This window comes from Paramormyrops kingsleyae, chromosome 13, assembly GCF_048594095.1.
Source record: "Paramormyrops kingsleyae isolate MSU_618 chromosome 13, PKINGS_0.4, whole genome shotgun sequence".
NCBI classification, from domain to species: domain Eukaryota; kingdom Metazoa; phylum Chordata; class Actinopteri; order Osteoglossiformes; family Mormyridae; genus Paramormyrops; species Paramormyrops kingsleyae.
Genome location: NC_132809.1, coordinates 15,434,768 through 15,551,724, shown reverse-complemented (window position 1 = coordinate 15,551,724; position 116,957 = coordinate 15,434,768). Strand labels below are relative to the sequence as shown.

Genomic DNA, 116,957 nt, shown 5'->3' with positions numbered 1-116,957 from the left:
TGGTACCTGGTGTATCTCCAGGACATAGGAGCGCCATGCTAATGCTCAGGTGCTCAAAATTAGGGTTACCATATTTGGTGAGAGGAAAAAGAGGACATGTCCAGGGATTATTAATGAGTTTGTGAATGAGTTTATCTATTAACGATTTTTCACATTCACTGGCCAATCAGGTAGTGCTTCTCTTATGAATATTAATGAGTTTTTCCTAACCTTCCTGTAAAACGGAAATTCGCGTTTGGCAAAACCTGGACGTATGGTAACCCTACAGTTAACTCTCATTTTACAATCTACACACAATTGACATGACATATATACAAGTCTTTTTCAATGAAAGTTTCAGAACGCTAAGCTAAAGTTTGTTAAATTTCCATGAAAACGATTCACTGCTCACATGAAAACAAAAATAAAGAGTCAAAGTGCCAGTGACTCATAGGGCTGTGCATATCATTTCATTTATAAAGCAAATGTGTGCGCGAGCCTTGCAAACGCGGTGTGATGATACTGAGTAGCTGCCGTACATTGAAAATTGGTGCTTTTTCCTTCACTCGCAACACTGGGTCATACAGGTTATAGCGCTAAACCTGGACAAACCATCGATTTTTGAAAAACAGCTTGGATGTCCAGACAGGGGCCCAAAAAGTGGACGTGTCCAAGGAAACCCGGACGCATGGTATCCCAACATCCAATTCTTCCATTTCTGAAATATTAGTTATTTTAAGTGAATAAAATAATCTTGGTCACTTGATTTGTTACTTTCATGAATTCATCTTGCTTGTTGACAGTCAGCTGTAGATGTAATTGCTATGACATTGTCCCCTTGCTACTTGCGACCCCCCCCCCATCCCCTTATTCTGGGAGCATCTGTTTTTGAATCACTCAACTGGATCATTGTGCTCACATGCCGGATTCCAGTTTTGTTCGATAAGGGACTCCTTCGGTCAGTAAACAATATAATCTCACTCGCGGCTGAAATGCCCTCATTCACACTCAAGACAAGCAGCTGCCCATTGCAGTGTTTCTCACAAAACAAAATGTCCTTGTATAAAATAGTATTGGAGCTCAGTATGCTTCAGCCCCAGTATTGTCATGGTTTTTTTCTGGATGTTCTTTGTTCTTTCAGTCACAAGATTCATTTTCTTTATATTTCCCATTTTCTTCAGGGCAACTTTAACCACGTGAAATTCCATCTTATTAAATATTGTTGTTAAACCTTGTGCACGATAAGGTCACATTCTGATTCAGTTTTAATGAATGAAACATGGCATATTATCACTAAGAGTGGCTCCCGCATTATCTGAGTTATTTATTTGGGTTGTCTGGGCACAGAGGAGCTCAGTGTGGCTGCTGAGCAGGCATGACTCAGAAAATGCTACGGGATACGACATCCACCCCAAACACAACTCCACACATTCTATCACACCGACAATGAGCACAGGTGACGCTCTGCATGACCTCATCTCGTAGTGGAAAGATCAGCTTTGGGTGAGGTATTATATGTTATATGAGAGCATCAAATTTTGCACAGGGTTCAGCAGAAGCTCAGTGCTTTTGGGATCTCATGCTTCTTAGCACTGATTACTCCATAACACGAGGGACACAAAAGACTGGGGCTCCTTTATTAACAGGAGGATGTGCTTGTAGTAGTGATACAAGCAGCCCTGGTCCTGGTGGTCCTGTCTTGGCTCTCAGCATCAAGAAGGGATGGGCCTGACTCAGACATGTTTGTCTAGCTTGTGATCTGGGGGATGTTCTTCTCACAGTAGGCTTAGGAGTGAAATTATTTCAGTTATAGTGATCAGACTGGGGGGAGGGGTGGATGAGCTGGGGTAGGGGGATATTGGTTGAAGTACATATTTGGGAGGTCAAACATTTGGGATTCATTCACCCATAACAGACACCTAACAGATTTACACGACCCCCCAAGCCTCACCATTGTCCCGGTGTTCTGGGGTGGTTCAGATATCAGGACGCTCTTCAGATGATTTAATCAAAAAGCTTGTTTTCCCCTGCAAGTGAAGTTTGGCTGTTTATCAGCCTCAGCGTCTGACAGCAGCGCTGAACCATGCCTTCGTGCTGCTCTTTGGCTTCCTGTGTGTGGGCTGACTGTGTGGGATGAATTCGCTTCTCTCCTGGAGCACAAGTCAAAAGTGCTTCATTGTTTCTTTTGGTATTATTTACTTGGAGGTGTCCTGTAATAACATCACTCAGGAGGTCAGGGTCCAACCCCCAACCCCACCCCCGCCCGCTGCGTCCTCATGAACATGGCTTCAGGTTCATGAGAGAGGAACCTCAGTGCAAAGTCACACCCAGCAATCCTGTCAGGCATGATTTTTACATGCCTGGGCCACTCTGCCACTATTCAGGTGCAACAAGCAAAAAAATATTTCTTTAACTGCACACAATTTCCTGTTGGTGTCCCTTAGCAAGACCTGGCCTGATGTCAGACACCTCCTGCGTGTCTCCAAACCCAAACTCTGCATTTACTTACATCACCCTGACATTTGACCGCACCTCGGCTTGTGATTGCTTATTAATTAGCCATTCGTTTCCTCTCTGAGACTGACCGGCTTAAGGAACTTGGGCTGTGATGATCAGATCGAGAGGCTACTGCCTGCGATGGAGTGAGAGACGGATGGATCCAAAGTCTGGAGGCCATCACTAAGCTGATCAGGAGATGCACATGCAAGATGGCAGGTAGCTTGAAAGGGGAGAAGAGGCAAAACTGTGTGTTGAAATAGGAGGACCTGGAGGAAACCCACAGGTCATAGGGAGAATGTGCAAATTCCACACACAGTGTCTTAATTTAATTTATTTATTCATTATTAACATTATTCTTTAGCCATACTTAAAATCAGCCACCAAAATTGCTTGCTCCAGTATAATGTCCTTTTCTGTTCTCTAAGTGACTTGGAATCTGCTTGAGTGTTGACTTTGAAATGAGCATCAAAAAACATAAAGTATATTTGATACAAGTATCTTAAATCTGTGAAGTTGTGATTTTGTTTGTAGTTCCTGCCCAATGGCTTTTAACTATAGTTAGCGATTAGTGTTTGTTATGTTATCCTAACCAGCTGCTCAGTGATTTTTAGTGGTAGTAGTAGGATGTAGGTGTAGATGTGAACCAAGCACACAGTCACTGAGTAAAATTGATGGGCTTGAATCTCCCTGAAATGTGTTTATGGCTGTTCAGGCATGTGGCCAGTTACTGAAACTGTAAGTTTGAATTTGTCCCCCCGGTTGGTGAAATCTATCGAGGAGGACCCCCCCCCCCCTCAAATTTATTTATGGCTATAGACCCTGATGCAGGCTGGCTTGTTAGGATACAACGAAGGAAACCGAAGTGGGAAAGTGCAGCCACTCTTTATGCTGGTTTGCCGTGTATCACAGCTCTGCTGTCGGGACCGTGTGCAGCGTGTTAAACTGGGAGGTGTGATTTTATTTTACTGTGGTGCAGCAGATGAAAGTCACAGTTGTATCTAAAGCGAGCCCAACGATCCCTTTATTTCTCTGTATTGTTATCGCTGCTGAAACGAAGTTGCTGGTATCTCGACTACCCCCCCCCCTCCTTTAATGGGGGTGTTACTGTGTAACTGGAGCAGAACATGAGCGGTGTGGGTGTGACCACAAAGGTCTCTGCCATCTACAGGTATTCATGCAAGGTCGTTTAGATGTTTGTACACATCCTGGCAGCATGTTCACCAGGCAATGAAGCATATCTGAAGGTGAGCTGATCTGTATGAAGCGTCGCCCCTTTCATGTCTGACGTCCCCATTTCCTCGTCAACAAACGCAAAAGTGGATTTCATGGCGAATTCACATCAAAGTGAGACATGTATAGTGTCTTGATGTACGACGTTCGTTGACATTGCATAATGTGTCTGAACTTGCAGTACTCTAACTCAAAGATGGAGCAGGATTTTAATTTTTAAGTGTAAACCATTTTTAGTGTGTAATTACTGTGTTTAAGTGAGTTGGTCTGGTGCCCTGTGCTACCTGAGGATACACTGTGGATACACTGAAGATACACTGTGATACCTCCAGGATACACTGTGTCCATTGCCATTATAAGTGGAAGGATTGGTGGATTTTATAATCATGGTCAAAGTCATTGTTTGTGGAGGAGAACGTTTGCGTTTCTTCCTATCCTCCCTTGCAACAAACACAGTGAAAAATTCACGAGGCTCAGTTTTTAAAATCTTCATCACTTACTGCTTTATTGTGCATTTGAAAAGCTTTCTGTCTGTGTCTTGTTTACTCATGCTCAAAAAAATGACACACACCTACTTGTCAGATTTTTTTGTCCAAAGCAACATACAATTGAGGATCAGATAGCAGGTCAGCCATTGTCCCTAGAGCACTGTCTCCCAATCTGCTCCTCGGGGACCCACAGTCAGTCCACATTTTTGCTCCCTCCCAGCTCCCAGTGCAGAAAAATGGACTGTTTGTCAGTTCCTGAGGACCAGATTGAGACACATTGCTATAGATGGTTTGGTGGTTTTGTTTGGGTATTTTCACCTATTTTTCATTGCTGGTGGACACAGGTATCAGGCTTCCTCACAGACACTGGGCCAGCTCTTCATGTTGTGATCCCTTCTTGCAGCTGTAATCTCCACTTTACAATAAAGTAAAACATGAAGCTGCTGTCCAATAATTCCTTTCATTACCAAAAGCTACAAATTATTAATGATTCTTCCAAGATGTAATTTAAATCTGATATATGCTGGAGACTGAAGTTCTGACAAAAAGCTGAAAGGCTTCTTCTACAAGTTTCTGTGAAGGAATTCAATATTTGTTAGGCATATTTAAGCTCTTCTTCCATATAGCCATTCGTATTGTATTTAATTTTACTAGTTCTAAATTTCTAATAATGTATGGAAAGATTTTAATTAAATTCAAACTTACTGAGCTTCAGTTCCCAGAATCTTCACAGTCCAGGACAGGTTTGTGGGGACTTGGATCCAATCCCAAACAGCACAAGGTTGGTGCAAACCCTGGACAAGATGCCAGTTGCACCACAGTCACACCATATTGGTTCCAGTCTATAGAAATCTACCTGGAATTTTGGGGCGGTCGTGTATCACAGCTTGTTACGGCTCTCGCCATCCATAGACACTCTTGGGCGACTCCTGCATTATATGACATATCAGCAATGGAGATGAGTCAGAGTACAGGGGACTAGAGGAGGACATTGTCTTGTGGTGCAGGGAGAATAACCTGCAGCTCAATATCAGCTAGACACAGGAGCTGGTGTGGACTTCAGACGTCACAAAGGGCCCCTCAAATGTGTCACCACTGAGGGGGAGGAAGAGTAGGTGGTACAGACCTACAAGGCTCTGGGGCTCCACCTGAACAGCAGACTGGGCTGGGCAGACAGCACAGCGGCGCTTTACAAGAAAGGCCAGAGCAGACTCTGCTCGTTTGATGTGCGTAGTGGGATGCTGAGGATGTTTTCCTGGGTCCTTAGTGACCAGTGTACTTTTCCATGCTGTGATGTGCTGAAAAAGTAAGATCAATTTAAGTAATGCCAAATGTCTGAAAGTCATCAGGGAGGGCAGCTCCTTCACAGCACTGACCCTGGACCTGCTAGAGGCAGTGATGGAGTAGAGGATGGTGGCAAAATTGAACAACAACAATTCTGGCCATCCCCTCCAGGGGGCACTATGTTGGAGCGCCAGCCAAAGGCTCATTCCTCCATAGTGTGCTAGGAATCGCTACTGGGGATCTTCCCTACCTGCCATCAGGCACCACAGCACCTCCTCCTGACGTCACCCCCACCTCCCTCGGTCATAACACGTCAGGAAGCCCCCCCGCGTCTTTGCTGTAGTAAACGTCTGCTGCAATTTTTGTGCACATATTTTTACAGTTAATTTGAACTTTTATTTAATTAATACCCTAACATTATATTTTATGATGTTCTGTTTGTGTACCGTGTGTACATTTAAAAAATTGCTTGCACTTTGTTTACTAGTCTGCACAACGTTTGCTGCCTTTGTTCTTCATCTTGTTTTGCACTATATGTCATCAGCTCCTAAATTTGTACTACAGATTTCAAAAAGGTGTAACTCTAATTCCAAGCGTAAGCCTAATTAGCCCTAACCCTAGTTCTAACCATAATGTCTATCCCTAGCATTAACCCAGACACATACCTAAATGTCAGCAGTACCTTCAGTGCTAATCTTACCCCTGATTCCAACCCAAGCTAGCTAAGCTAGCCATACATAATATGGCAATATACTATCATCCGCATTCTAACCCTAACCTGAAACCTAACCTTAACCCCAAACTTAACCTCAAACCCCTAACCCTAACCCCAACGAAGGCAACAAAACCTGGGCTGTTATAAGCAGACAAAATGGCTCTGGCTTCACCTTTTTTTTCAGAGGAGAAACTTGTGGAAAACAGTTTTCCTATAAGCTAAACCTAATACCAACCCTAACTGCAGTGGTAGCCCTCACACGTTCCACTCAATGTTGGCAGGAAGACCACAGTTCATTCAGTAGAACCATGTGGTTTCATTTCTCATCTCAGTCACCTTTTAAGGTGAATCTGCGGGTGAGCGAGGTCATTAATACACCCCTCGCTCAGTCTGGCCACTTCATTTCATCAAGCCTAACTCAGCGCTTCCTTCTCTGACAAAGAGCCAGCAAAGTGCGTAAGCATGGTCCACAGGGCACCAACAGTGACACCCCTTTTTCATACTTTTGTGGCCAGAAAATCAGAATGAGTAACTTAAAAGAAACGGTTGCAGATTGTAATGGAAATGTGTGTGGGATCCATCATCCTCAGTCCCAGAAGTAATTAGCCCCAGGAAGCATCGAGGCCTTTTTTTTCCATGGGGGAGCTGGGTCTTGCGTCTGTTGCATGCCAAACATCAAGAGAGAAGCAAGATGTCGAAGCAACAGAATGTGATTTACGGAGAAAATAGCTGCACATCGCCAACAGCATTGGGAACACAATCCTCAAACAGCATGCGTGTTTTGCCTTGGTGGAAGTAAACAGCGTGTGTTAAACTAGAAAACATCTAAAGAACATCAGACGTTGAACTACGTATGATTTGCGAAGCATTAGTTTAGAATGTCTGTGTATCTCATTATGTCTCAGTAACTATAGCAAAATGTCAGACTTACATCATAATGACTAATGCATTAACACAGAAGGCTCACAGAGTGGCGTCTCCTCCACAGTATCTAGGCTAAGTTTCGATGCTTCCCCCCCCTTCAGTGCAAATAGCCGGATGCACTTCCATTGAATGCTGGGTTGCCTGTTGAGCGTTGTTACTGCAAATTAATTTGTGGTGATTAACAGGAAGGACAGCATGACGTATGTGAGGTTCCCTCTGGCTCCTCTAATTTCCTGCCACTTTCAAAGATGATGTCGCAGTTCAGGGAGCTGATAAGTTTATGGTGAGTGGCTCTGTGTACATGGATGCCCCATCTAGGCTTCTGTGGTGTCCCGTCCATGATCTTCCAGGCTTAGGCTCCCAGTGGAAATAAATGATCGGATGATGTAATCACATAATCACCAATTACTACTTTCCACACTGAAACTCTGCTCCAGAAATCATAAACTATATACCTAGTGATGTCGGTATTATGGTTGTCTGTCTGGCACCAATGGACTTGTGTTGTGTTCTTCTGATACATTTTAGTGAAACATTATTTATGAAACTTGGAAGCCCTTTTTAGAAGAGTTTCCCCGAATGAAGTCTTCTGTAGATTAAATTTTCATCAGTAGATCTTAGTTGCTTTCAAAGATGCCAACTTCTTAACCTTTCCATGAAGTATTTGAGCAGGATAAAACATGACAGAATCCTTTGATGAGCCCTGGGCTCATGGTCCTGTGTGAAAAAGTACCGGGGAATTGAGAAACATAAAATGGTATTGAGAAGCAAAGATTAACAATGACATATGTGCCTGAAACACCAGCCCTGCATAACAAGCTAGCAGTGGCATGTAAAAGGTTATAGGGTACATGGGGCGGTCTTTAGATTAACATGCAAGTACTGGTGGAGTGCCAGTCTGGCCCACGGCACATATTTACACACACTCAGCTGCTCAACTGATGTTGCCTTGTGCTTTCTGTGTCAGCTCTGTCTCCAGGATGGATGGATTGATGAGTGGATGGTTGAAATACTGCGTTGTGTTCTGGTGCAGACCAAGCCTCTCCGAGCCAGGTAGAACGCAGACTGGCGGGAGTACGTGAATAACGTGGTGCAAACCCTGTTGACCCTCAGGGGCCGCTATTATGCCAACCGTAAAACTCCCAATACCAGAGGCAGTTTTAAAATAACAAAACAAAGGAAGGATTTTGGTGAAATAAACACACCACATCAGTCATATAAAATGAAAAGTAAAGAAAATAAAAAAAACTAAATTGCCCATCCCTTTCTTTTCCCTGTTTCATATGCAAACGTATAATGGACCTTAAGTATTTTGCACAAACTACAACATTTTCCTGTGGGCAAGGAAAAGAAGTTAAAAAAAGGTATCCGCCCAAACTTGGGCTGAGGACCATAATATACCTAAAGGTGCATGAGAAAAGACTGGAGAAAGTCGGCATTGTCTCAGCTTCCAGCCCCAAATCCCAGTCTGCACTCCCACCATCAACATGTTAAATCTCCCCTCTCAAGTGCACAGCCTCTGGGTGTGGTGTCATTAATGAAGGCAGTCCATCACAGATGTCACTTACAGGGCCAAAATAAGCATACTGCACAGACGTTTATCTTTGTAGCTGCAATTTGAATAAAGCAACAGGGCCCTGAATTTGAAAAACTAGATGAAATAGTTCAGAAAAAAAACCAGCATTCGAGAAACTGAATTTAACCTTCATGTTCACCCGGAGTTTTCTAAATGAATGGTCTTTGCATTTTTTCCCCAAGCTGGACTGGACCTGGAGATCCCAATCCTGGTGTGTACCAGTATCTCCGGTTATTGGTTATTGGCCGTCCCCCCATCCCAGAGAGACGGCAGTGCACGCCTATCTCCCTCGCACTGTCAGACGGTTATTGGCCCCCCCCCATCCCAGAGAGACGGCAGTGCACGCCTATCTCCCTCGCACTGTCAGACGGTTATTGGCCCCCCCCCATCTCAGAGAGACGGCAGTGCACGCCTATCTCCCTCGCACTGTCAGACGGTTATTGGCCGCCCCCCATCCCAGAGAGACGGCAGTGCACGCCTATCTCCCTCGCACTGTCAGACGGTTATTGGCCGTCCCCCCATCCCAGAGAGACGGCAGTGCACGCCTATCTCCCTCGCACTGTGAGACGGTTATTGGCCGCCCCCCCATCCCAGAGAGACGGCAGTGCACGCCTATCTCCCTCGCACTGTCAGACGGTTATTGGCCACCCCCCCCCATCCCAGAGAGACGGCAGTGCACGCCTATCTCCCTCGCACTGTGAGACGGTTATTAGCCGCCCCCCCATCCCAGAGAGACGGCAGTGCACGCCTATCTCCCTCGCACTGTCAGACGGTTATTGGCCACCCCCCCCCATCCCAGAGAGACGGCAGTGCACGCCTATCTCCCTCGCACTGTGAGACGGTTATTGGCCGCCCCCCCATCCCAGAGAGACGGCAGTGCACGCCTATCTCCCTCGCACTGTCAGACGGTTATTGGCCGCCCCCCCATCCCAGAGAGATGGCAGTGCACGCCTATCTCCCTCGCACTGTGAGACGGTTACTGGCCGCCCCCCCCATCCCAGAGAGACGGCAGTGCACGCCTATCTCCCTCGCACTGTCAGACGGTTATTGGGCGCCCCCCCATCCCAGAGAGACGGCAGTGCACGCCTATCTCCCTCGCACTGTGACCTGGTCCCCACAATCCCCCAACCTAAACCCTATAGAGCTGGTTTGTGATGGGTTGGATCGAAGAGTAAAAGCAAGGTAACAGACCCAGAATTTGTGGAAACTCCCTCAGGACTATTGGAGATGCTACACCTGGAAGCTGGCTGAAAGAATGCCAGGAGTCTATTGTGAAGAGCTTAATATTTGTTTATTTATTTGGTTCATTTACTGCCTCAAGGCCTTTTACTATAAAGTGAATAGGCTTTGGAAAGTTAGAATATGGATGGATGCATGGAAGGAGATGCCTTTAAAAAGGACATTTTGTACTGTGTTTTTACTGTGATAAAGACCCTGTTGAATTAACGGTACTTAACAACCATAATTATCCATTACAGTGTAACAGTACATTTTACAGTATGTTATGCGACTAGGATAGTTCGTGATAGTTTGATATGCCGTGTTGTTCACTTCCCGCAGGGCCTCACAAGTTGTTTCATATGTAACGTGTGCAAATCTACAGGTGTCAGTGGGCTGTATTCTCTTGTGACCAAACCTTGCTCTGATGCTGTATCTCTTGGAGCTATAGGCCTCTCTCAATAACAGCAGAGTGTGCTCGAATCACAGTGTGTGCAATGCTGAGAAGCAGATCAGAGATTGGGTGATGGTGCTGGAGCAGATGTTCAGGAATAAAACAACAGAACATAGGTGGTCCTGAAGGGTGACGAGTATGGATTGCGAGGCATTATCTTAGAATGGATGCAAAATTCACCTCGAATGCATTTATCCCTCCTGCCATTTGGGTACCATTTCTAGATTAGTGGATCTGACCCATGTCAGACTTCAGAATCAGGAGGTCCCTGTTTAGTCACTGGCTGGCTGTCTCCTCCGGTCCACTGCCACCCTGCTCACTGGGATCAGCCTCCTTAATAAAACCCCCAGAGTCACCCCCTCACTAAGCTGTTTAGCTGCCATGGAAAAGCCGCTTCCGGGCGGCTGGCATGTTCCGAGAGAGCAGGGGATTTGAGGGGTCTCAGGCAGCCGCACTGGTGTCAAACAAGCTTTAGTCATTCAGCTCAATATAGCAGCCTCCCACAGATCACACAAACTTACCGGCTCAATTCTTCCACACCATTTGAGATGTTACGTGAGCGTCTGAGGCTGTGGCAGCCCTGAGCATGCAAGCAGAGCCTGGGCTGGTGGCTCAGTGTTATGCAAGAGATGGATGTTCAACTGTGTCAATCTGTCAGCGAGGTCTACCGATCAGGGCGTGGAGTCAAAGCAGAGTCTTTCTCAAGGGATCAAGTTAACAGTACTGGCCCAGCCCAGGAATGCGTGAGGCTGGTTGGGAGCAGTTGGAGATCCCAGGGATGCTTGAACTGCGGGCTGACTCATGGCATCATGACATGCCATCCCTCAGTCTATGGGAATCTGCTTCACCCAGTTGGAAACCCCTGAGTTCTGCAAAAATGAGCAACGAGCCTCAGAGCCTCCAGTACAGCTGGATTTCATGGACTCAGTGCTTTCTAGCTAGCAGCCATACCACCTGCAATTCAGACAGGGTAACCCACCTGGAGCTGAGCGGGTTTGGGCCTGGCCAGATGAGATATAAAACCGAGGTTCTGACTCTCTGAGGTCATAAAAGATCCCTGTTCATCTTTCAAAAGAGCAGGGGAGGTACCCTGATGTCCTGGCTAAAATTGCCCACTGTGGCCCTTTCAAATCTGGCCTCCTAATCATCTCCTATATCTAATAGCTGAATTTCCTCCTGCCCCGTCACCACCTTAGCTACTGTGTGGTGAGCGTACTGGTGCAGAATGACGGCTGTCATATCATCCAGGTGGGGGCTACACAGCGGTGGGGGGTTGAAGTGGCTTCCTATTGGTTCTGTAAGGCGCTGGGTGTTTGAAAAAGTGCTATATAGATGTAACTTTCATTCATTACAAGTTTTTCACAGGTAATTTTTCAAATCAAAATGATTTCATCATTTTATCCATCCATCCATCCTTTCCATCCACCCTTCCACCCATCCAACTGCATATTCTGGTCCATCCAAATACATATTTAAAGGAAAAAAAATATATACCTAATTAATGAGAACTTATACAGTAATAATGATAGATTATAAAATTATAGGAACATATATATAATTACACCCCCTACATGCAGTGAAGAACAGCCCCTACTTCTGAGCAGTCATGCTGTGACATTTGCATCCTGGTCATTTTGATGACATGTGACATGCCACACATCACCTTCCCAATTCAGTGTTTGCTTGATGAAAATAAAATGAATTAAAAGAAGTGTAAAAATGAAAGGTCACACTTTGCTTTCATGTAGCGACAGTCTCTGAAGCTTATTAAGTTATATTCATGCACAAAGATTTTTTTTAAATCCCTGTGGAAATTTTGCTAAATTGACGCCAAGCCTTTGTCATAAATGATGTCTCATGTTTTTCTTCCATGATCTGCTGGGTGGATGAAAGAGAAAAATTTCCTTTCTCTTGTTTTTGCTGAAAATTCCCACAGAAACTTAAGAAATAAACTGGAAAACAAAAACTATCTGATGGTTTGAGGTTAGACAAATTAGTTAATAATGACATCCATTAAGTTCATTTGATCATACTGCCATATAATCCATCTACAGTGTATTAACTGATAAGATTTCTGCAACCTAATCATGCCATCTACCAAAAATCCTAAGAAAATGTATATTCCTACAATGTAGAGACATCATTATGGCCTGGGACCCTCTCCAGAATGTACAATGGCATTTTTTTGTTTTTTGATGACTGAGATAGACAGCCCAGGTTGGGCAAGTGGTCACTGACAATAGATTGATATGAAGTTATGAGAGAGTGAGTTGGTTGCTCAGTAGATGATCTTGTGGCCTTGCATCTTTAGGAATGTGGGATCTATTCCTTTACATGGGAGTTTGCAGTTTCTCTCTGCATTTGTGTAGGTCTCTTTCTTTATATAGTACATAGACATGCAGTTTATGGGGACTGGTGTCTCTATATTGTGAAATAATGCGAACATGACTGACTGAAATCATGTCCAGGATGTGTCTCTGGCCTTGTTGTAGTGCTGCTAAGTAATATTAAACATATTAAACTTGTACAGTTATATATATAACCATAACCAGGAAGTTTAATAGCTTCTAAGGAAACTGAACAAACAAGTTCAAGCTCCCCCACCTTCCGGAGAAGTTTATACGAACTGCATTTAGTCAGATTGCAAAAAAAAGTCAATTTCTGAGATACAAGAGAAGCAAAGTTTACTGAAAAACAGTATAACAAAAATAGTGTGGATTCTATTGTGTGTCCACTGCACCGTGACACGACTTTTTGACACAGCATGTGACATTTCAGCTGTGTGGGATTGCTCCACAGGCGGGAAGCCAACATCACAGACGGTGTGCATTTAATAACCACTCTAATGAGCCCCTCGCAGCCTTAATTACCAGACTGAGCGCTTCCTCAAATAAAACTCAGCACAGCCTCTGCAGAAAATGTCATTACAGCTATTTTTGTTAATGAGCAGAATATGGTAGTTCCATCTAGACAATGGGCGTGAGATTCATTGTTATAGTTGCTTTACTTGGGAGATAAATAAAATATGGTTCAGAGGGGCAAAGGCAGCTGTATTTTTATTAAGACACAGATCGAACACAGATGAGGGTCGCAAACGAGGTTATTTCCATCCCTATTGGGAGCGAATGCCGGACAGGGAGCTGGCGGAGCAGAGAAATCCGAAGGCTCCCCAATTGGCTGCGGAGTCACGTTCGTCATGGTTACGGTGTGGGCCGGCCTACTCAGAAAACATCTCACTGCGTATAATTCAAGAGGAGACGCTGGGGAGGTCCTCCTGGGGCCAATCTCTATGGAGTAAGCCACGCTTCTTTCCCGCTGAACAACTGGTAAGTCATCGATAAAAAGAGATGTACCAAAGCAGGACAGTTCATTGTTATTAAAGAAGACATATAGAGCCCAAGGTACAGAGAAAATGAGAATCAGTTCAAACACTAATAATGGATATAGTCCTTTTCATGGAAGAATATACTGAATCCATCCATCCATGTTCTATAACCGCTTATCCTACTCAGCGTCACGGAGGGTCCAGAGCCTATCCAGGAGGCTACAGATATCCAGGATGGTGCACCAGCCACCACTCACACATGGACACCTATGGGCAATTTGGTAACTCCAATTAGCCTCAATGTTTTTGTACTGTGGGGGGAAACCGGCGTACCCAGAGGAAACCCCATAATGACACGGGGAGAACCTGCAAACTCCACACACATGGAGACTCAAACCCTGATCCCACAGGTGTAAGGCAACAATATATAATAAACAGCAACAATATGATGAATCAAACAAAAAATAAACCGCTTATATTTTCATAGTTTTCAGTTCTTAGACTATCCTCATTTCAGAAGAACATATGTACATCTCAGAAGAACATGCAAAACAGAAACATCGCATGCCAGTAAAGGGGCTGGCATTGACTGGCACACAGCGTACCCTCTGGCATCAGAGCGATGCCCCTCGGCCTACTGTGGGGGCTTTGCACTACGCAAAGGGACAGGGGGCTTTGGTGGTTCCTGCACTGGGGAGGAATCCACCAGATGTTCGTAAAGGGCGATGCTTCCCTCTTGCACATCCAGACTCATGTAAATCGGCTCCACTTCAGTATATTTGTCACCATTTTCAATAAGCTGACACTTCTCCAGGAAGGTTATATCTAAAAGAGATTGGACATAGTTACAGGGGAAAGACTGTACATTTGATGTAGTCTGAGGACATAAAATATTCAGGCTTTTCAGGTAGTTTTGTGAACACATTTTTCTCAGTGGCCAAAGGTGTTGAAAATGCATCCAGATTAGACCAAACCCCTGGAAAAATGCTAACATCTTTTCCTGCTTCTCTTGTCTTTGGCGACGAAGACAAAAGGAGTCCGATCGGTCTGCCTGCATGTCTGTGTGTGTTGGCGCACCTTGGAAGATGAAGTGACGATTGTGGCTCAGACTCGCTATAACAGACGACTGTGCGACGCAGTTGGAAGAAAACTGGTTCTGCTGCTGGGGGTTCAGCAGCTCTGGTAGAGAGACGAACACCTCCTTCATGTACATGGGCAGCACCAGCGGGGTCTGTGTCAGCAGGGAGCCTGGGTCAGAACACAGCGTTAGCAGGGACAGGATAGAGCTCCGGTCTGGGTCAGAACACAGAGTTAGCAGGGACAGGATAGAGCTCCGGTCTGGGTCAGAACACAGCATTAGTGGGGACAGGATTTGTTGTTTGTTTCATAGTTCACTCAACACTCTTACCACCCCCCATTCATTCCATCAATTATCATATGGGTGTTTTGTTGGAATTGAATCTTGAATTGTAAATCATGGTCAGACAAAGACGGATTTAGGCTGTCGGTGACTCAAATTCGTTTAAATAAATGTTTAAACAGTGCAGTTTGAATAATGGGCATGCTTGTGTAGGTAGTTGCATTTTTGCCAAAATTATGTTTCTTAACAGTTAATTAATGGACTCTGGGATTATGCTATTCTGCTTTAGGTTTCGGAGATTCGGTGCAACCTACCTGCCATGTCCAGCGGATGACCTAGGAGGAATTTTTCCTCATAGGTTATTGAGAGGGTCAGTGTCTCCAACTGGTTGCCGTAGCACCTCGCAAAACAGGCAGGGAGCTTGAGGGGAGTCACAGGCTGGACAAGAACAGGCAGCTTGTGGGAAGACAGCACTGCCTGAAGGCTGAGTGGTCCATCTGCTGGGGAGAGCAGCTGTCAGTAACCAAGAGGCACCTCAGTTATGCCCTAGGTGAGAAGACAGTAGTGTGACTGAGAGCTCATTGGCTCAGAGGATAGAAGGAGGGAAGTGATTTGCTCAGAGGACAGCAGTGTAGGAGAGTGCCTTGGCTTAGTGGACAGGAACTCGGCAGCGTAGAGGACAGAAGTCTGGAAGACAGTGATCCTGAGGGACATTCAGATACAGTACCAGTGAAAAGTCTGAGCACATTTTCAACACATTTGTCTCTACTCTAGCTATATGATTCACCTTATAGTAATTGGCCTCGCAGCAATAAAGTAATACATATCAAATATTGCAACAAGTATAAGAATTGTTCATTCTCAAATTTTAGACTCTTTAAAAAGAACCCCCTTTTGCTTTGACAGCAGTATTGCTGTATTGCAGTATTGAAGTTTCTTCATCCAGCTTCCAGATGTAGCCACCTGGAACCTACATCACAAAACTGGTTTGACAAAGTTAGTTTTAGGAGTTAAGTTTCAGCCAAAACCAAGATTACTTCTTGGGCATGTGCACATAACAGTGTGCTATGTGTAACAATCAGACAATCCCTATGCATGAACTGCAGCAGGACTATGTAGTTTAAAGCAGTGGGATAGATAATTATTATGGTAAAATCTGAAGAATTCTAAAGTACACTATCAGCGAAGAGCAACGGCATGGCTGCTGCCAAAGCCAGAAAGGCATGCTGCAGCAGAACACGGAATGCATATCGCCCTGAAGTATACCAAACCATAATATACCAGAACAGTATTATGTGGTGTGCCCTGCAAATCGCCCTGAAGTATACCAAACCATAATATACCAGAACAGTATTATGTGGTGTGCCCTGCTGCAGTGCATATCGCCCTGAAGTATACCAAACCATTATATACCAGAACAGTATTATGTGGTGTGTCCTGCTGCAGTGCATATCGCCCTGAAGTATACCAAACCATAGTATACCAGAACAGTATTATGTGGTGGGCCCCACTACAGTCCATATCACACTGAAGTATACCAAACCATAGTATACCAAAGCAGTATTATTTGTTGTGCTCCTCTACAGTGCATATCTCACAGAAGTATACCAAACCATAGTATACAAAAACTGTATAATGTGGTGTGCTCCGCTATGGTGCATATCGCACTGAAGTATACCAAACCATAGTATTCCAGAACAATATTATGTGCTGTGCCCCACTAATAAAATTTAGTAAACATAAAGATATGCACAGTTTGTACAGATTACTAACCGTTGGGTGTCACAAAACGCATCTCATTAATATTTTAGCCGTACTACTAATCTGCTTAAGAAATTGTGGGCGAAAATAAACATACTGAAAAGCTGGCATCCGGCCAAACATTTTACCCGTCATTTGAAGCCCTGGTGATTATTGCAGATGCATGACAAAATATCGATATGATATTGCCCAGCCTTACTCAGTAAGGTTTGGTTGGGGGATTGTGGGGGCCAGGGCATCTGTCACAGCACTCCCTCTCTCTCCCTGCTCAGAAGGTAATACTACATAACCTCAAGGTATGCTTAGGGTCACTATCTTTTTGAAATGCAAATGAATTTCAGTAGGTGTGTCCAGACTTGTGACTGGTACCGTATGCTAACAAATCTGCCAAAGAAGATGAAGCTGAGCTGTTAAATGAGGAGCTAAGTGTTCCCCCAAAACCACATCGAAAAACACGAACGTGTCAGTCACGACTTCTGGGACCTTTGTGCAAAACACTTTTAGTTTCAAGGGGGATGAAGCAATTGATGTCTTTATTGATGCCAGGCCCCCCCAGCTTTTGAAGGAGCTGCACTGTGTAACTCACCACACTGGCAATTCTGCTTCACAACGTAGAATAAAACGGAGGAGATGGAGACAGGGACGGAGAGAATTCTCCCAGACTTCGTTTCCAGGACTGCCCTTTTCTGGGACTGAAGGGAGTGCACCTGTATTACCTGAAAAGAGTTTTTTTTGTTACAGCTGTAAAATGTCCCAATATTCAAATAACATGTCTATCGCAGGAAATGTGAAACTGTGTTTGCATGGACCCATCTGAAAATTAACAGAAGATTTGATTATGTTTGACTACCCAGAAGAACATCATTGCAGCATTTTTAATTAAAGACTCCCATGTCTGCATTTTGTTTCTTCCGATAATGTTTAAAATTTTGCTGCGATGTGCATCTTCTGGCTAGAGGGCAAAGAACAGACATTCATTTGTTGAGGTTTTGCTTGGGAAAAAAATGACAAAAAAAAATACTATTGTCAGCTATCTATCATGGTTACTGCATCATCAGACCTATACTACTTGTATCAAAAGAACCACTTGACTGGTTTATTTTCTACATAAATCTAAATAGCTTGTTGTTGCCGAGAATATTTGCATAGTTCAGAAGATAAACCTACAAAGTCATTCATATCATGCAATAAAATCTGAACAATCCCATGAAGGACTCATTAACATGAACTCATTAACTCATTAACTGTGATAACGGTATTTATAACTTGAGATGATGAAATGATAACTGTAATTTAAAGACCCTTCTTTGAATTGCCAACTTGACTTGTTTGTGTTATAGGACACGACAAGGCAGGAGGAGCCCAGGTAGCATGTCTCTGCTCAGGGTGATCGAGTCCCAGGGACTCACCATGTCCCGGCTGATGCTGTCCAGCTCCTGCTTTCCCAGAAAGCCCGCAGTCACCTTGACGACCAAGGGCAGGAAATTATGAAATCTGTGGGCAAAGTCTGGAAGGCTGTATTCCAGCGGACTCCAGTGCAGCTGAGAAACATCCATGTCTCCCCGGCGAATGAGCGTGTGCGTTCAGTCTGACTGTGGACCAGTAAATGCTACCCCTAAAAAACAGGGGAAAAACACACACAGGGCCACTTCCTGCTTTGTAAATCATTGCTCTACACAGGAATCATCAACAAACACTTTTACAAGCATCATTTGTTTGCTCCTATTGCAGATTCCAATCTCGAAAATAGAGCCTTAGATCGACTCTTTTGCTCTCTCTCATACGAGCCGCAAAACAAAAAAGGGGCAAATATGCAAGACCACTCGCTTAACTTAATAATATTTACTAAATTAAATGATAGCAGACAGTATATACAAAGTTTTCCGTATAACAAAGGGTTTTGAGGTACTTATAAAAATAGTGTGAGAGAGACAGAAGGTATAGAAGACTGTGTGGATCCATCCTCCATAGACTAATTACTTATTAATGACCTCTTAGTAAATAATAATTACAAAATAATCTCCATCTGCAACATACGATTACACTTTCACCCAGATCAACATGTAACTTAAATTATCACAAGTATATTAACGCTCCTACACCTACAGTATGTTTAGTCTGGTTTCAGGTTCCTCGTTTCAAAAGATTTATGCAGAAGTGTAATAGTGAATATTCCCCATTCTGCTACCCCAAAGCCCTCCATCAAAGTTGAAATTTTTGTTGCTGGTTTTGTGGTTAGCCCAGTATATGGGTGAATTGCAGACAAGCCTGAGCTGACTCAGGTGAGACTGGGTGATTTATGGTACGACTCATGGCACACAAGAGTGGTTCAGTTCTGTTGAAGTAAAAAACACACTCAGTTAATAATTAGCATAGCTGTATTTCCTTAAAAATCATTTATGGAACAGGTACCAGAGCTAACTATGCATCCACCTCCTTGTTAATAATGTCCTGAGTCTTTTGAGAGCCCAGCCTCAATGAATTCCTGGCTAGATGGTCAGAGAAGTACTGCCTGTCTGGTGAATCCAGGCCCATGCAATCAGTTTGGATGATTATGATACAGCTACTCAGTCTGGGTAATGTGATGGGAGAGGGTGGTTCTAGACCATTTCAAATTGGGGGGGCCAGACTGGAGCCAGTTGTTCTGTTCGGAGGACCAGATGCATTTGACCATAATGTCCTCAAACTATTACTTACACTAGATGGCCAGCATTAAGAAGCAGAAGACAATTTTGAAACCGGTAAATTATTTGTGCAAGGCTTTGCTGTTACATTATACGGTTTTTAGAAATATGCAACTCGCTCTGATTTCTTGTTTAGACTGTCTTGCTTCCACAGGCTTGATTATTTTTTCTGTCGTTAGCTTCGCTTTTCGCCACCTGAAGCACCTCGACCACTTGGCACACCCACGTTAACAGTCCGTCTAGTCAACGAGTTTACGTTTGTCTTTCGCCAGTTCCCAGGGCACACGATTTAATCCCACATATATAAACGTCAATAATAACAGTAATAATAATACATTTATTTCAGACACAAGTAGCATACATATTTAGGGGGGGGGGGCGCATGTTGTCACAGGGGCACTGCGCCCCCCGAACCGTCCCTGGGTGAGAGACGTACTAAATTACTGAAACAGCTGTGCTCTCTGTTCCTGGCTCTTAGATGGAGAATTAAAGGAGAAAATAAATGGTAAGAACATGCAGCACAACAGGGCCCCTCTTTCGTGTTTATGGACTTCAAAGGGCTGCTCTTCCTAAGCGTTACACAGACTTCCATTCTGCTCAGTCAGTTCCTGAATCACAATGCCAGAGCTCTACTGCTTTGTCCACAGTGTCCCACAGAAGGCCTGGTTCCTTCATCAGTCTGCAGCTTTTAAAGAAAACATCATTGCCCATTAAAGAATGTTTGCCTTTCTGACCGCTTCCCAGTATAGATCACAGTTACAGAAACGAAGGAAGAAAACGCTTCTATGATGTGAATTTGGTTTTCTGTTTTTGTTATAAAGTCATTTAAAGAGATCTAACAGATATTGCATAGTTGACTCTTAGTATTGCATACTATTGCCCTTCAAATGCTTTTTAAGGCAATTTTCCTTTGGTGGCAGTACAAGGCAATTGCAACCATATAATTAGAGTCAAAAACAAATGTCAGTATTAATTGTCTAATGCTCAGTTAACGGCAACGCCTGAGTCAATAAGCCAATGATACAAATTCTCATAATTCCACTGATTAAATGAAGGCATTGCCTTTAGTTCCTAATGGGCTGAAGCCCTTGTCAGAAAGAGTTACGGAGCAGACCTTGCTCTGCGGTACAACAGACACAGACTTTAAATTTCCTCCTTAGATGCACTAGAAGCTGCATCTCCCTGGACCCTCCGTGAAGCTTTCGGACGTTATATACACCTCTCTGAAGACTAGCAGAAATAGCACAGGAAGGCTCTGCAGACAGTCTCATCGATCACAGTGCCCAATCAGGAGAGGTGATGCTGAGGTACTTTCAAGAGTAAAGGATATCGTGGCTGTGTGAGACACACAGACTGCAGCAAGCATAAATGTATATTGTACATGAGGAGTTCTCCGTCATTCTAGTCAGTCAGAAACATGAACTGCTGTCTTCAGAGACGTGTGCCACTTCTGTACACATTACATTACTCCTGTACACTGGACAGGCTACAGAAGCAGTCATTTTCGAATCCGCTCTGGGGCAGAAGTAAGCAGGTGGTCTTGCAATGATCAACAGGAATGCAGTGCAACTTCCAGCTGTGGGAGAAACAATGCCCCAGAGCACGGAATTCCCCAACTCGTTTACTTTCTGACACTAGTGAGTTTACACCAATGTTCTGTAGTGTTAGTCATGCATGGTTACTTCTGATATTTCTCAGGAAACAAACCTCTGCAAAGATATTTGGTAGAATTCCCATGTAATTACAGTAGCAACTAAAGCTGTCAATGGTGGATTTTTAAAATACTGTTACCTTGTACTAAACATGTGAGGATGAGCTTAAAATCCCTGTAGCCTGAAATCAATAGATTAGATCATAAGGGAATTAATTAATTGTCGACACACCAGAGCACACAACAATGAAATGTGTCCTTGGGATTTAACTCATATGTGACATGACGGCATTCCAGTGAGCAGCTATTTTTCAGCACCTGGGGGGCAGTACCGTGCTCAGGCTACCACAATGGTGCCTTACCAGGCATGGAATCAAACAATAACCTTTTCATCACAAGCACACATTCCTAACCATTAGGTCACCACTGCCCCACCACCAGAGCTAAAGGCAAGAGAATGAGACCAGTCATATCTGTATCTGAAATATAGATCTAAGAAATTAAAGGGTTTGTCTGATTTTGTTAGCAAAGACCATTACAATTGCAACACTATTAAACTTTCATGTCCTAATCTTCCATGGAGTTATTTACAAAATCATTTCACATTAATTGTCTTACTCAAAGGTACAACAGAAAGTCTCCATTCAGACTGTCATGTTGAAAAGACACATCACAGTCCTCCCAGTCTTTGGCTGATACCTTGTGAACAAGTAACTGCCAACAAGTTCATTAATTACCACTTAGCTTCTCTGATTAATGCAGAGTCATATCATTTATGAAGTTGACCAGGCGGCAAACCTTCTGATGTTAAATGAGACACCTTGTCAACCTGGCTGTGTGGTGGTACAATAGTGCCAGTCAGATTAGATGCTAGGTGTAAATATCTCATGAGTTAAACCACCATCTTAATGACGACCCCCACATCATTGTCACTCCATTGGCTGTCATGTTAGCTGCTTTCCCATCTCTCAGTGATTGGCCAGGGGCAGATCCTTCTTGTAATCCAATGATTCTGGTCTTATTAGAGTGCTACTCATTGCTTCTTCTATACTTGTACTGAATCTCTGTGGTGGTTTTCCTCAATGAATCTTGCGTTTTGTTCTTGCCTGTAACTTTCAAAGAATAATGGATATTTTTCCAATGGCCTCCATCCACCTGCTAAGTCGGGGGGGGGGGGGAGAACCCTGATCCATGAGGGGCCAGTGTGGGTGCAGATGTAGGATGACCTCTCAATCAGCCAATAACAGTGGGTCCCCAGGACTGGAGCTGAGAACCGTTGCTTTATTATTGGCTGATTGTGAGGTCATCCCGATAACCCACACCCACGCCGGCCCTCCATGGAACAGGCTCCCCACCCCTATGCTAAGACATCTTCTGTCTGAATCACACGTTCTAAATAATGATAAGAAATACACTTTCAAAAATTATATGCCTATAAAATGAAACAACCAGTTTATTAAAAGCAAAGAGCATTATAATAATTGTAAAATCATCCAAAAAGTTTTAGGGAAAGTATTAAGGAAATACAACATGTAATAGCAAAGTTGTGAGGCAGTCAAATTATTTTTCATTCTCCCTCTATGCTACCAATATGTAATTTATCCTCTAAAAATCTCGGAGTGCCACTAAAGAGTGGCTAATTATCAAGCTGCATATCAGTTTTTCGGTGTTGATGACGCACTTCTCCCACAAACGCAGTGTCCTGCCCTCCCAAAAAATCAACAAATAATCATATAGTAACACTTTCCTAAAGCCACCCATTCCCCCTTTTAAAAGCCTGGCATCCTCATCGAGACAAGAAAATGGCAGCCAGAATGAAAAGGGAGACAAAGTCAGTCGGGCGAAAGGCAGATGGTGCGATGAATCAGACTGAGGTCCATGTGCGAGACGATCCATATCCGTTTATTGTGCCGGAGCCAAAACACAATCAGAAAGTAGTAAAACAAAATGACAGGCAGAAGTCGATACTGTACCAGGAATAGAACCACATCCAAATGGCGAAACTCAGGAGCTGGGAATTCAAGCAAGGGATCCTCAAACACGACTGAATGTCAGAAATAAGAAAAGTGGGGAAACACTCAGTTTGGAGAAACTCAAATACCTCACATTGGGACACTGGATTGGAGTAGTATTTAAGATATATAGGAAAAAATCAGCCGGCGTGATCAATTAACAGGTGAAGAAGATTAGACAGACAGACAGACAGACAGATAGACAGATAGATAGATAGATAGATAGATAGATAGATAGATAGATAGATAGATAGATAGACCTATGCTTGTGTGTACAAGCACATGCATGTGGCGTTCATTTACAGAAAAGTCGGATTAGGTTTGGTTTGGTTAGGATAACGAGGACTGGTTTGCATTAGAGGCTATAATCTGACCCAGGTGTCATCTTAAACCTTTCACTGTTGCTGGTCACTCACCAGGGGTAATACTGCACTGCGTTTTATCATCAGTTAGCATCATCATCTGATTCACACAGCTAAAGGAGGACATTCCACCAGACCGAAGCTCAAAACACATCTTAGGTCTTTAAGGGGTCCTTCATCTGCGGCCGGGTGTCACTTGCTCATTTTGGGATCCTTGGTTTAAAACAAAAAAACTGGCCTGTCGTTTGCAGGGGCTCTAATCTTGGGGGAACCTCACTCTAATCAGAGAGAAGGTGGAAGGGAAGGAGAAAGCTAAGAAGGAATCGGGTTTATCCGTAACCAATCACTCGAGTAACTGTGCATGAGGAAGATGCGCTCAAAGGTCAAACAGCCCTTAAAAGTGTAATTATTACGGCTGAAACGGGTGAGGTTGTCTGATCGTGTAAACTCGTCAGATTCTATTTTGTTTTCTGCAGAAAAAGCATGATTCCACAGATGTTCCAAATTAATGAAACTCAGGCATAAAATCCAACAAACACACAAAATAACACAATGAACTTCTGCAGCGGCATTGAATTGGGAGGAAATGCCGTACGGTAATAAACATTGACTCACTGATTAATAGAAATAACTGAAAAACATTAAATGTCCCTGCGTGAAATTAGACATAGAACTGTACTTGACATTCTGGTTTTTCTTTAAAAGGTAGTTTAAAGATTTAATCGTAAGGATTCAACATACTTCATATGTTACAAACAGTGTAGTTGCATGTTAGGTGCATGCGCTTGGAATCTAAACTGAGAAATGAAAGATATGCACCTCTTGACTACTAAGCTTTTGTTGTTATCTTAGAGAACCAAATGACTTTTTTGCGGTAACCTCGAGCGACGTGACCTCTCCTGTCCAAACACTATGTGGTAGAAAAATTATAAATCCCCTCTAATAACTCCAGTGAAGCCACTTAGAATAAAACTCAGGACCTCTCAGTTGGTGAGCAAAGTTATCTCTTTTATTCGAGCAATCCAGCAAAGCGCTCCCATCACACTCTGGCACCAGGTACCAAGTACCCCAGCACAAAGAGCAAAGAGCTGATAAACCATCATTTTCAGTTCCAGATAAGGACTTCTAAGTCCTGATAGGTCACAAAACACCAACAAACCAAGCTCAACCGTATAACAAACACAATTCTCCCGCTGTATTGGTTCACCTTAGCAGCAAGGTAAAATTCACCTATTTTGCTCAATTTTCCAGAGCATGTCTGGACTGCTAGGCTCCAACTTGAGATATGAATATATATATATATATATATATATTGATTATATTGACATTGAATCTAAGACATAACAAACCCAGTATGCCTCCCCTCCCAGGCCTACCAATGTCAAATTTACTTTCCACAACTACAGACTAAACAATTGAATATTCTCTCCTGTCCGACCCAGACCTTACTTTTATAGTTTATTTGGAAACTGGGCTGTGATTGCAGTATACGGCTGAAATATGAGTGTTTAACACAAACAGTAACAGTAGATAAAACGGTTCATCTAAAATGAAAACACGAAATCTATGTAATTTACGTTCAGTGCATTGACGTTGTCACTACTCGGTTAAAACATGTTTATTAGCTTTTTTAAGTATATTTCTTTTTATGATGATTCAGAGATACCCTGAAGCGGGCAGTCCGGTAGTCCAGGAGCCAATTGTACACCGCAGGAAACAGGTGGGCTTTGGGGATGCCGTCTGGGCGGTGAGCACCAGGGGACGTGCACCAATGCGGACCTCCGGGAGATGCAGAGGACGGGGAAACCAGAAACGGTAGCCAGGACCGACACGGGATCTGGGAAACACGCGAACAAGACAACCGCAACTAACCTAACCAACAACTAAGACCCTGCAGGCTGCCCGGAAACAAGACGTCGGCATGCAGAACCTCAGAAACCCGAAAATAACACTAACTAAGCCCAGCCCACCAAAGGTAGACTCAAAGTGAGTTGTGAGAATTATGATCAATATGAAAAACGACTGGTCTAAATAGGATTCAGAGGCACCTATCACTGTCGCACGGATCATACTTTATTGAATAGGTGGAACAAACAAATTTGTCAACTAGATAAATTACAAAGTCAAATTCAAGTTATACAAACGTATTGTACCCTTTCCCGAGACGTATTATGCTTGTGCGTATAGCCTTCTAGCACCTTCCTAAAAGTAAAATAATCCGAATTCTCTTTTATTAATATGTGCAGCAAAAGTTTTATTAGTATTGGACTCGGTTTTGATGCACTCGCCATTTAATAAACGTAGGCTACATCTTAAAAAAAACGAGTGTGTATTTCACTGGAATGGGTGTGAGAATGTAAATTAACTTATAAACAGCACTACGATAGCATACGATATTCACAAATATGACGTGCACAAATAAGCGTTGTTTTTATCTAGAAGCTCACACACAGGATACCGTGCACATATATGGGAAATGGTCATAACACAGAAGGGCAAATGCAGAATACATGCAATGTATATGTGCAATGTACAAATGTAATGTGTTAAAATGTGGTTCTAAGCTAACAAACATCGAGAATAAATAATGTAGAGGTGTCACTTATGAGTGTCTCCTGATTTTATAAGGTTTCTGATTGTGATCGACATGTAACACCTTCCAATATCTGTCCCTTCCAATTGTCTGTCCACTTCATTTCATTTTATAATTTTTTTTTATCAAAACATTATATTAATTGTCACATTTGTCTTTTATGGTTTTTGTGAATGGCGAGGATTTGAAAAACATTTTCCCAAATATACATACGTCAACTATCAAAAAACTTTACCCAATGAGTCATTCAGCCTGTCTTACGTAGAAAATAAACAGTGCTTGAGGAGGGGCGACCAATTCAATAAGAAGACAAAACATGTGGAGCGGATAAAAGGGAACGGACCGTGAAGACCGGGTATTTCAAGTGAGATCCTTAGAGCAAGAGCAGAACTTCTCGTACCTCGGCATTAAACCGTTTATCGTGCAGGACCATGGAGAGGTCCAGACTATGGACGAGCGTTGCTGTCTGCGCCGTGTTGCTGTCCGTCGCCAGCGCTGCTGAAACAAACGACTCGGATCAGGAATTAGAAGTTGATACTAGAGCTTTAATGGATTTTTACCCAAAAAGTCCAAATCTGACCAACGAAAAGCAGCTTGTAAGTTTTCTTCTCGCCAAGCTATATACAAAATATGTGCTTTGATTCTATGTGAATGTAAAATGCTTTTTCGTTAAGTGGTTTACTAAAATGTCATAAGCATTGTTTATTATCTGAACAGCTCGGAGCTCTACAAGAAGTTCTGGAAAAACTACAGAGCCAACGCATTTCACCGTGGGAAAAGAAATTCGGACAAGTTCCCACGGTATGAACATGAGTAAGGATAAACATGTATGTTTTGCTAAACAGGTTGAATATACACAGGTGTCATTCCAGTTGTGTACGTTTAGTATTTTCAGGCACCGGAATGTCCGGCAGAGAATAGCCTACAGTTGATTACTAACATATCAGTTTTTTCTTTCTTTTTCACGTTGTTTCTTCTGCATCCCTCAGTGCCACGTGGGTGAGCAGTGCGCGGTGAGAAAGGGATCGAGGATCGGAAAGATGTGCGACTGTCCACGGGGGGCGTTCTGCAATTTTTTCTTGCTTAAGTGTTTGTGAGAAAGACTAAGCTGGAATGCACTTTAATTGTATTTTAAAAATATATATATTCATCATTGTTTATATCAATATTTTAGGTTACATAAAAAACATGGCTATAGTGATGCTGACGCGTTTGATATTGCAGCCGTCAGACGCCTAGCAGAAAAAAACTGTTAACAAAAATATACGTATTAAAACTATGTGATACCTTGTTTTGTAAAACAGTCTGTGTCGTCACTGAATTCATCGGCGTGAACAAAATTCAGAACAAGTTTTCCAATATAATATATAATAAACGGTATACAGAGTATTGGATGAGGGTTGAAATGGTGGGACTACTACTAAAATACATATTTATGAAAAAACACAAATGTCCTACAAAAATAGAAATAATGAGAGAATAAAATATTTCGTTTAATATGACGAAACGGTTCGGTGAATTTGACGCAGAGAAATGATTTTTTAATCTGCCAGTTCAGAAGAACGGTCCTAGCCGACGTGCGCCATAGGCGAACATCACTGCAGGTGTTACACCATGTTTTGTGACCGTCGTGATGTGTGACTCCAGGGGGCGCTGTTTCACATATTGTTGGGAATGAACACAAGGTAACTGTTCACATGCACGAGCCCTCTGCGCATTTCACGTACCGTTATTTGATCTTTTTCATTTAACGTACCGCAGCAGCGTTTCCACTTTCTGGTCCGTCCTCTTATTTGTGTTTCTTAGCGTTATCTAAAGAGCTATGATTGGAAATAACTCTTCTGCATGTTCTTTCAAAATCAGCATTCGCGAGTAATATAGGTGGCTGAAAGAGTGGGTAATTCTGAGCTATAAAACATATAGCCGATGTTGCGACCAATTTCCACGATTGCTCGCTTTTATTTGATTTAAGTATCGACAAAGGATATATTCATTTACCCAGATTTCAAATAAATTAATGTTTTAAAACGACATGATAGTCATTCTTTTAATTTTTCTTATCTTACTTTCTAATTGTTTCTTTGGTGTTTTATTTTGTGTATCTTGCGCAGAGGGCTCGTCATCAATAATATGTGAAACAGCGCCCCTAGTGTCACATTCCGACGGTTAGAAAATATGGTCTAACACAGGGGTGGGCAATCTTATCCGCAAAGGGCCAGTGTGTATGCAGGTTTTTGGAGTAACCTTTAGGTCAGCTGTTCAAACTCACATGTGAGGACTCTTCAGCCAATCAGTCCTCTAATTAGTAATCTAATTAGGGAGTTGCAGCGAAAACCCACATACACACTGGCCCTTTGCAGATACGATTGGCCACCCCTGGTCTAACAGGTACACCTGCACCCAAGGCAAAGTGACATTAGTTGCCAAGTCGGAACCCCCTCAGAAGTTGACCGGCCATGTGTATTACATACACTATTACATTGTATGCAACACAGCCTATTTACTTTGTGTGTACAGCCTTCCTGCACACACTGAAAAACAATCCAGTAAAACGTTATTGTCATTATAAAGATAACTTTTCAGTTTTAATATTGACAGATTGTAACGTTTTTAAGATCTGTTAATATCACTCATTTCATGCTGTTCGCTATGAATCGGAAACGTTTTCATCTACCGAGTGTCTACGAAAGAGGCTTCATTAACGGCTTGGGTTAATGTTGACCAAGTAAATGCAATTAGATGAAATTAAATATCCTTGCCACTAGGCTTACTTTAAAAACTGTGCCTGACCATCAGCACACTTATGAAATAAAGAGTAGGCCCAACACTTCAGAAATGTGACATAAGCCGTTTTGGAGAATAGGGTATATATTTCCATTTCATTAGATCCAGTTTATACGAATGTCGCACAATATAAGCATCTCATTACTCAAACATTAAATATTGCCTTATTTATTTTCTGCACCTTAACTTGTCGGCATAAATCTCTGCTGTCTCTGTCCTCTCGTCCCCCAGAAAGACACTGGCCACAATGACATGTTTATATGGATGGGAAGCATCCCAGTCACACGAAAAACAACCTGGAACGGAGGAGATAAAAAAAAGTCCCTTGTGCCGTGGGTTTGATCCGTCAACATTATTGGGATCCTGCTTTTCCTGAGATGGGAATTTTTGGGAGACCCCATCTCAAAATATATCTGAATTATATGCAGGTTGCATTTAACCCCATTAGAAATAAACCAGACACAAGGTATAGGTATGAATTGATATGTTAAAGTGTGTGTGTAAGAACAGAAGTGAAAGTTATCAGGGTGGTGGAAGTTTTGGCAACAAGTGCACTGCATCTATAAATAATGACAGATGGTTCAGTTTCCGTGCTTCAGCAGGATGGAGGACTTGAAAAGGGGGAGGTTTTACTGTGATGAGAGTGCAGGGACAGACAGCAGGGAGGTGTCCAGCAGCACTCTGAATGGGAAAATCCGGTGGATTGGTTTTGGTTTAAATTAAATGTTACTGCGAATTGATTTCAATTTGGTTACATGGACCTGCTATCTATGCCTGTTTCCCAGGGGGCAGCAAAGCTGGTAGACCCAGTGAGCAGGAGGCTTGTGTTTGCGCATAACCTAAATCTCTGTGCCTTCTTGTTTTATTTGTCCTTAAGATATATTTTTTGCGTTATGAAATTAATGTTTTTGTATGTTTGGAATCTAGTGCTTCTTTCTGAATCAGCGGCCGGTTCCTCCAAAAATGTAAATCCTGCCTAGAAGTAAAGGTTTAATTTTAACGTTTTTGGTTAGTATATTATAACTGCAGCCAATCTGCGATCAGGCAAAAAACACAAGTCATGCAAGCATCCGACTTAAAGAGCATTTAACTGTATTTACTGCCGTTCATAATAGGGCCGGTCAATCGTATAGGCAACATAGGCAGCTGCCTAGGGCAACCTTCTCTGAGGGGGCGCCGACTTTGCCAGCTGATTTCACTTGCACTTGCCGAATACCATCTGAGACTAAGTGCTCGTGCCCCTTGAAGCCTCAACACTTGACAGCAGCTCCCTGACACCTGCGAGTGATGTACAATGTCCTAGAAGTCTGTAATTCCACTATTCAGCAGCCAGTAGGAATTTTCTACCTCCCTTTGCGATCAAGGAAATAAACAGGCGCTATGACTTCAAAGCACCCATTTCATAATAATTTGTTATTATAATTTATTATTATACCCTAGATAAGCTTGCCTAGGGCGCCACAACGGCTAGTACTAGCCCTAACTGAGAATATTTTTATTTATTAACTGCAATCTTAGAGATATTGCTACTGCCAGTGTATGTATCTGTATTTGTACTGCAAGTAACTTACTTTACTTTGCATATCATTCTTCAGCAGTAGCAAAATCATTTCTACAGTAAATTCAGAAAATGAAGCATTTGCCTTGAAGGCAATCTACAGGAAGTTTGTGTGTTTAATTAAAAGTCAGAGGCAATTACTCCCTCCAAGAAATGGGTAGCCATCATTTGATGTCATTCGCTCCCCTTCACTTAAAGGAAGTGTCTTATGATAAAAAGCAAAATGAATGTGCTCATATGATCAGATACACATATTGATGTGGCACTTTACCTTTAATAGGTGGTCAAGTCAGTCTCCCCTTGTTTGAAATACTATCAAATGAGTGCATGTGTGCAGTCTGTCCCAGGAGCTCCGCTGACTCATTTTCTGTGTGGAAATTCAGCCCAAGACCCTGTCACCTCCCTGCCTCTACTGTCTATCAAATTAAACAAAGTCGTCATGAGAGCCCCAGTGCTTGACACAGGCAGCTTCATCTCCCATCAGAAATATGAAGGAATTTCGGTACCATTAGCTGCAAATAACCTTCTTCTTCTGCTCCATTCCCAGGTGTATCAGAGGGGACTCTCCTTTTATGGAACCTTGACCCTGAGCCAATCACAGGGACTTGTGTCCCTGTTTATCAAGCTGTCAGTCAACTGTGCCAACAATCTAAGCGCAACATTTGTTAATAATTACCGTAACTCACTTATACAAATGAATGTCATCTATCTTCTAACCACTTAATCAGTGCAGAGTTTCAACACAATCAAATACATATTAAAAAAAAAAAACTCAAGTGAAACTGCATGCAACACATTATTGATAGATGTGGTCATTTATTTGATACAAAATTATTTCAATATCATTTTATGTCACCTGTACTGGACATGCAAAAAGCCCAGTGGTTACAGTACAGGTCTGGGTTGAAATTTGCCCTCCATGAGAGATATATTAATGAGCAATGATCCTTACAGTGACAGCGGTGACAAATATCCAAGTAATGAGCTTCATACCCATCTAACACCAGCTCAAGACACTGAGAATTTATTGTGGTCCTCGTGGCCAAGCAAAGTATCCTTCCTGTACGGTGTTGAAAAATGAGTCGCAAAGCTAGATGGGATATTTGTTTGTCTAGCGTGCAGAATAAGCCCAGTACCCGAGCGCCAGTAGCACGGAAAACAAGCTAATCTGCTAATGAGAGTCGACAGCTCTCACGGACCCTAGAAGCAGGTGGGTCCAGCTCCCCAGCACTCTGTTTAATAGCTAGGTGACTCATACCCGCCAGGAAGCAATTTAAAGGGCACTCAACACATTTACTCACCAATCTCACGCACACAAAGGTGACATATCGCTGCCTGCCTGTCAATCAAGTCAGTGTATGTGTGACAACAACAACACATATGATTACTGTCCACGGATGCCTTCACTGACTGCAGGGACCTGACAACATCCACAATAGAATCATGACATCTCAGGCTTGTAAATGTCTAGATCAGGGGTCACCAACCTTCTACTTCACGGGTACTGAGCCATACGAAGGGCTACCAGTTTGAAACGCCCTCCTAAACTTATCTAAACTTCATGTATAATAAACACGTTTTAAATGCTTTTTTTAGATATTGTCAAATATATATAAATGCAAATGTGATTAAAGAAGAACAGCAACAGGACAAAATTAATTTTTAGACATTGCTCACTGGTGAGCTATTTTTAGAACATGTCCACAGGGGACTCATGTGGTCTGTTGGTGACCCCTGGTCTAGATTAACTGCAGTCATACTAAAACACCCAACATATGCAGGAATCCATCCATCCTATTGAGGATCCCAGAGGCTACGGTCACAAGGCTGGGAACAACCCAGGATGGGGCGGCAATCCATTGCAGGGCACACTCACACACCATTCACTCACACACGCATATCTATGGGCAATCTGGAAACTCCAATTAGCCTCAGCGTGTTTTTGGACTGTGTGGTGAAACCGGAGAATCCGGAGGAAACCGCATGATGACACGGGGAGGACATGCAACATGCAACACACATGGAAGCCTGGCAGAGCCACACATACTGCAGTCGCATTGAGATACACTTTGGTGTTTGCAGCATTGGAGGTGTCCCATAAGGGACGACTAGATGATTCTGGAATTTCAGCAGGACTTCCAGGCAAATTATCTTGTTTATGCAGAAAAGAGAGAGTGTAAGACAGGGATGGTAGCAGAAGTAGAAGCAAAGAATATGAAGGAGAGGAACATTTCGAGTACCACAGTTACCTACACAGCTACTAACCACACAGACTAGGGGTCAAATCCCTACCCATTCACTTGGAGACCTTCCTCATCCTACTCGCACATTTAGCTCAGCAGGATCCAATTTAAAGAATCTACTTCCTGCTGGATGACTGCAGCCAACCGTGTATCATTAATTCAGAAAATTTCACAAGGTCCGCAGCCTGTGAGACTTTCAAACACGAACCAGCCTCTTATCCTCTCACAGCTGTCAGCTAGTTATTGTCATTCAACTTCAAGTTATATAAAAACGAACTGATTTCAGGGAGTTTCCCAGAAAAGAAACAGGTGTTAAAAGCCACACATCCACCACACTGGATGGTTTCCTTCTTTCAAATCATTGTAACGGAACATTGTGTAGGATACGCAGAAGCTTGGAAGGAGCAAAGCTTTCTGGAAAATGGTGTGTGGCTTGAGAGGAGATTAGCACACTTAGGGGACAGAAATGCACTGTCCAGCATACAGAGCAGGAAAGAGGGAAGTATAATCAAGAGTGAGGTCAAGACCTTCAGCGAGCAAAGACCAATGTTCAGGTGTCACTTTCTAAAATACCTATTAAATACCTATTAAATTCTACACCATTAAACAGCCAATATTTTTTAGCAAACATTTTGATTATAAAAAACATAGAAATACACTTTAATGTAGCAGATGATACGCATTTCTAAGGTACGTACAGTATATGATGTGGAAACATTACTGAATGCATTTGCTAATACTCATAGTGCAGCTAATCCTAGGTTGCTAGGGGCAAGAGAAGAACTGTCTTGATTGGCTGAGCTCAAGCTTTGCATTGTTGCTAGGAAGGTTCCTGTTCCAGCGTGCTCACATCTCATCTTTCAGCATCCCTCTCAAGAGACAAGGGAAGCAGATCGGGAATCAATTCAGGAACTTATGATACTAATTATGTGATCATTAATGAATTATATTCCAGTTTCTACTGGTCTCACCCAGGTAACACACATGTTTGGTTCCTTCACATGGACAGAGAAGACCATAGCAGGGAAATCATGACAAGAACTGAAATGTTGCGTCAGTATGGTCTCTCGAGCTGATGGGCCAGAGCTCAAGGCCTGAGGCACAGGGACTTCAGCAGAAGTTTGTGACAGCCAGAGGCTTCATGACCCAAAAATTCTGAAAAGTTCAGAGAGAAGAAAAGTTTTGAAGCGCCACAATGCCAATATAACTTATCCCAAAGTTTGTAATAATTTCTACTCCAAAAGGGTGAAAGGCAGTAGTTGCTGATCAGTACAGATGTCTAGGTAAACATACCAAAGAATCTCATTGCATTCACAAAAATCACAAAACAAGAGGGTGATAACACATAACTGACGCAAATAAGAGCAGAACAAGGAACAAGGCTTAAAAGTATTTCTGCCCTGTTTCTAATGACATAGCACTGGCGGATATACCCTAACTTACAAAGTCAGCTTCATACAAGTGAACAAATTAATATTAAATTGCATGATTTATGTATTCTTTATCATTCACACACTCAGCTTTTTTACAATAACGCTGTGCTTTTTTATTTTTAATGGAACAATGACAAGGGTAGCTGTACCTCTGGAGAGGTATTCAGTACTTCAGCCCCCCCCCCACTGGGAAGATAGACGTAGAGGTCGAGAGCTCCATCTACTGGACTTGTTGTGTTCATCAACCAAACTTGGTAAATACTTCCGTGAGCACTAAGACAGTACACGCGTGATACATGCAAGATTCATGTGATCCAATTTTCCCCATTTATAACTATACATGACCTCACATAGCATCTCATCCCAAAATAAGATTACAAAATATTTGCTTTTTTGAATCTTTGCTTTCTATTCTACTAAACGAATAATGTCCATCCGTAATCTCACTGCGTATCGTGGTCAGTGGGGTCCTCCAGTCTATGCCAGGCTGTAGAGAGCACGAAGCTGACACACCCCCAGAGGGGGTGCCGGTACTACTGAATGCCAGCATTCCTGAATCAGTATAAACAGCAAGTCAAATGCAGGCACCAGAACAGAAACACACATTAAGGGCAGGAAGCCAAAACGACAACGGAGAGCAACTGATGTAGCTGAAGGTTTGAGACCAGAATGTTATGCCTGATCATAATTATGTTAGACTTTCTAACAAATCTTTTTGACGGGTCTTTCTCATTCTTGCATGTTAAATTCAAGTAGTCATTTACAATATCTGAAAGATTCATTATTCTGTAACATTAACATAGGAAATAACAAAGAGATTTTCACCTATGACTCAAAAAATCCAGGTACAGGATAGTATTGGCAGAAAACTCAGGAGGCCTGGTGACATTGTGAGTCTTTAGCTGATAAAGGAAAACTTAACCTTCATAAGGATTTTTAAATATATTACATTAAAAGGTAAAACTTACCAATGGGGAGTTTGGATGACTGTTGTAATGTGAAGTCAATACTCTAGCAGTAGGATTACGATGCTATAGTTAGCTTTTAATAGCACTCTTAGGCCTGGTAAGAGAGCACTGCAGTTGTCTAATCCAGAAGACAGAGTATATGTACATATTTTCACAATCATAAAAGGAGCTGGTGTCACAAATCTTGGCAACATTCTATAGTCATAATGTACGCATTTGTCTCAATCCAAATTGCTGCGTTCTTTGTCCTCTTGTTCTTGCGAGATTGTTCTCGGAAGTCAAGGTCGCAAGACCAGTCTTGCCAACACCACAAGTACAATCTTTGCATTCTTGGTATTCAGATTCACCCAGTAATTCTGGCCCATTAGATAGTCTTAGGGTGACGACATACAGGGCAACCTTTTGAGCAATGTTGCCACGCATTATGGTGACCAATGAATGCTGCTTGGGCACTTTTCCATTGATATTCCATAGATATTGGGCAACAAATCTATTTTTAAAAACTTTGACTGGCATTGAACAACTTTTCGCAATCAACTAATGAGTTCTCCTTTGTCTCACCTGGTTAGCAACATTGCTGAAAAAGTTTCTTGTGTATCATCACCTTGTTTACTGCAGTCGTGACCACTAGATTATGATGATTGGACCAAAATAGTCACATGACACCGGCAGTTGGAAGACAAAATCTGTAATACTTATAAACAACTTGCTCTTTAACTAGAATAAATAATTTAATGATTTACATGTATTATAGTGTTAATTGTGAAATGAAAAAATTGTTTTGCAACATTAGGAACATAATGAGAGCTCAACAGGATGGTGATCAGCGGTGGCAGCGGTTTGGGGGGAGGGGGGGGTGGGATCTTGCAGTTCTGGAGCATTTATATCACGGTTTCAGTCTCGGTTACACTGTCACAGCATTCCAATAGAAGCTGATGCTGTATTTACTCATTATTGGTAGACTGGGTCTACCAGGCATCACAGAGGCAGAAACCAGAGGAGACGGCATTAAATAAAGAGCACTCCTGCTAAATTATAGTCCTTAAAATGAACACAAGCAACAACCACCACACCGACTGACATAACAGGGAAATGCAGAGAGGTCTGATGCCGGATGGGAAGGCACACACACGGTGATTAGTTACCTAAAGGTTAGATACCTAAAGGATTCACACATGACACAGGCAAGGGCACACACAACAAAAGTGAAAAACACTGAAAGTGTTTATAATAACATACACAAAGCATGCCGAGAAATGTCAATGGCTACCACTATGCGGAGCAATCTCACTGGCGGTACAATATAAAGGCTGAATAACATGGGTCTTATAGTTGAGCCGTGGGGTACTCCACACATTAGGTGTATTGCTTGGAAAATAAGTACCTTGCAAGACATACAGTAGTGGGTGATCTCAATACACATACTCGACCGTACTTGTGTCCTTGTGCACCCATTTTACGTCATCTTCCATTGCCGAAGAGCAGCTCCAATACTAAAGAACAGCAGTACAGAGGACGGTAAAACTCCCTACAATCCCATGATTTATTGCATGCTGTTACTATGGCAGAGGAAGAAGGTGCGAACCATAACTCTACTACCTTAATCAGAGTAATGTTTCCATTGTTCCTGTCATACAGGATTTCCCTGCTGTTTTTCACTTCTTTTTTGGCTCGTGCTGAACTGTAATGGTTAACACCCTGATATAGCATTTGTACAGAGTTGAAAAACACACCAATATTTTAAGTGTAAGCTATTTGTGGAAAAAATTGAGCACCTGTAATCATACCAGGAATAATTAGTCATGTATACTGGATATTTCGATTATGTGTCATTTGTTATATATAGAGCTCCTGAAGGGACCCTGTGCAAAAAAATAAAATGCTCTTACCTTTGCGTGTGCACAAGATACTTTCGCATTTTTTATTTTTTTTTGCACAGGGTCCCTTCAGGGCCTCCGCAATTATATACGACAAAAAAAAAGCTGTAAAGACTATACATGACCTCACATAGCATCTCATCCCAAAATAACATTACAAAATATTTACAACTAAATTCAGTGTATGTGCAAAACATGGATGATGCCTCCACCCAGCCTTTTGCACTGTAGTAACCATATTTGCCTCATTGTCTGTTACAACTGCAACCAACTTCTTAGTTATGCCCCATTCTTCTGTGATTTGCACTAAGCTGATATTATCTGCTGTATGCTGCCCATGGAAAGTGTGGGTTTTCAAAACAAATTCCCTCATTTGCCAGTTTCCAACGAGATCAAATGTTACGCTCAAATATGCCTCTGTGGACACTGAAGTCCACATATCAGTGGTAAATATGACACTAGTGGCATTTTGCAAAGATGCCCTTACTTTGCCGTTACATTCATCAAACATATTTACAAGATGGGTCTCTGTCAATTTTTTCCTTCCTGGGAGTTTATATTTTGGGTCTAGAGCTATCACAAATCCCTGGAAACCTTGGCTCTCCACTATGGACAGAGGCTGGAGGTCCTTCACAATCATCTCTGCCAGGCATCTTGTGAGTGTTGCTGCTCCAGGGGAATCATCTACAAACAATATAAAATACACACGGGGCAAAACAAATGATGGGGCTACACTGCACTGAATGCTTAATCTTATTTGGATTCTGCTATGTATGCAGACTCTCAAAATAGCCTACACTAAGGGGGAAGGAACTAATGGTTTACATACACTTGCTGTTTTATATAGAATGCCATGTGACATAAATTTAAATTGCCAGTAAAATACACAATTAAGTAAACAAATACCACAATAATTGCGTATTTTTCAGCTGTATTTTAATTTTTTTAAAGCCCACAATGGCTGTTTTATTGCAAGTACTCTATATTTTAGCGACACCTAGCCTATGCAATTAAATCTAAGCCTTTTGAATGTGAGGTGATCTCTGGGACACACATATCACTTCGTTACTTATTTCATATCCATATTTATTCATGTAAATTTGAACATAATGGGATTCCGTAGTTTTAAGAGTGCGGTGAACTCCCGTTGCTTAAACGTTAACACAAAAACCTAAACCTAGTAGACAGACGTAGGTCACTTTCCCAAAATTCAGCAACAGTGCCACATGTCGCCAGCAGCTCCTTATTTCCTCCCTCTGTACCTGTATAGCGCCTGCCTGCAGCAGAAAAGGACTCCGCGAGACGCCTGTCTCGCCCTAGCAGCACCTGTCTCTCTCCTCGTCTTCCATTCGCCTCATCATATTCTGTGTTATTATATTATTTACCCTGGGGCGTTTGACGAGGTTTGTAGTGTTTCCACAACACCTCACTATCTTGCCACATATGTCACAAGCCGCGTCTTGGAGCTGAAACAGCTCCGTACATGACTCCACTTACGCTCAGCCATTGTTGACAACTGAGTGACTGAGCACAACCGTGCGCTGCGACGCCTACGCATTTATACAGCCGTATTTCGCCCAGACTATGACAGGCGGAAGAAGTTGTTCCTATCATCTGGGTATAATTTTAGACGATCCTGATAGTATTGTTACTTTATACTATGTTCCTGTTAAACTACACAGTTACCCCAAATTACTAAAATATCCATATATGAATATGAGAATCGATCCTAGAACATAAATATCTGGAATCTGAGGTATCGATATTTCAGTATCGATCCGCACACCACTAGCAAGAACAGTATTGCCAAGACCACAAATATCACTTTTGTATTCTTGGTATTCAGATTGACCCAGTAATTCTGGCCCTTCAGATAGTCTCCGGGTGACGAGCGTTTGAGCAATTCTGCTGTGCAATGTTGTTGACTAATGTTGCTTGGGCACTTTCCGAATGACTGAAAAACAATTATAGCTATAACGTTTGAAGATAGGGTGGTTTAGCAAGTCTACGAATCCCGGCAGTGATATGATTCCTCGCTACATGATTATACAGATTCCCATAAACTAAAATAAAATGCTGTACTGTGACGCTGCGGGGTTGGTAGGCTGGACTTCACCAACATTATACTTGCACCACGCGATCTGTAAATAGTGTGAATTACTGTGTATTCGTGTATTTATGTTGTAAATAGAAATCGTAGTAACCATGTCATGTTTGCCGTGGGATGCATGCACGTGTGTAAGTGTGAGCGTCATTTGAACTGTTGGCTTATATACTGTACAGTACGCCTGTGCCGCTGTTTTCATAAACAGGTGATCCGAATTTCCATTTAGAAAAAGCTGTCGCCACCGTTTTATTAAAAGGACGCACAAACTCACTACAACACGTACGTTTGCAAATGCAATGCCACATACCGGTCGATGTATGTAGTTTTTACAATGTTGTTCTAAATTTTCATTTCAGGTTCAGTTTGTTTTTATTTTTCGGTGTGATTTTATTATATTTTTATTTAAGATTTTTGTCTATTTAGTTTTTATGTTTTAGTTAGTTTATTTCTACGGATAGACGGGAATTAAGTTGTAGGACTTTGTTAGCTACTACAAAATGTCATGTTGTAGTGCAATTGCCATGGCTATTTCTATGGCTGAAGTGCATTGCACGAAAGAGGCCCAAAGATAATTACTTTAGCTAAATATTTAAAACGTTGTGATGTTTGTTTTTTATTCTACTTCAGTTTAGGAAGCAATATTTATGATTTTCGTTGTAGTTTTTATTTTTTAATCTTGTTTACGGAAATGTTTTGGATAGCGATAACAACCCTGCACTTTGTCCTATAAGTAAATACTTTAGTTTAGCGAAGCCGTTTTAATCAAGTCCATTTTTCTTACACGGGAGAATATACCCAGAATATATAGGCTATGCGTAGCAGGCAGTTCATTAAAAACCCTAAAGAAAAAGTTTGCCCGATTTAAGAACCGTGTGGAAATCATCAGGCTATGTCGTCACACACCCACGCAGCACCAGGATAGTCATGCTTACCCTTTAACTACATAACATGCTGTAAATGCCTGGTTTAATATTCGCTACCTAAAACTCCTGCTTTGATGCAACTGCTGTGTTCCATTACAGAAAAGACGCGACTCTGCTTAAGTATCTGTAACCCGGAAAATCACCAAGGTCATCAGGTACCCCACCACCAATAAACTGGTGCTTCATTCAAATTAAGGCCAACTACGCTGAAAAAGTTTCAACAATGAGTCTGACGTCGACACCCCCATTCTTGACGGAATTCGTCCCGCTAAAATAAAATCTCTAGAATAAATAAACCCATTAAAACTGATCAACAACTGCTTACCAATGCTTTACCAGGTAAATAATACTATAACGGACAAGTTTTTGCCTTAACCTTAAATACTTAATTTCCATAAAACACGCATGCCAGCAGGAGAAAAAAAAGGGAGAAGAGTGCTCACCTAGCGGTCTTTTCCCAACTGCCTGTCCCGTCACCTAATCCATATTAAAAATCTTGTTTCCTCCGTAGCATTAATCAGTATTTTGAGTTCCTGTTTTAACTCATTAACAGAAAAACCAAGTGACGTCACTGATCTAGACGCAAAACCGCGTCAGCTAATCTACATTGCCCTAACATGATAATGTATGCCCTTACTCTTTGACCAGCATCACCTACCAAACCGCATATTTGGATTTTTTTCTCTGACATGCTTCCTTAATTGATCTTTCCTTCAGCAGTGTTAAATCTATAAAATACTCTACATATTTGACTCTTGGCCAGAAAACCATATCAGGCTGTAAAATACATGTCATTGTTTCTATTGGAACCACTAGTCAAGCATTAAGGTCTACAAAGAATCTCCAGTCGCTTTCCCCCCCACTTGCCTGTAGACGGACATGGTGGGCTGCTGTTCCATGCTTCCTTAACAAAAGCCTGTCTAATAATTTTAACCTGCCTCTGACCATTTGCAGACTTTCTTTTTCCTTCTAATGTCGACGAAACAGGTCAAGACCTGACTCCATGTATATCTGCCTTGACTCAGACTGGCAGCACAGCCTGATCAGATATGCTGCAGCAAGGCTACTCCTGTACTCAACTCACAGTTGGGGTCAGCACCTGTCCACACAGATTGTAGATAAGAAACCTCAGCCATCTAAGTTTCATTTTATCGAGACTTTCCCAATGAAGCCACTGGCCTGTTCCTGTGAAGCAGCCACCACAGCACACCTACCCAACACTGCCTCGCCTCTAATCTAATCTGCCTCCCTTGCTTTGCTCCGAAATGGTTTTCTAACTTTTAACCCTAGTCCTCTTCTGCTGCATTTCACATGCCCTACCATCTCCTTTAACTTCAAATCTGCTTCAGCTTGCTGCACAGTTCTCGGAGGATCCCGTCTGCATGCTGCTTTAACAGAAGGCTGCCTCTCTTACATCTTTGGACTCACACAGAGTCAGTTGTAGTCTTACTTTCACACACTTGAACTCCCCAACCAAGCTAGACACTGGCAATTCCCAGAGGGCACTTGCCATGCAACACGCTTTTGCTTAAGTATCTTGGACCCTCAAGCCACCTTCTAAAATGTGAGCAAACCATACGATGGCATCTCCCATGCTTGGGAGACAGGAACGGCGTATACAGTTAGAGGCCACAATAGTTGCAGAAACAACCCAAATTGAACGCACCACACTTTTAATTTATATGACAAACAGCCAAGGAGAGCTGGGGCAGGTCAGCACTAGCCTTGCATGCCAAGATGATACCTCACACCAGCCAAACCGGTCCTACCAACTTCATGCACAAGGGATTTTGCAGAGTCTGATTACGGCTCTTAGATAACTGGAGAGCTCGTTCGGGCAAGGGGATGTGGTTGTGGTGAGCAGTCGGGATCCATCCTCACGGTGGCACTGAGCCAAAAGTATTAGTAAAAACTGGAAGAACTGCATGAGGCTTGAAACGCTCTGCTCATGTAAGACTTGCCAATCTAAGCAATAAATGTATCTTGTTAAAATAAGAAAGGTTTTGTGTTATAATTTAATACTAATTTATCTGGTTGAAACTAGGGCTGGGTGATGTCATATCGATGTTATATTGCGCATGTGCAATGATCACCAGGGCTTCAGATGACATGATCAAATTTGCCCCCCCCCCCCCCCCCATTGCCCAGGCCCCCCAGTTGTAAAGAGCCCCATTTTCTTTCTGCTTGTTACTGCAGCATTTTATGCAGTAGGTTGCCTGGTGGCCTCAGTCCCATAAATTCGGCCCTGATCTTACTTCCTGCACCTCTGTGCTAAAAGAAAATACTTTCAGAAAGTATGACAGTTCATCCACCAGGGGGAGGCAAAGGGGCTTGTGTGTTTTATCAGAAGTGCTGATTCATGGAGGAGCAGGATGTGGCCCGCATAGCTGCAGCATGCTGTGCACCATAGCAGGGGTCACAGCTATCAATTACAACAGCAACTAATATTGCTGTAGCTCAGCCAGCCGGAAAATACAAAGGTATTAATCAATGCTATGGGAGAAGATATGCCTGCTGTGCATTTCTTTGCCATACTATGCACATACATCAGCAGGGCAAAAACTTAAGCTGTGAACTGTGCTGTCAGTCATCAATAAACTGAACCCACATTGGCTAATTCATTCAAGAGGTCACAGTAATCCCACCCATCATTGGTTTCGAAACCTTCTTTCTGAACCATACAGCTGGTGGCTTTGTGGCATCATCTGTGTAACTATAAAACTTAGGCATGTTGCTAGCATGTTTTAATGATGTCATTGTTAACTTTATGGAGTTTGTAACCAAAAAGAACAAAATTATATAAAAATTCTTGCCTGTGGTTCACTAGTAAATGTTTACCCCAAATGTTTGAGTTTCTGTAGCTTAGACGCCACCCAGTGAAGACGCTGAATCTATGGGTACAGTTTGACTCTCTCCTTCATGCTCCTTACCCACTAGACCTCTCCTCCTGCTGGATGGATGCCCAACCTAGCATAAGAGCTGCAGTGTAGGGCCATCTCCAGGATAAGAGAGAGGGGAACCACAGGGCTGTATCACAGGAACGACATCCTACCTTATTTAGGCTCTCAGTGTTGCCCACCCTTATCTAGTAGATCTAGTAACAATGTGTCACCTCTCACTGATTTAACTTCATACACTGTAACAGATCAAAATGGCTGATCTGCATGCATGGTATCTGCAGCCAATGTGCTGATTGATTACTGTAAGCAGAATACTACAGAGAACTGTGCTGTGCTATGCTCTGCTGTGACAAACACAGTAAGTCCTAACTAATCTCTATACAGATGAACATACTGATCAATACCAGCTATCTGTAATCAGTTAAGGAGAATCTATAACTAAATATCTAAAACATCAGTAACTATAAACATCTACCCAAATAACAGATGTCAAAAACCTCAAAATTCCGAAAACACAGTTTTTGCCTGTATTGCAGATGCAGTTCATCTGCAGAATGGTACAGTTACAGGATTTTTCACCTTCTCTTTGGGAACCCGATTGGCTGACAATGACATCAAACACCAGCACGGGCTTTCGGCCAATCAAGAGGAGTCTATTAGCACCAAATGTGAGCGTCCCTCCCATAGGTTCCACCCCGATCTTTCCACGTTCGCCGTACTCGTGGCAGCAGTTGTCATGGAAATAGATGTGGGCCCGGCGTCGGCTCCCGGTGCTGTTGCCATGGAGATGCATTCCGAAGCTGCGACGAAGGATGTGAAAGAGAGCGAAAGCATTGCGCGGCTGGATACCGAGGAACGGCAGGATCCCCATCAGCACCCTGGACAGCAGCGACGCCGTGGACCGCCGTTCTGTGAGGAGAGCTATTGCATGCTTATCGTTATCGGGGAGATCGCGACCGACCATCAGCTACAGGCAGTGAAAGAGCACATTAAACAGGGTGAGTGAGCTCCCTGACATCTTAAAACGTGACTGCAATGCAATAAAACAACTGGCAGGTATTACTGTCGAAGCAGCTACCAAAACACTGAATCCTTTGAACCTGTCGTGTGAAATTCGGAAGCGGGCCTCCTGAGATCTTACTGAGATGGGGCACTACTGCAGAAAGGGGGTGTCCTTTCGCTAATGAAATAAATAAATATTTGTTAAGATTAAGACATTCAAATATACGAAGTTTTAATGAGACTTTTAAGAGTCAAAACAGATTTACTTGTTTGTTTATTTGTTTGGAATTCATGCGAACCACATTTCCCGGCACCTATATTCTACCTAAAATTTCGCTTATATGTAACTACAAGTTAACTATGTTTTTTAATGTGTGCATGTGATAACACGTTCATGAAGTTATGACTTTATCTGTGTTTTTTGTTATGAGGAAAAATGGTATTGGACTGGAATCACCCATCCTGCTTAAAAACGAACTGCGACACGTTTTATACTAAAGGTGCATCATATAGCAAGTTATGTCAGGCGTTTACTGCCAGTGCTGGGCAGGTTGAAATCTGCGGCAGGTTTTAACCATCTTTTGTAAGTAGGAGACATTGCGTTGCAGAACGAAGTTGCGCTAATGTAAGCAGACTGAATGTCATGCTTGCGTTGCGTTGCATCAATAGCTCTACTGACAACAGTACTGACGTGGTACACAGTGTATGCGCATGGAATTATTTTGAAACAGGTGAAATTTATGCATCAGCTCACAGAAACTTAATTCGGGTTCCAAACCGCCCTATAAACATTATCTGCAACTGTGGATCATAAACAGCGGCGGTTATATAGTGCATGATGTGTTTAGAACGGAGGTCTCTGTTATGATGAGCTGCACAAGGGTGAGTGTGATGTGTGTTGCAGCAGAGTTACAGAGCTGCCTCAATTCTTTCATCAGAGCTCCATCATCTAAAGGGTTTTCCGTAGTGCAGTTAGCCTACATCATATGCATTTAAAACCACGAAACCAAGAGCTAAACTTTAATTAAAATATGCTGCATAAATCAAAAATGCGTAACCTGATCAATACATAGATTAACTAATCTTTGGTCAGTTATGACAAATATTAATTGATCAAATAAGCGTTTTTCATTGACATAAGCGATCGCACGTCATTCGATGGGGTCAAGCTCTGCAACCTCGCACAAAATCACAAACTTTTCTTGCATCGCAGCTGGGGCTGTGAGTTTCAAGCAGTGAGGGAGTGACAATGCTGAGTGAGAAGATTGTTTCACTGAAAAGAAACAGAATGGGACTCCAGGCTCCAGAATACCTGAGTATGAGTACAGGGTGTTTTAGAAGAGTGATATCACAAGAGTGATATCACCATAAAAAGGGGGGAAAAATCTATTTCTAATTTAATTCACTATTACACTGAAAAATCAATGTCTGACTAAGGCTGTATTCTCAATCCTGTCTGGTGAAATTCCATTATATAAGTTTACATAAGTATATTATATAAGAATATGATATAGATTATATAAACCAGTAATGTGACACAGTAAATGATTACGTCTGTATTCAAATCTGAAAGGCAATAAATCTTTACAACCATAAGATTTATGAGCAAAATCATTGAGCAAATGTGCCAGATTCCCGAAGTTTGTGTAATCTCTGTGGGTGTTTGGCATCCATTTTAGCGGCTTATGGTAAAATCAAAGACACATGTTACAGATGCGGCGTTCGGCTCAGTGCCTCACTTTCAGAGCCTCGTCCCCCATTCCTGCCCGCTGCTGTGGTTTCATTGTAACATCAGCCGGCGCTCTGACCTCATTTGCATGTTGCCACAAACTTCCAACCAGGACAGTTTAGCGCCCTTTGGGCTCCCCAGTCTAAGCCCCGCCCACATTGCATAGCTGCCCACTCGTGTCTCCCAGTGCATCGAGCACAGCTGTTCATTGGCTGGCATTCCCTCTGCGGCGCCTTGATAGCTACCCAGTGCACATGCTGACCACCCACCCACACTGCACAGTCACATCTCAGGGGACCCCCCCCCCCCCACTATAGCTAATGGATACTCATTAGAATTCACAAAGGACTTACAACAGCAACAGCGTCCAAGGGTGTGATAAACATATAAGTCACTATGGAAATGTTTACAACTATCGTTGAGGCTGATTTATAGCATAAATTTAAACTACTTTTGAAATCATAGTATGCATAACTTTCACTTTAGCGACTTTTCTGACTTAAATTTTACACATTTCAAGAGGCATATGAATCACTTTACACATTTCAAGTTCACAACATATACAATTTATACAAAGAGAATGGGTCCTTTTGTTGTAGCACAGGTTAGCTTGCAGGATGAAGTTTAAGGCTACATTTTAAATTGGCTTAATGAAAATAAACTGTAACAGAAACTGAGCAGCTGGCAAGGGCACCTGTAAGGCTTGAGATGCTGGATCTAACTCAGCTGACTGTCCTTCACAGCTCTCACAACTTGCAGACACACACACGCACACACACACACACGCACACACACACACACACACACACGCACACACACACACACACACGCACGCGCAGCTTCCTGACCACATGCGTCTGTGATAATGGCTTCCACTGTGCTGGCTTTGTGACTCCTACAGGAATCCGCTCGTGGGACATCAGCCTCGCTTCCTGTGACCTGGACCAGCACTTGCAGCTCTTTGTGACACGGCATTCTGCCCAGTTCTCCGCGGAGGTCAGAGGTGAGTCGCCCTGGCTTTCAATCCATCGGCTGTGGAGCACAAACTGACAGAAATGTGTCCTTAAATTGCATCATCTTCGATGTGGCGCCATATGCTGGCAGCCTTGTGTGAAAACACAGGAGGCAGTGAGGATTCCTGCCTGAGCACTGGATACCATACAGTGCATTAGATCAGATTATGTGGACTCAAAGGTATCTTGCCTGGTAAAGGATGTTTACGGCCGCAGCTGAGTGACATCTGGGATGTGGTACTAGCATGAAGTGAGACCATGTTTTGGGCAACAATGGCCTCAGAGAACATTCTTGGATGTTCGTGGGTCTGCTTCAGTCTTCTGTCCCGTCTCAGTGATCAGAGCAGATGGCAGCCCACGGTTGCTAATGATAAGTACCACGAGAGCCACAAAATTACAGCACTCCATTTAAAAAGACCTTGGTGCATAAAGAGTAATAAGCAAAATAACATCTGAGTGGGGGGTGCAGGTGTACGCAACGTCAGATCTCAGCTGTTTTGTCTCCAGCAGTCTGCAGCCAGGACTTGTGAAGGACATAATGTTAGAAGATCAGATTGCATTGACTTGGGGCTCTGGCGCCCCCCCAGTCCCATGGCTTCTCAGATTGCGTCACCTCTTTGGCCGCATGTCACATCGGTGGTACAGCCCCACAGAATGGGCCTGCATGATTAGGTTGTGTAGCAGAGTGCAATCATACCCCAGAACCAATAGCAAGAAATCTTTATAAAAAAAATAGTCTAAAAACAAGTCTTTGTTAATCGAAGAAAAGTGAATGTGAGTTACTGTGCGTAACCAACAAAGCACAGGGGGTGCAGCTACAGTACATGTTTATCTCGGGCAGTGACTCACCTCTGACACATCCTCTCAAAGAGCTTTCGCTGCTGTACTCTCCTCGCTCTGGCTCTTAATATCTAAATCATAGAATGTAGCTGGAAAGGAGGTTTCAAGAAGAGCGAGAGTGAACTGGAGAGAAGGATAAGAGGCTTGAGGAGCTGCGCTGCTGAGTAGAACCGTATGGGGAGGAGTTTGACATTTGCAGGCCCGACACGGCACCAGCACAGAACCAATCACAAGTGAACATTTCAGCATCTGACTGCTGAGGTCACCGGCAGATTTTTATCATCAAGGGCAAAATCTCCCTGTTTTTCACAGCCTAATGTTGGCAGGTATGGCTGAGATGCAGGATCAGGGTTTGCACACAGTGAAGCCCTCTATGTGTATTGACCTCCCCCAGCTCTGAACAACATGTTCCTGATGGTGCCCCCAGAGGCTGAGAAAGGTACAGCAGCCCAGACAGTCTCCAAGCCAACATACTGTTTCCCATCTTCACAAGCCACCTCTGTTATGACACTTTTTCAGATTAAGAACAAAACACTAATTTAAAAATCTGATCATTTATTTGTAGCTTGTGTTGCCTACGTACTAATATTGCAAATTGCAGCAGTAATTGAAATAGGTATTGTTATGCAAATATATATTTTTTGGTAGTTTCTGTCTTTGAATGTACCAGCTTGATATATTTTGGAAAGATTTTGAAGTTTTTAAGATTGTAGTTTATGGAATTTTGAAGGTACTTTGGTGTGCCTGGTTTTGCTGGGAGAAGACTAGGTATGGGTGTGTTTCAGACCTGCACAGAACCAAGGGAAATGGGCAGTATCATGCTGGTGAAATGGACAGTCCAGCAGAGGAATGTTGTTTGGTGGCTCACACTGTCCTCTGCAGACCAAAAAGTCTAACAGCATCCCTTAATCCACTGTAGATATATGTCGTCAGTGATGAGGAAATCCATTCATACTCAATGGTGGATGTAGAAAAGTGATATTGAGTGAGTTTTTTCAGATTATCTGGAATTACATCCAATGTCAGTAAACCCGTTGGAACACATACATGAATCTGTACCACAGTCTTGCCTGAATGCTAACAGCTGGTCATTGAGGTGCCCTGGTTTTTGTATACAGTTGTCAAGTTTCACACAAATTTGGGATTAGTCACTGCCACACATAGATTTGGGATTAGTCCTGCTTTGTGTACATTTTGGGATTAGTTAGTGCCATATTGGTTTGGAATTTGTTATTGCCTTCCATAACTTTGGGATTAGTCGCTGTTTTGGGACTCAGATTTGGGATTAGCTGGTGTTGGTCATACATTTGGAATTTCATGTGATATACTCTTGTGTATTGCTTATGCATTTCTTCAATGCGACCACACAAATTGGAAGGGTTTTCAAAAGATAATTTTTACTTATTCTCTTTTTATTGAAAACTTTTTTGCCAGTGTTGCATTTTTCATCCAGTCAGTAACCTCAAGGTCAGTGTTAAGATGTAATTGAGGTGCTGTTTCAGAGGTTCTGTGTTGCTTTCCCTATATTGCCCTCTAATGATGCTCAGAATTGCATTTTACTCTATTCAGGTCCATTTCAAATGAGGTGAAATTAAGTCTTAAGAATTTCCATTTTCATTCTGATAAAACTACTGGATACAAACATTTGGTCTGTGAAAGTATTTGTGATTAGCTGACACACTCGTCCAAAGTGATGTACATCTGAGAATCAGAGAGCAGAGTCTCTGGAGTAACTGGGGTTAAGGAGCCCCAGTGTGAATCCATCTGCCAGCCATGGAACTTGAAATGGCATATGAATGAATTTCCAGTCGCGGTTACAGAGTCCTAACAACTGAACGTTAAGTTAAAAAAAGAGTGTTATGCACAATTTCAGTAACATAGCAACATAATGAGCTGAAATGTGAACGGTATTCATACGTGTCGCTCCTCTGGACCTTAACATTTGGCCTCTCATCTGACCGAATGGCTTGTTTTCTTCTTTTATGATTTTTTTCCTCCTTCAGAAGTGGAAGGATGAATATTGTCGCTTCGTGTTTTATGAAGAATGCTCAGGCACGCTACAAAGCTGCAGTTCCTGGACATAATTCACAATGAATCTAAGACCAATTTAATTCTTAAACCAGCTGAACTGGGTACATTTCCTACCTCTAGCTGGGTTGATTGTAATGTGACTGCGTAGCGGAAGTACCAGCTGCCTCCATCACCCCCCTCCCCCCCCGGCTTTCACGCCATATCCATTCCCATCACCACCCCAGAATCTGTGATTCTTATGCTTTGTTCCATTTGAACTCGGATGTTTGAAATTCAAGTTCCTTCTCAGGAATTTCAACTGGAATGCCCCAGGAAGTCGGAATTCTGACTCGGAAAATCGGAGGAACCTCTGCAACCCCGACCTCAGAATTCAAGATGGCTGCTCCCTTCATCAACAGAAGGGGAAGCTGTAGTTATATACTGTGTATTAGCACTTATGTCTTATTTGAGTTTCATTACATCAGTCGTACACACAGTACTGTCCAACCGCTATCGGTGGACATGTTGCTGTGGTGTTTGTATGCGCAAAATACTGTCTAATGCATTTTTATCAACTGGTATTGCTAACAATGGCTAACAACGAATCCGGCTAGGACTGGTGTTGCTAAATGGCTTTCCGACTTGTGCTGGAACGTGGTTCACTCGGGTATGACATCATTCCCAACACCAACTTAAGCCCCCAGCTCCAAGGTAAATAGAATGCAGCATTAACCTCCTGCCACAAACTCAATTAAACCCGCCCCCTCCCCTACCGCTAACCAGTGAAGTAAAACTCTCCTTCCTTCCATTTTGCACAGCCTGTGCTGTGTGTCTCAGAGAGGCTCTCTGAACAGGCCCGATTTCACCATGACCAAACACCATAAGCACGTCACTGCCAGCCTCTGCCTCACAGGCGGGATGTAAACAGGCTTTGTTTGCTGTGAAAGTTACTCATAACTGACGATTCGGTGAATTATTCACAGTTTGATACACTGCCTTTGGAAGCTGATCTAACAGACAAATCTGTTTATTTCAAGCCGCAAGCACTTTCTCCCTAAACACATTAGCACCATGCAGAAATCCTGCAAAGTACATCTCAAGCTCTCTAAACACTCAGGCTTTGGCCAAGTGTGATGTTAAGACCTGCCCCTCACATGGTTCACAGACCCTTTCCTATTGGCTACCAAGGTACACAGAATGCATCAGGTGAACAATATCCGAACAGCAGCTTTAGTGAAATAGCATCGTCAGTCACTTAGCATAGTCTGGCTGAGCGACTCCTACCACTGTCTTCTGTGCTTTTGTGAAACCTTGGTATAAACACACAAACACATAAACACACAAGCCTTTATTAATAATTTGCTTTGCCGATGATTTCATGAAGTGTTTTCCAGTTTACACAGCTGAACATTCCTCAGAACAGGACAATCAGCCCCCCCAGAAAGAAGAAAAAAATCCACAGGGACCTAAACTAGAAACTTTCATGGCATCAACATCCATATTATCTGCTTGATTCTGTCCTGCAACCGGGGGCAACACAAGGTTATTACAGGGGCCCTAAAAAATCTGGAACACAATTTGATTGGTCTGGGTTGGGGGCCCAAAATGATATGATTTGGGGGCCCAGCTTTTTTAGTGACACCCCCCTGCTGGCAGCTAATAGAATCAGGCAAAGGACAATCAACTAATCAAGCTTGTTTGTCCAGTTCAGCCAAACTGTTGAGAAATAGCACAACAGATTGATACATGTGTTAATGAATATGCCAGTTTTCCAGTTCTATTGTGAGTTCTTTAACATGTAGATTAGGGGTCTCCAACTCTGATCCTGGAGAGCTTCTGTCCAGTAGGTTTTCTGTCCTACCTGGCTTCTGACAAGCCACACCTGTTCTCAGGTAAATATGAGTTTTTTTTTCAATATCAACTGGAACCTGGTCAAGGATGTTAACTGCAGTTTACATAGCATCAGCATACACATATATGTCAACTGGAATTTAGAAATTCAGCCCTTCTTCATTATTAAACTACATGTATTTAAGTGGGAAAATGGATTGAAGTATCATATGGTAAATGACTATTAGCAAATACGAGACATGGGCGGATGGGACGAACTAGGCAGCACAGCACCCTCTGGTGCGTGACATCCGCAAGTGAGTCTCCCTCTTCGTTCCCGCTGCCCATGTGTCGGAAAACAGCTGATAACTTTAAAAAGCTCATTCACGAAGCTTCCAGCAATGAGAAGATCAGTGTCAGAATAAGACAAGATTAGAGGCTTAGAGGTCTGGGATGAACCTTCTACCACATTGGATGTAACTGAATAAATGCTATTATACAATGATATTGTAAAACGTGCTGGGAGACATTTTTAATAGCCTCAAATTGTAAATGATATACGGTTTCAGTGATGTCACAGTGCGTGACATCTGGGTGAAAGTATTCGAATATATTATAGGGTTGCTCACTGTCCAATCAGTGACATCATTTGTGTTGCTTTTGCTGCGGTAAAGGTCATTCCTATGGTAACTGGAGAATGTGACAGAAGGTCACCTTCTAACGAGCACGTAGCTGGTACCCATCAGACAGACAGCGTTCAGCCGGAAGTAGACGCATTAATTGTGCCGGTCATTCTTTGTTGCCTGGGCCTATGCCAGCAGTGTGACAGTGAACCACACACGAGGAAGGGAGAAGAATCGACAATCTGCATCCTTTTGGCATGGAACGGCAGGAGAAGCTCCCTCACTGTGGGGCAGGGCTTCACATTATTCCATGCTATCTCTGTTAGATTTCGCTTTGGCTGGGAGGTGGAGAGGTTTGGGTTCAGAGATGAGAGGAACCACCTGGCCTTGAAGGTCTGGGGTGCAGTACCACCGCCCACTACAGCCCGGGCTTTGCCGCACTAACGAAAGCCCCTGACCGCAGTTCTAGTCGGGTGGATACTGAGAAGTAAACCGGCCATCATCAACTGTAATGATGTGGCCATTTCTTCCGGGGGGGATGTCCAAATCTGGAGACTGGAAAACAATAAGCTTTCATGACCATCATTCAGTTTTACTGATAATGTTAGTAACCTGAGATCTTATTTTAATGCCCTTACAAACGAATCTTAATTAAGTGATACTGGAACAAAAAAAAATGTATTTCATATTATTTGACACATTTTTGTCATAATAATGGATAATAATTCTATGTTCTGACTGGAACCGGTGCACGCAGCTGCATGTGATCTGAGCAGTGGCTACATTAGGTAGGTAGGTCAGTTACATGCATTATTGAGGTTTATTAATAATTGAGAGTGTGGTATTGATCCTGGTCCCTGCACTGTGTGTGAAAGTGCCTGCGTGAGTGTAATGCAAACGGCCCCTGCTCTGTGTGTCAGCTCAGTGTGAAAGAGCCGCACATCCACTGGATTTGCAGTGTTTGTGGGAATAAAGAAGAGGGAGGGCGAGGCACACAAAGCAATGTCCTTTGTTTTTTTACCTTAATAAACTTTTCCAAAATGGGGGAAGTGCCAAAGCTCCCCCCACCCCCAAGACCCTCCTCTTTCAAAATAACGCGCAGGTCTGGGAATTTTAGGCCTCAGTGGGATGCAGCCGGAATCTGCACTGGAGGTGTCTTCATGAGCAGGGCTGTCCTGTGAGAGAGCTGGGGGAGCAGAGGGACAGTACAGGATGGAGAACGAGGGTTTGCAGTGTCAGAGTTGGGGGCGGGGGGGCCGCTGGCTGGGTTCATTAATGGGTTTAAGGTTAGAGGTCAGGGGCCAGCTGAGACCCCACGGGGCTGAGCAGGCGCCCTGGGAAACACGATACTCTCCCTTCAGCCAAGTCACGTGACCAGAGTCACCTGCTGTTTGGGAGTGAGACATGACAAAATAGCTGGGATGTTTTCAAATGCATGAGAGGGGTGGATCTGTCTAGGAGGAATGGGCGTGGTGGCATGTGTTTACAGCCCGAAGCACAGTCCAGCCAGATGTGGAGCAGAAGTAGTTCTAATGGATCTTTGATGACACACTGTAAAGAAACAGATACTTAAAACCTTCCTGGCTTCTCGTCATGTTGATCGGTCGAGCCTCGAAACGTGTAACCTTTCTTCAAAACCCGAGTCTTTGTTGTATAGCTTAGGCCAAGGATTTGAGCATCTGCCTTGTCATCTGGCTGACTGGAGATTCCATAATTAGCATCACTTCACTGTGGGAGGGCTCACCGAGGTCAACCAAGGGTTTTTAGGTTCCAGCTACTGATCGGCAGACGGTTCCTCCAATCAGAGCGAGCTCCTCCACTTGGTGCAGTGTCGTGGCCAACAGGCTGGAAAGGTGGAGCACTGGAGGAGCGTGCAAGCTGTCTCTGAGGTGTCCAGGAAGCAGCTCGGGCAAAGGAACAAAGATAGTCCAAGACAGCACCAGGGGGTATAAATCTGACAATGTTTAAGTGAGTAATACACTTCGAAAGACATACTATTAGTACTAGTAGGAGAAACAAACGCAAATATTGGGCTTCGTCTTTGGAGTGAAAATGACCTAAGCCTGGTGAATAAAGACAAGAATACTTTCAATTCTGAGTTTGAACTGTTAAAGCAGTTGTGGTTATTTTAAAACCGACATGTAAATTCCTGTATTATTGTAATAGTCACCCTTATACATTAGTCTCTGTAATAGTACTTCACTGCCAAACAAAACATTAAAATATGTAACTTGCTATTTGGTAAGATGCTATTTTGACGTGTGGCCCCGCCCCACAGCTGCTGGGACAGTGACAACTGGTCACAAAGCCCCGGACAGCCTCTCCATTTTTGCCGTGCCTTATCCTCGACACACCCACTATGAATCTGAATCATCATTGGGCAGAAAACATCCGACATCTACTTCACAGGATGAATAGCAGAGCGACGCTGGGAGATGCCTGTCTGCGGCTCTTTCCTAAAAATACGCCATTTTTCATCTGAGAGTACCCCTGCGTGGAAGTATGATGTCACTTCACTTCCTTTATAAAAAAAGGAGGAAGTGACCAGGAAGTGAAAAAGCGTCTCATTGGTCGTGTACATATTTACCACAGTACAGAAATGTTTACTGTGCAGTATATAAGCATATTAATCTACCCGGGGGGGACCTCATGACAGCAGGATGTACATTAGAGTGGCGGACACTGTTCAGTGGTTGTGTGAGACGTGGCACGTACCGCAGATCCAAGTAGATATTTGTAAAGATCAGGTGGGTTCCAATGCGAATCAGCATCTCCCCCTTATCAGTTAAAGCTGCGTGTCGTGCAGCTTGGATCGTCTGTGGAGTATTTCAGTTCTCATTTCCTCATTTTGGGCTTGAAGGGCTCTATCAGTTTGAGACTGGCCTTCATATAGTACCAAAGTCTCACTATTAAATCTCCATCAGGGGATGGAGAAGGTGCCAATGTGGCTTTAGCAGATACGAGAACAAAACTCTCATTTGTCACATTCACATTTATACTGTCATTTCTGATTCATCCTATCCAATCATTTTAGCAATAATTTTGACCTCATTCAAAATTTGCTATGCTTATATGTTATATATGAGAAATGAGATTCTGGTGTGTTTGCCTATAAGATACCAATTAATACACTGAATTTTTTAACTAATAGTGTTGATGTTAATATTCCATCGCAGTGATTCACTGTCAGGTCGACACATTTGCTAAAACATTTATTCTTTGGGCTTGCATGAGAACAGATTACTTACTGTCGATAGCACTAGAATTACAGCATAAGGGGCTGATTTCTTCACCTCTGTCCTGCATTCTATAATCAGTTAAATTTTCCAATGAGTAAATATCGATGGACATAGCAAATACGTATATTGACTGACATAAAGATATAATTCGGGATTCGATCGTTTTCGAGTGGTACAAATGTTAGTATAGATGGGCAGAATATGTCCCAGGAAGTCACTCCTTCAGACTGTCCGATCTGTGCTGAAAACGGGCGTACGGTTTGTATGCTTGGCTATATTAACCAAATAAATGTATTTGGTTTCTCAGAATCTGTTTCTGTCTTCTACATTGGCAAGGTTTCGAGAAAACAGGGGTGAATGAGTCTTTACATACGAGCCTGATGGGGTTAACAGGCGCAGAGCGCTAGCGCGGCCCCGCCCCGGACCGCAACTGGAATTCGGCTGCAAACGGCGCTTCGTCGCGGCGCTGCCTGCGCATCCCGGTCTGTCCGTCCGATCATCCGGGGCTGCGACCTTCCGGGGCCCCGCCCTCCCCCGGCGAGAGGCTGACGCGATCCGAGCATCTCACGGGTCTCTCCCAGCTTCCGACTGCGCGTTGGAAAGGCGCTTCGCCATCAGTAACGGTACGTACCGATGCACCGCAGGCTAGCTGAAGCCGCTCCGCGCTGCAATCATGACCGCCGGCAAAGTCGATTACATGTCCCTGTCAGCGCTGCTGCATCCCTTGTTGTGATGAATTATGTGCGTTTTGCCGTTTCTTCTGCAGTTTTGAAGATTAGCGTGATAGCAGGTGTAACGTCATCCTTGGCTTTTTGCGCAATTTCTATTAGGGACATATTAAATATAGTTTACCGTGGTCGTATTATATATTGACAAATTTTTTTATTGACATGTGTTGTTTTGGTGCTTTTAGTAAAAGATGCGATTCGTTTTGGGCTTAAACGGGGAGACTAGTGAGTTGCATTATTGTGCAACTATTAATCAAATAATCAGACAGCTAGTCGAGTCTATCTGATGCCGACCAAGATTCGGTTGAAACTTAGACTGCTAGTTTTAAATTTTGATTTAAATGAACCAGATTAAGGCTGTAATGAGTGATGCTGTTGTGGAGTAAAAGCGTCAGACAGGGTTACGTATACGGAAAAGCGAGTGCATGTAACCTTTATGGCGACAGTACTCACCAGCTGGATATAAGGACGTGATCCCGACAGGGTGGCAAAGGAAACACATCTCGCCCGCAATATTGGGTATCAGTCAGTTATATGACGCCTTTTGTGCGAAAGGGTCCCTTCCACTATACCCAGGGGGCACTTAGATTAGGATGGGGCACATGACCTCATTTTAAATATGTGCTTTCCATGCAGTCCCAGTGAGGGAACTGACAAGCTAAGCTTGCATAAATCACTGTATTGATCAGTCATGTCCGCAGGCATATAAAATGTGGATAATGTTATCAGGTAGCTGAGATTTCTGTCGGGTGAGATTTGCTTGGGGTGTTTGGCATTTTATGAGGTACTGCTTTATTCTCTTGCCTGTAATCAATTTGTGTAGTGCTGGCTTTGTATGGGAGATATAATATTATTAATAAAACACTGTATACCGTATAAAAACTCTGGTTCTGTATGAATAGGCCTTCTGTTTTCTAACAATATATAAGCTTTGTGATAGTCCAGTAAACCTATTTGCTGTTTAAGTTTCTGATCAGCAGTGCTTTACTTGAACGATATTCTGTAAGCAAGAAAAGAATCATGTTATAATGTGCTTTGAATGTCATAAAACATAAAAGGAGGGTCATCACTTCGCCTTGGTTAATGTTTTTCCTATAAAATGAAAAAAAAAATGTAGAGCCGATTGTCAGCTGCAGATCGAATTCGACTCCCAATAACAGGAAATGCACACGCATGCATGCACATACACACACGCACACACACACGCATACGCACACACATGCACGTATGCGCACCGACGTGCGCGCACACACACACACACACGCATACACACACACATGCGCGTATGCACACAGACGTGCTCGCGCGCACACACACACACATACACACACACACACACACGTACCTGCACACATGCACATATGCACACACATTGCTGTGCATTTTGGAAATGTGGGAATTACTGGCATGTTATAATCACTGCTGTCGCTGTACCAAACATCTCTAAAAATAGGAATTTCAGCTGTTATGAGCTGCCTACAATAGGTCAATAAAGCATCACAGATATGCTAATACCCCCCTCAAATATCCTTAGAACCATTTTCTCCCCACTGGAAGGCCATGCTTGAGATTTGCATCTTTTAAATCCACTTGGGATTCCGACACGGCAGCACAACCTTGGCGAGGTGCGCAGATATGGAGTGTGCGTAGTGGGAGGTGTCCTTTCCGGGGTTTGCTGGTGCCTTTGTGAAAGACGGTCACCCTGACACACCGTGGGTGGGGATCTTCATCTGGGGGAGGTACTAGAGTCAGAATGTAATAGATGGAGAATCAAGGGATTGTGGGTAGGAGGCCTGGGGTTTGACAGATCTAGGCAGATACATCAAGCCATTAGCATGGAGGAATTCTGCATCGCATGACATGCATCACATGATAAGATTAAATGCATAATATCATAACAATGCTTACCATACAAAACCCATTAATCACAGGGTTACAGTTATTGATTGGCTGCATGTAGAGGGGTGCAGCTGACACCGTGCTGTTCCTCTTCTGTGGTCACTCATCTCCACAAAGCAATGAGGTCATCTGCGAGCTCTAGAATCTGTCTGCATAGTGTGTAGTCTAAGCTGACTGTTCAGGCGAGAACACTTGTGTGGAGCAGGTGTGTCCCCTCCGCAGTAATAAACCTGACACCGTAACATGTGCATATTCTGCATGGCTTAGATTATTTGGACAAGCCTGATTTTCCAGTGTGATGTCTTTTACTGCACTTGAATTAATTGAGCCAGTATTTCAAACAGCCAGTAAGTGTATAACAGGGCTGACACGAGCTACCTGACCCCCCCCCCCCCCGTAAAGCCACACCCCCACACTGGACACTTTCATCCTAGTCCAAAGGCAGCAACTAGGCCTTGTGGTCCTTTTTCACTTTGTCATCATTTTGACAATATTATTATTAATATTACACTGCACATTTTAACGAATGCTTCCTGCTTGCATTATGCTACATAAGCAAGATTGGAAGGCAATATATTTTTAGTGATTCTTGTGACATCATGTGTAGCTTGCGCATTAAAAGCTACTCTAAATTTGACTTTACCTTCAATGCATCTGATTGCACCTGCGTTTCTTTATGCATTCATTTATTGATAAATAAATGCTGATTTCTAAAGGCTACTCTCTGCATCTGCATGGATCTTTCAACTGACAGTTTTTTAATTGTTTGGTACTGTTATTTATAATTTGCAGACAACCCCCCCCCCCCCCCCCCGCCAGTCAGAGGTTTTACCTCTGACCTAAATATATCCCGGTTTTGCACTTCTGACACTCTGATGGATGGTCATTGATTAAGCGACGGCTCCACGCTTCTAAATGAGCTGCATCTTTCCCATTAAATGAGCTCAGCTGACCACTGGGGATGGATTGCTGATGGAGCCCGAGCCTGCGGGCTGCGCAGCTCACTGCTTTCAGACATGTAACGTGAGAATGGGCAGGCCTGCTCCAGGCGTCAGCAGTCTGGCCTTAGGCCTGCCTGCTGTCTCTGAGCCACACCCAGAGGCAAGAGCAAGTACTCCATGAAAATGTTTGGCTGTATCCATCATATCAAACCTGCAATTCTTAATCATCTGCTCTACTGCCAATTCACATACTGACATATTTCCAGCTGCCAACTACAGTTTGTGATGTGTAGCAGTAAAACACATTGTTTTAGGGGGCACAAATAATGTACTATTATGCTACTTCTTATGTATCAATTAACCACAAAGTAAGTCTTAGTTACATACCGATCTCATATTTATTCATCATTAATGGATTGTAACATCTTTTATCTCAAGCAGTTGCTATATTTGTTACTATATCTAATTCTGTAAACCTTTGAATAAATTAGTCCTTCACTACTGAAGGAATCGCTGAAGGAACAAATAATGAATAGCATGCGACATACTGATCTCATGTTAATTCATCATTAATCAACTGTGACGCATCTTTTATCACCAGCAGTTGCTATATTTGTTACTATATCTGTTAATTCTGTAAATCTTTTTGAACTACTGAAGGAACAAGTCATAAATAACATGTGAAATACTGATCTCATGTTTGTTAATAATGAATCTTGATGCATCTTTTATCTCCAGTAGGTACTATATTTGTTCATGATTTGTGCTTACGTAGTAACTGAGTTATTACTAAGTATTTGTGCATCGTCATGAAAGGTGTTACTGTAAAACTTAATCCTCCCTAACTGATCATAACAGATAGAGGATCCAGCAGCATCACCATGGCGACTGGTCCCATCTGACCGCAGTTCCCCTGGGCTGCTTTAGGGCCCCCCAGCAGCAAAGCTCTGAGTTCATTACCGGCTCAGACGGCAGCCTGCTCCTCCGGCGTAATGACGGCACTGCAGTTAAATGGTTCTGTGGCCTATTCATAGCCTGGCTCCTTGACTCTTCTCCTCCCGTGAATATTCATTGGCAGCTGCACACAGGTCTGACTTACTGTCCTGTTTGGGTTTTATCCAGTTCAGTCGCAGCTCCTTCTCCCTCTTGAGATTAACAACAAAGTGTCATCAGCCTCTGTGTTCTAGATTTGGGGCATCAAACTGGACCCTAATTCAGGAGCTTTGCAATTAAATATCTCGGTAACACTTTCTATGAACGCAATGTGCATATGGATCTATATGAACACATTTACCACACATATTAATGCATTTATAAAGCATTTTAAACATGGCTATAAATATGTAAAAAATGGCACAATCTCGGGTTGGCACCTGCCCAGGGTTGGTTCCCGCCTGCGCCCGTTGTTCCCGGGATAAGCTCCCAGCCCCCGCCACCCCAGTGGGAATTAAGCTGTTACGATAATGGATGGATGGATGGCATATCACATTATAGCCATGTGTATTGTGCATTATGAATGCTTTATAAAGTTCTCATCTATAATACACTATAGATACCTTCTTAATGCAGGTAGTCCGTATAAGAATTAAGGATGCTGTGTACTGCATTACAAAGGTATCTATAGTGCATTATGAAGTATTATAATCAACACTACAGTATGATGCCTTACGTCTGTCAAAAGATGATGCTGTAATGCTTTATTAATTCTTATACCAACCATTATATTGCATTATGAAGGTATAATGCATTTTAAATGACAGCTTTAAGTAAAGTGTTACCACTGTCTCTTCAAGTAAAGAGTCGGCATGTATCTCCATATGTACACTGGCAATTCCAACTGGGCCAGCAAGGAGCCAGAGATGGCCAGGTCCCAGCAGAGACAGCACCCTTAGGCGTGACCTCAATTAGCAGTGAAGCTTGATGGAGATTAGAAGCGGAAGCTTATGGTCCTTCCCAGCTCATATGACCTGGATTACAGGAGGAAAAAAAACTGGGACGCTATCTTTGTGAGAAGGAATGAAGCTGAGAAATTTCTGCAGCAGAGGAAAGTGTGGAAATACCACAGGATCTGTAGCATTGTGTCTGATTGATCTCAGAACTATATCTAACTGTATAACATGGGAAGGAAACTATTCTGTAATATTCTTATTAGATATATAATGATAATATTACTGATCAGTTAATTAATCATCCCATCTATGGATTTAGTTAATTGGTAATTTATTGGACTATTAATTGGAGTAAAATTATTAATAGTAGAATTAGATTATTATACCACAAAGCCTCGTGTGCAGTGTCAGCCCTGCAAGCAGTGCTGCTCACGTTCTCTATTGTTGCTGTATCAAAACAAGTGAAATGCTGTCAGAGCAAGACATGTATATAACAGGACTGCCAACTCTCACACATCTGGCGTGACACTCACACTTTCAGACTCTCATGCTCACGCAAGAAATCTTACGGCAAATCTATATTATTCCATTATAAACCTAAAATTAGCAGCATCAAAAGCTTTGGGGTAGTTGTTGCAAACCCTACAGGCTATTTACAAGTTAATAAAACTGTTACATACATCTAAATGTCTGTGCAGACTTGCCTCGAAATGAATATCTCATTCCAGCCAGCTGACCAAAGTGGGCATACCTGATATAAAATGTTTAAACTTTGTTTCCTTTATATCTTAGTAGTGTAAATATGTCTGTTTTAGAAATATTAATGCCTTTTATAAAACTTTGGGCCCTGATTTGCATCAGGCACAAAGTGGCATGAAGCAAACGTCTTTGCTAGCAAGAACCCGATGCAGTTGTTATTTTCCGGTCCGACGCCCATGGCATTTAAATGGCAAATGTACTTGCGCCCAAGTGCCCATAGGTGTATCAGTCTTAAAATGAGGCTGAGTCAGGGACATTGTTGTCACATTGCTGTTTTAAGGCAGTGGGAAGTTATTGCACTTTTGAGCAGTAAAAACATGGTGGAAAGTCAATGGCGCAGTATTTCACTGTTATTTTAAGGCTGTGTTATCAAGATAGAAACATAGGTCTGCATAGGTGTGTGCACAACACGTGTACAATGCTTATTACACACACAGGGACACGCAGCAGCACAGAAATACTAAAGATTAAAAGTAAAAAGCATAGGCGGACATTTCAGGTCCAGAAAGTAAAAATCCAAACCAGGATTTTGTTTCAACCAATCAGTTGAATATACAGAGTCACAGTCACAGGGTACTCAACTGGTTGGTTGAAACAAAATCCTGGTTTGGATTTTTACTTTCAAAATACTAACGTCCTTCCAAAAATTCCAGGATAGGTTGCTGTGTAAAAATCAAATTAGGCATAGTAGCCTATTTTTCCTTTATCTGATGAAATTTTGAATGCAACTTTCTATGCATTCACGAGCATAGAAAATATCAAAAAGCATATTTCAGCAATATTTATTTAATTCTTTTCCCCGCTCCTATATATATATATATATTAGTCACTTCCTGGCCACTCCCACATTCAAAAGTGAAAATCTGTCCCGCGCTGCACTTTATTGTCGCATGTCCACGGAAATGCAGACCTCGACTTTGGTGATGGTCTGCTCACGTGCCTTCACTGTGCGCTTGTGCAGATTCCTTTCCTCTGCAGAGAAGCATTCTTTTCTTCGACCTGACAAATCTGCTGTTATATTAGCAATCCGCTAAGTTCCAAGCACACCTGCCTTTTAAAGGGAGTGGGCGATGACTCTGATTGGTTGATAGTATGTTACGCCCCAAACACACCCATGACTAATTACGAGAATTAGTAAAACCCTTTTGGACCACGCGCTGGACGCAGCAACTATTTTTCCGCGATTAAACTAGCAAAAGTGGAACCTGCCAAATGTGCTTCAGACCGGGTGCTTTAGATTGTTTAAATTGGGCCCTTTGTGTCTAATTCTAAACATCACTTTGTCCCATGTGAGGTTACTTTTCAATGAGTAATTGGGAAAAAAAATTGCAGTATGAGTGAATGGGTATGGTGGCATTCATGAAGGTACTCATTAATGCATTAATTTTTCTGCAGGGGAGGTAGTTTACTAATTAATGCAAATCCTCCAAAAATAAGAGGGTCATTAATGTATGCCTAATTAGGCAAACATGTAACTAAATCAAACTGCGGAATAAAGGTAGGGCAACATCAATGGCAGCTAATTCCCTGACTGCTGAGCTGGTGTGAAATGGGCACATGGGCAGGTGAGAATCACCCATCGCCCGGCGTCAAGTGGCATGTAATTGGCTCTTTTCATTTCATTTGTGTGACCGGGTGTTTTGGCGAGAAAATTGAGTTGTTTTACAGCTAAGTGTGCGGAGTCCAGGGCTGCCGGGTTAAGCGGCCTTCTCAGTCACGATCTCACTCCAAGCCATTCCTGTTAGCACTGGGGGGCCAAGAGGTAAATATGAATTAAACTGGAACATGCAGCCTATGGCATCAACTCTGACACAGAAATGGAGTCACACCTCGTTCAGTTTAACAGCGCCATTGATTTAATGTTGCAGCTGCTATGGAGGAGCTAGATTACTTCTAGCAGGTGCTTTAACTTCGCCGCTGTGATAGATTTCGCTGACTGGGGGGGGGTCCCTCAGTTCATTTTACCAATTGGCAGAGGGGGGGGGTGTAATCAAACCTGTAATTTAGCCACGTGCCTGAGTACAAGATGTATAGAAGCACAAACCACAAAAAGCTCTGCAGAATAATGAAATGCTAAATAAACTCCACCTTCAAGCTCAGGCAGCCCCAGTGTGTATTTTGGACAAAAGAAAACGTATATTGCATATATAAAAACAGCAAAACTCAGCCCCATTGCCCAATATATCACTTCGGTTTCTTTCTCCCAGCAAGGCAGTTAGAAAAACATATTTGCTAATTATAGGTCTATGTCTAATTTAAAAGTAAAATGTATTGTATGGCAGTTTGATAAAGCAGGCGATGTGTGGGCTTATCTGCGAGAGCAGAAGACCAAGATGGAAAAACCGGTTAAAAATGTATCATACCTTTTTATAAATATTTATAGCTGTGTTTATAATGCTTTGTCAATGCATTGTAATGTGTTATAACAGTGTTCATAAATTCTCATAGGCAAGGCGTTCACAGAAAGTGTTACCGACATATTTATCACCTTTGACACTTCCAGGTGATCTTTCCAGTCATTCTAGAAATTCTACAGGTTAGTGGGTTTGGGATGACTATGGCTTAGATAACTGGACCAAATGACAGAGCTCCCCAGGGAATACAGCACTGTAATTTCTGACAGCAACAAATCTAGTTAAGAGTGTGCTCTAACTGAATGGCACCATAGAGCTATCACCGTTTTAATGTGTGCAAAGGCACTGAAAAAACTGTAATGGTAATATTAATCTATTCAAGCTAATTCATTAATTAATTATGTAGTATTTGCTCTTTAGATGCTAAAGTTATGTTGGTATTCCATTGTGTTTTTTGGAGGTTAACTTGGAGGATATGGACCCAAGTGCTCTCAAGAAAATGGTTTGGGGTTTGTCATATGTGTGGCAACTCGTGGGATTCATCAGAACATCTAAAGGAATTGTTGCATCCATATTGGGACTGTTCTGAATCTCCAGCATTAGCCAAAATGTGGGCCAAATGGTATGTGGGGTGAGAACCAGCTGTGTGCAACAAGATACATACTGTTTGTTAATCATATAGCCCCTGCCTTATATGTAAATTTATTTTTAATGAATTGGCATGATTTTGCCTGTGACCCTGTCTCTAGAATATCTGCAAATCGCTCTCGGATAATAAGTAGTCAGCAGCTGTTTCCATTGCTGGAACATGGAAATTTTCTGGTAAAATGACACCATTTAATGTTTGAAATGTATCGGGACCTTGTCTGTTTCGCTGACTGCGAGTTCCCGTAGAAACGACCCGTCTTGTCAAAGTAACATTTTGACCATTCAGCATCCCGGACTGGACTGAAGTCATACTGTAGATTCCCTCCTCACCCAGGACTTGGCGGAGCCCTGAACTGCCAGTCCCCCTCATTACACTGCAGGGAGGCTCGTCGGCGTGTCCTTGAGATCAGATGGATGACAGAGGTCAGCTTATAAAACACCTCCACTCAGTCCCCAGGAAAGTTTGGAAAGGCATGAAAAACGAGTATATTTTAGGGTCTTTCTTTTTTCTCTGCCATTGACAGCTTTATGCTTTTAGCTTCAGGGTGTGCAAGTGTTAATAAACTCCCTGATGTTGTTTAGATATAAAGGAACCGTTCGCAAAAATGATACCAGTTCCATACTGTACCTCGATATCCCGATATGATGGAAAGCTAATACAACTCCATGGAGTTTGCCCAGAGGGAGACATGGAGTCATAACTCCACTTTAATGAGAGTGTAACCACAGGCGCAGCTGTAGGTGTCTCAGACATAAATGAGAACCTCTCAGGCTTCCTCACACTGGACAGGCACAGGTCATATGAATGAGCTTCACACATCTAACAGGCTGCACTTTCTTGTTACTCACAAAGTAAACGGCGATTCCTTCCAGTCTGGTTCAGCTACCTGCTGAGCCTGACGCTACCCAAATCACCATAGTGCTTTTGTGGTGCTCTGGTGCATTCGTAATGCTTTAGTCTTGGGAATTACCCCTACTGGGGGTAGTTAGCGAAGGCATAGTACACTACAACTCATTAACACCTCATTGTACGGCTTACATCTGCAGGCAGTACAGGCTCTGTGACTCAGATGGGCGGAGTCACAGCAAGGAAGAGTCACGGCTGGGTGCAGTGAGTCTCAGACGGCCAATGGGCCCTGGGTAAATGCAGCTACAGTTCAGGGTGGGGGGAGTCCTAGCTGGATAATTTCCCTACAGTAGATGCCCTCCCCTTTTCCCTTGTTTTTACTCTATTCCTTCACTATTATTGTAAGGTTCCCTGAAGGCTGTGGAGAGAAAGACCTGCCCCCCAAGGGCCAGACTGCTCTGATTTTTGCAGTTAAACATAGTTCACTGGCATATCATGCTTAATTTAGTTTGTCTGGTTGGGATGTGGGTGCTACCGACCTGTCAGCTGATGCCCTAGCAGCAAGCTGCTCTCCACAGGCGTGGAGGAGCTGTTTTCCGCCTGCACAGAAATGCTGCAATGCGTCTGACAGCACGGAGACTGGGTCAGTGTGACGGGGCTGGCGGCAACCGTCCCTATGGCAACAACCAATGAAAGAGCTGCGTTCTCTAGCTGGATAGAGGCGGTGCTGTTGCAGGAACTGTGTGCAGAGCTAACTGAGCTGGTGAAATCTGCAAACAAGAGATCTCTGTAAATGGCAATGGACGACCTGCTCAAATATGAGGAGCAGATGGACTTTAAGAAGACATGTTGGACAGCACCTGCTGTTGTGTTAATTTAGATGTTGCTTGGAAAGAAAACTACAGCTGCCAAGTTCTTCTGCAGAATGGACTGAATTCTGGACCTGTGTTATAGTCTTCTAAAAGCCAGCTGGGTTAAAATAAATGAAAATGACCTCATATTGGTCCAGGTAATGCCAGACACATTGATTCTCCTTTATGAACTTGTCTCTTAACTGGTGATGTGAAGAGTGAAGAGAGGGAGAGGATGCCTCTCCAGTTCACTCTCCAGGAATTTTGGCCATCAAACGGGCCATTTTGATCTCATGGCCTCCCCATGGTACAGTAGCACAGTCCTAGTAGCCATCGTAGAGGGCATGGCGTGTCCCCCACGGTGATGTCATTCCTCAGGTCCAGAGAAGACCATCAGTTTCCTCAGGCTGTGGCGGGTTAGTCACACTGGTTCGATACTCATCTGTCATTATGCACTCTCTCCCTGGACAGTGGATTTGGAACCTCACTAATCACAGAGCTTCACTGCTGTTTCTAAATAAATTATTGAAACTGATTAAAAATAACTATGTCCTCCTTTTGTAAAACGCTGTGATCTGCACATAAAATGGCCACCTTCTTAACATACATGACCCATCCTATCATAAAGAGTAAAAGGGCAAACTCTGCTTAATCTGCCCACTGTCTTCCTCCTTGTTCATTCTTCTCCATGTGGTCTTGACTATTTCAGTAACTACAGTGATCATATAGAACATATTCTGTCATCTGAGATGCAAATTGTCCTTCAAATCTTTTGTTCTCTGTGGAATTATTTCAGTCTAATCAGCTGATGGACAGTGTAGATACAAAGATCACACAAAGTAAATATCAGTACACACTCTAGACCTGGAGCTGGCTATGACACAGACTTTGCGCTGGAATTTAACCTCACGTGCTGTCATGCTGTCGTGGCATTAAAACTGAGAAAATTGAAAGCTTGTCTTCACACACCATTTAACTGATAGATGCGTTGGGAAGCACTATGGCTCATTTGGCAGCTACTTGGTCTCTTTGTACAATGCTCACATAAGCAGATGCTCCTGACACTGTGAAAACATTTTGCTGTTTTCTGAAGCTTATACAGACATAGCAGGACCCTAGCCACCCGCCGCCAAGTGGCTGGTGCAAACTCAGTGAACACAGAATCAAACCCGCGACCTTCATGTGTGTGACCATAGTACTCCTCACTAGGCCAACACTGCGTATATCACGTAAGTAGCTCCCATTGCGCTTGGCCATTGGCTCTTTCCTACCAGCAGCAATAATGTCAAGTCAGTCTCTGTAATGGTGGTTGCTTTAAGTGAGCCGTTATATAACACAATTTTAACATTTTGTTTCACAGTTTAGCGTAAGGCTTTCCGCTTTCCGGCTTCCATTTTGATCTAGGATGCTTGTATTTAAATCCTTTTGTTTTTTTTTTGTTTGTTTTTCGCAGAATCCCAGTTTCCTTGCTTTTCTGCCCACATTTTTCGGGTTTCCAGCTGACTTCCTAGCTTCCTGTTTGCCCTGGGATGCATTGTAACATTGGGCTGGATACACTGACTAGCTAGAAGGATCTAAGTATTATATGAATTAGAGAACAGGGGAAATAACCAGTGCAAACCAACAACTTGTACACGTGAGAGCTGTGTCTACAGCAAATACCTTTCCCAAACGTACCCGAATGAGGGTCCCTGGTGACTGATGTCGGGATTCCGCTCAAGATGTAAAGGGAAGGACGTGAACAGGAATGTAATAATCAAATTAGTGAAAAGTTAAACCAAGCTTAGAGTCAAAATCACCAGCAAATTAAGTTAACAAGTCATAAACCCTAAACCGGAGCATATAAGGCAGTTGGCTCTAAAGCCTGTGAGCTGGTTTCACAGGATACTGGTGGTTAAACCCACTGATGGGATCCAGGTCCAGACTGTCCTGGTCCTTTATCCATGTGTTCCTATGGGTTGGGTCCCTCCCAGGTACTGGATTTTGCTGCTTTTCTAGCAGGTGGCAGTTTACATAGGTCCATAGCTTGGGTAATAGAATTAGTCCACAGGCTTTTGAAAATCGATCCACCGCATCACTATGTGTTCTGTAGAGGAAGGCATATCCATAATAAAATCAAAGGCAATGTGATACCATAGCTGGTATGACATAGGAAGGGGTTGTAAGGACCCAGCTGCTGGGTGGCAAAAGCAGTCCAGGACAAAGGCCTTTGTGTCCCTTTTCCACTCTGGCTATAAAAAATGATCCTGAATCTGCTACTGGATACTCCTGGATGCACTGGAAATCCAGAGACATTAAGCTACTCGGGCTGAGAGCCTCTGTGTTCCTTTCAGACACATAATTTGTGACTCGGCACATTTTGTGGAGGCGGATTATCCTGCTTTGCCTTATTGCAACCGAAGGCTAAAACACTAGATAAAACACGGTAATAAGTTGTCTCCTCCCTTGGGGTTCAGATAATGGTGCCCTTCCATTTCCAGGATAAGGCAATAGCCTTAGTATTTTTTAAAACTAATTTCTGTAATAAGAAATTGCAATAGCAAACTTTGAAAAGAAGAGGGCCAGGCAAGGATTTAAGGATTTTTCAGAGACTACAGACTTTATGATTGGTAAGGACTTGAAAAGGGTGGTTTGTACCTTCAAGTTAGTGTCTCTATTCTTCCAATGCTGACTTCATGGGTCTAACTTCGGTGCAGTTCCTGGTCTTTGGGATAAGACTGCTTCAATGCTGATGTCAAATAAATCAACACTACAAAGGGTTAAGAAGGATCAGGATGTGTAAAAATAGGAGTAGACATGAACCATCTTTTTGAACACCTTTAGGGAGAACAATTACACTGGTATACAGTGATCTTGGTGCCAATGATGTCTGAACGCTTTTATATTAAGTTTATGGTGCTGATTAAGAAAATGACTTCGGTTTTGTCAGATTGGCCCTAGTTTCTGAGATATTTCATTGTTAATTAATGCAACACGTTTGAAAAGCATTCAGAATTGCAAGAATATTTTTATTTTAGTTACAACTAGTAAGTAAACAGTCTAATATCATACAAAAAAGAAATTAAGAATATCTAATGCATTATTTTAATGGATATCCATTATCTCAAAAACTAGAACTAATTCAATAGGATTTTTGAATTCAGCGCACCCTCAAAATACCCTAAGTCCATTCAAAAAACCTTGGCACCTGAAAATTTTTTTTTTGTCGACCTGTGTTATAGAAATGAATAAAAAATGCAAAAACCAAGAAATATAGGGCTTCCTTTACTGAAGTAGGGCTGGTTTATAAAAAAAAAAACTGATTCAAATAGAATTTACATTTCTCAAGTTCTACATAACGTAATTCTAGCTTTGCCTGATAGATCTTATCTGGGGAAAAAAGGTATTTTATCACATATTCAGCACATCTCTAAGAACATGCCCACATATTGCTGAAAAGTGGTGAGGGCATTCACCAAACCGAATGGTAGTACAAGGAACTCATAGTGACCACTGACAAGATAGATGATATGGGACACTGTCAAGTTTTTTTTGTCTGACTGCCTTTGTATTTTTTGCAGGCCAAAGAACGCTACATCATAAAGGAGATGCTCTTGAAACTGTTGTCTTAGTGAACCCATCAGAAGATACAGTTGTTTTTGAGGTACGTTTTATTGCTGGAAATCTTCAGTAAAATTACTAGTTAATTAAAATGCATGAGGCCATTTAATAAACACCAAGATTTAGTGGCTCAATTTGCTGTTTTCCTCACTAACTTGTCCCTCTCAACTCACCAACCCAGGTCCATTCCCTGATCTGTGATTCATCTGCACACAAGTTACTGATTCTGAGTGGCCAGAGCTCAGACTCAACTGGTGACCTCATCTTGCAAAGTGGGCCGTTCACCTTTCAACGTTTCTCTGCCATATTCTCTTATCTTGGGGTGAGAATAAGCAAACTCAAATGTATTTGTTCAATATTTTAGGTAATATCGATGTGCTTTTGCTCCAAGCATAGACAGAATTATACACATCTTTAAGAGCAGTCTGGAATGAGTGTTTCTCTTAAATTGTAATACAGACAATAATAAAAGACAATCTCTGGAAATGGTATACTGAACTGATTCTGTTTTTTTTTTCTTCCCCTCATTCGACCTTGAAGGTTAGTGGCCTACTGACTAGTTCAGACCCAGAGCAGCGGGCCCAGCTCACACTGTCCTGTCAAGGAGAGGGGAGCTGGAGCTCGCTAAGGCAACACAGCTCACTCATCCCAGAGTTCTTGGACTACAGACTGAACCCGGAACCAGTGTTGCCAGAGATGGAGGGTGTTACTGAGTTCACGGAGTACATCTCGGAGACAGTGGATGTCCCATCACCCTTCGACCTCCTAGAGCCACCCACATCTGGGGGGTTTCTTAAGCTGTCCAAGCCATGTTGCTACATCTTCCCAGGAGGACGAGGAGACTCTGCGTTGTTTGCTGTAAATGGCTTCAACATTTTGATAGACGGAGGATCTGAACGGAAGTCATGCTTCTGGAAGCTTGTCAGACACCTGGACCGCATTGACTCCATTCTTCTCACCCACATTGGTGCAGACAATCTTCCAGGGATCAATGGACTCCTCCAGAGAAAGATAGCCGAGAAGGATGAGGAGCACTCTCAAGGCTCTGCTACCTATAGGGACTGGATGAAGAATATGATCTCACCAGAGCTAGGGGTGGTGTTTTACAATGTACCAGAGAAGCTACGAATGTCCGAGTCAACATTAAAGGTGAAGCGGAGCATCGAAGAGGCTTCACTCACACTTCAGTACCTTACTAAACTGGGAATTAAACCCGAACCTCTCTTCAGAGTGGTCAGCAATACGATTGAGCCCATTACACTTTTCCACAAACTGGGTGTAGGTAGACTAGACATGTACGTTTTGAACCCAGTGAAGGACAGCAAGGAAATGCAGTTTCTTATGCAGAAATGGGCAGGGAATAGTAAGGCAAAGACCGGTATTGTGCTTCCCACTGGGAAGGAGGCAGAGATATCTGTTCCCTACCTGACATCGGTCACTGCTCTTGTCGTGTGGCTCCCTGCCTGCCCCACAGAAAAGATTGTTAGAGTCTTGTTTCCTGGCAATGCACCACAAAACAAAATATTTGAGGGACTTGAAAAGCTAAAGCATTTAGATTTTTTGAGATACCCAGTCGCTACTCAAAAGGACCTATCTTCTGTGGCTCCTTTACCAGTAATAAAGCAGACAAAAGTTAAGCACAGAACTGATAGCAAAGAGAGCCTTAAATCATCCCCTAAGATACATGGTAAGGTTTCTAAGAAAGAAGCTGAGGAGGATGCATCAGAAACCAAGAGTGACTCTGCAAAGGAAAACAAAATTGAAAAGAAAGAGAAGAAATTAAAAGAGTCTGACAAAATTACTAAACCCCTAAAAACATCTGACCCAGTAAAGCTGGAAAAGAAGAAACTACTGAAAGAGAAGTCAATTAAAAAGCCAACTAAGGAGAGGGTGTCCAAGATAGATGAGAAGAAGGAAAAAGAAAAAAAGGAGATCAAGAAGGAAAGGCGTGACGTTAAGAGAGATGACACGTCTAAAAAAGATGAGAAAAAAGATGTCAAGGTAAAGGAAGACAAAAAGAAGGACACTGCAAAGACTGAGCTTAGGAAGCTCACCAAACCTGATCTAAAGCCCTTCACTCCAGAAGTCAGGAAGACTCTGCACAAGGCTAAGGGTCATACAAAACCCAAGACCGATAAAGCCAAAGGTAAACCAGTTCAAGAACAAGCCACTGGTCAAGCATTAACTGCTGAAGAGACACCATCACTATCAGAAATGCCAACCACAGTGGAGAATCTTTCCATTGTCTCCTCTCCAGAAGATCTGACCAAGGACTTTGAGGAACTTAAAAGAGATGAAATTTCAAAACAGGAAGCTGAATCAGTTCATGATAAGGCTCTTGTAAACGACGCTGTAATTGCAAGCCTTCCTACTGAGACTGAAAAAGAGCAAATTGTCCCTCAGTCTGATTTCACACATGCGGCAGAATCCCTATCTGAGGCAAAGCAGCCTTCACATCAGCAGCCATCAAAAGATGAAGAGAAATATGAGAATGTGGATGCAACCATGAAGTCTGAGAAAGTAAAGAGTGATCTGAAGATGGGGGAACCAGAGGAAAGTGTCAGGGTCGCTGAGGCAGATGACATGAAACTGGGGAAAATAAATGAGGATAAAGAAATACAAAAATATGAATTTCAAACAACCAAAGAGGAAACGGAGTCGTTGAAGAGGGCTAAACTTGAGGAAGATTTAGAGGACAAGATGAAGATAGCTGGACAAGCAGAAGCTGAAAAGACAGGGAATCTAAATACAAGTGATAAAGCGCTGAAAATTAACAATGAAGACAAGGAGGATTTTGACAAAGACTGGAATATTCCGCCTCCTCCAGAGGAGCATTATGCAGCCAGAAAGGAGGATGAGACTCTATATCTGCCCAACATAGGCAGTGTGACAACTGCAGGAGACCATGTTTCCTTTATACAAGATGAGACTATTCCAGGATATTCTGAAACTGAACAGACTCTTTCCGATGAGGAAATTCATGAGGAGACTGAAGACAGAATATCACACCTGCACTATGAAATGAGCACCTATGACATTTCTGTTCCTGATCAGCCAGGTTCCTATGATGCCATCCATGGTATGAGAGAGATTAAAGCAACAGCTGGGCCCGTGGCAGGGAATTTATCAGCAAAGAGTTTTATGGGAGGTCCAGATCCTGCATTAGCAGTGTACTCTACCAGCATTGTCGCAGCACCCCTAGCAGAAGAGGAGCATGTCTCTTTGGCTACTTCCATCACAGAGTGTGATAAGCTGTCATCTTTTGCTACCTCTGTTGCTGAGGATCAATCTGTGGCATCTGTAACAGCAACCCAAACGGAAACTGAAACCGGTAAAAGCTCATCACTCCTGGATGTGGTCAACAGCATTCCATCATCTGCCCACACTGACGCTACCCAGGGAAAAGAGTACCTACACTCAGCAGGGACTATTTCTCCTACTTCCTCCTTAGAAGAGGATAAATGTTTTAAATCGCCACCTACTGAGGAATACCAACCCTTTGTGCATGGGACCGAGAATGGAGGAAATACCATACATGTGCATGATGAGGAAGATGAAGAGGAGGAGGAAGATGAGGACCAAACTCCTAATGTGGACATTCCACTTAGCAAGCTCCAAGAAGGATATGCATCCCCACTGTTGTTTAACAATACAGAGAAATATTTTGAAGCTCCTGCATCATCCTTGACACAATCAGTTGCAGTAACTGCAGCTGATCTAAAATCTATTTCATATCCAGTTGATATTCAGGCTCCTTTTTTCAAAGCTGATGCTATGGCAATTTCCTCAAGGATATCTCCTCCACCCTCCTTTGCCTCATCAATCAAAGAGTCCATTCCTTTCCCGGAGACTGAGGAAAGATGCCTCAGCCCAGAAGACAGCACCATAAAAATGGCCTCCCCATCACAGTCTGGACCAACCAGTCCAGGTTCCATATCTTTCCAGAAGTTCCCTGAAGGGGAGAAGATTAAATCACCATTTGAGCAACAGCACACAAAGCAGGAGACAGAATGTGAACAACGGGCCACCACAACATATGAGAGTGGTGATCAGAATGGAAAGACTGGCCAGAGCCCACAGGAATATGACCAGCACAAGTATTCACCACTTCCAGGTCTGAACAAAGGGCTAGCATTGGAAAAAGACACAAAGCAGACACCTATTGCATACGAACAGGAGAAAGACAAAGACACACAGTCTGATGCAGAAGTGAAGGCATCACATTCTCTACCAAAGAGCACTGTAAGCGAAAGGATAATGTTTGAAGAAAGTGATAACGAGACAGAAGGGGATTACTATGAGGATCTCAGAGGGTACAATAAAACTAAATACACTGAGGAAAGAGAGAGTCGATTCCTAGATGAGGATGACATTCTTGAGAGAAAGGAGTCCACCAAAGACAAAAATATGAGAGAAGCAGAAAAAGGACAAGAAAACAAAAGCTCTGTTACTTCTTACTTGCAGCCCACAGTGGATACCTCTTTATTAGGTAAAGAACATGAAACTCAGGATTTGTACTCAGACGAAGAAGAGGGAGTTAAACACACTGGTGGAGCAGGGTCCAGACCATTATCACTGGAGTCCAACCAATTAGATTTACCAACATATGATCCCTCATCAAATCTTTATTCCCAGAGTGCCCTAACAGCTCAACTAGACCATTGTGCTGAATCATCACTTAAGGAGAAGTCACTTCATGCTGATCATAAAGAACCGTTTACATGCACACATGGAAATTCAGCGGGACAAGACCAAAGCGCATTGCTTAATAAGACAGAGGCTACATCAGAAGCTGCACACTGCCGGTCTACTAGTACTTTTAGTTATAATGTATCTACTGATTTAGAATTTTCATATATGGAAAAAAAGGACAATGCAGGAACCGCCCAGCCTCAATCACCATGTTCAGACAAAAGGGAAGATCGCACCAAAGAAAGAGTGTGTGATACTGTGAAAATAGATGAGAAAACAGTGAACGAGGCAAAGTTTGAAAAAGAGAGTGAACAAGACACGTCATCACACTTTTCGTGTTTTTACCAAGAAACAGATACAAAGCAAGAATCCCCAGGCAAAGATGATTTTAAACTTTTACAGGAGGGTGACAGTGAATTAAAATATTATCCTGATGAAAAGCCTATCATGAAGGATTATGAATTTGGTTTTAAGGAGGAACGCCACCACTCAGGTGGACATGATCTGTCAGAAGGTGGAGAGGACACCAAGACACTTAAACAGTCAGATATTCTGGGAAAATCTGAAAGTTCATCTGGATTTTCTGTGTCATGTTCTCCCAGAGAAGAGACTTTGCCAGTTAGCAGGGATTATTTATACTCATCACCCTCAGCAGAGACTAAGGAGGGTGTTCATTTAAGTCCTTGTGCCTTCCTTGAACAAAAAGATCATGACCATGATACATTCAAGCAGGAAGTCAGACAAGATACTCCTTATGCATCTGTCAAGAGCTTTACATACACAGAGATGTATGAAAATAAAACAGCCGGAAAAATCGATCCGTACTCATTTGCCTTAAGTGATAAGCAGGTGCACCCTGATGACTTGTCCACAGATCTAGACAAAGTGAAAAAAGTAGACAGCTCACTAGAGCAACAAGAAGTAAAGAATGAGATGTCACCAAAGACTGAAAAATTATTCTCTGGCATGGACAGCAAAAAAGAACTATCATCATCATCATGGGAGCAACGTAATTTGGAGTCTCAGCCTTCAGTGGATGCTTTACAGAAGTATGGTGTCAGTGAAAATCAATCCAGAAAGGATGAAATCGTGAAAGGGGAGGAAACTACTGCCTCAGAGAAAAGGAAAGAATACCCATTTGATACTGATGTCATGAGTTCTTCAAGTCAGATTTCTCTTGGGCAAAAAGACCTCTTCGCTCCAAACCCTCAATTTGACAGCCATGCCAGTAAGTCATCCCAGAAGCCCCCAGAGCAGCATTTAGGTGTTCATGCATCTGAGTACTCTTGCTCAAGTCAGTCCATGATGCACCACTTTGAGAAAGAAAAGGCCCCAATCAGCGGAGACATGAGATTAATAATGGGTGAAGATGAAGAAGATGAGGATGACGATGAGGAAGAAAGGACAGGAGAAGACACCAGTGATTCCGATGTCGAAAAAGGCTCCAAAGAGAGATCTGAGAAGGAATGTGTAAGCCCGTATGGTAAATCTGCTGGAATAACACACCCAGGAATGAAAAAAGATGATGATAATAGCCAGACTTTCACATGCAAGCCTGAAGACAGCTTTGACCTTCAACCAAAACCTTCCTCATCAGAACTTTTTGGATCCAACAGCGACAGCCATATGAAACACACAAAAGCTGAAGCTTTTGAAAAGAAAAGTAGAGCTGATACTGGTTCTCTCTTCACTGGAAGCTACACTGAATTGGGATCCTCGGGATTTAAAGAGAGGCCAGAATATGTTTTTTATGGAGACAGCAAGGAGTCTGATCTTGGCAGTCAGTTAGGGATCAAAGACCAGGAAAGTTACAGCTCTGATCAATCAAGTAAACAATGTGAAGAAAAGCTGTACCACAATGAAAAAGATGCTGAGTCTGAAAAGCAGAAGACACCTGAGAGTAGGAGAGCAGGGGACATTGACCCCTTGGGTTTTACCTACACCACTACCTTTGCCACAGCATACTCTTCCTCCTCATCTTACAGTTACTCCTCCTCTACCCCAGTTTCCCTTTCAACCAGTCGTCAATTTGGAGAGGAACTAGAAACACCTGCCACTGTCTCAGACTCCTTCAAGCTAGATTACGACAGTGCTGGTTTAGACTATTCTTCTTTCAAAGATGAACACTCCCTTGTGATGGATTCTCCATTTTCAAGTTCTGGGGGTTTAATGAAAGACGAATACCTGGAGGTGTCTGAAAAGCTGATGACGGCTACCACAACTGCAGAGTCCACCTCAAGCCTCACCAAATTCTCACCACTTAGTCCTTTTGAGGAGGTGAAAGCCTTCCCACCTACCACTGTTGTTGTAGATGGCAAAAAACAGAGTTCAACAAGCACCATAAAGGATAAGGGACCACATGCTGACATCTTCTATCACCCTGAATGGACTGATGATTCCCGGTTTGGTGCTGGAGAGTCTTACTCCAACTTGTTGCACTCTTCAGGGATGGAATCAGCACGGGTATTTCATGATGTTTCATCGGTGAAGCCAGAAGGTTTGGATAATAAATATCTTTTGGAGGAGGCTGGAGATAGGAGCAAAGAAACTCATGCATTCACAAAGCAGCAATTCACTGTTATATGCCCAAAGGAAAGCCCCAGTGTACTGACATCAACTTCCCCCCATCAACCGATTTCTTATGCACCTCCTTCCCAACAATTCATGCAATCGTCAACAGCAAATGGGCCCACTGAGGTCAGCTTAAGCCCACCTGTAGCTCCATCTGCAACAGCCCAGAGACCCAGTGTTAATGAATCAGCTTTGTGTGAAGCAAGGAGGACTGTGGAGGATGAAGAAAAGGAGAGAGAAATGAGAAGCAGATTTGAGCCAGAAGCACAGAATCTGCCTGGAGCAAGTCCAGGGGCTCATACAATGCATTATAAAGAGGAAGGTGAAGCCAAGGACAAACACCAAGAGTTTGATTGTCCACCACGCCCTCTAACCTTGGCATCAACCAATCAGACATTTCATTCCTCCTTCTTCCCAGAAGCACTGAGCGACTCCGGAAAGGATACTGCCATTCCTCAGGATGTCTGTACAGGGGCTGCTTCTTACGCCTATTCAACCTCCACTGTTTATTCATCCTCTGAGTACAAACACCGCAAAGGAGAGATATCACCCTCCTTCATTAATCCAAGTCCACATGGATTTTCCAGTGACGATGAAGAAGAAGATCCTGGGAGCCACCATTCACAGGAACATGATAACCAGAAGAGCATTTCTATGATGAAGTCCTGCAAACAGGAAGACCACCATGTCCCCAGTGGATTTGGAGATGGCAGTGGATCTCAACATCTTCCTGGCACTATGGCAGCTGGAATAGGCTTAGCTGGAGAGGAGACTCCGCCCACTTCGGTAAGCGAATCCTTGCCCTCCCAGTCGGACTCTGATGTGCCACCCGAGACTGAAGAATGTCCATCAATCACTGCCGAAGGCAATCTGGACTCAGACGAAGACACTGAACACCTGCCAGTAGATAGATTATCTTCAGTTACTGGTGGAGGAAATCCCCATTTACCCTCACCAAGATCCTCTCATAGGGTTCAGGATCCCCCACCTGTACCCCCGAGGGACCCCTTACCCCATCCTCCACGCCCTGATGTGTGCATGGTGGACCCAGAGGTTTTGTCTAATCAGCAAAATTATGCAGACAAGTTGCCCAAAAAGGACCTAAAGACCAACAAAGGCTTAAGAAAGTCACTTGGAAAGCCAAAGTCTGCTTCCCCAGTTCGTAAAACTGAAACAAAGGCGAAGAGATCACTCACCCCTATCAAGCAAGCTTCTAAGGATTCTGTGCCACGTTCATCTTCATTGAAAAAACAAGATTCAGAAAAGAAATCAAAACCATCCAAAACACATGACAGTCAAGGATCCAGAGGTGAGGACAAGGACGAAACATACAGGTCTAGTCACAATCCAGGAAAAGGACTGGTCAATGGTGTGAAAAACAGCACAGGTGGGAGCAACAGATATATTGGTAACATATGAAGCTGTCCTGTACAATGTATTATAGATACCTTCTTAATTTAGATACCAGATACCTTCATAATACGTTATAATGGTCAGTTCTAAGAATTAATAATGCATCACAGCATCTTCTATTGACTGACATAATGCATTATAACATTGATTATAATACTTCATAAGCTCCAGTGACGCTGTCATGGATACCTTCATAGTGCATTATTGATTGGTACGGAATGCTTTGTATAGCTTTATGAAGGTATCTGTAGTGCACTATAGATGAGAACTTCATAAAGCATTCATAATGCATCATAAACATGGCTGTAATGTATTATGCCTTTTTTATTAATATAGCCATGCTTAATATGCTTTATGAATGCATCATAACATGTTATGAATGTGTTAATAGATTCTTAGACATGGCATTCAACTATTACCAATATATTTTATACTCATCACCTATATTACTATTAAACAATGTAGAATACCATGAAACACAAGAGATGATTCTAAGAAATCTGTGATCTACAATCTATTCCTTGCATCCTAGGTTCAAGCTCTCAGAAAACGACTTCTGGTTTGTCCTCTGCCTCGCCCATTTACGTGGATCTGGCCTACATCCCTAATCACTGCAGTGCCAAGAACGTGGACCAAGAGTTTTTCAAGCGTGTGCGCTCCTCTTACTACGTAGTGACCGGGAATGACGCTAGCTGCGGAGAACCGAGTCGTAGCGTTCTGGACGCGCTGCTGGATGGCAAAGCCCAGTGGGGCACCAACCTCCAGGTAGGAGCTCTGCTGTTATTATTTCAGTACCTTTTTCTTACTTTGTTGTATTTTCAGTGCCAGTTTTTAATGTCCTCCTCGGACGTGCTCACTTTCCGTGTGAAACTTTCTTGCAATGCCCTTTGCATGGAAAATCACACAATGACCTTTAACCTCTGTACACAGGTGACTTTGATCCCCACACATGACACGGAGGTGACCCGAGAGTGGTACCAGCAAACCCATGAGAGGCAGCAGAATCTCAACATTATGGTTCTGGCCAGCAGCAGCACAGTTGTCATGCAAGACGAGTCATTTCCTGCCTGTAAGATTGAGTTTTGAGCTCCTACCAGCCCCCTTGTTTTCAGGCTCTTTCATGTTATTGGCTTCTCCAGAGCTGGTGGACAGAGACTCACATACTGTTTAGCCAAGCAAAACCACTTCAAAACCACTCCATATATATTTTCATAATGAAGGTCATGTGTGGTATAATATTACATATTTCCCATCTGATTCCTAATTATTGCCATATCTTAGTTCCTGACAGATAGTTAATGTACACAAATTTCATGGTACGGAGGATTTAGCAGACAGGATCTATCACGACTTAACTCTCTGAGGTACCAGAGGCCATTCCATGGTGGCGGGGCCAGCAACGAACAGTGTATATGCATAGAATTCTGTAATGAACAGCACAAATCACAATTCACTCATATAGAACCTGATTATTTAAATACCTTCAAAGTAATTTGAAAGCACCTTCATATCATACCTACATACCCACAAACCGAAGCTGAACCCTGGACATACCCATTAACAAAGTTAAGGGGAAAGATTAGCTTTGGGGGCAAAAAAATATGTAAACCGAAAACCTTAACAGACAGACTGAAAACAACGAACGAACCAGGGTTTTGACTAAATGCTTAAAAAAGGTTCCTTATCTGCAGCTTTTTATATGGTGAAGCTGAAATGAATTTGTGCCGCGTATTGCAAGTTGCAAAGTGTTTAATGAATAGTCTTGGTTTGTGGTTCAATATAAAAATGGATGTAATTATTATATTGATAAATGTTTAGAGTCAGCAATTTGGTTCTTATGTATGTAGATCATTGTAGTCTTAGGCAGGTAGTTAGAACTGAGGTCAGTTTTCAAAAGTAATAGACAAGAAAATAGTAAAAGCAAAATAAAAATTCTGTTGTATGGAGTTCTGCCCAGACTCTCATAGTCATACTACATAAATACTGCAGATTTATTCCCTCCCAGCTTTACTGAGGTGGACTGTATGTTTTGGTCTACTTGGCTTTTTCTGCAGGTTGCTGTGCTCTGATCTTTGTGCTCCTTCGGTTGAGATTAAAGACTATTAGAAAGACACTAAAAGTTAGACTAAATGCTTGTGTTTTGATGTTGAGCTACAGGTTTCACATGGAGAGCGTCCGAAATCGCATACTTGTAGTATGCGAAATATAGTATGCGAAGTATGTCTGAATCCTCAGTATGGATGAGACAGTAAGCGAATGGTATCCGGATGACATACTACATTCTGCGAAATTCCGAAATGTAAAACCGATGGATGCTACACTATCCCACAAGGTCACTGGAGCAGCAAAGACCGTCAAAAATTTCTAATCTCATAGCTTGACATAGTTTTTAACTTTCACTGGGGTCAATCTAAATCATTGGTAAATAACTGAGTCAGGTAATATGCAAGATGGTGACCACAGTCTGTCTGAGTGCATGCATACTGCTCTCATGCATACATACGGTACATACTACATTAATGGTTGAGTAGTAGGCTTCAAATGAAATTCAGTATGTATTGTGTAAATATGCAGTTTCTGACGCATCTATAGTGTATCTGACCTTGCATTTATTTAGGTGATTGTATGCAATGGGGCTTCTTCAGTAGCTTCAGAAGCTGGATATAGACTACAAAAGACTAAATATGTCTATGAAATGTGCGTAAAACACAAGATGAATAATGACTACTGTGATAAAGTGATTTTGTAAGGATGTGTGAAGGCAAATTTTACTTAAGAATGAGGAGTTGAAGGAAGTTGTTTTACCTGCGTGTTTACGCTATGTTTACCACTGTCCAATCAGTGGATCTGCTGCCTCCTTTACATTTCCCACTGTCCAATCAGTGGATCTGCTGCCTCCTTTACATTTCCCACTGTCCAATCAGTGGATCTGCTGCCTCCTTTACATTTCCCACTGTCCAATCAGTGGATCTGCTGCCTCCTTTACATTTCCCACTGTCCAATCAGTGGATCTGCTGCCTCCTTTACATTTCCCACTGTCCAATCAGTGGATCTGCTGCCTCCTTTACATTTCCCACTGTCCAATCAGTGGATCTGCTGCCTCCTTTACATTTCCCACTGATCAATCAGTGGACATGCTACCTCCTTTACATTTTCCACTGTCCAATCGATGGACCAGTAGTCTCCTCTACATTTCTTATTGCCCAGTAATTGAATAATGTCCAGCTTCTGTTAAAAGTCGCACTGTATTGGCCAAGCTGGATTGTTTTAAAGTGTCTAAAACTGTCCATGATATTGGATGTTTAACATTTTTGCTGTTCGCAGCATATATCAATGAAGAAATATCTGTGTTTGCTGTCCTGGATTGGACCCCTCCAGCAGAGCATGATCCAACCCAGTTGATTTGCCAGTATGACCACAGATTTATAAATGATGCTATTTTATTTCCTGAATTTGGTATAGAGAGTTCCTGAATTTATGAATGGCAGATCTCTAGCTGTAATTCCCATATACGTTGAGGGACCAGCCTTGTTTGACTCTGAGGTCCCGCAGTGAGGTTTCTTCCTTTCAATGGCCGTTATAGCAGCCAAGAGGCTTCTCAAGCCAATGGTCACGAAAGATCAAAGGTCGCAGGAAATTTAAATAAAGATAATGTACGAATAGCTCTTTACCCAGCAAAGGCTGGTTTTTCTTGACTGGGGCTGAGGGAAAGCCTACAACAGAAATCTGCAAGTGTAGTAATTAAAAAGCACATGTTGTAGGGACCATATTAACTGCTTTAACAGTGACCTGTTAGCTATCATACTGTCTGAAATGTGTGCGCAGAAGTACTATATAAGAAAGTTAATCTGTTTGAAATATTACTGCCAATGTACTAAATGTAAATATGCTATCAACAAATTTAAATCTGCCCTTATTGTTAGCCCTGAAGATGGATAAATTTGCATTTTGAGGGGCTATACATAACTAGCTTAGATAAGACATATGCATTATATTCAAAACATCTGTAATTGTTTCATATTTTAAGTATCTCTTGTATAATTGAAGTTTTGGTGTTTTTGTTTGTGCTTGTTAAACGTTCTACATTTTTTAAGTTACTGATTGATTTATATTACATGTGTTTAAGTGGTGTTCCCACAGGTCTTGTTTTTTTATTTTTTAATTTTTGCACTCAGATTTTATGAGAATGAGTTATCAAGGTGCCTCTTCCTGAGAGAGAGAGTTCTTGTAAATGTCCTCCATTCGTTGTATGTTTTATTGTAGTCATACGAACTGGCTTTCTCTCTCAACTAATGCAATAGATGCAGTGAGGATACGTGTCGTGCATGCTTGTGTGGCGAGAGTGGCTGCGGGTGAGCACTGCGGGGGCAGCCAGCGGTGCATGGCGGCCCCTCCTCGCTCTTTTGTGGACTGAGTGATACTGGTTTTGGATCTGTGTGCAGATAATAATGTGAGGTGCTGTAGCACATGCTGGGATGGTTAGCCAGTGAACAGAAGTGTGCTACAGCATCTTGTTCAGGGAAGACTAGAGGCTGGTGGTTCCCCCCCCCCCCACTCACTTCACTGCCAACATCTCTGGTTCATCTCCTTGGTATAAAAGTTATTAATTTTGTTCACGCTTCCAGTTGCTTTTCGAACCTGTGTGTGGTGGTCATGCCATATGCCAGACAACGTCCTCTTCATACCAAAAACACTCACCACAGGTAGCACCATCCCTGTGCCCAGAAAAACACCCACAGTACCCCCGTCCACAGCCACAGTGCCCAAGATAGACGGTTATTTTGCCATTTCAGGGGCAAAAAGCTCTCACTTGAAATGACATTTTTGAATGTAGAGATGTAATTCTGAAATATGCCGTTAATGGGACAAGAGGCACATGGCCCGACGTGTCCAACACAAGAATAAGACATGTGACCCACACTGTGAGCTGGAGCAATAGCTGTGCGAGTGGGATCAGTAAGGAAATGTGACTCACGCCTTTTGTGGAAGCGCGGGACCTGAGAGAGTAATATTAGCGTATCTGTACGGGTGATGTGTGGTATGTGGCTATTATGGATTATCTCCCCAATACCCAGAGCATAGAAGGTCCCTGATACGGTTAGATTTTTTTTGACATCTAAAAAATCTGCGTATTTGCCCTTGTAAAACACTCTCCACGGTTGCAAAAGTTTATAGATTGAAATAGTAACATGTATATACTTTTTAAGAAAATGCATTAAGGTGACCGTGTTTCTTTTTAGAAGATTTAAATTGCCCTCTAAATCTTTCCAAGAAAAGAGAGAGAGAAAACAATTTAAACAACACAGCAGCGGTCTCCTGCGTGAAGCAAACTCCAAGCCACGATGGATCCCTCAAGTCATTTTCTTCCAGAAGGTTCTGCTTGTTCATGCATGTGATAACATGAATTATAGTCACGTATGTAATAGCTAAAGAGGAAGTTCAACTAAATATATATATTTTTAATGGTTTGGTGGTACCAAAATGGCACGTGTGTGATCCAGCTGTGCATCTGTCCCCCTGTGGCATAACTCCCTGAGGCACTGTGATAGCTAGTCTGTCCTGTGCTGTATAATCCTAGTTCATCTGTTTGTGTGCAAAGCTCTGTATCTCTTTAAATATAAAATAAGAGTATAACTACTTATCATGAAATCAGTTAAAAGGGAAATAAAGTACATTTATTGAAACTCGGGAATGCTTTGTGTTTTGGTTTTTGAGTTATACGCTAGTAAAGGTCGTGAATCTTTTATCCCATGTTTATTCGCTTGAAAATGAACAATATTTTGTACGTTGCAAAGGCTCACACCCGTCTCTTCAGGTAACAAAAAGGTTTTTTTTTCCTGAATAAATATCAAAAGATCCCCAGGATTGTAAGCAGGTAATGCCATTCAGGGTCATTGCTCTAACTGAGGACCCCGACCGATGCTCATGTATAAATCAAGGGCTAGTAAAGGGGGCAGAGTACCAAACGAGGGAAGAGAAGCGACTAACGTAGGGCTTGCATGAGGATTTGGGCATTCTGCCATTTTGTAACTGGCTTAAATAAAGAGCGGATTCTAACCATATTCCTCTACCCTGTTTTTCTCATCTAACCCGACATCTGTCTGTTGAGGCTGGTCCAGAGGGAAACGTGTCTCTATGGCAACAGACTGAAGCTCTTAATGCCGAATGAGCTGTAATTAGAATGCAGGAAAGGTGCGGAGCCCCCGCTCGGAAGAAGCAGAGTTTAAACGCAGGCCGGTGGTTCGCTGGCAAACGCGTGTTCATCTAGCCACATTCACGCGGCTCGCTGTTCGTTCGCCTCTCTAATTGCACATCCTCGGCCTGCGTCTCCATTCCCACAGGCCAGCTGCACTCAGCCCAAATGATCCTGATGGGACTCCCGGTCCTACATGCACATCCCACATTTCATCTGATGACATGGGAGCTCGAGTTCCCTTCCCAAGCTTCTGTCCACTTACTTTCAGAAGGGGGCAGGGGTTGGGGCAGGGGTGGGGCCGGGGGAAGAGGAGCGGCCCTCATAGAACCACAGGAAGGGCAGCAGTCAGCAGAGTGCTGGTTTACTATATTAATAACATCTTTATTTAAAAGCAGGAAAACTGGATTCATCTGGATTACACCAATTAAAGCTACAATAGGATTTATTCAATATGCCGATAAATTCAGTCCTCTGTGCGAACAGTAACATGTCAAAACAGCAAACATGTATACATTCATTAGTAAGGCTGCAGTTTACTAGTTAACGTGGTGCATACAGAATTCCCAGGGTTGAACATGAACCAATTTAATAAACACCCCAAAAGAGGTAAAATAGGAAAAAAAACAACCAGCGTACATTACATTAAGTGTCAAGCACTCAGGTTAGATAACTGGTTCTGCACAATCTCCGTCAGACTCAACACTGACACAGACAGCTGGGTGACCAGAGACGCGCTGAATCCTTCGTAGCTGGTTGATTTAATTTACTCAAGACTTGACACAATTACACAAGACCCTAAAAATCTAACCATAGAAGAAGCCTTACCCACAGCACCTTCTCCTACTGAGCATAACATATAAACTTTACACAATGTATAACAACTCAGACAACACATTACACCAAATCTCATCCTTTATTGTCTTTCTCCTGTTTTATGGCAGTTAACAGTGTTGGCTACAGACAGCAGTTTTCTTGAACTGACATGAGTGCCCTAATCCCTTATTGATTATTTATTGAACATTTCCTACATAAAATGAGGTCACAATGTTATTCTCCAGTTATAGCTACTAACGAACGGCGCTCACGCATACACACACAAGCAGAAAAACAGCAGTAACCAGTATAAAGAAACACTGCAAAAAAAGATAGTTAATAAAGAACTAAACATTAGATTTAAAACAGTTTAAATGTTTAAAAAATATATATCAGGAAGACTGTAGGGCGCCCCACACAGTTTAATGTGAATTCCTCATATCTTCTCCAGTCATTGTTTTTGCATCCAGGAGACCTCTCATGACAAAGGGTCAGTTCTTCCTGTCAGCATCTGCTTCACCATCTTTAAGTAAAACTGAGCGGTGGCTTGGGTGTTTGGTTGTTCCGACATCCCCCCCCCCCCCCCCGATTTACCTACCAACAGTTGCCAGTTTTGTTCCAGTCTGTGAGCATTTGAAATCCCTGCTCTTCAGCAAAAGGCCCCAGAGACAAGGGATCGCCACAATGGACCGCCCCCTGTACACAGTGTGGGTGAAAGCACGAGAGGGGGCTCGCCGGCATGCGGCAATTGGCTGGCACCGTGTATCAGGGGAGGCACTTATGGGAGATGGTACCAAAGGAACCAAGGGGAACCTGATATGCAGCATGAACATCTTTAAGGTGATATTCACCTGTTTCAGTTCCACAGTCCTTAGGTAAGATGCAGGTACTTCATTATCAAACAAAATCACTATTGGCTTCAGTGAGGGATTAATCAGCTGTTTGACACATTTTGGATCTGTAAGATTTTCTCGAACCCCTGACAGACAGAGTAGCCCAGGATTAAACCACCACATGAATTACTGAATTACAGAAAAGTGTGTTAATTGGCTGAGCCCCTCAGGACTCCTAGGAGAGGATTATTTCCACTCCTTCGCTTTGATGTCAGACAGCGTTTGGAAACAGTCGCTGTCTTTCACCTTGCCCTTGCGCTCTCCAACGCTGAGCCACACACACGTGGATCGCTCCAGTCTCCGCAATTCCTGCATCAGGTGTCCAGCAAAGCGTTCCCGTTCTCTCCAGCTTCCCCACAGTAACACCGAGAACAAACCTGACGACTTGTAGGATGGCTTGGCCCAAGCCATACCGGGCCAGAAGCTTCTTGAGTCTTTGAAGCCTATCTGACAGTGGCTGGTGTGACAGGCTACCACTGACTGGTAGACTGCTGGAGAAACGCAGCTGGAGGCGATAGTGCGCTTGGCTGAGCTATGACTGACTTGGCTAACCAGGGCTTCTCCTTGCCACTCTGGGGTGATGTGGGAAGCTTGAGTGAGTGCTGCAGGGTCCCCTACTGCTTGCAAGCACAACCGGGGGCCAAACGGTGATGGAGAGCACCAGCTCTAAACTGTTGTTAAAGCCTTAGCTGCGGAATGACTCTCCATCCACGGGACGGGTACTTTGGCCTTTACTGATGTGGACAGGTGATCTTCTGTCTGCTAAGAGACCCTCCACCAGGTCCACTAAGGATTAGCCTGGCCGGGTCCTGCTGTACAGGAGTCCGATTCACAGCAGAGTGAGACCAAGGAGGACAGTACTTCCTGGGGGACGTAGGCGTCCGCAGCTGGCTGGCTCTGAGAATCTAACATGGTTGACAGCGCTGCGAGAAGGATGAGATGGCAACAGGTCAGCATGTCTGCAGATGTTTTAACATTCAACTCAGAAAGACCTTCTTTACATAATGGCTTTGTTATAATAGCTGTGGGTGGTATGGAAATGTGTTTTGAGGCGTTACCTTTGCTGGCTTTGGAGTGAGAGTAGCCACCACTCTTGCATACAGCGGTCAGGAACTCGTCCATCTGCTTGAGAGACAGAGAGTTGTGCAGCGTTTCCAGCGGATAGATGGAGGGAACCATGGAGCAGCCCTCGAACCCTGTGGCAGAGCGGAGAGACTCAGGGCGAGATCAGAATGACCTAAGAAACCCCCTCCCACCCCCCCCCAACAGGTCCATAAGCAGGGCCAGTAGCTTGCATTGCTGTCATATTCACACACAGGTTACCCATAATCTCAGCAGACATTTCACACCAGGCTTCCCGACACCTTGGGAAACAAAAAGGCTGAGTTTGTGTCACATCCGAGGGCTTCTGGTATGTAAATAAGAACTGGCACTGAGCTCCACAACCAGGGATACAACTAAGATACAACCAGTTGATACAGTTGAGGTATAACCAGGAAGACAGGCAGTCAGTATAGTTGTATTTACGATGCAGTCAAATTGATTTTATGCATTCCTTAAGTATATAGTTGCCCACTTGTATAAATGTCCCAGCCAATGTATGGGCACGAAAGCACTATACAAGCGAGTCATTTGTTTGTCATTCACATCATTCACTCCTCACACATCCTCTCACACACGCTTATCCAGCGTGATTTAAGCTGTCGTGATTTAACACCCCTGTCTTATAGGGAACACAGCCCTGCCAGTGGCCGTTCCCACTGAAGAGCAATGAAGAGACAGCCATTCGATACAAAATCGAAATGCAATCCCGAGAAAAAAGCCCCAGGTGTTTTCCAATATTAACCTCGGAGTGGGTGAACTTCTCAAGCTAGAACTCCTCAAACAATGAAGGTCTGGGAAACAAGTTTACACAAAGATTAAACGACACTGGCGTTTCGATGGCGAACGCTGAGGCCTTTCTCCTCTGACGCTGTGAGTTTTATCCCTGACTAAACCATGTACTGCCCTCTCTATACTTTGGTTTCCACTCACAGGTGTTTCCGAACTGATGAACTGACAAGCCCTGCGTCTCCTGGCATTGGCTCCAAGCCTGCCACAGACCTGCTTTGGATACGCAGAAATGGAAGATGGCGAAACTGACAAAGCCCTTTTCAGGCAGGCATGCAGTAAAGCGAACCACAGAGGGCTTTGAGGGAGTCATGGTTGGTGGTAGGAGCACCACAGAAGGTAGCGGGCCAGCACCCCATCCAGGGCAGCCAGGCGCTGAAAGGGAAAGGGAGAGTGGAGGACAATACGAGGATGTAGGGAAAGACAGAAACAACAGGACAGAAGAGAGGGAGAGGAACGTTACATCAAGGAAAAGCATGGGGGGGGGGGGGGGGGGGTAGCATTAGCATAGTGCAGAGGAAAAGTGCTCTGCAGTCTATGCAACCAGCATCAAAACTACCAGCAGGCACACAGCAGTGGGCCAGTATCGGCTCCCACTAACATACTACCAGTAAAGAAAAACAAAATATCACCTAGCTTCTGGTGTGTAAGACAGGTAAATGCTGAGGACCGAAACCTTCAGGAGGACATCTAACAAGATCTACAGGCCTCACCTGAACAGTCTAGCTGTGACATTTCATTTAAAAGTGCAGCTTTTTTAACTGGGGAAGGCTTACCCAGTGGCTGGGTACCATACAAAGAGCAAAGGCTGGATACCTGGACCTGTGCGGAGGACACACCCACTGATAAACATGGCTGTCAGAGAATCTACCTCCTCTGCCTGCTCCTGCCCACCACTGAGAAGGAAACATTCTGCGTCACTGGTATGGAATACAGTCCGCAAGAAGCACAGAGAGAAACCCGGCCCGTACAACAGAGGCTACAGAGAGAAACCCAGCCCGTACAACATCCACTTACAGAGGCTACACAGAGAAACCCAGCCCGTACAACATCCTCTTACAGAGGCTACAGAGAGAAACCCAGCCCGTTCAACATCCACTTACAGAGGCTACACAGAGAAACCCAGTCCGTACAACATCCTCTTACAGAGGCTACACAGAGAAACCCAGTCCGTACAACATCCACTTACAGAGGCTACCGTAACAGACGACTATAAGGTTATGAATATGGCTTGTTTTTTCCTTTGCTTTTTTGAATGAGTGAAATACCTGTTTGTTATATAGGGTGATTATAACCGTGCCTTGCAAGGCTAAATATCATGGATTATTTAGTTAGCAATTTCCCCCATAAGCTGGCACTAAGTTCACAACAATAAAAGTACCTGACAATAGCGTAACAACATTAGCTATCTCAGGTATTAACAAACGTACAACTCCTTTCTATTTTGCCTCAAAACAGCTGAGAAAGGACATTAACTGCGACAGCGGAGTCGTAGCAGCGTGACCCTCTCTGCAGCAGGCCTCATGCCCAAGACCGTCATGCTACAGTAAACAGACTAAAAATGCAAAGATCCATCATCAGTTAGGGCTGCAGGTCATGTTTCGTTCACAGCTGCACGTAGTCGTCTCTCTTTCCCATTAAGATAATCTGTAGCACTAATAGCTGCATTCTGTTTATCGGCTTGCAGGGAATTTAGCAATTTAGCAAGTACAGGGTTCATTTTCTCTGAGCTATAAACCAGCTATCAGATGCTGTGCTTCACAGATCACACAGAAAGTGGGGCTGGCACACAGAACAAACACACAGTTTTTATTCACATCTTTGTGGGGACCGTCCATTCATTTCTATGGGCAAGACCCTAATCCCAACAATGACAACCTTAACCATAAGTAACCAAACAAAATACAAGACTAAACATTTTTAGTTTTTTGACTGCAGTAACAGATTTTTATAAAACTGGTCAAACAAAAAAAATGGTCCCCATACACAATAATAGGTTTTCATCACATCGCAGGGAATTTGGTCCCCACAATGTAATATATACATGACACCACACACACACACACACACACACACACACACACACACACACACACAGCTGATAAGGACTTCCTTCTGGTACACCCAGCTCTATCAAAATGGTACATATGATCCTCTCTTCACCAAAGCAAAAAACAATCACAAGAAAGATCTGCTGACCAGAGATGCCTGTCATATCCTCCATATCTCACTGAACAAGCAACCACCTAAAAAGTCTAGTTGCTGGTGAAAAGCCAACATCTTGTAGAGAGTTGGAAAAACAGACAATGAACGAATGATGAACGAAAACGACGCAAGCTCTACACATGGAGGCCATTAGCCCTGCGGGGCAGCAGAGCGGGCCTGTGACCAGCAGTCAGTTACCCTCTGAGCACCTGATGGGGCAGCATTTGGAGCCACAGACCCTGACGAGCAGCATGAGAAACCCCAGTAAACTTAGACAGCTTGTTGCCAAGGCAACAGATTTTGAGCTCGCATTCCCTGGCTACCCAGTTCTTTGGAGGCAGCCGTATAAAACAGCCATTAGTTCAGTGCCAAAGTACCACCTTCACTGTACAAGTGTCATCAGAGTGTGTAACGGAAATGTGCCCAGTGCATGGTCACCAGGTTCCCATTTTCTCCATCGCTGTACTGGTGCAGAAATACCAGGGTTGATGGAGTAATGAGACTTTATATCCATACTGAATGGGAGAATCTCCTGCTGTTCATTACCTATTGGTTTCTCATTTGTCTCTTTATTGGGTCACAATAGGTTAAATCTCAGCAAAGACTGGCAGCACACAGAAATCCACTCCATACTGGTCCGTTTGCACTCAGTCTGAAGGGATTGACAGATGACCAGCATATTTTATTATTTATATATATATAGACACACGCACGCACACACACAATATAAAATGTTCAAATTCTAATAAGTGTTCATATTATATACATGTTCAAATATAATTATATATATTTCTCTACATCTACATTTCTCTACATCTAATATATGACCGATAGAGAAGATTCCATTGACTAACACCTTTCCATCACTTGTACCTGCTTGCTCAGGTATGATGGACAAAATTGATTTTGCATCTTCACAGCAATTTAAATAAATAAAAAAAACATATTGCATAACATGCACGCATAATGTGAATAAATGGATTAACCAAAAGTAATTAAAAGGTAATCAACCAACACGCAACAATTCAGTCTCACTGTTTCACTATTAGCAGAGAGTAGCTGAGAGTGCCTATCACCCACTTCCAGCATTTCCATTTTAATTAAGAAATATTTATCAAAACACACTTAACGGAAATGCAACGTGTCCATGGGAACGACAATTTCTGTCTCGAGAAGTAATGCAAATGGAATTAAGCGGAAGCAGCTGTTAGTGACCATCAGGAGAGGTTCTGAACAAGACTCCCAGACTTATGAAGGAAACACACACACACACACACACACACACACACACACACACAATTTGGTCTTCCTATCTAAATGGGGACTGTCCATTCATTTCTATGGGAAAAACCCTAATCCCAATCACGACACCCTTAACCTCTACCCATCCCTAACCTTAATCATAAGTAACCAACCCAAACACAAGACATTTTTACTTTTTTGATTGCATTCACAGATTTTTAAAAAACTGAGGTTATTTCAGGTTTGACTACACTTTGGGGACAATTTGGTCCTCAAATGTGATCTATGCAAACACACACACACACACACACACACACACACACACACACATACACAAAGTCAATTAACAAGGTGTGAGGTCTGCTTTATAAAGTCAGTGAGCAGACAGACAGGTAGAGATGTTAGGGTGAGATGTGGAGATGGATATCCAGAGCCATCCTAACAAAGACATGTGTGTGTTTCCCAGGGACATGCAGGGAAAAATGGGAACACGCATGTGAAAGAGGCAGACATCAGCAGCAGGGTGCTTTGCATATGCCTCTGATAACCACTGCGATAGGAGGAAGGAAAAGTAAATAAATAAATAAATAAAGGTCATTACTGCTGCCATCTCGGCCACCATGCGGCTGTCTGGAGGGGCTGTGGAGAGGTGTACACACAGGGGGTATGAGTCCAATTCACAGAATTGAGCAGGAAGCCAATAAGAATAGAAGGAACCAGGTTAGAAGGACTTAAAAGTAAGCAGCCCACAGTGACAGTTCAAATAGCAGTTGTCTTGTGAGTACTCGAACCAATAACACAGATAAGCGGATCTCTGTCCTCTGACTTACTGTAACTTCATCAGAACTAGTAGCTCAACAGAAAAATCCTTATGAGAACACAATGGACTGACATCATTGGGCCAGAATGAGCTGATTCCGCAGAAGCAGCAGCAGAGTGACAGCCCTGCTCCCTTCCCAACCCAGACATGGGCACTCAAGCCCAAAGCCCCCCCAGCATGGGGGGGGGGGGGCACGAGGTACACAGCCTAACTAAAACTCAGTTCCTAAGTCACTTGTTTCTTTGGAGGAAGAGACTTTAAAATACAAAAAAAATGCAAGAAAAGCAAAAGTTCTGCAAAGGACTCCTGGGTCCTTTATCCCAAACACTGTCAGAAAAAAAAGCAAGTGAAAACATAAAAAAGAATAACAAAAAAAATTACCTGAACCCTCAGTCACAGGAGTATCTACAAAATACAGGCAGCCTCATGCAGGTCGATAAAGACACAGAGGCAGCCTCATGGAGGTTCATATATACTGTACACAAAGGCAGCCTCATGCAGGTCGATAAAGACACAGAGGCAGCCTCATGGAGGTTCATATATACTGTACACAAAGGCAGCCTCACGCAGGTCGATAAAGACACAGAGGCAGTCTCACGCAGGTCGATAAAGACACAGAGGCAGCCTCATGGAGATTGATAAATGCACAGAGGCAGCCTCATGGAGGTTCATATATACACAAAGGCAGCCTCATGGAGGTTCATATATACACAAAGGCAGCCTCATGGAGATTGATAAATGCACAGAGGCATCCTCATGTAGGTTCCTAAATACAGAGAGGCAGCCTCATGGAGGTTCATATATACACAAAGGCAGCCTCATGGAGATTGATAAATGCACAGAGGCATCCTCATGTAGGTTCCTAAATACAGAGAGGCAGCCTCATGGAGGTTCATATATACACAAAGGCAGCCTCATGGAGGTTGATAAATGCACAGAGGCATCCTCATGGAGGTTCCTAAATACACAGGAACATACATTCCAGGATATTCAGCCACGGGAAAAAGCCTGTATCCCTAATACTACAGCAATACCCCGTGGACAACGGAGCAGTGAATTCTGAAAGGGTGGAAAGTCATTTCTCCCTAATGCTCCCATTTGGTCTCTACAGAATAAAGTCACACATGTTATCATCTGGGCCACCGATGTCAGTATCAGTTGCCTGTTCTAGCAGCAGTTAAGCTCTTTCTCTCCCATGCCAGTCCCAGCCTCTTCCTTTACAGTGCGAGGTAACGTGTAAGCTTTCACACGCTGCTTTCTACATACTGCTACAAAAAGCAAGTTATAACCTCAGCAGATGTTCATTTTAGCTTTCCAAGGTTAAGCACGCTGTAAATAAACACATCCAGTAAATGGTTAGCAAAATGGTTAGACAAAACGGGTATTTAGGGCCCCCTAGTGGCTATATCCATAAGTGTAGCTAATGAAATCGTGTAAAGGGGAAAGATGACTCCATAGAAAACATTTGTAGCCAGGTTACCTTAATAAAACACAGCTGGTTTCACTGTAGCTCAATTTTAAAACAATTAGTTAACAACTGTGGAATGCCAAAAAATTATGAGTTATTAAAAGTAAAAGCTATGACAGGTTTTTGTTTATATCAGAGCTTAATATATAAAAAATGAGGTAACAATCTTTTAATACTTTTAGAGTGTTTCAGATCTACACTACCAAACAGGGGTCATCTTCGGCCATCCAGGGGAGATCTGTTGCCCTTGTAGTTTCCTCTGTTCACCTCAGTGAGACACAGGTGACCATATAGTGCAGTGAGTGTTACAGGTGAGTTTTTGAGGGACTGCTTTGAGGGAGGAGCTTTCTGACGCTCACACCACCGCATCATTCCCATGGCACGTAATTACACTGGCAATTCACAGCTGCTACGGAACATGTCGCCAAGACGACAGTCTCTTCATTTCCACAGCAACGGGATTCAGAGATCAAGGACACCTACCGTCCTCGTGGCCCTGGTTGCCAGAGAAGAGTTTTTTGCAGTGTGTGCAAGCGTAGTCTCGCAGGTCAGGGGCACTGGAGGAGCCCCCCAGGACGGTGGTGCTAAAGATTCCAGTGCACTGGGGGCCTGTGCAGAAGAACCACGGGGTTGGGGGGGAGGGCAGGGAAGGTGTTAGTTACCACAACAGATCATGCAGTTATTCAGAAAACGTTGCAGGTTTCTGAGCCGCAATGCATCCAGTCGTGCCCATCCAGGTGGAGCCACAGCAGTCCTCTGGGCCCTGACTGCAGTGCCACAAAGTTGCACAATCAAACAAGAGATAACTTGCAAAAACTGCAGAAACAGTGCATGCACATGCCATGGAGTAAAACGTGCTAGAACACCCTGTAGCACATGACTTTAGCCTTGAGCGCATCTTCACATACTGCTGACACAGGGCATTTGTCCTGGTGGGGGGGCTGTGACAGCTAAATTTAATAACATCCCTATAGTACAGCCCACCCAAAGGCCGACCACAAGCTTATAAATACACTGCTCCCCCAACGTCATGCCTGCTTGCCCTCTGCGAACAAAACACTTTCCTTGGCACACGCTAGCATTTTTATATAAATTTTAGCAACTCGTTAAGATGATGTGAATTATAAATATCACGCTTGTGTTAGCAGGCTGCTACGCAATGTCAAGCTGTTCGGATGCCTTTGCTTGGATCTATTTCCGTTACAGCCCCGACATAACTCCACGGCAGCTGGATGGAATGCTGGACAGGGTGGTGTCACCAAGGGGGGGGGGGGCAGGCCTCCATCTGACCTTCCACCCGCGACACCGGGAGCCGATTTTTTTTCATAGGTCGCAGGGCCCTCGGAAGCCGACTTCCTGTGACCTTGGACAGGATCATTAACTTAGAGGAGTGTGACACCGGGAGCAGGAAAGGTGACACCGACCTAATCCACTCTGCTTTATCTCCGGGGGGTGCTGGGGGCAGGAGGGGAAGAACCTGAAGCTGCTAGCCTTGGAGGAGGCATCCGAAAGCACCTAGGGAAACGTGGGCATGGTCAGCGCAGGAGAACTTTACATGCCGGACACCAACGCACAATGGAGTTAGAGAAATCTTTGAAGTATGAAATGCTTTTAAATAAATCCACTTCATAACTGACAAAAGAAATTGAGTTTGGAAGACTGAAGTAAAGTCATAAGCACAGTTATGGTCACACCTTGGCTATAATTGGAGTTTCATTTCACTTAACGATCTGGTCACTGGAACGGAACTCAGTCGCTAAGAGAGGAGTGGCTGTAGCTACATTATGATGATTCTATGACTTAATCATGGACGGACCGTAGACGGGGTCATGAGGTACCCCAGCCTGCCCCGGCCACGCCCCAGTACCTCCACAGAGCCGGCCTTGCGGTTGCGAATGAGCGGCGAGCGTTTCCTGACAGCGGCCGGTTCGGAGAGCAGCATGGCACGATCCGGCTCATCGCGCGACAGGTCCTCCAGGCTGCCGGGGTCAGTCTTCTGGAGCAGGAGGAAGAGAGCGGCAGGCCTGGGTCAGCCACCCTTCACCAGCCACATCCCGATTTCCGAGACCCAAAGCCACACCCACCTCAGCAGAGGCAGGGCGGAAACCGAAGCCCATTGGGGCATTCTCTTCATCCTCGCAGCCCTTAACTCCGGGACTGAAGTGTAGCTCCACATGAAAGCGTTCCTCAGAGAAGGGGTCCTACAAGAAGAACATTCCTTAGTAGCAACACAAAGCTGCTCCACAGGAGTATGGGAATATACCTTGTTGTTGTCTTCATATAGCATAATGACGATCTGGGTCATGTAGTTCAGTTCTGAAACCGCACTCAGGTAATCCATGGCCCTCTTCCACTGTTGGTCCTTCTCCTCCTGCTCAAGACACAAGCAAAGTCCGAACAGAGGTAAAACACACCTTGTAATGGCACCATCTAGTGGACAAATTTAGTGATGATTTAGTGGTGTGAGCCTCTAGCACTTAACTTTTTTTTATTAACTTAGAACATAAAATTAGCACCAACATTGAAGTGTTGGGGAGGAGCGTGTGGCTCAGTAGATTAGGATGCTGTGATTAGAAGGTTGCCGGTTGAAATCCCTGGGTCCGCAGAGTGGTTCTGCTTTTGGTCAGTACCTTAACTTCCAATAGCTCCAGGGACTGTGACCCCTGGTTTCTCAAAAAAAATGTATGCTGCTTCGGATAAAAGCTTCTACCAAATACAGTTTGACACCCCGGAGCTTACGTCAAGCAGGCCTCCGTAGCGGAAGATGCTGAGGAGGGAATGGACGTGACTCTCGCTGGTGAAGTACAGCCTCGTGCGAACGTGCCGTCCCGGCGACATCACCCCACGGGAATACCTGCCCCAAAACAAAACACAGCCATGTAGTGCAGGTGTATCTGCAGAGCGAAGGGCTAAATGCCCCCCAAAGTCATGCTGACAGTGCACATCACTAGCACAGTAACAGCGAGGAGACGCTCTTCACGGTGTAGGGCGCGGACTCACAGCGGGTGCAGCTTGTTGACCGACTCATCCTCGTGAGTCCTCTGCAGGTCCAGCTGGATCTTCTTCACCAGCGGGAGGCAGTAGGCATAGGCGATGTCCAGCTTTTCGTCTTTGTGAATGCCGTATTCCTAGTGTGACGAGTGACGAGCGATGAGTGAGGCCATCGAGTGTGAGCCAAGGAAGCGGGGGCAGGGTGAGAACAGGGGGGCCCAAACACAGGGATTCACCTGAGGGATGATTATATCAGCCAGGGCCCGGGACAAACAGAACAGCTCCTGCATGTCCTCCAAGCCCAGTGAGCTGTTGTGCTGCACGTCGTACTTCACGCAGTCGTAGATGTCCGGGATCTTGCTGATCTCATAGCGGCCGCTTTTCGTCCGGAAGTCCCGCTCCAGCTTGGACCAGCGCTGAAGCATCAGTTCCAGGGTCTCACTGTGGTACAGCTGCAGGTCTGTAGGGGGCGTGTCTGAGTCAGCTGGGTCTGACTAAGTATTTAGAATTTGCCAGAAAAGCCACAGGGATGGAGGAGATTCTGAGGGGACACCAAACTCAGGACAGCAGAAACCAACCATGTGTGCGTGTGTGAGTGTCGGCAACGTCGAGGGACAGACCTGCAGATTTGGGGTCCTCCAGTCTTCTGCGGATCTGGGAGGTCAGGCTCTGGATAAGGGCGTAGACCTTGTCGCAAGTCTTCACGGGGTTCCCCACCACCTTCATGGAGTTAACCAAGGAAGGACTGCTGGTCGGGGCAAGCTGTACACAGAGCCACAGCGAGACACACATCAAGCATCACATACAGGTCATTCTTACCAACTGAACAACAGAGGTGTTTATTGGCTGGGTAAAAATACACAGGTCATAACCGGATGCTTACACAAAAAGCAATGACAGGCCAGATGAGCAGAAGTACTAACAATGCACAGGCAATGATCGTTCTTTTCATAAAATCATGCATCAGCTCACAAATAATTAAAGGGAGGTTTTTTACAAAAAAAAAATACCTCCAGAGCAATTAAATTATTAGGGTCTGTAATTCACCTTCCAAACCACCAGAGGCAATTTGGGAATTAGGAGCATCGATACAGCTTTTATATCACCAGTTTTACAATTTGTCTCCAAACAGAGGTAAGTGCTTCAGAACGGCCACTCTGGGCCAGCTTTGGACCTGCCGATGGAGCAGGTCGGGTTACCCAGTTGAAGTCGTCCTCGCTGAAGTCCTTGTCCTGCTGCATGATCTCGTGCAGACGGGCCTTCACGCGGCGCTGGCAGCCGGTGAGGGAGTCGCTGTCGCTGTCCAGGAGCCCGTTCATGTTGGCGCTCTTCACCATCTGCACCAGGATGGGCGTCAGCTCCCCCTCCAGGGCCAGTAGGCCCTGTCACCCACAGACAGCATGTAACCAGACACACGGACGCATCAGTATAAGCACACACAGGCTATGTGGAAATACACAACCAGGACACCCACAAGCTAAAAGACACTTTGTGTGTCTGCTTATGAGTTATTTACGCTAAGAAAGTCAATAACTCAGGACAGGGCGCCAACCCTTCTCAGGGTGAGCACACGCGCAAACGCATGCACACACAGGTCTGTAATTATATTTTTGTGGGGACTCTCCATTAATTTCTATGGCTCGCTGTCACAGATTTTAATAAAACTGACTTTGCTCAAAGTAACAGGTGTTTTTTTTATATCATATTATGGGGACATTTGGTTCCCACAATGCAATATATAAATGACTCACACATACACACCATTTGCACACACATTCACATCTATGGACAATTTGTCAACTCCAATTAACCTCAGCATGTTTTTGGACATTGTGGGGAAACTGTGTGAGGTAACAGTTCTAATCACTGTGCCACCATGCCGCCCTAAAAAGAGGTTCATCTAAACTAATTTAATCTATGTACCGCTGCATTATGGGTTAGCCTTGAGCACCATGGGCCTGTTCTGACCTTGGCGAAGGCGGCAGCGGTCATCTGAACCCTTCCCTCATCGGAGGCGTAGATCTTGAGGTCGTGTCGGTAGGTGCTGTGCAGGCGGAGGAGACCACAGCCAGGAAAGCCGGCGTAGTCCCCTAGAGGAGACCGGACAGCGTCAGGTGGACCAGAACCGGAGACGCGGGCCAAGCACCCTCTAAGCCAATCTCACAGCAGCACCAGCGCGGCAGGGTTACACATTGCGAGGTGATCTGAGCACCAGGAGAGACACGGTTTGTTGGATGGAGAAGCACCAGCAGGAGTCCTCAGTGACTCCACCCTGTAAATGAAACCTCATAACACCGATGACCCCTTAGAAGGACGTAAAGCACGTAAAAGGGAAGATTCAAATTTGTAGGTCATTGACAGTACAAAAAAAAAAATCACCCATATAGAATATTTTCAGAAACACAATTCATTCAAGTATGGACCACTTCAGGAGATCAATGTAAATTTCGAAGAGAAGTTTCTAGATCTCCTATGTTCAACAGAACAGGCTGCAACCCCATAACTGAAAACTTTTGGGTACTAAATCTCACCCCCCCCCCACCACCCTCAAGCCCCCATCCCAGTTTCTTGTCCAGAAGGACTGGGACGGCACTGATCACAGGTTTGTTAAACTGGGACCAGCAGATTGAGCAGTGAGCTGTGCAGAGGTTCACCTAGCAGCCCCAGACCACGGGTTCCTGCGATCCGAGCAGATCCCAGCAGCCAGCCAAGGGTCTGATCTAAATGCAGTAAAAGTTAACTCCTTAATCCTGTGTCCCAAATAACACCTAACAAAAAACTATAATGATGAAGAAACAGCGGAAAACAACATTCAAATGATCATAATGCTACAACATAAAAGTTCCTGAAAGGGGTCATGGACCTTTTCCAAAAGGTTAAAGGCGTCATTTTGGGGGAAAGGGTCTTCTTCATGATAGAACTGAGCAAACATTAGTATTACATCAATAGGATTAATCCGCCACAGCAGAATTCAAATGAAAGGCATGCATCCCCACTCCTAATTTTAGAACATTCTGTCATAGTTCACAGCCTTGCCATTCAAACCAACCTCTGCAGTAGGGCTGGGCGATATAATACATATATCAACTTATCGTCATATATAATTTAATCGGTAAGAAAATGAGAAAAAAAAAACTTTGACCAATTGTCAATAAGGAACATTGCTTCATAGCACATATCACATCACTGGGTCGAACGCAATTCCAACCAATCATATGGTAGTCATTTAAGAATGACAACCTACTTATCTTTTAATAAAGGAGATATTGTGGACAAACAAGGTAAAAAGACTGGTGCTGTGGCTACACTTTTCGCAGTGTAAAGTCCGACACGCAGCAGACTGGTGCTATGTACTGTACACACTGCCAAAAACGACTGCCAACTAAGACCTGAAGCATTGCCACGCAGCAGAACGTACAGAATATAAGCACCAACAGTAAGAGACACCAGCAATTTGGATTTCCACTTTCAATCTGAAGACATATGGAACAAATCACAACCCGTACTAGTTCAAAAAACACAAGACACAGCGTTTTACTTTTTACTATGGGACGGGTGGCAGCTGTCCTAGTAACGTCAAACCCGAGCCCTGGAACGAGCAGAGGGGCAGTCTGGGGAAAAAAAACAGCAACAAACCTCTGCCTGCATTTTTCTAATGTTATGGCCTACAACAATTTTTTATTTTTTTTTTATTTAGTTTATTGTACGATGTATTTATTAAAATTAGATTTCAGTTTGCAGTTCAATTTCAATTTGCTGCCTTTTTTCCATGTTCTGAATCAGTTTAAGAGGAATACCAAGGAGCCAAAGAAAAGACTCAAATGATATTGTGATAATGATCAATATCGACTGATGTGAGAAAAAAAAATGATTGTGATTGAATATTCTGCCATTCCGCCCAGCCCTACTCTGGAGTGACAAAAGAAGCTGCCCACATTCTGCCTGTGCCGCTGATACGTCACCTGCCCAGAAGCCCAGGGGCCTCCATGGGACTCGGGCCGCCACCTCCTGCACTGAAAATCGTATCATCGGTCAGTCAATGGCTGTTACTGCCATCGTTTTCGCCACGACCCACCTCTCACCCAGAAACACTCCCTGATTTCCAGCTCTCCGTGACGAGGACTGGTGAAACTAACTGGGATTCTGCATCAGCAGTTACCAGCAGCTAACCCTGCAACAAGAAATGGCGCTAGCTAATCCTAACCGTGGAACTTCCTGACCACCAACAGATACCGGTCGCATTTTCTTTTAATCAATCGCGGTTTTTGTTGGAGTTTCCGACCATCTTGTTCTGAATGACGGTATCTGGAGTGTCTTTTTGGTTTTGTGTGCATTTAATGATGATGAATGTGGCTGAGGACACTCAGAATTGGGGAGGTATTAAATATGTTAGGGCCAACGCAAGGAATGAGATTAGTGCAGCAAGCAGGTGGGGGGGGGTCCATAATCCTTCTTACCACAGCCAATAGGGGACTCACAACCCAGGGACCTGCGACTACCATCTGGTTAACGAAATGCAGAAGAGAATTAACAGAACACTTGCAATTGGGACGTACAGTTTAAACAGTCCATTTAGCTGAAAACAGGATAAGCATAGGTGTCTGGTCACGAGTGCTTTGGCAGGCCTGAGCCTCGTCAGGCAGCTGGCAAGTAAAGCAGCTATTTAAAATTACACACGGAGAACATATACATTTTAAGTCCCTTTAAAAGGACCAAAGTGCGTAGCCTTGTTTAGCATATTAACAAAATATGACACGAATTTGCACTTTCCACTGAAGAAATAATTGGTTCACCATTGCAAGTGTAATGGTAAATTAGTTGATATTCCTACATTACTCATGCAAATAGGAGAAAAATTAACACATAAATTTAAGGTGATCCTGAATGCAGTGAGTCCTCCAAGCCACAAGAGGAGCAGTGACGCCACAGATAGACAGTGGAAATGGAAAAGGACAAGGAAGGAGCAGCACATGTCATTCAGAAAATAGACCTTGGCACGGCTGCTGCTGTACTTATGGTTTATTTACTATAGCTGTTAGTAGCCAAGGCAGTTGGGCGCCTTCTCCGGCTGCCCGGCGCGTGATTGAAGTCTGAAGCTCCTCTCTGGAGGACGTCCCTTATTGGCTCGATGCCACACCGAGACGAATGTCCTGTTTACGGGCTCAACATCTATTTATATGGGAGTGGAAAATGGAAAGTCATTTTTAGAAAGCAATCTGTAAGTAGATCGATTGGTTCCTTCTGACAAGCTGAAATGAAAGTGGCACAGTGGGTTAGCCTGTTACCTCCCGGGATTTGCCACAGCCCTGACAGATTGATGGGGTAACAATAATGAATGGGTGCTATAATATTATTAATTATTAAATAATAATAATAATAATGATAATAATAATAATCTTAGTACATATAGCTTTCACAAATGAGTAATCCTGCAGTTTTACACTGGAACAGGGTGAATACCAAGAACAGAAATTACAGACGCTCTTCTACTTACGAATGAGATACGAACATTTAAAATCACGAACGCAAGTCGTTATTCAACATCATTTTAAGGGTATACGCAAGTACAAAGAAGTAGTATGCTGGGAGTATGCACGCTATGCTGCTGCGCGGTGGGAGTAGCGGCCTTAAGTCGTACTTACAGTCCTCTTTGTTCGTATGTCTGAAAGTTCGTAAGTTGAAAGTTTGTAAGTAGAGGAGTGTCTGTATAATAAATATCAGGACAGTGTGAATGACAGAAATGGAGAGAGACCATTTTGCACCAGGACAGGGAGAATATCAGAATTAAAGACAAACGCAGAGGATGAGAGCACGAATGCAGTGGCGTTAAGAGGAGGATGAGGGTGGCGGATGGACTGCACTGGGAGAGCAGGTGCTGCTGCATGTCCAGCATGCTACCTTGTCCTCCAGGGTACATGCAGCGGAAAGCCCTGCCCAGCTCCTCCGCCTGCACCCGGCCCGCTGGGGTCAGCTCACCGCCCCACTTCAGCACCAGCAGCAGAGAGGGGTCCTCTTTTCGGCAGTCTGGAGGGAGGCAGACACACATAAGGCCAAACTTCTGTCTGAGTGGGAGCCAGCTCAGCCTCTACCCCCCCCCCCCATACAAACTTACAGAACTCAGACTTTGTAACTCATACTATTTGTTACTACCTCATTTCCTAGAGTCTGTTGTGTACAAAATACATATATTTGTACTGTTTTCTGCCTCCTCCTTATTCTACCTCGCTTTTTACTCATTGATATTAGTCGTCATGGTGTAGGTTTGGCACAGGTTACCGTTCTGGAATTAAATCTGTACTCAGAGATATTCATGTTTTACCTTCCTCCTCACTGGAGGTTTTCGGTTGCCCATGTGGCAGGTAGGTGAGCTGCACTTTCCGGTTGATTCCTGAGAAATGGCCGTACCTGGAAAGAGGATGGAATGTTCGCAACTCAATATGTTCTTACCTTAACATTTCAAATTCATTTGTCATTTATCTGCACCCAAAGCGACTGCAAAACCAGCTTACACTGCCAAGCGACTGGGGAATGCCCATAAAAATGCTTGTTTCAGTTTCAATGTCTATTACAAAGCAACTGAACTGAAACTGCATATCTTTCTCCACATCTCACCATATTCCCCACCTTAAAATGCCAAGTCTCGCCATTCCCCACCTTAAATGCCACGTCTCGCCACTCCCCACCTTAAATGCCACGTCTCGCCATATTCCCCACCTTAAATGCCACATCTCGCCATATTCCCCACCTTAAATGCCACGTCTCGCCATATTCCCCACCTTAAATGCCACGTCTCGCCATATTCCCCACCTTAAATGCCACGTCTCGCCATATTCCCCACCTTAAATGCCACATCTCGCCACTCTCCACCTTAAATGCCACATCTCGCCGTATTCCCCACCTTAAATGCCACATCTCGCCACTCTCCACCTTAAATGCCACATCTCGCCATATTCCCCACCTTAAATGCCACATCTCGCCATATTCCCCACCTTAAATGCCACATCTCGCCACTCCCCATCTGAGTCGCCCCCTGGCTCTTGCAGGCATTAAGTCATGTTGCTGTCCCAGAGAGCAGGTGTCACTGTGACCTTTCTGAACACCATCCCAGACTGCCTCACGTGCCACATGAACCCAAACCTAATTATCCGCCAGTAGTACTCGTGAAAGATAACACCAATGTGTCCCATCGCGGTATCACCTGCTTAAAGCACAGCATTCTGTTTTTACCATATATGGGCTGGGCATTCTTTTTGCAGTCAAAAACACCTGTGCACTCCCGGTACATGTGACCACATCGTGACATGTCCCATGTGGATGCGGGCAGAAAACGCAGTCAGGACAGCCGCATGACCAAGGTGAGAGACAGGGATGGACAGCACTCCCAAACAGGCAGGTCTCTGGGGAGATCCAGGCTTGAAAGTAGAGGTCTGCAGTTACAATGTCAGTAGGGGTGCAGTCGCAACTGGACGTTAATTTGGTTGCGCTTGTTAGAGAACCAATAATAAGGAAGAGAAAACCTTTTACTCCTGTCAAAGACAACAGGCGTAAGAAGGGCGCACTGGTAGTCATTCACACTGGATTCCCTTCAGAGAGAGAGCAGGAGAGAGGGAGAGAGAGAGAGGGAGATGTACAACAGTCAGACAGTGGCTGGGAGGCAGAGACGCCTCAGGCGATCAGAGATATTCATCCAGAGACAGGGTCACCATCTTGTCACCGAAGGCTACTGAAGGATAGTCCCTCAGACTACTGTCGTTTAAGTACATTAAGACATTTGAGAAGGGGACAGGCTAGTGAAACTAGTACTAACAGATCGAGCTGTGGAAGCAGACACAGACTTTAAGCCCAAAGCGTCAGGGAACAGGAAGAGGACAAAAATCTTGAAAATCTGATCTTGCCTGTAGGGAACATTGAATGAAGACAAAAGAATATGGTGGATGTTCAAAAACAGGTCTGGGAGGAAGTCCAACCGAAGAAAAAGAGCAACAGAGCGAAGGAGAGAGCTTATGCATTGTGTAAGCATAATTCATTAACACATACTGTACACTAATTCTAAGTCTGAAGAGGATAAGCACTGCTTTATCACAGCTCAGTGCTGCCAACAATACAAAGTTGTGTGTTGTGTACGCTCAACACCACCTAACAGTTACTCACATCTCCAGAACCGTCCTCAGCTGCTCAAGTTTTGACTTCTTCTCCTCAATCTCACAGTCGTTGTGTTGGCCCAGGTCTGCCAGCAGCTGCCGGGCTATGTCCAACAGCTCCTGATGGGGCGTTCCACAGGAACGGAGAGATTAAAGCACTGCTGTGTTTGTAAAGCTCTCCCCGTCTGAATGAGCCGCCCTGGGGGCGCCAGTGACGACACAGGGTCACCTGCAGCTGTTTCGGCTTTTTCAGCTTCAGCTTGCCCGTTTTGTAACCTCCATATTTCTCGAACAAATCAAAGAACCTGAGGAAACAAACAGAGGAGAGCAAACAGAAGACTGATTGATTGATTGATCGATTACTAAGGGCTATACTAAAGAGATCTTGCAAATATAAAGTGGATGCATGAATTGAGGTGTCAGGATGGCAGTGCATCGCAGGGCACACACTCACACTATGGCCAACTGAGAAGGAGCAATTCACCAAAACGAATGTATTTGGGCTGCTGGAGTAAATCGGAGTTCCCTGAGGAAACTCGTGTAAACAGAAGAACTCCAGCACATTCAGTCAAAATGCTGTTTTAAGTAAAAAAAGAGCTTCTTTAATTAAGAAAGCTTAAGATGACTGCTGGTGATTCCCTCCAAGGCTGCCCGAATACTCAGGACACACCAAACTCACATTGGGTTCCTCACTTCCATCTTCATCTTCTGCTTTGGCGTCCGGTCGCCGTGTCGTATTACCGCAATCACACAGCGCAACTCCATCCTGTGGCAGGGAACAGATCAGCATTCGAAGACCTGGGCAGCATCTCTGCACAGTGCAAAAGGCTAAAAGACTAGACACTGTGTTTGGGAGGACTTGTATCATGTGACAAAGTGAGCATTTGGTGAACTATGAATACAACTGAAGTGTGGATGGGAAATTTCCTTTTCCCTTGGAGTAAGCCATGAAAATCTCTTGAAGACTAAGTACAGGACTTCACCATTGTTAAGCTTTGGCTCAAAAAAAAAATTAGTTGACAGTTCCTCACACATGAAGGTCCCTTTGCTTGCCATGCTAAGCAGAGTATTAAAGCGCTATTAGGGGACCGTTACATGGCCTGCAACTGACAATGGATACGGATCATTTTCGGAATGCTGGGGGGATGTGCCGCATGACCCACATGGTTCCAGAGGTGGTGGGAACGATGGGAATGTCTTCAGCTTCAGTCGGGATGGACCAAGGGATGTGAAACTGTGGAGCCAGCTCCCGCATCACGATGTTCCTGAAATGACCCAAGGGCGTGACTGTCTGCCCCATGCGGGTCTCGTGCACGGATAAACCGGACCGCGTGCCTGCCCGCTTCACATACCCTAGGATTTTGGCACAGTCGTCATAGTACTTCATGGAGTTCTTCACGAAGCTGAAGCCATTGACATCACAGACAAAGGAGTGGCCGTTTGCACGAAGCAGATCGAACCCACACACGGTTTGCTGGAGAGTAGAAGGGTCAGTCATAGCCCACATAGCCATAAAACCAGCTATAAACAACATATGGAAGATAAACGGTGCTACATGCTAAAGGGACATAAGAGTCACGGCTGACGGCAAGACTCACCTTGAATGCCAGACAGACCTTGCGAGCCACCAACTTCTCCATGGCGGTCAGCATCACGGGGTAGCGGACCTCTTTGCCTTCGCTGTCGCGCTCTACCTTGCCATCCAGGGCAGGTGACTTCCGTGCCTCAGCGTGGGCATAGTCAGGGCTCACTGTGTACACCTATACCCGAGAGCACATCCAAAATGTGTCACAATATGCACAGAACATGACCAGCATAGCATCCAGGCAAAGGGGCGTGCTCGCCCGAGGAACATGACCAGCATAGCATCAAGGCAAAGGGGCGTGCTCGTCCGAGGAACATGACCAGCATAGCATCAAGGCAAAGGGGCGTGCTCGCCCAAGGAACATGACCAGCATAGCATAAAGGCAAAGGGGCGTGCTCGCCCGAGGAACATGACCAGCATAGCATCAAGGCAAAGGGGCGTGCTCGCCCAAGGAACATGACCAGCATAGCATCAGGGCAAAGGGGCGTGCTCGCCCGAGGAACATGACCAGCATAGCATCAAGGCAAAGGGGCGTGCTCGCCCAAGGAACATGACCAGCATAGCATCAAGGCAAAGCGGCAAGCTAGTACCTTGACATCTGTGCCATCGGTGGGCATGAACTCTTCGTAGATGTAAGATCCTGTCTTGCGGACGCTGCTCTCGGGCGAGTACACACTGCTGCGGCTGCCAATCTGTAGGGGAGTGCCAGGACTCTGTCAAACCGCAGTTCTTCACCAGGCCTGCTTTTAGAGTAAGGCTTGTCATGTAATGTAAGTAGTTGGACTGAAGCAGACTTGGAGTTTACCCTCAGAGCTCTTTACAGTTGCAAATGGTTTAGCTAATCTCTAGATAACTGTGTAAATATATGGAGAAACTTTTTAAATCCATAATTAAGCCCTTTTCAAGTGAAGAGAAGAACCTACAGTCTTTTCGCATGCTTGGAAAACAGCTGCTTGCGTCGCCATAGTGACTATGTTGTCCTGATTAGCGAGCTAGCACATCGCTACCATCGGTACTCTAAAGACACGTTTTTCTCAAAGTGACTGCTACTCGAAGGGGAGATTAAATATAACACCAGACCTCTTCCCTGCCTTGAGGCCATCTTAAGGGACTCTCCATTTCCGCAACCGCAGTATAGCTGTCACAGAAATCACCATGACACATTTCCTCATGGGACGGAGACAGTACAGAAAGGAGAGAGAGGGAGAGAGAGAGAGAACCTTCCGGAAGAGGCGCTGGCTACCCCCGCCAGCAGAAGTAGGGTAGTAGATGTACACATTGTGGTCTTCAGCACAGACGGGCTTTTCCACAAAGGGTTTCTGGAAGACCTCTCCGTTGACCTCCACGTGGTCCTCACCCTCCACCAGGTTGCACTCTGAGAAGACACAGTCTCTCAGTTAAACGCCAAATTAAACAAGACTCCGGGACTTGGACGCCTCAAACAGTCTGCTGGCACACGCTCAGAGGACAGAGGGACACCAGACTCGGCTCTGCTCTTCATTATTTAGTATGTTTGCCGTCACACAGAGCACATAAACCTGGATACTCTTACAGAAGCAGAAGAAACTCATCTGGGACCTGAGCCCAATTTGCTGCACACATTTTCTGTCACAGAATGAAACCCTCACTAGGACTACTGACTGACGAGGGCCTGGCCCCCACACCACCCACCCTCTGGTCTGTCGGGGTCCCGGTTCAGCACAGCGTAACGAGGCAAGTCGATGCCCTCCTCCCTCAAGATCCGATACACCTCCCTCCTGAAAAACACACATTATGGCAATTCGCCTCTTAGAAGAGGACGGGCAGACTGGTGAAGCTAGGATCAAAACAGTAACATTTTTCCTCAGTTTGTACAAGATACAGTTAATTAAAAAAAAAAAAAATGAATTACAATGTGTAAATAAAATCTGCACTTTCCAATAATAAGCCAAAATTCAAAACAGAAGTTAAGCGCATGTTACAAACAAAGACTGAAGTAAGAAGGTATGTCAGCGATTCCTAATGTACTCCTTTTTTATAGAATATTCTGGACCAGAGCACCACTAGATTACAATGCAGGTGTGACTCACCTGTCTTGTATGAAATACTGCATGTTCAAGTCATTGATAAGAAGTGGATTTCTCAGCTTGGCGTAACTCACTGCCTTGTCTAGAGGAAACCCTGAAATCACACAAAAACAAGTGCAAATGTACATCTTACAACAAGCGCAGTGAAATTAAAACACTGGCTTTTTCCATAAACCCAAACGCATAAAAGTCAGGAGGTTCCCCAAGTGTTAGCACACTGCAGATGAAACGTGGATAAAAACTGGAGCGCCAGGCACCGCTGACCCCACGGTCATATGGCACGACCTTGAGGAGCTACCTTTGGAGTGGAAGGAGATGAGACAGTCGCAGAGGGGCCACTGCTCCACCGGCTCGCTCAGGATCACCTCCTCGGGGAAGATGACCACCGTGATGTACTCGAACTTGCAGAGTCGCTCCAGGATCTGGGTCATGGGCTTGGATTTGGACTTCTTCATCATGGAGCAGATCCCCACCACGATTTGCCTCTCGGGAGGCTGGGGGGACACCGAGCGCAAGGCGTATCCTTTGAAACCGCTCATTCCGCCACCAGCGCTAGGCTGCTCCGCTGAAGCCGGTCCCCCTGACTAACGCACGGATTCCAATCTGCTGCAGAGCCTCGCTCGGATATAAAAGCGAACGTGGCCTTGTTAATATCTCCAGTTATTTTTAGAACTAAGAACATTTCAGCCAAAGCTCCTTTTAGTCGTCTACGCTAAATGACATTTTTCCCACCCCCCCCTTCAATTTTTACTTCCGTTTCGCATGCAGCGGGTTCAGACGAACGGCATAACGCAAAAGAGCGGCCGGCCTGGCCAGACGCCCCCTTCCCGCCAGCGGCGTGCTCACAGAGTCTCCCTCATCGTTGTCCTCTGGCAGCTCCGCGTCAGTCCTCATTCCGCTGTCCCCCGGGCCCGTGTGCTCATCCTCCTCAGAGCCAATGAAGAAGGTGGGAGTGGCACGCCGGCTCCCAGGACGGTGGGGCGCGGGCATCACAGCCCTCCGTGTGGACCCTTGCTGTCCGGCTGTGCCATTGCGTGCCAGAACACCACCGATGCGGCACCGGGGTGACTAGGGGCACTGAAAGCTCCCTATGAACACTAGAAGTAGATGATCTACACAACCCCAATATCCCCCGGGATGATCGAGACAATGGTGGCAGCCTCCAAGATGGTTTACATAACTTTACCTACACCTTGCCATGACCCAACATCTATGGTAGAGGTGTCACAGTTCAGGAAACACCTCCTGCAAGGAAAAACACATTAAAGTTCAAGTTACTTACTTGTGCAAGCTCAAGACCAGAGTCCATCTTGTCTTTTAACACTCCACCACAGTGAATTAGGGAGGGCGAATCTGCTGAAGCTGCAAGCACACCACATCCAAAGGAAGGTTAGATGTGTGGGATCAGCAGTGGGTGGGAAAGCAGCTCTGCAGTCACAGACTGACCCGGTGCCGCCCCCAATGCAGCTGGGACTCCGGGGGCCTCACAGCCGCTCTCGGGACAGAACATCGAGCTACACAGCTGCCAAAAATAACTCATCTCTGTCACTGAGGTGATGAAAGATTGAAGCAAACAGAAGGTGACCTGTCCAGCAGATGTACGAATCAAGGGCCCTGACAGACCATTAAAATGATGAACAAACATTTACACCCCAAACGACAGTCTAGCCAACTAGGAAATGAAAACAAGCGCATCTTGCCTCATAATTGCCTCCATAGCAACTTAAGGATCATTGGTCCTTCTCGATTTGGTGCTGCCAGGACACACACCATCCTAGAAGTATAAACTCAACTGTAACATGTTAAAACACTCAGCCTTTCTGGAAAAATATTTTCCAAGTGTTTCCTTTCCTGGTAATTTTAAGCGGGAGGGTTATGTGAGATATATATCCTTAGAGCACAATAGCCTGCTGCACATCTCCACAAGGGAGCCATGCTTTCTGTTGACACAGAAATGGAGACTGAGGAGAACGATTTCACTGGTCAGTTGAAAGTCACTTGTCTGTCATGTAGTGGTTAACCATGATTTACTCTTTTCAGCAAGCACTCGGCCCAGTGACCAGAGAACCATCAACAAATGCTTATCTGCAGACTAACTAATAGGGTAAAAGAAATATCTGGGAGAATATGAAGAGTGCTTTTCCGAAGGCCTCGTTGACATAGCGAATGAACCTCATTTATCGTACCGCAGTGACGACTGCAACAGAACGTGGGACAGCTGCGTGAGATTAGCAGATACACAGCGTGATTAGCTGCTTGGGGTCAACAGGGGTCCGCGCTGTTGGAATTATATCACCGAAAACAAAAACTTGTGCAGTTATTGCATAACTTTCGCATCAAATAACTATCTAAAGTTTATGACAGCTATGGTGTCAGGGATCAAGGAACTCATGCTCTGGAATTAGCAAACAAGGAACTGCAATGTGAGTGATGCGGCACACACTGAGCCACTGAGTGGCTGCTTCTCAGGGGATGCATGGATTCCCTCCTCCATCACAAAACGACAGAAGTATAAGACCACAAGAAACCAAAAAAAATATATTAAATACCTTGGTGCTGAGAAAGGTAGCAGAGCCCAGACCCAGGCCTAAGCTTGGGGGGCATTAAGTTGGGCTGGGAGAGGAGGGGTGTTACACTTGGTTTGTTTCCTGGAGCTGAAATGTGTTTGGTATAAGGTGAACTCTGGTCAAGATGGAACTAATGACTTCTGCTCCCATATGACAGACCTGTCAAACTACATTCAGAAAACTTATAGCATCAGTCTAACGCAACTCCATAACAACACATCAGTACAAACCCATAAAAACACAACTTTTCTTCCTACTTATATATGAAAAACATCCATCAATCTTCTAAGTGATCATCCTGAGTAGGGGGGGGGCGACCCAGGCAGCACAGGGCACAGCTGGATATAGTCTGAATGGGATGCCAGACCTGCATAGGGCACCTGCATACACAGTCACACACACTAAGAGAAAGTTAAATACACTAATTAGCTGAAGTGCATGTCTTTGGACTACGGCAGGAAACCGGAGACCACGGAGGAAATCCAGACGATGTGGGGTGATCACATGACCTGGACAGAGGCGGGATTCCTCACACCCAACCCCAGATGTGTGCTGCGACAGTGCTACCCACTGAGCCACTGTATATGAACCACTTTCCCTTCAACATTTGCCATTTAAATAGATGGAAATACTTCAGTGAAACATGTAACTAAATGCACCAAAATCCTCACCAGGAAAAGTGGTTTCAAGTAACGAATACATGGCTTAAAGACGATATAAGAGCAGTTACACGAGGATCAAGTTTCTTAATTAAAGATACTGTAGGTTCTTCAGCATTCCACACTGCCACCTAGCGTGTGCACGATGGCATGCATGTCACACTTTGTAAACCGGTGGTTTTCATATGATTTAGGCAAAGCTCTTAAACTTGTCATTCGGCTAATGAGGTAATGACAGTTCGTTTAATCCGAAAAGGAAACACTACCAAGCCCAATAACTAAGGTTTTAAATATTTGTTGGCAACTTGCATCACTTCTATAAGCGTAATTAGGAAGTTAATATTGGCCTAGCAGAGTTCCTTATTGGGGGTTTCGATACAGAGCTTCTTTCCATTACGCCTGAAGTGGGCGACGGGATAAAAATAACTAGTCAGTATTTGCATGTAAACGTTTTTTAATAGGAAAAACAAAACTGCATAAATGTTATGAGAGGTCAAGGAGCAGAATCAGCCGCCTGCACAGTTTGCTCGCAACATTGGTTGAACTGAGCGGCCGGATGTGTTCGAGACCCAAATAAACATTAAAATCGCTCATAAACAGTGATGGCTGTCATTTGAGAACCCAATGAGAAAATCAAAGCGATGCTTATCTATCTCCTTCATGCATGGGTAAACGCTCAGTAACTGAGCTGACTAACTTCAATCACTTATTATAAATGTCTAATTAATTGTGACAGCTGCATTAATTATCTGCTTAAAGTACGCAATGGTGTGCAGAGAAAACGGAACAATTATTCATGCTAAGTGATTCCCAGGGAAATCTAATTTATCTACAAAGGAGCTAATTATGACAGAACTAAAAGTGAGACTGCGTACTTACACAGGCAGATGACTTTCCTCGCGCTCGTCCGCTTCCTCACTCCGAGACACATCGGCGGCGCGGCTGCGCTCTAACCCCATTTGAGGAGAGCTGGCTGTCGAAGGCGTGTCGCTTTGATTGGCGTCAGTTTGAGCCAATGGGCAGTTCGAAAGCAGCCGCGAGGGCGTCCCCCTGCCCTGGCCCGTTAACCAATATCCACTGAGCGGAACGAAATTTCTGGCAGACCGTCAAACTTCTGCCCAGTTGAGGGAACGGGGAGACCTCTAGCCGTCAATAACAGTAGTGCAGACGGCCGGTCCAAGAAGTTGGTCACTGGGAAGTTTTACAGAAGCTCACCGCACTTCATTTGTAAACTTATTTATTTAGTTATTTATAAATTGTCAACACCTAGACTTTACATATCTGCATTCTCTACAAATGTGTATACTAGATATTATACAATTTTTTCACGGCATTGTGGAGAGTATTGTTCACTGTTGAATACGTATGAACTGTACGATATGCAAAACTGTAAACCTGCGGACGACAGGAAATCCTGAACAGCATGGATTGTTTTTGGTATAAGGAAAACTGAGCGATAACTATACAGAAATTTCAGCTGGGTGTTTGACATTTGGGACATCACCACGACCTTGGCACGGGGGGGGGGGCTAACAGACAAGCACTGTGCAAGAGAGAAGGCGATTTAGGCCTCTTGATGCAGGCCTGGTGACAGGGGCTGTGTGTGCTATACCACTCCAGTACCAAAAAGCAAAGGCGAACTTCAGCACTGTTGCCCAAGTTGGTATTTTTATAACAGCACATGCCTGAAGCAGAGGAAATATTTTCTTCCCTTCAGTTCCCACTCAGATCAGTCGCTTTAGACTTGACTGCCTGCCACACCCCTCCCATCTGGCTACATGGTCTCTGCCAAGACCACTTCAGGTCACATGTCACAGTGCAGGAGCCACTGCTATGACTGCTGTCTGCAGAGCCTACAGGGCTGCCTGAGACGCTAATAAATAATTAGTTAGCTTCCTGCAGGAATCCTATATCATTCCCAGTCATTGCCTCAGGCGTGACACTTGTTGTACCAACATCCTCCCTTAATTATTTAATTACTTCCACCATTTAGATATTTTTTGTAAAGTGTCTTTACAGTCCTCCAACACAAAGTAAAGAGCCCATGTCCTATATCTTGGCAGTTACAGGGTTGTTGTAGCATCATTATGAAGCCTCAACAATGAGAACCAAACAGACCTCTATGACATGAGAAAGGAAAAAGGATTGTGGCTCCAACCCGTTTATCCCCCCTAATGGAACTGAGATACTACACATTGATGCGACGTATGTTGACATAAAACGTAAAGTGTGCAAGAGCATGTGAAGGGGTCAAGTGTGCGAGGATTTTGTGAAAGCAATGGGACACACTGTGCCAAAGTGTAGAATAAAGTGCACATCAAGCGCGCTGCATTTGGCTTATTTGAAGAACGGGACACCCTTGAATACTTGCGCTAAACATATGAATGTGAATACCAAGTGTGGTAGTGTGTAAGTGTGGACTAAGTGAGGCAAATGGGGTAAAGCCTTTAGGTACGGTCATCATAAGAGCAGGATTAAGATTAAGATTTGGTTTATTATTGTTAATACAACAATATACACAGTATACAGTGTATTGAAATGTCGTTCCACACAGGTCCCCCATGGTGCATTATAAAGATGAAAAATATACCAAAAAAATATAAAACAGAAATTTCACATGAATAAATCTAACTAAATTTTTAAGAATAGAAACTAGTTCTAACTAACTATCTATGTACAGTAAACAGGACAGAGACAGTACAAAGTGGTCAATAGCCCCTCTGACCCTTGACCTCACTTCCTGTGGTCCGCTTGCCATTTCTGGTGGTGTTGCATGCAGGCTGGCATAGCAGATATATTTGAAGGGCTCTCTATTGCACGGTAAATGGAGCCCGGGCACATGTAGGGGCTATATGAGTGGCCCAAATGCAAGGTTCAGATAGTGGAGCCTTGCAGTTCCTTAATAAATCTCTGGCCAGGGCTGCAATGTTTACAGGCATCTGCATCAAAGTAATACAATTCTCTGGGGTTTGACCTATATACTAAATGTTTAAAGTCCCTCTTCATATGAAGTGAGCCATTGCACTGATTGGGGGACAACACTATTCCCTGAGTATCAACTGCACCCACAAGCCCCACCCCCTTCCAATTTTAGATGTATAAAGTAGATACCCGGGTGTAATTGAATTCTTCCAATGTTACTGGCAAGCTTTTTGACCATCCATCTGACTGCAGTGGTTTATCGAGCATGCTGTCCTCATCTGTGTCACATCCCCTTCCTGGTGAGGGTCACAACGGTGGCATGAGAAGCAGATCAGACCCAAGCTCCTCCGCGGGGCCACGTGGGATCCCCCGGTCAGCTGGGAGATGCAGCCCCCAGGGCCTGCGCTCAATGGGACGTGCTGGTATCAGCCAACCAGGTGGCATCCTTGTGACACCCCAAACCACCGCATCTGCCTCCTCTCGAGCCGAAAGAGCGGTGGCTCTATTCTGAGGTCTCTCTGTGACTCATGCTTCTTCAACTTTGATTGGTTTGCTAGATCCAGAGACCCAATGAATCTAATTTAAAAAGATAAATATCCGTGTGCCAGCTTACATTCTTATGTGAGTGTTGCTGCTTTCAAGGAGCAGCATTTGGCGTGTGCTATTCATGCTAACTATGCTAATTCTGCCCACCTCAGCACCACTGGCTGGGAGCCCGTCACCCTGAACCCTTACAGTTCAGTGCTAATATACATCATGCAGCCTAATTCATAGTGCATTCCACTGTTTCTGATACTTTGACACATGGACTCCTTGGTACAGTATGATACTTAGACTGCCCTTCTGAAATGCTGGTCACTCATAAAACATAAAGGCCACTAAAGAGATCAGGAAGGAGACGGGATATTAAAATATGTATTTCCTTCACAGTTAACACGCCTGGCGAAGAATTATTTCACTTCTGAGATTGTGGAGTGTGAAATATATGGGGGCTGGTTGGATTGAAGTTGTTAAATTGGTAATTTACTTATATTTAACATGACATACACACAGTGCGTACTCTGTATTATACTCTATGCATTTGCCCAGCGAGCTTCTTGAAATGGTAATTCAGTCTCCTCACTCAGAGGGGTAATGGAGATGCTGCATGTGGTGCGGATCGAGCTGCAGCAGGGAGAAGAATACAAATCCCAACGGGGATCGGAAGGCCTTCAAGATGGGAAGGACGAGAACATAGCACTGCGAACCATAACATGCCGCATGCAGCCTTCAGTCCGTCACCCCACACAGGCTGCGAGGAGCTGACTCATCGATGGGCTTTGGCTTTGCTCTTGACCACAGTTCACACCCAGCTTTTAGCAAGCAAACTTCTCTTTCGTTTCTAGAATGTTAGCATACCCGGGGGGGGGGTATGCTAACATACTGCCAGTTGACCTTGGACCCCCAGAGGTTTTTTTTTTCCTCCTTACTTTGGGGAGGTTTTAGTTCCTCTCCTCTGTTATCATTTGGTTTTCCTTCTTTCATTTATTTGTCATCCCTTCTTCCCTTGTTTTTGGGATGGGTCAAACAGGAAGAGAGAATCCTCAGTGACCCATCCCATATTATCTACTCCCAGTATGAGTCAGGCAGAAGGTATGGAATCCACTGGTGTAAACTGAACCATTTCAAGAACTCCTTCGTCCCTTCAACTATCAGCTTTTGGAACAACAGTCTTAAATGACAAAAGAAATAATGGGCATGTTATTTTTTTTTTATTTAAATTACTATTTTTAATTTAATCATTCATCCATTTGTCAATTTACTTACTTTTATTTGCTTATTTATTAAATCGTCTTTTGTCTTTCACATGAGGGACTGGGTGTATCTACGTGTTTTGGTGGGTCCAGCTTTGTAGAGTCCAAATCAAATTTCCCTATGAGAACAATAAAGTATATATCTACCCATTTGTATTGTTTTACTTAATGATGTTGTTATATACCACAACACATCCATGTAAAGCACTTTGGAGTGACTCTGTTATGACTTCTCCCTCAGTAAAATGGGTTACCTTATAGAAACTTAGGGTTAGAACAGCAAGACAAAAGAAAATGCACTGGCAGATAACTAGCAATTA

The 116,957-nt window shown here is 43.8% G+C and overlaps 4 protein-coding genes across 19 annotated transcripts; 2 read left to right on the top strand and 2 right to left on the bottom strand.

Moving 5' to 3' along the window:
* Positions 1-13,051: 13,051 nt before the first annotated feature.
* Positions 13,052-40,140, bottom strand: LOC111836476 (uncharacterized). 2 transcript variants are annotated; one of them, XM_023797775.2, is made up of 6 exons: positions 40,018-40,140; positions 18,223-18,428; positions 17,400-17,529; positions 15,367-15,552; positions 14,770-14,940; positions 13,052-14,517 (listed from the first exon to the last, which is right to left on the bottom strand). In XM_023797775.2, exons 2-6 carry the CDS (start codon positions 18,367-18,369, stop codon positions 14,327-14,329), a joined length of 825 nt encoding a protein of 274 aa, XP_023653543.2. In that variant the 5' UTR covers positions 18,370-18,428; positions 40,018-40,140; the 3' UTR covers positions 13,052-14,326. The 2 variants fall into 2 exon arrangements, with proteins under 2 accessions (XP_023653543.2, XP_023653544.2); XM_023797776.2 differs by having other exon boundaries at positions 15,367-15,549; positions 40,018-40,137.
* On the top strand, positions 25,358-27,416 carry LOC111836477 (cocaine- and amphetamine-regulated transcript protein-like). Its single transcript, XM_023797777.2, has 4 exons — positions 25,358-25,497; positions 26,381-26,711; positions 26,833-26,916; positions 27,105-27,416. The coding sequence occupies exons 2-4, from the start codon at positions 26,547-26,549 to the stop codon at positions 27,210-27,212; spliced, it is 357 nt and encodes a 118-aa protein (XP_023653545.1). The 5' UTR covers positions 25,358-25,497; positions 26,381-26,546; the 3' UTR covers positions 27,213-27,416.
* A 3,495-nt stretch (positions 40,141-43,635) lies between the features above and the next one.
* Positions 43,636-84,070, top strand: LOC111836482 (microtubule-associated protein 1A-like). 3 transcript variants are annotated; one of them, XM_023797794.2, is made up of 7 exons: positions 43,636-43,906; positions 46,541-46,642; positions 69,671-69,753; positions 69,892-70,032; positions 70,251-78,282; positions 78,919-79,151; positions 79,317-84,070. In XM_023797794.2, the coding sequence occupies exons 1-7, from the start codon at positions 43,645-43,647 to the stop codon at positions 79,470-79,472; spliced, it is 9,009 nt and encodes a 3,002-aa protein (XP_023653562.2). In that variant the 5' UTR covers positions 43,636-43,644; the 3' UTR covers positions 79,473-84,070. The 3 variants fall into 3 exon arrangements, with proteins under 3 accessions (XP_023653562.2, XP_023653561.2, XP_023653563.2); XM_023797793.2 differs by having other exon boundaries at positions 70,251-78,360; XM_023797795.2 differs by lacking the exons at positions 43,636-43,906; positions 46,541-46,642 and adding an exon at positions 55,635-55,817 and having other exon boundaries at positions 70,251-78,360.
* A 936-nt stretch (positions 84,071-85,006) lies between these two features.
* LOC111836479 (inositol hexakisphosphate and diphosphoinositol-pentakisphosphate kinase 2-like) lies at positions 85,007-112,887 on the bottom strand. 13 transcript variants are annotated; one of them, XM_023797782.2, is made up of 31 exons: positions 112,802-112,817; positions 109,979-110,058; positions 109,543-109,773; positions 108,995-109,190; positions 108,700-108,790; positions 108,302-108,387; positions 107,851-108,005; positions 107,221-107,322; positions 106,644-106,805; positions 106,398-106,519; positions 106,209-106,310; positions 105,725-105,811; positions 105,275-105,350; positions 105,056-105,165; positions 104,422-104,487; positions 103,224-103,309; positions 102,803-102,928; positions 101,362-101,406; positions 98,873-98,994; positions 98,104-98,286; positions 97,525-97,666; positions 97,141-97,364; positions 96,914-97,041; positions 96,653-96,767; positions 96,177-96,284; positions 95,998-96,114; positions 95,781-95,909; positions 95,338-95,428; positions 94,397-94,522; positions 87,347-87,484; positions 85,007-87,211 (listed from the first exon to the last, which is right to left on the bottom strand). In XM_023797782.2, the coding sequence occupies exons 3-31, from the start codon at positions 109,684-109,686 to the stop codon at positions 87,075-87,077; spliced, it is 3,516 nt and encodes a 1,171-aa protein (XP_023653550.2). In that variant the 5' UTR covers positions 109,687-109,773; positions 109,979-110,058; positions 112,802-112,817; the 3' UTR covers positions 85,007-87,074. The 13 variants fall into 13 exon arrangements, with proteins under 13 accessions (XP_023653550.2, XP_023653552.2, XP_023653547.2 ...); XM_023797784.2 differs by lacking the exon at positions 109,543-109,773 and having other exon boundaries at positions 112,802-112,887; XM_023797779.2 differs by having other exon boundaries at positions 109,543-110,058; positions 112,802-112,854.
* Positions 112,888-116,957: the final 4,070 nt, after the last annotated feature.

Excerpts from the sequence above, each read along its gene's own strand:
- LOC111836476 (XM_023797775.2), bottom strand. The coding sequence starts at position 18,369 with ATGGATGTTTCTCAGCTGCACTGGAGTCCGCTGGAATACAGCCTTCCA. Across the intron at positions 17,530-18,222 it reads ACAGCATCAGCCGGGACATG|GTAATACAGGTGCACTCCCT; the intron begins GTGAGTCCCTGG and ends AACTCTTTTCAG. Across the intron at positions 14,941-15,366 it reads TCATCCGCTGGACATGGCAG|GCTCCCTGCTGACACAGACC; the intron begins GTAGGTTGCACC and ends GTTCTGACCCAG.
- LOC111836477 (XM_023797777.2), top strand. The coding sequence starts at position 26,547 with ATGGAGAGGTCCAGACTATGGACGAGCGTTGCTGTCTGCGCCGTGTTG. Across the intron at positions 26,712-26,832 it reads TGACCAACGAAAAGCAGCTT|CTCGGAGCTCTACAAGAAGT; the intron begins GTAAGTTTTCTT and ends TTATCTGAACAG. Across the intron at positions 26,917-27,104 it reads AATTCGGACAAGTTCCCACG|TGCCACGTGGGTGAGCAGTG; the intron begins GTATGAACATGA and ends TGCATCCCTCAG.
- LOC111836482 (XM_023797793.2), top strand. The coding sequence starts at position 43,645 with ATGGAAATAGATGTGGGCCCGGCGTCGGCTCCCGGTGCTGTTGCCATG. Across the intron at positions 69,754-69,891 it reads AAGATACAGTTGTTTTTGAG|GTCCATTCCCTGATCTGTGA; the intron begins GTACGTTTTATT and ends TCACCAACCCAG. Across the intron at positions 70,033-70,250 it reads CCATATTCTCTTATCTTGGG|GTTAGTGGCCTACTGACTAG; the intron begins GTGAGAATAAGC and ends TCGACCTTGAAG.
- LOC111836479 (XM_023797779.2), bottom strand. The coding sequence starts at position 109,686 with ATGCCCGCGCCCCACCGTCCTGGGAGCCGGCGTGCCACTCCCACCTTC. Across the intron at positions 105,351-105,724 it reads ATGGAAGTGAGGAACCCAAT|GTTCTTTGATTTGTTCGAGA; the intron begins GTGAGTTTGGTG and ends TTGTTTCCTCAG. Across the intron at positions 95,429-95,780 it reads GCAAGGCCGGCTCTGTGGAG|GTGCTTTCGGATGCCTCCTC; the intron begins GTACTGGGGCGT and ends ACGTTTCCCTAG.